The following is a 122500-nucleotide window of genomic DNA, read 5'->3' on the forward strand; positions in this document are numbered from 1 at the left end:
TTAACAAACATGCATTTTTCTATATTTTTTCTTCTCATTCAACACAGAGCGACTCCTGTGACCAAAGTCCGATATATTTGTTTTCCAAAAACACGTAAAGCAGATTAAGGAGCCACACCAACAAAGTCCTGCTGCGAGAATTAATCCTCCGAAGAAAATAGTCCCCGACACATGCACAATGCCCAGGAGGTTATGTTTTCACCCCGATCCGTTTGGTGGTTGGTTCTTTTCAGCCAACAGCATGATGATAACGCAAAAACGAGTCAACAGATTTCAATGACACTGGACGGGACATGGACCAAGAAAGACCCATCACATTTGGGGCGAATCCAGGATTTACTCATCACTTCCTGTGACCTTGTGAGATGTGGAACGTTTGTTGGGACATTTCCCTCCAATTTCCCAGAGAATAACTGATGGATCTTGATGGAAAAAATATTTAGTGGACTGAGATTTATGAGTGTCCATGGTTCTGTGAGTCCATGGTGAAGGGAGCTCCTCCCCCCCGACTCTGCGATACTTCCGTACCATCGTGACGTCGGACGTTCATGAGACACGACAAGCGGCTGGTCTGACAGGCCCCCAAACAAAGCCGGGTAAAACTAGAGCGAGAGAACTTCCTATACGCCGTCCCAGTTGACCAATCAGAGCAGACTGGGCTTCATTGGGTGGATGGGGCCTTAAAGAGACAGGAGCTGAAACCAAGTGTTTCAGACGGAGGTTGTGAAAGAGGAGCTGCAGGAAACTCGTGTGTTTACTGAACACAAGAGCATGTTCATGAATGTATAATCAACTCTGGATGAGTATAATCAACTCTGAATGAGTTTAATAGAGTTCCATGAGGTGGACCGACCTCCGTGTGAGTCTCCATGTCTCTACGTCGTGTTGAACTAAACGGTCCAGAATACGTCGTGGTCACATTGAAATTTTCAGACGCTGCCGGACACCAGAAATGGAATCAGCGGTGCGCCGCCATAAAGTGTCCCCTGTCGGTCGCTCAGTTGGTTGCGGTTTGACACTTTACCACCAGATGATAAAATTACACACTGGGGCTTTGACATTATGAACCTGTATATGAGAAGATGTCTTCTGGAGGGACTGTTGGTGAGGTTTCCGGGTGGGAAGGTCAAAGTGATGAGATACAGTATGACGGTGCGTTCAGACCAAAAGCAAAGCAAAAAAGATTTCGGGCGACGGACATTACATACGAAGTCGATGCAAAGTCGTGAATAGACGTTTCACCAGCATGACTTCACATATTTGAACTTGGGCGAAAGATTCGTGTGACGCAGTGACGCGGAAATCAAATAAGTGTAGAGATTCTCATATTGACATCTGGTGCCAAAGAGGGGACCATATATATATATATATATATATATATATATATATATATATATAAAATATAACACAAATGATGCTCCGACCAGTAACGTGATCAGAACGCACCATAAAACATTGTTGGTTTGGCTGTTCTTAAGGGGAACTGTTATATTGAGATACATGACTTAATCACGTATTAATCCTTGTCCCTTAAAAAGATCAACGGGGCAGCGGAGAAGGTTCCACACGAGGAGACGTCCCGTTGTTCGTGTGTGTCGGGCACATTCAGAGATTCATTTCCACATTTCCATTTTAGTACAAAGGATGTTCACGCCGCTCCGTCACCTTCTTTTGCTCTTCTTACAGCCTTTTCTATGATATATTATTTTCTTGTTATCTGAAGGTCAGAACAGCCTGTGGTTTTGTGCACTTCCTTTTTTGTGCAAGGCATGTCGTTGAACCAGCGCGCGAGAGAGAGATTCACGACTGTAGAATCTCTCGGTTTGTCCTTGAATGCTGTTGAGTGTTCGGAGCTGTGAACTCCGGAGCTTTTCCTGCATCGCTCTTTATTATTACTATTAACTTAATTCACAATCAACGAACGAGAAACATACATGTTGTACGATCATTCTGGTGCGTCAGTGGTTCCCAGCCTGGAGGTTGGAACCTGAAAGTGGGTTTCTAGAAGATTATGATAGATCTTACACGTGTTATATAAAATTCTATTTTTACTTTTCTGTATTTTTATTGTTTTTTAGTTACTTAAAAGCTCACTCAGTCCGTGGTCTGTAATGAGGAGGATGAAGAGATATTGCATTACAAAGTACAACATCAGTCAGTGGAGCTCCTTATGAATCCAGATGTACATCTGTAAGATCCAGATGTTTTAACTGGATCCGCCCCAAAATGTTTATGGAATCTTTCTCGACCCACAGAAATGTCCCCAAAAATTGCCATTTTCCAGACTTTACCTTTCCATACATGTTGAACGCAGCAGGAGATTGTCCGAGTTTGCAGGAAGATCTCTGGGACATTCTGTGACGGTTACAGATTGTCCTGCTGTGTTCTCTCTGACAGTCTCTGGACATCGTACTGGGGGAGCTGGCAGCAAAAGTTATGGACAAATATCTCGAGGAACATTGGCTCCAGACATTTGCCCCCTCGTGACAAATCTGAGAAAATCATCTGAACGTTCTGTCCAAGTATTTTGACATTGGTCAGGAATCGATTTAGGAGTTTGTGTGTTCGGTCCAGTCTCAGTGTCTCAGCGAGAGGGGGGGTTGGGGGTGGGCTGCAGTCTGTCTGCAGCAGAGCGTCGATGCCGCTGCAGCTGTGGACGTGTGAACCTCATCCATCATCCGACAGCTGCTGCATCGCCGCGTCTTTTTAAAAGAACCTTGATTGCACCGTTACGCCACTGCCGACCAGAGACTTTCTGCAAATACAGAACGCTTTTCTCTCAGTAATCTCTCGTACGTTTCTCTCAAATGGTCATTACATCATCATCATTACACTTCATCAACCTGATAGCACCTGTGAGGCGCGGCCTGGTCCTCAGGCTCGACGGGTTTGGTGAAGAGGCAAACAGAATGTTTCTCATTCCACGGCTGCCTGAAGACGAGCGGCCGCAGCTGATCAGTTTACCAAAGTCAAGTGTTTGCTGTCCGAGGCATTTGGTCTTCTACTTATATGGTTACTGGGCTGTGTGTGCTTCCGTCAGCCTGAGGGTTCAGACGCGGCCTTTATCTGCTCTGACATACAGAGACTTCATCAGATAGGAATGAAATATAATTCTGTTCTTCAGATCTCAGGATTCCATTCTTCATCCGCCGGATCAGACTGAACCTCACCAGCAGCGTTCGTCCTCTTAGTTCTGACTGTTTGCCAAAACACAACTCTGTCAGCGTGTTACCACCTCCGTGTCCGTATCTGGCTGGTAAAAGTTGAGTGAGCTTCAAAGTGTTAGAAACAGAAGTGTTTATGAATGTTGGGGGTGGAGTGAAAAGTCACCGTGTAGTCGTGATTGTCTCTCTTGAGTTTGTCAGAATTCAGTTCACATCGTCATTATTATGAGCTTTAGAGGAATTATCAGTCTGCTGCAGTTCTGCAGACGTTTTCTGATTAATGTGTAAAACCTGAGGAGACAAGCGTGTTAATTAAATGGGGAAATGGGGTTTGTGTGTGTGTGTGTGTGTGTGTGTGTGTGTGTGTGTGTGTGTGACGGACTGAGCTGCATGATTGAGAGCAGCTGCAAGTGTTGAAGTCTTTGAACGTGATCGTAAAACCTCTCTTCAGCCTGACGTTTAGTTTATGTACTTTACTTCAGTCACTTTTATTATTGCATTAATGTTGTAATCTGTATTCCATTTGACCTGTTAATATTATCAGCATGTTTCCATCTCCTTTTACTAACTTTTGTTCTTCTATTTATTTATATTTTTTTCTTATTATTATATATTTTTAAATTTATTTTACAGTATTTCTAGCCTGGGACCCAGGTGAACTCTGCCAGACTCACAGTCTGGATCTCCTCCATAAGGGAAGTGATTTCCCTCCGGCAGAATACTCGCTGGTCCAATCACAACCGATTCTCTGATAGTGGGCGGGGTTTATACTACGACGCAGACAGAAGCGACTTTTGTAAACAACCAAGATGGCTGCCGCTGAGGAACGAGCATTTGTAAATCGAAGATGAACCGAGAGGTTCCAGACTAATACGAATTTGAGTATGAGTCTTATCTGTCAATTGTGAAGCACCTGTATGAAAGGTGCTGTATCAAATGAAGGTTGATTGAGTGATAAACCTGAAAAACAATGTTGTTCCCCTCTGCAGACTGCTTGGCCGCTCACGGACGCTTCGCTCAGAAGCTGATGACCGACTTGTTCTCCAACTACACCAACGCTCTGCGGCCGGTGGAGGACACCGACCACATCATCAACGTCACGCTGCAGATCACTCTCTCCCAGATCATCGACATGGTAACCGCGCCCCGAGTGCTAATCCACACGCTCATGTTGTGTATATTTATACCCACACTGATTGCGTCTGTGTTGTTTCACCAGGACGAGCGCAACCAGATCCTGACCACCTACCTGTGGATACGGCAGGTGTGGAGGGACGCCTACCTCACCTGGGAGAAGGAGGACTACGACGGCCTGGACACCATCCGCATACCCAGCAGCTACGTCTGGAGGCCTGATATTGTTCTGTACAACAGGTAGGTGTGTGTGTAGGACGTTGGCGTGGAGACGTGAGTTAGGACTCCTGCCTTCACCTTGTCCACTCTCTCCTCCACAGTGCAGACGATGAATTCTCCAGCTCCATGGAGACCAACGTTGTTCTCCGCAACGACGGTCAGGTCATGTGGGACCAGCCGGCCATCACCAAAAGCTCCTGCTCTGTCGACGTGGCCTTCTTCCCCTTCGACATGCAGCATTGCCACCTGACGTTCGGCTCCTGGACCCACAACGGGAACCAGATGGACTTGTTCAACGCCTTGGACAGCGCTGACCTGTCCGACTACGTCGACAATGTGGAGTGGGAGGTTAGTCGTTGCCATGTCAATCTGTCCACAACGAGGTGTTTGACAGTTCTTTGACGAAGTCTGAAGTATTTTAATGTCTTATAACTAGGTCCTGGGCATGCCAGCCAAGAAAAATGTCATCCTGTATGGCTGCTGTTCGGAGCCGTACCCGGACATCACCTTTTCCCTCCACCTGAAGAGACGCGCCTCCTTCTACATCTTCAACCTCCTCATCCCCTGCATGATGATCTCCTTCCTGGCTCCGCTGGGCTTCTACCTGCCGGCCGATTCCGGAGAGAAGGTTTCTCTCGGTGTGACGGTGCTGCTGGCCCTCACCGTGTTCCAGCTGCTGGTGGCTGAGAGCATGCCGCCCTCCGAGAGCGTCCCGCTCATAGGTGAGCAGAACCTTTTGTGAGAGTCGTTCACGCGTTGAGAAAATATTACGCCAAATATTTTCAACAACTTTCCAAATCAACCATGGTTATTGTTTTGCAGGTCAGAGGGACTGTAAAGTAGTTGTGTTTTCATAATTCTTGTAAAATAGAATCACCTAGTTTTGACACCATGGGTCCTGTCATTTCCCTCACTTGGCCCTACGCCTCCATTCTGTGGCTCCACCTGATGTCAGCATCTGACCGCCCCATGAGTGAAGGGCAGTTTGAAGTGCTTTGAAGGGGTAGATAACCCCTAACCCCTTGAACCTACACAGGAATGCATAAACAGACGGGTGCAAGTGGGGGAAATGGGACGGACCCTATGAGTTGTCCCAAAGTTCTCATGTCAAATTTGTTTTTTTTGCAAAAAAGTTGTCTCAGGATTTGGAAAAACAAATGAAGGATGTTCCACCAGTGTTTAACATCACAGGAACGTTGTGTTTGTAACCTCCTGTCATGTCCTCCTGTCAGCCTGTGCATTATTAATGCACTAGATTAATGACTCCATTGAGCCAAACATGTGTCACAAAAAAATTATCCCCAAACCAGTAATGCAACAAATCCTCCTTCCAGTTGCAATAAGTCATTCCACACATGATCTATTGTCAGAGCCGCAGCAGAGCCGGAGTCGAGATGAGTCTCTGTGTTTTCTAGTTAGAGAAGTTAGTTTCAGGGAAAAAATACTTTTAGTTTGCGTTTTTTCTAAAGAAACTACTGAACTGATTTCATCAGGACCGAATTGACAACACAACAGAGTCACTGGGAAACACTGGTGAGTGCAGCTGCTGACTCTCAACATGTTCTCTGTTCAGGCGGGTCGTTCCCTCGTATGACAGAATTCAGTTTGATATTTTCTCAAACAAAGAATTCCAGTTGAGTTTTTCACACTTTGACATCTGTTCTCAGCGTGCACACATGGCGGCCTCCGGCTCTCTGCTGAGTGGGGACCAGTTTGTGTGCTCCATTTGTCTGGATGTGTTCATGGACCCCGTCGCCACGCCGTGTGGCCACAACTTCTGTATGAAGTGCATTTCCCAGCACTGGGCTGTCAATATCCCCTGCAAGTGTCCCGTGCGTAAGGAGGTTTTCTACACCAGACCTGAGCTGCGGGTCAATACTTTGATCTCACAGATGGCAGATCAGGTCCGACAGGAAGGCGAGAGGAAGAACCTCGAGGTACCGCGTGCCACGGCAGAAGATGTTCCCTGTGACATCTGCACCGGAACCAAGGGGAAAGCCTTGAAGTCCTGCCTGGTGTGTCTGGCCTCCTACTGCGAATCTCACCTGGAGCCTCATCTGACGGCGCAAGGTCTGAGAAACCACCAGCTGGTCCGTCCTGTGAAAGATCTGCTGGGTCGTATGTGTGTGAAGCATGACAAACCCATGGAGCTCTTCTGCAGAATGGACCAGACATATGTCTGCCTACTCTGCATGATTTGTGAGCACAGGTCACATGATGTCGTCCCGATGAAAAACCAATACGAGGAAAGAAAGGCTGAGCTGGACAAGACAGAGGCTGAAGTTCAGCAGATGATCCAGAGGAGACGGATGATGATCGGGCAGCTCAAACACTCCCTGGAGGTCAGTGAGGAGAATGCAAACCGAGAGAAAGAAGAGGCTCTTCGGGTCTTCACTGCTCTGAGGGAGCACGTCGACAGACGCCTGGCGGAGTTTAATGAGACGATCAGTGACAAGCAGAGACCACTGGAGACTCAGGCCAAAGCCTTGATCTCAGAGCTGGAACAGGAAGTCGTTGACCTGGTGAAGAGAAGCGATGAGCTGGGGAAGCTCTTGTGTTCTGAAGACCACCTCCACTTCCTCCAAAGCGTGTCTTCCCTACCGGAGGCTCCTCCCACCAAAAACTGGAAGGACATCAGTGTCTGTCAACCATCATATAAGGGTACATTGCAAATTTTTGTAGCTGAGCTGCAAACGATGCTCTTTGAAGAGGTAAAGAAGTTCTTCGAGGCCGAGCTGAAGAGGGCCCAGCAGTACGCAGCAAACGTGACGCTCGATCCCGACACAGCGAATCCCTGGCTCGTCGTGTCTGAAGATAAGAAGCAGGTGAAGTTCGGTCGCGTCAGCAAAAATCTCCCAGACAATCCAAAGAGATTTTCCTTCTATGCCAGTGTCTTTGGAAAGCAGAGTTTTACCTCAGGAAGATTTTACTTTGAGGTCCAGGTTGAAGGGAAGACAAAGTGGGACTTGGGAGTGGCCAGAGAGTCGGTCAACAGGAAGGGGCAAATCATGCTAAACCCTCAAAACGGATACTGGACGATATCGTTAAAGAAGGAAAACCAGTGCACAGCTTTCGCTGAATCACGCATCCATCTGTCTCTGAATCATCTGCCCAAGAAGGTGGGGGTGTTTGTGGATTATGAGGAGGGTCTGGTCTCCTTCTACGATGTCGACGCTGTCGCTCTCATCTACTCCTTTACCGGGTGCTCGTTCAACGAGACACTCCACCCATTCCTCAACCCCTGCAGTAGTGATGGAGGGAAAAACTCCGCCCCTCTGATCATCTGTCAAGTCCAAAACCCCAAACTGCCCCGATTGCCATTATTTCGAACAATGAGAAATAAATTATCGGAAATGTGAATTAAACAGGTGGAATAAAGTGCAACTATGAAGCTGAATAGTAATGATTTGTCATTATAACCATGTGACCATGAGTCTATGGAGACGGGTATTAGTTCCGTGGGAATTTACATTATTGTTCTTTTCAGATTATGGTGAAGTTAGTATTTTAATTTTTTTCTAGATATTTCTCTTTTACGTGACTCGTTGCTGTTAAGTTTGACCTGATGGGGTTTATCTTTTCTTTTCTTATGAGTGCAATAGGCTTTTAAGAGTTTTAACTACATCGCAATATGATGGATTAGATTAAGAATTTGCTAAATGGAAAATTCAGAATGATTATTACACCATGAATTTATTTGTACTATTGTATGTAAAATGTGTGAGTTTTTCTGTTCGTGGTAAGATTTTGAAATAAATAAAAGCAAATTAAAAAAAGACAAGGCTGTGTAAGTACATTTGTTTAAAAAACAAGGAAAAATTAATGAATGAAATAAATAAATAACTAAATAAGCATGCAGAATAAACGGAAATATAAAGATCGAATTAACACACACAATGTAAATCAAATATTTACAGTGTGAACAGAATCTAAAATTGCACATCAGATAACATAAATGAAATTGTGTGTTCCACATTGAACCAAGTTGAACCCGAGTGAGTTTTCACTGCAGAACGTCGACTGGTTGAACAGTCAATCCGCTGCAGGAAGGAACAACACGTTCATGTTTATCTTTTCTGACTTCCCATATTGTCATGCGTTGTTATAATTCATGTTCCACAGTCTGACACACTGTAGACGCCTCTTGCAGAGGTGGGAAAAAAAGTTGAAGGAAGTGAAATGTTTCCAGTAAACGCAGGATGTAACAACAGGCGCGACGTCTCCGGATGGAATGAGACATGGAAAACATAGAAAAACAAAGAAATGAAGACAAATCCAACGTGTCTTGTTTCTATTGTCTCTTCATGTATGAATTGACCGTGTCATAATTAACTGAAGAAACATGTTAAATGATCCAGGATTTATTAGGCTTGGTGAAGGTATGTTTCATTTTCACAGGTTATATTTCATTGGTCTTAATGACACAATCACATCAGGCACATCTTGGGGACTGATCAGCTGTCAGTGTGTGTGATTCGGTGCGACTTTAGGTAACTAACTGTTGGGCCGTGGTGCAGGTTTGAGCGTGACTGAGTCACATTCTAGTCTTTGAAATGCAGCGACAGTCGAAGCTCTTATCAAGCGTTCATTAAGAAACGTAACGTACGTGTTGCTCCTTTACAGAGCCTCTAAATGATATACAGTTTTCTTCTTCAACAGGAAAGTACTACATCGCTACCATGACGATGGTGACCGCTTCAACAGCGCTCACCATCTTCATCATGAACATTCACCACTGCGGCCCAGAGGCTCGGCCCGTCCCGGAATGGGCCGAGCACTTCATCCTCAACCACCTCGCCCGCATCTGCTTCGTCTACGAGGTCGGAGAGAACTGCTGCAGTCGGACGTCCAGGAAACAGCCTCTGTCTCAGCAGGAGTCTGACGCCCCATCCGCCAACGGTGGCAACCCCAGAGGACCGAGCTGGGACGTGAACGGACAGGCCTGGGGGGGGCGGGCGGAACAGGACGGGGCAGGGCAGGATGTGACCAACCAGAGCGGCTGGAAGGAGGATCTGCTCGTGACCATTGACCACTCGGAGGAGGAGGGAGCTGCCGGCGGACCCGAGGAGCAGGGGGAGGAGTCGGGCGGCGCCCGTGCAGGAGGAGAGGAGCGCGTTGAGGAAAAGAAAGGTGTCGGCGGAGCTGGAGAAGGAGAAGAAGAAAGAGGGGGCGGAGCCTGGGGGGGCCGGAGGGAGATCCTGGTGAAGACCCGGTGCGTCTGCCAGCACCAGGGGCTGCGCAAGGACGTCGAGTACATTGCCAACCAGTACCAGGACCAGCGAGCGGCGCAGCTGCGCATCGGGGAATGGAGGAAGGTCGCCAAGGTCATGGATCGATTCTTCATGTGGCTGTTCTTCATCATGGTCTTCCTCATGAGCATCCTCATCCTGGGAAAAGCCATCTGACGCAGAGCCGGGTTCAAAGGGTCAAAAGGGGAAAGGAGGCGGCGAGTTGATACGCGGAAAAAAAAAAATGCTTTGTTTAACTTTCCATTAAATCTAAGAGCAGGATTTGAATTTTAGACGAGTTTCCAGTCATAACAGGGATTTCAACCGGAATTGAGAGAATTAAGATCTGTGGGTTTTAAACCACATGAAAGGAGTTCACGTTCTTACATCAGTGTTAAAGCCACAGATGATGAAAGCATCTCATCGAATGTGTTTCTTTGCTGACGTGTGGTTTCCCACACGCAAAGTTTTTTGCTATTTTTTAACCCACGTGTTGCATCAATCGTTTCTGTAAAGTTGCCATAAAAATAAAATTTCTTCCCCAAATGAATCACAGAATTAACGATCACAAACCAAACAGAATAACTTCTGAGTGAGGTTCAAGGTGACAACAGCCAACGAGTGTTTGATGAATCGTGTGAATGGAAACTGACCCAGTGAGTTAGTTTGATCCGAAGCTGAAATTGGAACCGGATGAGAAACAGTTCTGTTGGATCTCCGGTTCCTAAAATGTGTCAACATGGAGGTTTATATATTTATTCAAAGAGCACAGCTTCACTTACATTTGCTAAATCTATTTATTTTGCGTTGATCTTAAAGGAACTACTGGGGCTGTAGTTCGTTTCCCATTGGACTGGTCGGTCCATATGCTCTCACCTGGGTAAAGTGTCAGCGGTCGGATAATATCTGATGTGATATTTCATGAGCAGCTGGAGACTACTAGGTCTAAGACCATAACAACGTAGTTTTTATGATTTCAAAATGCTGGAAATACAGTTTTTTTGCATCTTTATTCCTAATTAATTCAGGCGGATGATACTGAAGCAGTTAGTGCCCTCAGTGCAGAGATAATCTGAAATTATTCTTTTCCTCCAATCGATCGGTTAAAACGTGGGAACAGTTGACCGAGAATTGGAGAAATGGGCGTAGACTCCAGCTCCGGAAAGTGAGGACGATGCGCCAGTGACCGAAGCCTGTATTCTCTGTAGTGACCAGCAGAGGGCGACTCCCCTGGTTGTTTGTATAGAAGTCTATGAAAAGAGTGACTCTACTTCTCACTTGATTCATAACGTCAGTAAAACATTTTCCGGAGGAGTGTATGGTTCAATCTCTAGTTTCGAGTCTTCTTCAACACATGATGTTCATTTGCTACATTATGGTCTATTTACAGTCACATAGATAATACAACATATGCATTGGGGTGTGGATGACGTGATTGACAGCTGGCGCCGTCCGTTGGGCTCATGTGTATGTGCAGTGGATGAGCTCTCAGTCAGGCCACACCCCCTTCTCCAAATACGGTTACTCCTGGTTTCAAAAAACCAAGATGGCGCTGAACAGAATAACACAGCAGGTCAAGTTTGATGCAGCTAGACAAAGAGGATCCTTCCCACTTCATTCAATTTATTTAAGGAAGATGATGTGATATTAATGTCAGATGGATTCATTTAAATTTTGTTAAGCACTTTCCCCTTATTTCAATGAAAAATTAGTTTTGAAGATTAATTTCTTCAAATTTCAAGTTTCTCAAGATCAAATATGTATATGTTTACACAATGACACTTTGTCTCACAGATGAACACCAACACACTAATAATCCCAGTTTTAAAATGTTACGATTGCCAATGTTATATTTTTTACATGCATATTTCTTTGTGATTATTTATTGACAACTTAAAAATGCATGCCGGATTTTTTTTAAACGTTTTAATCACATTGATATCACTGAATGCAAGTACACAACATGACATGTAAAATATATCTGTATTCCCAAACTGGAGGAGCTGGAATCAACTCCTGAATCCATGTCATCTACTAATATTCGTACATTTACAATCAACTCACACAATCCACAAAAGAAATTGAACAGAACAGTGAAACAGGGAAGGAGGTGAAGATGGAGGGAACGGTTGTAGAAAGTCAAGAACGGCGATGAAAGAAGGAAAAGACAAGTAGAGGAGAGGATCTTCACGTTAAAACAAATAAATGTGTTAATCTCATGACTGAATTATTTCGGATTCCCTGCAGAAATGATCTTAAAGAATATTATACTTGTGTTCTGCCTAAACCTGTATTCACTGACACGTGTATTTTTTTAACTGTAAAATCCTTTAACAAGAAAATTTCAGAGATATTAAAGTGACTTTATACTTCACAAGTTATTAAACGTATGTCTTTTTCTGCAGTGTTTGTGATCAACACAATGTAAAACTAAAAAAGGCCAAATTGTTCTCTGTCACGACTTGAGTTTGACACATGACACACTGTTGATGCCATGAAATACATTAAACCTTTCGTATTAAAACAACTTTGTTGACTGACTTTTTTTATTTTCAAACTTTACAACACACAAGTGTCATTCCACTGGGACAAAAAAAAGTTAGGAAAGATTCTTTTTTTTTTTAATTTTGAGATTAAGTTTTAGATTAGAGATTTAACAAGTAATTATCGTTTGTTCAGATCATTTATCTTTCATAATAATAATATAAAGTACTAATTGTACTTTCTTTTTCTGAATTGTTAGTCACAATCACTAAAACTGCCAATGAATATATATTGAGTCACTCATTCACTTGATTCATCATATTTAAATAATAACCAGAGATTTACACCAACATGATTCTATAACAGCTGTTTCAGTGATGAGCCATCGTTCCGTCATCTCATCAGTCAGACTGGTGTTGGTGCTGCAGTCTGGTGGGTCGGCAGCAGATGGCGCCACTGGTACCAATTTATTTTCTACAAAGTCATGTGTGAAGCAGCTGTGGACCAAGTGATGAGGTGAAACACGCTGCTCCGTCTCTGTGCCGCTGGAGGTGAACGACACTGAGTCGCTGTGCGGCTGAGAAGCTTCGGAGGAGCAGCTGCTCACCTGGTGACGAGAGCTCCACCCACAGGACATTAACAACTCAGTACAAACTGATGACTCAGAGAACGATACTGAGCTGAGACAAGATCAGTGCTGACGTCTTCTAAAGACAATGTCGGATCGAGAGAGAAAACCCGGGAATAACCTGTGTTCATTCATGATTTGACATTTCAAACGATCAGACGTAGTCTCATGAAAAACCCTCACAACATGAAGGAACCGCTTCTTTTCCTCCAGCGCTTCACACGACCTGCCAACGCGAGTCTGCGCGGACGAATGCAATCATGTCTGCAGACGTTAAATTGTGACGTGTGTGAGGTTCAAAAGAAAAACGCATGCGTGTGCTGTTTCAGTTTGATGTCCACTTCACTGTCATGGCGAACAACGGGCAGTGGAGGGAGCTGAACATGTGAACACCGGCCTCTGGGCGCTGGGCCCCGACAGTCCCATTCCTTATGAACCCCATTAACATGTAGCATGTGTGTTAATATGCCTACATCTTTAATATGGCATGTATTCACCCCGTCCATACGTTGTGTTTGTCTGTTCGTCAGCAGGATGAGCAGATTTCCAGTGAACTTGGTGGAAGGACGGAACATGGAGCAAGAAAGAATCCACGAAATGTTGGTGTGGATCTGGACAAAGGGGCGAGCCAGTATTAAGTTTTCATTACTGTCTTTCAATTTTCCAGGGAATAATTTATGGATCTTGATTGGAAAAAAATAAGGCCTATCTAGAGGTCTGATATCTATGAGTTAGAAATTAATCCCATTCGGCTTACAGAAAATATTTCAGTTTTGTTCACCACGTAAAGAGAGAACTGTACAACTGTACAGCTTATTTCCTTTAATGTACGAGGATACTCAGTTAACTGAAATGTCACCCACCAGAGTGCAAACCTCCACCAAGGCCCAATATCAAGCCACACCCAATCTCACACACGCCTAGATATCAGTCCCCTAAATATGATTGATTATTATTATCTTTTTGTTCATCAAAAATCCATGAATTATTTCATGGGAAATTTGTGCAAATGTCAATAAAAGCCTGATCTCACAATGTTAAAGAAAGTAATACAAATTCCTGGATCTGCCCCAAAATATAATGGGTTCTTTCTTGTCCCATCATTCTACCAAGTTTTTAGAAATTTTGTTCGGCAGTTTTTGCCTAATACTGCTGAAAAACAAATAAAACAGACAGAAAGACGTTAATTCTAATTGTCTAACATGAATACAGTATGTACAGTATGTGGTTGTCATAAGGTTACTGGGGTTGACTCTTGAACACCAAACTTTTGCTCTGTAAAACTTGCCGAAACAGTTTCAAACAGTTTCGTCACCGGTGTGTTCCCGTTGCCACAGCAGCTGCTGATGAGGGCTGATGTTTCTGTAACAAAGGTGATCATTAGTGAGGTCCACGGTGAGCTGCCTAACAAACACTTATTTACAGTATCTGGTGGTAATTAGCCCAATGGGGCCAAAGAGGGAGCATCAGTGATAGATGTTTATCAGAGCTCGGAGGGCGACGCTGACACCCGGGGGGCTCCTGGGATCTGCAGGGACGTCGCTGACAACACACCATCAACCTCCGGCTGTCGCAACTAAATTCAACAACTTCTGGCAGGATTCTGATGAACTTTGCTGGTCCCTGAATAACTCAGGTGAACCCTGACTTTCTCCATTTGACCATTACACAGTAAACATCATCATAATGGAATTGACGATGAACATAATGAACCTTTCCTTTGATGACTTTCTGTTCAGGTACTTTAGGTCTGGGGCCGTTGTCCTGATTTGGGTTAAGCTCTGGCCTACAATCATATTTTATACAATACTGTGATTTAAACTCTGATCATTCAAACAGCAACCCCCTTAAGCAGCTTTGGGAAGAACTGGAACACGGACTTAGAGCCAGACCAGTCCAGGAGACAGCAGCTCCCTGACCGCCGCCCCGTGAACGCCTCACCAAAGCTTTTAATTCAATTAATGTGCTGGTCACTGAGACTCCTGGGACCTCTGAGGCCTCCAGGACACTCATTACAATCCAGTGATAACAAACACATACACAATTCAATCAAGCTGCACCAAACCACTCACTCACACTTTAGTTCAGCGGCCATGGTCTCCGTGGCCTCCGACGGAGACAAACCCTATGTTAAGACACAGTGTGTTTGTTTAAATTCATCTAAAACCACCATCTTTCCCGAACCTGAACCAAAGTGTTTCTGCTGCCTGAACCACAGACACGACTGTGGACGTGAACCTGGTCTCTAGTGTCACAGTCGTGTACTTTGTACTTTCTTCCATCCAACCCAACCGCTTCATTGCGACTGCGGTGTGGTTAACGAAAAGGTTGGAATAGTTTAATTTGAAAGTCTGCAAAATGGCGGAAACTTTGTGTACAAGTACACGAGTCAATACTTTACATTTCATGACAATGTCATGTCTGAATGAGTGACAGATTCCTGTTATCTCTGATAATATGTTCAGAATCTACAGTTTTATTTAGTCGTCAGGTTGCAGCTGCTGCATCTTGTTTTGCAAAGTAAACTTTTGTTATGTGATGAGTAATTAAAAAGTGAGTGTTAGTGAGGGTCCCTGTAGGTTTCCTGTCTCACCTCTCTGTTGTCACCACTAATGAGCACAGTGACCGAGTTGCTGCAACAATGAGACACAAACACGAAACATTATGTCACTTGTTGCTCGTGTAAACAAGTGACTAAGGTCTTGTGAAAAGTACACACTCAAACATACGTGAGAATAACTTCATTACAACCATTATGAGCACATTACCACAGTGGGCAACATCATGACGCACAGTCTTCCAAGATGTCATTTTGGTCTCAGGCGATTCTGTTCTGAATGTCCAAATAGGAAGCAAACTCTTTTATGCAGTGAGGTGAAATATGAGCTAGTAAAGGACGTTTCATCGCCACAGCAGTGATTTGAGTTTGGGTTGATTCCTGCGTGAAAGTACCAGTGGTCAGCTAGTTGGTAAAAAGATAAATCCAAACACACCAGGAACAATACCTGCCCTTGTTTAGTGGAGCCACGTCCCTTCACCATTGTGCCATGCTAACACCCTGGACCAGCCTTTCCACCAAACACACAGTGACACCGCCCATAATAACCCTCTGTATAACTCCTGGTCAGACAACAATCAAGCTAACTACTCAACATGTGGGATATGGGATAATTTGGATGGGTGGGTAGGTAAGTAGGTACAGTAGGTAGGTAGGGCAGGTAGTTAGGTAGGTACAGTAGGTAGGTAGGTAGGTACAGTAGGTGGGTATAATAGATAGGTAGGTAGGTAAATAGGTAGGTAGGTAGGTAGGTAAAGTAGGTAAGTATCGTAGATAGGTAGGTAGGTAAATAGATAGGTAGGTGGGTAAAGTAGGTAGGTAAATAGGTAGGTAGGTAGGTAAATAGGTAGGTAGGTAGGTAGGTAAAGTAGGTAAGTATCGTAGATAGGTAGGTAGGTAAATAGATAGGTAGGTAGGTACAGTAGGTAGGTAGGTAGGTTCGGTAGGTAAGTAAGTACAGTTGGTAGGTACAGTAGGTAAGAGTCATAGGTAGGTAGTTACAGTAGGTAGGTAGGTACAGTTTGTAGGTAGGTAGGCAGGTAGGTAGGTAGGTACAGTAGGTAGGTAGGTAGGTAGGTAGGCAGGTAGGTAGGTAGGTAGGTAGGTACAGTAGGTGGGTATCATAGATAGGTAGGTAGGTAAATAGATAGGTAGGTAGGTAGGTAGGTAAAGTAGGTAGGTATCATAGATAAGTAGGTAGGTAAATAGGTAGGTAGGTAGGTAGGTAAATCAGGTAAGTATCGTAGATAGGTAGGTAGGTAAATAGATATGTAGTTAGGTACAGTAGGTAGGTAGGTAGGTTCGGTAGGTAAGTTAGTACAGTTGGTAGGTACAGTAGGTAAGAATCATAGGTAGGTAGTTACAGTAGGTAGGTAGGTACAGTTTGTAGGTAGGTAGGCAGGTAGGTAGGTAGGTACAGTAGGTAGGCAGGTAAATAGGTAGGTAGGTAAAGTAGGTACATTTCGTAGATAGGTAGGTAGGTAAATAGATAGGTAGGTAGGTACAGTAGGTAGGTAGGTAGGTACGGTAGGTAAGTAAGTACAGATGGTAGGAACAGTAGGTAGGAATCATAGGTAGGTAGTTACAGTAGGTAGGTACAGTTTGTAGGTAGGTAGGCAGGTAGGTAGGTACAGTAGGTAGGCAGGTAAATAGGTAGGTAGGTAGGTAAAGTAGGTACGTATCATATATAGGTAGGTAGGCGAATAGGTAGGTAGGTATAGTAGGTAGGTAGGTGGGTAGGTAGTTACGGTAGGTAAGTAAGTACAGTTGGTAGGAACAGTAGGTAGGAATCATAGGTAGGTAGTTACAGTAGGTAGTTAGGTACAGCTTGTAGGTATCGTAGGTACGTATTTCCTCCACCAAGTAGGTTGTTTTCGTCCCGTCCCTTTGTTTGTCTGTTTGAGTGTCAACAGGATTACCCAAAAACTATTGCAAAGATTTCAACAAAACTCAAAAAGTCAAGAAAGAACAAAACATTTTGGTGAGGATCAGGGCAAAGGCCAAATCCTTATGATAACCCCCTAGTGGCTGTCTGCAGTATAGGTCATAAACCCCGCCCCTTCCATGTTATTAGAAGCGACGAGAACCAAACTTTTCTTCTTTCCCAAAAAATTCTCTAAAATTGGTTTCAGTCATTTTAAGTAGATCTTATCGCACTGGTGTATGTTGACGTGTTTATGTTTCTATTCACTCTGGTTCTAAATGTTCCACCGTAGAGCCAGCTGCAGACATGAGCCACAGGGGGTAGTTCAGGGTGTAGTCGTTTCGATAGTAACAGTGATTGTGGGCAGAGATAAGCATCGCTCATAACATAAAGTAAAATTATTTAAAACACAACACACTCTCTTCAAACATGTCAGAGCAACATCGTCACTGATGAGAGGACAGAGGGCTGAACAGGATGTTTTAGGCTTCTCACAAGAACTTTAATAGTGTTATTATCATTCGAGATTGTTTGCTCATTAACGTTTGTTCCCTGTTTAACTGCAGGTATCACTAACCCTTTTATTTCGTAAGGAATTACTCTGGCTTTGTTCAAATTCATGTGTTACTGGGGTTTACATGAGAAACTGTCTCTGATGCCTGAACAGTTAGCTGTTTAGAGGGTTTTGATTGAATTGTTTTTCACAGGACCGCACTGCTTTGGATGGAGAACTCGACAGTGGTAACTCCTCTCAGACAGCCTATTGTCTTCGAGCTGGAGGGCTTCTATATACCACCAGGCTACAGCTCTTTCCTGTTCTTCCTGGCTCTGTTTAACTACATAGTGGTACTGCTAGCGAACAGTGTGGTAATGTGCGTCATTGTCATAGACAAGAACCTGCACAGGCCCATGTTTGTACTGGTTTGTAATCTGGTAGTGTGTGATCTGCTGGGGTCCACCGCGGTACTACCTCGCCTCATGATGCACAGTTTGACGGGGGAGAAGAGGATTGGCTACATGGCAGCCATCGCCCAGGCCTTCTCCGTGCACACGTACTGCGCTGCAATGCAGACTATTCTGGGTGCGATGGCGTATGACAGGTATTGAATCAGCACATCAAAAGAATAACTCACAGATTCCGTTTATACTTTCACTGTCATGTATAAATACATGTAGTATCGACTCAAATGACTTACAAGACTATTGTAGTATACAACTTCTGTTTATCTTTACCGTGTCTCCAATCTGTATCAAGGGACAACAAGGTATTTTTTAATGTCGCATACGTTTTGTGGATACAGATTCAATGTTCTTTTATAGAAAACTTGAGTGGAAAAAAAGAAAATCAATGTGCTGCTCTAAATATTCTAAATATAAACTGTTTCATCCATGACACATTGGTAATGAATGTATTTTTCTTTCCCAGCACAACACACATATATTGTTTACGATGGGTTTTATCACTTCTTTGTCTATTAACAGTTATAGATGCTGAGATTGGGTAAAAATCATTCCATAACTGCAACCAATCTATCTGCAGGTACATTGCTGTGTGTGAGCCACTCAGGTATCACTCCATCATGACACCAGCTCGGCTGAACGCCTGCTGTATCCTGGCCTGGTCTGTTGCTCTGCTGTGTATTATTGTTCTCTTTGCTCTACATGCCAATACCCCGCTCTGTGGCAATACCATCCGACATGTCTACTGCAGCAACCGTACAATACTGAGCCTGGCCTGCGGCCCCACCCCCATAAATAACATCTATGGTCAGTGCATTGGTTTAGAATGAAGATACAGACAAGGAGTACAGTATCTTGTCCAACAGTATTTTACATTTGCAGCAATTTACAGCTGGTCTTCAAAATATTGAGTCAGTGACAGGGAGAAAAAGTAATTTTTAAGAAAAGTATTCATAATTAGTTTTCTGACCATGAAATAAGATCATTTGATTAATTTATGCTCAAGTGCACTGTAAAAAAACTAAAGTTAGAAACTGTTTGTCAGCAGCAGTTTTCTTGTTACTTTGGTGTGTCTGGTTCTTACTGACTCAGGTATTAATGTTTACTGCTGCTGGATTGTTGACTTTCACCTTTTCGTGATTTTCAGATAAAACATATTGCTGCCTGCTATTACTCCCCAAAGGGAGGAATGGCTTTTATAATGTTAGCACTTTGGGATTGTTTTTAACAATGAAAAGTGCTTTAAAAAATAAAATGTATTATTATATTATTATTATTATTATTGTTAGCATAGGTACCCCTAATAAAATACAGCTTTATGATTTGACTCATTTGAACGATAGCTCTTTAAAGAATCACAGTTCTCTTACACGAGTGTAAAATCAGACAAATGGATTAAAGGAAGACATGGGAGGTTTACATGATACAACATGGATAATTGTGATTTTTCATATGTTTTTTCTAGGTCTGTCAATGACCTGGTTTCTGAGTACAGGGATCTTCGTCATCATTGCGATTTCCTACCTCAGAATCCTGCATGCATCAGTAAAACAAGGCCGAGCTGACAGCAGAGTCCGCAGCAAGGCCTTTCAGACATGCTCAACACACCTTGTTGTCTATTTGCTCTATCAAGTAGCTGCATTGATTATAGTTGTGAGTCAGAGGTTCACCTCAGTCTCCAAGAACATCAAGAAATTCTTCAGCATCCTGCTAATCATCATGCCACCAGCTATCAACCCCATTATCTACGGACTGGTCAGTAAAGAGTTACGTGCTAGTATCTTCAAACATTTAACCATAAAAGTCAGTCCCAAATAATGAAAGTTTTTTTGTATAAATCATTGCATTCCTGATCATTTACTTGACACATTCACCCCTTTACCACAGATTACACAGGTTTTAAGGCATACCCTCAGTCTAGTGATCAAATTTTACATATCGTAATGCAACCTGGGCATAGAATAGCGTAACGCAACACAACTAAGCACAGGAACGTTTAACTTTGGTAGCATACTGTATTAATTTGATTCAATGTGTTCACTTTGTGTATTGTTAAATCTTTTTATAGTTATTCTGATGTTAGTATCCTATAACTAACCCTCTTTTAAACTGACATATTTGTGCTACACCAAATGGCTTCTCAAAGAAACAGCATGTGGTCCAGTCAACACCTTTGCTTCTGCCATTTTGTTGTAGTTTCTTTGTTTTCTGCCATCTTGTTGGTAGTACTTCTCAGACCATTGACCTCAATGGCCTTCTTGTCTGTTCACTCATCCAGACAAACACAGACAAACTCAGACCTGTATATATCAATTTCTTTAGTTTTGATATTGTTGTTTTCAACTTGTTATCTTTTGCATATTTTTTTCTAAATATACAGTCTGGTCTTTTTAATATTGCACAAGAGTGAGTATTGCCAACCTCTGACTGGTAGAACTCCAAATTCTTCAATTTCTGCTTACCACCAATATTGGGATTTTGGTTGTAATTATTAATTTTATTATTAATCAGGATTACAAATTGATAGTTAGTTCATTGTAAATGAGACTGAATCTGTAAATTGGTTATCATTTCCATTTCTTTGAAGGGTGGTGCCCGAGGTAACTTTCTTTTTAGTTAAAGTTATTATTAAATATTAATATTTTAAGTCATATTTTATGAATTTTTGTAGCCATAACCAATCAACTGAAATCACGACACATGGAGCCCCATGCATGAGAATGGGTAATATTACCAATGTCAAAACACAACACTGTTTGTTGGTTTGTTTGCTGTTTGTCAATAAAATTACACAAAAACTTCAACAAAATTTGGTGGAATGATGGGACATGGACCAAAATAAATCTATCAAATTTTAATTTGGATCAGGACAAACGGTCAAAAATTTGTCCTGATCCAGGATTTGGTTGTTTTTTTAGTTTTCTTTTACCATCTTCTTTAACATTGTAACATTTGTTTTGTTTCATTTTGCACCATTCTCCCCCTCCATGTTTTCAGATGGGACATGGACCAAAGAACAGAAATCAAAGTAGATATGAAATATTTTTTTCTCTGAGGTGGTTTCTGTATTTAGGTCATTCTTATCACACTGATGTACATTCAAGTGTTCGTGTTTCTGATGAGTTTGGTTTAAATTTGAATTTGATGCTATAAAAACATGCTGACGCGTCATGATTGATAGCCCTGTCAAGCACATGTGTGGACAGGACCTTGATTCACTCCACAATCACTAAAATAAATTATCCACCGTAGAGCCATCTGCAGACATGAGCCACAGGGGGCAGTTCAGGGTGTAGTTGTTTCGATAGTAAGATTGATTGTGGGCAGAGATAAGCATCACTCACAACACTAAGTAAAATGATTTAAAACACAACACACTCTCTTCAAACATGTCAGAGCAATATCGACACTGACGAGAGGACAGAGGGCTGAACAGGATGTTTTAGGCTTCTCACAAGAACTTTAATAATGTTATGATCATTCGAGATTGTTTGCTCATCAGTGTTTGTTCCCTGTTTAACTGCAGGTATCACTAAACCTTTTATTACGTAAGGAATTACTCTGGCTTTGTTCACATCCATGTGTTTCTGGGGTTTACATGAGAAACTGTCTCTGATGCCTGAACAATAACCTGTTTAGAGGGTTTTGATTTACTTGTTTTTCACAGGACCGCACTGCTTTGGATGGAGAACTCGACAGTGGTAACTCCTCTCAGACAGCCTATTGTCTTCGAGCTGGAGGGCTTCTATATACCACCAGGCTACAGCTCTTTCCTGTTCTTCCTGGCTCTGTTTAACTACATTGTGGTACTGCTAGCGAACAGTGTGGTAATGTGCGTCATTGTCATAGACAAGAACCTGCACAGGCCCATGTTTGTACTGGTTTGTAATCTGGTAGTGTGTGATCTGCTGGGGTCCACCGCGGTACTACCTCGCCTCATGATGCACAGTTTGACGGGGGAGAAGAGGATTGGCTACATGGCAGCCATCGCCCAGGCCTTCTCCGTGCACACGTACTGCGCTGCAATGCAGACTATTCTGGGTGCGATGGCGTATGACAGGTATTGAATCAGCACATCAAAAGAATAACTCACAGATTCCGTTTATACTTTCACTGTCATGTATAAATACATGTAGTATCGACTCAAATTACTTACAAGACTATTGTAGTATACAACTTCTGTTTATCTTTACCGTGTCTCCAATCTGTATCAAGGGACAACAAGGTATTTTTTAATGTCTCATACGTTTTGTGAATACAGATTCAATGTTCTTTTATAGAAAACTTGAGTGGAAAAAAAGAAAATCAATGTGCTGCTCTAAATATTCTAAATATAAACTGTGTTTCATCCATGACATTGGTGATAAATGTATTTTTCTTTCCCAGCACAACACACATATATTGTTTACGATGGGTTTTATCACTTCTTTGTCTATTAACAGTTATAGATGCTGAGATTGGGTAAAAATCATTCCATAACTGCAAACAATCTATCTGCAGGTACATTGCTGTGTGTGAGCCACTCAGGTATCACTCCATCATGACACCAGCTCGGCTGAACGCCTGCTGTATCCTGGCCTGGTCTGTTGCTCTGCTGTGTATCATTGTTCTCTTTGCTCTTCATGCCAATACCCCGCTCTGTGGCAATACCATCCGACATGTCTACTGCAGCAACCGTACAATACTGAGCCTGGCCTGCGGCCCCACCCCCATAAATAACATCTATGGTCAGTGCATTGGTTTAGAATGAAGATTCAGACAAGGAGTACAGTATCTTGTCCAACGGTATTTTACATTTGCAGCAATTTACAGCTGGTCTTCAAAATATTGAGTCAGTGACAGGGAGAACAAGTAATTTTTAAGAAAAGTATTCATAATTAGTTTTCTGACCATGAAATAAGATCATTTGATTAATTTATGCTCAAGTGCACTGTAAAAAAACTAAAGTTAGAAACTGTTTGTCAGCAGCAGTTTTCTTGTTACTTTGGTGTGTCTGGTTCTTAATGACTCAGGTATTAATGTTTACTGCTGCTGGATTGTTGATTTTCACCTTTTCGTGATTTTCAGATAAAACACATTGCTGCCTGCTATTACTCCCCAAAGGGAGGAATGGCTTTATAATGTTAGCACTTTGGGGTTTTTTTCACAATGAAAAGTGCTTTACAAATAAAATGTATTATTATATTATTATTATTATTATTATTGTTGGCATAGCTACCCCTAATAAGATACAGCTTTATGATTTGACTTATTTGAAAATTAGCTCTTTAAAGAATCAAAGTTCTCTTACACGAGTGTAAAATCAGACAAACGGATTAGAGGAAGACATGGGAGGTTTACATGATACAACATGGATAATTGTGATTTTTCATATGTTTTTTCTAGGTCTGTCAATGACCTGGTTTCTGAGTACAGGGATCTTCGTCATCATTGCGTTTTCCTACCTCAGAATCCTGCATGCTTCAGTAAAACAAGGCCGAGCTGACAGCAGAGTCCGCAGCAAGGCCTTTCAGACATGCTCAACACACCTTGTTGTCTATTTGCTCTTTCAAGTAGCTGCATTGATTATAGTTGTGAGTCAGAGGTTCACCTCAGTCTCCAAGAACATCAAGAAATTCTTCAGCATCCTGCTAATCATCATGCCACCAGCTATCAACCCCATTATCTACGGACTGGTCAGTAAAGAGTTACGTGCTAGTATCTTCAAACATTTAACCATAAAAGTCAGTCCCAAATAATGAACGTTTTTTTGTATAAATCATTGCATTCCTGATCATTTACTTGACACATTCACCCCTTTACCACAGATTACACAGGTTTTAAGGCATACCCTCAGTCTAGTGATCAAATTTTACATACCGTAATGTGACCTGGGCATAGAATAGCGTAACGCAACACAACTAAGCACAGGAAAGTTTAACTTTGGTAGCATACTGTATTCATTTGATTCAATGTGTTCACTTTTTGTATTGTTAAATCTTTTTATACTTATTCTGATGTTAGTATCCTATAACTAACCCTCTTTTAAACTGACATATTTGTGCTACACCAAATGGCTTCTCAAAGAAACAGCATGTGGTCCAGTCAACACCTTTGCTTCTGCCATTTTGTTGTAGTTTCTTTGTTTTCTGCCATCTTGTTGGTAGTACTTCTCAGACCATTGACCTCAACGGCCTTCTTGTCTGTTCACTCATCCAGACAAACACAGACAAACTCAGACCTATATATATCAATTTCTTTAGTTTTGATATTGTTGTTTTCAACTTGTTATCTTTTGCATATTTTTTTCTAAATATACAGTCTGGTCTTTTTAATATTGCACAAGAGTGAGTATTGCCAACCTCTGACCGGTGGAACTCCAAATTCTTCAACTTCTGCTTACCACCAATATTGGGATTTTGGTTGTAATTATTAATTTAATTATTAATCAGGATTAAAAATTGATAGTTAGTTCATTGTAAATGAGACTGAATCTGTAAATTGGTTATCATTTCCCTTCCTTTGAAGGGTGCTGCCCCGAGATAACTTTAATTTCAGTTAAAGTTATCATTTAATATTAATATTTTTAAGTCATATTTTATGAATTTTGATAGCCATAACCAATCAACTGAAATCACAACACATGGAGCCCCATGCATGAGGCTGGGTAATATTACCAATGTCAAAACACAACACTGTTTGTTGGTTTGTTTGCTGTTTGTCAATAAAATTACACAAAAACTTCAACAAAATTTGGTGGAATGATGGGACATGGACCAAAATAAATTTAACAAATTTTCATTTGGATCGGGACAAATGGTCAAAAATATGTCCTGATCCAGGATTTGTTTTTGGTTTTTTTTCTTTTACCATCTTCTTTAACATTGTAACATTTGTTTTGTTTCATTTTGCACCATTCTCCCCCTCCATGTTTTCAGATGGGACATGGACCAAAGAACAGAAATCAAAGTAGACATTAAATATTTTTTTCTCTGAGATGGTTTCTGTATTTAGGTCATTCTTATCACACTGATGTACATTCAAGTGTTCATGTTTCTGATGAGTTTGGTTTAAATTTGAATTTGATGCTATAAAAACATGCTGACGCGTCATGATTGATAGCCCTGTCAAGCACATGTGTGGACAGGACCTTTTTTCACTCCACTATCACTAAAATAAATTATCCACCGTAGAGCCATCTGCAGACATGAGCCACAGGGGGCAGTTCAGGGTGTAGTTGTTTTGATAGTAACAGTGATTGTGGGCAGAGATAAGCATCACTCACAACACAAAGTAAAATTATTTAAAACACAACACTCTCTTCAAACATGTCAGAGCAACATCGTCACTGACGAGAGGACAGAGGGCTGAACAGGATGTTTTAGGCTTCTCACAAGAACTTTAATAATGTTATGATCATTCGAGATTGTTTGCTCATCAGTGTTTGTTCCCTGTTTAACTGCAGGTATCACTAAACCTTTTACTACGTAAGGAATTACTCTGGCTTTGTTCACATCCATGTGTTTCTGGGGTTTACATGAGAAACTGTCTCTGATGCCTGAACAATAACCTGTTTAGAGGGTTTTGATTTACTTGTTTTTCACAGGACCGCACTGCTTTGGATGGAGAACTCGACAGTGGTAACTCCTCTCAGACAGCCTATTGTCTTTGAGCTGGAGGGCTTCTATATACCACCAGGCAACGGCTCTTTCCTGTTCTTCCTGGCTCTGTTTAACTACATAGTGGTGCTGCTAGCGAATGGTGTGGTAATGTGCGTCATTGTAATAGACAAGAACCTGCACAGGCCCATGTTTGTACTGGTTTGTAATCTGGTAGTGTGTGATCTGCTGGGGTCCACCGCGGTACTACCTCGCCTCATGATGCACAGTTTGACGGGGGAGAAGAGGATTGGCTACATGGCAGCCATCGCCCAGGCCTTCTCCGTGCACACGTACGGTGCTGCAATGCAGACTATTCTTGGTGCGATGGCCTATGACAGGTATTGAATCAGCACATCAAAAGAATAACTCACAGATTCCGTTTAATCTTTCACTGTCATGTATAAATACATGTAGTATCGACTCAAATGACTTACAAGACTATTGTAGTATACAACTTCTGTTTCTCTTTACCTGTCTCCAATCTGTGTCAAGGGACAACAAGGTATTTTTGAATGTCTCATATGTTTTGTTGATACAGATTCAATGTTCTTTTAGAGAAAACTTGAGTGGAAAAAAAGACACTCAATGTGCTGCTCTATATATTTTAAATATAAACTGTGTTTCATCCTTGACACATTGGTAATGAATGTGTTTTTCTTTCCAGAGCGATACAGAGAAATTGTTTACGATGGGTTTTATCACTTCGTTGTCTATTAACAGTTATAGATGCTGAGATTGAGTAAATAACATTCCATAACTGCAAACAATCTATTTGCAGATACATTGCTGTGTGTGAGCCACTCAGGTATCACGCCATCATGACACCAGCTCGGCTGAACGCCTGCTGTATCCTGGCCTGGTCCGTTGCTCTGCTGTGTATCATTGTTCTCTTTGCTCTACACGCCAATACCCCGCTATGTGGCAATACCATCCGACATGTCTACTGCAGCAACCGTACTATACTGAGCCTGGCCTGCGGCCCCACCCCCATAAATAACATCTATGGTCAGTGCATTGGTTTAGAATAATGATACAGACATAGATAGAGTACAGTATGTTGTCCAACATTATTTTACATTTGCAGCAATTTACAGCTAGTCTTCAAAATATTGAGTCAATGACTGGGAGAACAAGTAATTTTTAAGAAAAGTATTCATAATTAGTTTTCTGACCATGAAATAAGATCATTTGATTAATTTATGCTCAAGTGCACTGTAAAAAAAACTAAAGTTAGAAACTGTTTGTCAGCAGCAGTTTTCTTGTTACTTTGGTGTGTCTGGTTCTTAATGACTCAGGTATTAATGTTTACTGCTGCTGGATTGTTGACTTTCGGCTTTTCTTGATGTTCAGATGAAACATATTGCTGCCTGCTATTACTCCCCAAAGGGAGGAATGGCTTTTATAATATTAGCACTTTGGGATTGTTTTTAACAATGAAAAGTGCTTTACAAATAAAATGTATTATATTATTATTATTATAATTGTTATCATAGCTACCCCTAATAAAATACAGCTTCATGATTTGACTTATTTGAACGATAGCTCTTTAAATAATCACAGTTCTCTTACACGAGTGTAAAATCAGACAAATGGATTAGAGAAAGACATGGGAGGTTTACATGATACAACATGGATAATTGTGATTTTTCATATGTTTTTTCTAGGTCTGTCAATGACCTGGTTTCTGAGTACAGGGATCTTCGTCATCATTGCGTTTTCCTACCTCAGAATCCTGCATGCTTCAGTAAAACAAGGCCGAGCTGACAGCAGAGTCCGCAGCAAGGCCTTTCAGACATGCTCAACACACCTTGTTGTCTATTTGCTCTATCAAGTAGCTGCATTGATCATAATTGTGAGTCAGAGGTTCACCTCAGTCTCCAAAAACATCAAGAAATTCTTCAGCATCCTGCTTATCATCATGCCACCAGCTGTCAACCCCATTATTTACGGACTGGTCAGTAAAGAGTTACGTGCTAGTATCTTCAAACATTTAACCATAAAAGTCAGTCCCAAATAATGAACGTTTTTTTGTATAAATCTTTGCATTCCTGATCATTTACTTGACACATTCACCCCTCTACCACAGATTACACAGGTTTTAAGGGATACCCTCAGTTTAATGGTCAAAGGTACATACTGCCTGATCACAATTTACCCCATGCTCTCTCCAAGTGTCCTGTCTGTATCTACAATCAACAATAAAAAAAAATTATAAACTTCATATAGTCCTTTCATTACTTAACTTGATCACTGGCACCCGCTGCACTACAATGTTTTATGATTTTGCCCCGTCCCTCTGTGTTGCTCCTCATAAAATGGCGGATTTGACCATCTGGCCTTTTGTTCCAAAGACTTAAAAAACTCAGATTCCCATGGTCCTTCACCTTATTACACCCTCGATGTGAAATCTCTTCCAACCTCCAGCTGCCATTGGTCACTGTGTCCCAGACCCCAGGGGGTCACCAGGCACATAAAACCCCAGCTCTCCCCTTGTCCACTCTCTTTGCCATTCCTCCCTTCTGGGAGTAAAGATCTCTTTACTCCTGCTCTCTTCGGAGGTTAAATATCCCGGCTTCTCCCCATTGGGGAAGCCCTCTGCTCTCTGAGGACCCTGACCTCCATGCAGGTCTACTTGAAGCAGACTGATAACACTTCCAAAAGGTAGCGACGCAAAAGGCCTGCCTGAGGACCAACCAAGGCTGTAGAGTCTGGTTTTTATACCAGTGCATATGACACAAAGTCTTGCCAGCTGATTTGAGCAACAGGAGCAAGCAACAGGAGTGCAAGCGTCTAACTCTGCTATGGGAAGACAAAAGGACTCAGAAACCACAGCACAGTGGCATCTTTCTGTTCACACAAACAGCGAACCAAAAGGATCTTCTTCTTCTTTTTCCTTGAACTTGGTAATGTAACCTGGGCATAGAATAGCGTAATGCAACACGACTAAGCACAGGAACGTTTAACTTTGGTAGCATACTGTATTGATTTGATTCAATGTGTTCACTTTGTGCATTGTAAAATCTATTTATAGTTATTTTGATGTTAGTATCCTATAACTAACCCTCTTTTAAACTGGCATATTTGTGCTACACCAAATGGCTTCTCAGAGAAACAGCATGTGGTCCAGTCAACACCTTTCATTCTACCATTTTGTTGTAGTCTCTTTGTTTTCTGCCATCTTGTTGGTAGTACCACTCACACCATTGACCTCGATGGCCATCTTGTCTCTGCACTCACAGGGACAGACACAGACAAACTCAGACCTGTATATATCAATTTTTTTAGTTTTGATATTGTTGTTTTCAACTTGTTATCTTTTACATCTTTTTTTCTAAATATAATATAACTTATCACACGGATGTACATTCAAGTGTTCATGTTTCAGATGAGTTTGGTTTGAATTTGCATTTGATGCTATAAAAACAGGCTGACGCGTCATGATTGACACCCTTGTTGAGTATGTGTGTGGAAAGGACCTTGATACCATGGTTCCACTCCTCTATCACTAAAATGAAAGTTCCACCATAGAGCCAGCTGCAGACATGATCCACAGGGGGCAGTTAAGGGCATAGGATTGTATCTATAGTAACAGGGATTGTGGGCAGAGACTAGCACCGCTCACAACACAAAGTACACTATTTAAATCACAACACACGCTCTTTAAACTTGTCAGAGCAACATCGTCACTGACGAGAGGACAGAGGGCTGAACAGGATGTTTTAGGCTTGTCACAAGAACTTTAATAGTGTTATGATCATTCGAAATTGTTTGCTCATTAATGTTTGTTCCCTGGTTAACTGCAGGTATCACTAACCCTTTTATTTTGGAAGGAATTACTCTGGCTTTGTTCACATCCATGTGTTACTGGGGTTTATATGAGAAACTGTCTCTGATGCCTGAACAATAACCTGTTTAGAGGGTTTTGAATAGAATTGTCTTTTACAGGACCGCACTGCTTTGGATGGAGAACTCGACAGTGGTAACTCCTCTCAGACAGCCTATTGTCTTCGAGCTGGAGGGCTTCTATATACCACCAGGCTACGGCTCTTTCCTGTTCTTCCTGGCTCTGTTTAACTACATAGTGGTGCTGCTAGGGAATGGTGTGGTAATGTCAGTCATTGTAATAGACAAGAACCTGCACAGGCCCATGTTTGTACTGGTTTGTAATCTGGTAGTGTGTGATCTGCTGGGGTCCACCGCGGTACTACCTCGCCTCATGATGCACAGTTTGACGGGGGAGAAAAGGATTGGCTACATGGCAGCCATCGCCCAGGCCTTCTCCGTGCACACGTATGGCGTCGCAGTGCAGACTCTTCTGGCTGCGATGGCCTATGACAGGTATCGAATCAGTTCATCAAGAGAATCACTCACATAATCTGTTTTTTCTTTAACTGTCTTGTATAAACAGTATAGACTGAAATTACTTTCTAATGGCTGTGACTTGTTATAAAAGGATTATGAAGCCAATCTCCACCACCACTCTGTCTATTAACATTTTCAGATGCTGAGATTGTGTAAAAATCTTTCCATAACTGCAAACAATTTATATGCAGGTACATTGCTGTGTGTGAACCACTCAGGTATCACGCCATCATGACACCAGCTAGGCTGAACACCTGCTGTATCCTGGCCTGGTCCGTTGCGCTGCTGTGTATTGTTGTTCTGTTTGCTCTACACACCAATACCCCGCTCTGTGGCAATACCGTCCAACATGTCTACTGCAGCAACCGTGCTATACTAAGCCTGGCCTGCGGACCCACCCCCATAAATAACATCTATGGTCAGTGCATTGGTTTAGAATAAAAATACAGACAGAGTACAGTATGTTGTCAAAGTAATTTTTAATTAAAGTATTCTCAATTCGTTTTCTGACCTTGAAATAAGGTAATTTAATTACTTCAGTGTTGTGCTGGTGCTGGTGTATGTTCAAGTGCGCTGTTAAAAAAAAAAGTTATACATTGTTTGTCAGTAGTAGTTTTCAAGTCACTTTGGTGTGTCAGGTTCTTTATGCCTCAGGTATTAATGTTGATTGCTGCTGGGTTGTTGACTTTCGCCTTTTTGTAATTTTCTGTTACTGAAGTTAATGAATTACAGGAAGACATGGGAGTTTTACATGATTTTACTAAACTAAATTGATAATTGTTATTTTTCATATGTTTTTCTAGGTCTGTCAATGACCTGGTCTGTGAGTACAGGGATCTTCGTCATCATCGCTTTTTCCTACTTCAGAATCCTGCATGCTTCAGTAAAACAAGGCCGAGCTGATAGCAGAGTCCGCAGCAAGGCCTTTCAGACATGCTCAACACACCTTGTTGTCTATGTGCTCTATGAAGTAGCTGCATTGATCATAATTGTGAGTCAGAGGTTCACCTCAGTCTCCCAAAACATCAAGAAATTCTTCAGCATTCTGTTTATCATAATTCCACCAGCTGTTAACCCCATTATCTACGGACTGGTCAGTAAAGACTTACGTGCTAGCATCTTAAAAAATGTAACCATAAGAGTCAGTCTCCAAAAATGAGTGAGTTTTTCTATGAATCATTGTATTCTTGATCATTTCCTAAACACTTTCACTACTTTATCTGAGATTACATAGGTTTTGAGGCATACCCTCAGTCTAGTGGTCAAAGGTACATACCATGTAAACACTATTTTCCCCATGCTTTCTCCCCATGTGTCCTGTCTGTATCTACTTTCATCTATTAAAAAATTAGACACACTTCATGCAATCCTTGTAAATATTCCTTAACCTGATCACTGACCTTGCATTACCTCTTCAATGTTCTTGTTGAAGAATTAATGAAGCTGGAAAAATTGCTTGTGTAAAAGTGCAACACCCCCAGTATGCCAATAGATTGTTAGGTAGGGGTTTCCACAGTCTGTAACAAAAGGCTGACCCCACATCAAAATGTATTTTTATTTTTAACATTATTTTGGAGTGGACTTTGAAATGAATTAAATCCCCCCAAAATTGCAGCATTTAAGGTAGAACAGCATGAGAAAAACTTTTCAGTCTGAGGAGTTACAAGTTTTGTTGGTCATCATAATGATTCTGAATGTTGCATCAGGTATAATCAAGTGTAATGTTCAGTGAATTCCCATAAGTTCAAATCACATCTATATAACACTGCAACAGAGGAAATCTTGTTCAGTGCTGGTGGGCGTCATCTACAGGGACGGATATCAGCAAGATAAAGAGGACAAACTGAGACAAGACACTCAAGTATGTACATATTACTTAGAAGTTCTGAAAATGTTTTCTCATTTTTAGTTAATTTGCCTAATCATTTCTTACCATGACCATTTGACCATTCTTATAGCTCTTGAAAACAATGATTTGTGGAACTTCCTTACAGAAGAAGTTGACACATTAGATGCCAGCACCAGAGGGAAGAAATGAAGTACAAATTAATTGTCAGTATACCAAATGTATATGTATTTATATATACTTCTACTTCAGTGTAAAAAGTAACTACGATAAAATGTACTATGTAATGTACTGTAACATACAATACAAAAGACCTGTGTATCTGGTGATATCTGGGAACACTGCGACGCACTTGAGCTAAACTCCAGTTGTTTTTAAATTTGCTATGTACCTTACTCTCTAATCATTACGTATGATAAAAAGAGCATTGCTCTTCTCTTTCAGATTGATGGAAAACTACACCTACAACAGTTTCATACTTCAGCTGGAGGGCTTAAATGTTTCCAAAGAATCTACCTACCCAGTCTTTCTTTTCTTCTTCTTCTCCTATCTGTTTATACTGGTTGCAAATGTAGGCATTGTCATTTTGATTTTCATTGACAAAAACCTCCACCAGCCTATGTACCTGCTGTTTTGCAACCTGCTATTAAATGACATAATTGGAAACTCTATCATGGTTCCCCGTTTGCTTATAGACATGCTGCGTCCACCCTCTGAGCGCCTCATGAGCTACTATGAGTGTGTTCTTCAAGCTTTTACCTCACACATGTTTGGTACTGCCAGTCTCACAGTGCTCATGATTATGGCCTTTGACAGATATGTGGCCATCTGTAATCCTCTGCGTTACGCTGCCATAATGACCAACAAAATGGTGATCAAGCTGACAGTGGCTGCATGGGGAGTGGCCTTTGTTATGGTCGGGATTCTGCTCGGTCTGACCATCAGGCTGAACCGATGCAGGACTCTGATCATGAATCCTTACTGTGACAACGCCTCACTGTTTAAACTGTCCTGTGATAATGTGTTTATTAATAATGTCTATGGCCTCACGTTCACTGTGGTGCTGTTCTCAGCTTCTATAGGCTCCACGGTTCTCACCTACACAAAGATCACTGTCGTCTGTCTGACCAGTAACAACAAGTCTCTGAACAGTAAAGCCTTGAAGACCTGCAGCACTCACCTTGTCCTGTATCTGATCATGATGTTTAGTGGAATGTCACTTATTGTTCTGCATCGCTTCCCTCAGTTCTCAGACTACAGAAAACTCTCTAGTGTTTTGTTTCATATCATCCCAAGCAGCCTCAACCCAATTATTTACGGAGTGCAGTCCAAAGAAATGCGAAAATTCTTGTTAAAATTGTTTGAGCACAAGAAAATTTTCCCATCATGATTGCAAACGTTTCCATGTTTCATTTAAAATGTATCTACATTTTGTGCAGCTGGTATAACTTAGTGGGTTAAACTGCTGACTTGGTGCAGAATGTCGGGGTTTGATTTCAGGTCATCCCAGTGAGGGCCCTTAGGCAAAGCCCTTAATGATACCTGCCTCGATAATTGTTAGTTGCTTTGGACAAAAGTGTCACCAAATTAAATGTAATGTAATGTAATTCATTCAAAAATTGAATGAAGATTGGCCTGTTGTATTCCATGGTTTTATATTTGTCATCTTAGCTTAGTGATAACAAGGAAATAAAAGAAACATATCTCACAATACTTTGCTGATACATTTCTAGACCCAAAGCCAATAATTTGCTACAACTGCCATGATGGAACACAGTAGCTTTTTCTGTTTGTCATGACCCAAAGTAAAATATCTTAATGTGGTGAAATGTAGTTATGAATATTCAACATGCCAAATACATTTGAAAGTGTGCATTTTCAATACATAATAAAAGCAAAAAATATATTCATTGTGAACAACTTAATGTCACTGTGAGGTCAGTTCACCTAAGCTGCTTTCAGACATGCACGGAAATCCAGGCATTTTCCTGAATTTATCTGGAGCAGCTGTAAGTGACAACGCAAATATCTGCAGATGTTGCTTCAGACATTATCCGGCACTATTCCTGCCAGCCCTGGGTCAAATCTCTGGAGAATGGCCAATCAAGCCCATGCCAGAATACAGCAGTTAATTTGTGAGGGTGAGAGAGTTATATTTGGAGATTTCTGCAGTACATGTAATGCCTTAAGCTTATGGTGGATATGGACATGTGTATACAAGTGATCTCACCAAAAAAATGTTACCAAGAAGTTGTAAAAGTTTACTTGCAGTTTAGTACTGTGATGTCTAAGCAGAACCAAAGTCTGTGCTAGGACGACTATTACTGAAGTTAAAATGTATGAATTTGATGCTGTTGCTGACAAACTCAATCTGGCCTCCGTAACTGCATGACAAGTGAGCACTGTCAGTACAGTCACAAGTAAACTTTGGAGCTTTGAGTTCTTCTCAACTCTTAGCTCTGGGCTCTAATAATCTGTGTAGCTGGAGTCAGAGGATCATTCAGAGGCACTTTCACTGTCTGACAGACTGTGGTCAGAGATGCTGAAGTCATTACCTGGTCTCTTTATTGGGTGACCACTGTTCTAGGCTACAATTTCTGCATATGGCCTTCTACTGCTTCTGTTTTGAGAATGTCTATCCCTCTGTATCCCTCTGGAGCTTTTTGTCACCCCCTTCCTTCTGCTGTGAGGGTGATCCTTTGAAGCAGAGGCATACCTGACACTTTCATGGTTACATTATTATGAGAACTGGTAGGTTCAGATGTTCCCAAGAGGGGAACATCTGAACATTAAGTAGCTGCATTGATCATTATTGTGAGTCAGAGGTCACCTCGGTCTCCGAAAACATGAAGAAAATCTTCAGGATCCTGTTTTTCATGATTCCACCAGCTGTTTACCTCCTTATCTACGGACTGGTCAGTAAAGACTTAGGTGCTAGCATCTTAAAAAATGTAACCATGAAAGTCAGTCTCCAAAAATGAGTGAGTTTTTCTATGAATCATTGTATTCTTGATCATTTCCTAAACACTTTCACTACTTTACCAAAGATTATATAGGTTTTTAAGGCATACCCTCAGTCTAGTGGTCTAAAGTTCATACCATGTAATCACTATTTACCCCATGCCCTCTCCCCATGTGTCCGGTCTGTAGGTACTTTCAATTTTTTAAAAAAAATAAATAAATTCATACAATCCTTGTACATATTTCTTAACCTGATCACTGACCTTGCATTACCTCTTCAATGTTCTTGATTGAATTCAAGTCAATTCAATTTTATTTGTATAGCGCCATATCACAACATACATTGTCTCAAGGCACTTTACATAGTGAGGTCAATATTACAGTATTACAGGGAAAACCCAACAAATCCCACAATGAGCAAAGCACTTGGCGACGGTGGAGAGAAAAAACTCCCTTTTAACAGGAAGAAATCTCTGACAGAACCAGACTCAGTTGTGGGCGGAGCTTCTGTCTCGACCGGTTGGGGTAAGGAGAGAGAGAGGAGAGGTGATGAAGAATTAATGAAGAAAAATTGCTTGTGAAAAAGTGTTTCACCCCCAGAATGACAATAGATTGTTAGGTAGGGGATTCAACAGTCTGTAACAAAAGGCTGACCCCACATCAAAATTTATTTTTATTCATAACATTATTTTGGAGTGGACTCTGAAATTAATGAAATCCCCAAAAATTGCAGCATTCAAGGTAGAACGACATGAGAAAAACTTTTCAGTCATAGGACTTACAAGTTGTGTTGGTCATCATAATGATTCTGAATGTTGCATCAGGTATAATCAAAGGTAGTGTTCAGTGAATTCCCAAAAGTTCAAATCACATCTATATAACACTGCAACACAGAACATCTTGTCCAGTGCTGGTGGGCGTCATCAACAGGCACGGATATCAGCAAGATAAAGAGGACAAACTGAGACAAGGCACTTAAGTATGTACATATTACTTAGAAGTTCTGAAAATGTCTTTTCATTTTTATGTAATTTGCCTCATCATTTCTTACCATGGGAAAAAAAAACATACATGAATAATATTCCTGTAGCTTTTAAAAAAAAATATTTGTGGAACTTCCTTACAGGAGAAGTTGACACATTAGATGCCAGCACCAGGCAAAAGAAACTAAGTAGAAATTAATTGTCAGTATACCATATGTAAATGTATTTATATATACTTATACTTCAGTCTACAAATTACTACAATAAAAGTACTATGTACTGCACCATACAATACAACAGACCAGTGCATCTGGTGATATCTGGGAACACTACCTGTTGATTTTAAATTTGTTATGTAAATACATGTGACATGACTTGACCTTACTCTCTAATCATTACATTTGATAATAACAGCATTGCTCTTCTCTTTCAGGTTGATGGAAAACTACACCTACAACAGTTTCATACTCCAGCTGGAGGGCTTAAATGTTTCAAAGGAATCTGTCTACCCAGTCTTTCTTTTCTTATTTTTCTCCTATCTGTTTATACTGGTTGCAAATGTAGGCATTGTCATTCTGATTTTCATTGACAAGAACCTCCACGAACCTATGTACCTCCTTTTTTGCAACCTGCCATTAAATGACATACTTGGAAACTCTATCTCTGTGCCCCGTTTGCTCATAGACATGTTGCGTCCTCCCTCCGAGCGCCTCATGAGCTACTATGAGTGTGTGGTTCAAGCTTTTACCGTACACATGTTTGGTACTACCAGTCACACAGTGCTCATGATTATGGCCTTTGACAGATATGTGGCCATCTGTAATCCTCTGCGTTACGCTGCCATGATGACCAACAAAATGGTGATCAAACTGACAGTGTCTGCATGGGGAGTGGCCTTTGTTATGGTCGGGATTCTGCTCGGTCTGACCATCAGGCTGAATCGATGCAGGACTCTGATCATGAATCCTTACTGTGACAACGCCTCACTGTTTAAACTGTCCTGTGATAATGTGTTTATTAATAATGTCTACGGCCTCACGTTCACTGTGATACTGTTCACAGCTTCTATAGGCACCATGGTTCTCACCTACACAAAGATTATTGTCGTCTGTCTGACCAGTAACAACAAGTCTCTGAACAGTAAAGCCTTGAAGACCTGCAGCACTCACCTTGTCTTGTATCTGATCATGATTTTTAGTGGAATGTCACTTATTGCTCTCCATCGCTTCCCTCAGTTCTCAGACTACAGAAAACTCTCTAGTGTTTTGTTTCATATCATCCCATGCAGCCTCAACCCAATTATTTACGGAGTGCAGTCCAAAGAAATGCGAAAATTCTTGTTAAAATTGTTTGAGCACAAGAAAATTATCCCATCATGATTGCAAACGTTTCCATGTTTCATTTAAAATGTATCTACATTTTGTGCAGCTGGTATAACTTAGTGGGTTACACTGCTGACTTGGTGCAGAATGTCGGGGTTTGATTTCAGGTAATCCCAGTGAGGGCCCTTAGACAAAGCCCTTAATGATACCTGTCTGAATAATTGTTAGTTGCTTTGGACAAAAGTGTCAGCAAAATAAATGTAATGTTATGTAATGTAATGTAACATACAAAGACAACAAAAATTGAACGAAGATTCCCCTGTTGTATTCTATGGTTTTATATTTGTCATCTTAGCTTAGTGATAACAAGGAAATAAGGGAAACATATCTCAAAATATTTTGCTGAAATATTTCTTAACCCAAACGCAATAATTTTCTACAACTGCCATGATGGAAAACAGAAGCTTGTTGTGTTTTTCATGACCCAAAATAAAATAACTTAATGTGGTGAAATTTAGTTATGAATATTCAACATGCCAAATACATTTGAAAGAGTGCATTTTCAATACATAATAAAAGCAAAAACTATGTTCATTGTGACCAACTTCATGTCACTGTGAGGTCAGTTCAAGTAAGCTGCTTTCAGACATGCCCCGAAGTCCAAGCATTTTCATGAATTTCTCCGGAGCAGATGTAAGTGACAATGCAAATATCTGCAGATGTTGCTTCAGACATTATCCGGCACTATTCCTGCCAGCCCTGGGTCAAATCTCTGGAGAATGACCAATCAAGCCCATGCCAGAATACAGCAGTTAATTTGTGAGGGTGAGTGAGTTGTACTTGGAGTTTCCTACAGTATATGTAATGCCTTAAGCTTATGGTGGATATGGACGTGTGCATACAAGTGATCTCACCAAAAAAATGTTACCAGGAAGTTATAAAAGTGTACTTGCAGTTTAGTGTTGTGATGTCTAAGCAGAACCAAAGTCTGTACAAGGACGACTATTACTGAATTGAAAATGATTGAATTTGATGCTGTTGCTGACAAACTCAATCTGGCCTCCGTAACTGCATGACAAGTGAGCACTGTCAGTACAGTCACAAGTAAACTTTGGAGCTTTGAGTTCTTCTCAACTCTCAGCTCTGGGCTCTAACAATCTGTGTAGCTGGAGTCAGAGGATCATTCAGAGGCACTTTCACTGTCTGACAGACTGTGGTCAGAGATGCTGAAGTCATTACCTGGTCTCTGTATTGGGTGACCACTGTTCTAGGCTACAATTTCTGCATAAGGCCTTCTACTGCTTCTGTTTTAAGAATGTCTATCCCTCTGCAGCTGGTGGACTTTGAAGTTCATGATCTCAAAAAAATTTAATTTCATGATTGTAGGTAGAACATGAAAACACTTTCCGGTCTTAAGAGTTACAAGTTGTGTTAGTCATCATTATGATTCTTGATGTTATATCAGGTATCATCAAGGGTAGTGATACAGGAATTCCCAAAAGATAAAATCACTTCTATATAACACTGCAACAGAGAACATCTCGTTCAGTGCTGGTGGCTGTCATCAACAGGGGACGAATATCAGCAAGATACAGAAGACAAACTGAAACCAGACACTTATGTATGTATCTATTACTTAGAAGTTCTGACAATGTCTCGTTGTTAATTTTGCAATGTTTTATAACAACAGTAACAACAAGTCTCTGAACAGTAAAGCCTTGAAGACCTGCAGTACTCACCTTGTCTTGTATCTGATCATGATGTTTAGTGGAATGTCACTTATTGCTCTCCATCGCTTCCCTCAGTTCTCAGACTACAGAAAACTCTCTAGTGTTTTGTTTCATATCATCCCAAGCAGCCTCAACCCAATTATTTACGGAGTGCAGTCCAAAGAAATACGAAAATTCTTGTTCAAATTGTTTGAGCCCAAGAAAATGGTGCCATCATGACTGCAAACATTTCCATGTTTCATTTAAAATGTATCTACATTTTGTGCAGCTGGTATAACTTAGTGGGTTAAACTGCTGACTTGGTGCAGAATGTCGGGGTTTGATTTCAGGTCATCCCAGTGAGGGCCTTTAGACAAAGCCCTTAATGATACCTGCCTCGATAATTGTTAGTTGCTTTGGACAAAAGTGTCAGCAAAATAAATGTAATGTAATGTAATTCATTCAAAAATTGAATGAAGATTGGCCTGTTGTATTCCATGGTTTTATATTTTTCATCTTAGCTTAGTGATAACAAGGAAATAAAAGAAACATATCTCACAATACTTTGCTGATACATTTCTAGACCCAAACCCAATAATTTGCTACAACTGCCATGATGGAAAACAGTAGCTTGTTCTATTTTTAATGACCCAAAGTAAAATGTCTTCATGTGGTGAAATGTAGTTATGAATATTCAACATGCCAAATACATTTGAAAGTGTGCATTTTCAATACATAATAAAAGCCAAAAAATATATTCATTGTGAACAACTTAATGTCACTGTGAGGTCAGTTCACCTAAGCTGCTTTCAGATATGCACGGAAATCCAGGCATTTTCCTGAATTTATCCGGAGCAGCTGTAAGTGACAACGCAAATATCTGCAGATGTTGCTTCAGACATTATCCGGCACTATTTCTGCCAGCCCTGGGTCAAATCTCTGGAGAATGACCAATCAAGCCCATGCCAGAATACAGCAGTTAATTTGTGAGGGTGAGAGAGTTATATTTGGAGATTTCTGCAGTACATGTAATGCCTTAAGCTTATGGTGGATATGGACATGTGTATACAAGTGATCTCACCAAAAAAATGTTACCAGGAAGTTGTAAAAGTGTACTTGCAGTTTAGTACTGTGATGTCTAAGCAGAACCAAAGTCTGTGCTAGGACGACTATTACTGAAGTTAAAATGTATGAATTTGATGCTGTTGCTGACAAACTCAATCTGGCCTCCGTAACTGCATGACAAGTCAGCACTGTCAGTACAGTCACAAGTAAACTTTGGAGCTTTGAGTTCTTCTCAACTCTTAGCTCTGGGCTGTAACAATCTGTGTAGCTCGAGTCAGAGGATCATTCAGAGGCACTTTCACTGTCTGACAGACTGTGGTCAGAGATGCTGAAGTCATTACCTGGTCTCTTTATTGGGTGACCACTGTTCTAGGCTACAATTTCTGCATATGGCCTTCTACTGCTTCTGTTTTGAGAATGTCTATCCCTCCCTATCCCTCTGGAGCTTTTTGTCACCCCCTTCCTTCTGCTGTGAGGGTGATCCTTTGAAGCAGAGGCATACCTGACACTTTAGTATGAGAACTGGTAGGTTCAGATGTTCCCAAGAGGGGAACATCTGAACATTAAGTAGCTGCATTGATCATTATTGTGAGTCAGGGGTCACCTCGGTCTCCCAAAACATGAAGAAAACCTTCAGGATCCTGTTTTTCATGATTCCACCAGCTGTTAACCTCATTATCTACGGACTGGTCAGTAAAGACTTAGGTGCTAGCATCTTAAAAAATGTAACCATGAAAGTCAGTCTCCAAAAATGAGTGAGTTTTTCTATGAATCATTGTATTCTTGATCATTTCCTAAACACTTTCACTACTTTACCAACGATTATATAGGTTTTAAGGCATACCCTCAGTCTAGTGGTCTAAAGTTCATACCATGTAATAACTATTTACCCCATGCTCTCTCCCCATGTGTCCTATCTGTATGTACTTTCAATTTTTTTTAAAAATAAAATACATTCATACAATCCTTGTAATGACAATAGATTGTTACGTAGGGGATTCCACAGTCTGTAACAAAAGGCTGACCCCACATCAAAATGTATTTTTATTCATAACATTATTTTGGAGTGGACTCTGAAATTAATGAAATCCCCAAAAATTGCAGCATTCACGGTAGAACGGCATAAGAAAAACTTTTCAGTCTTAGGAGTTACAAGTTGTGTTGTTCATCATAATGATTCTGAATGTTGCATCAGGTTTAATCAAAGGTAGTGTTCAGTGAATTCCCAAAAGTTCAAATCACATCTATATAACACTGCAACAGAGAACATCTTGTCCAGTGCTGGTGGGCGTCATCAACAGGCACGGATATCAGCAAGATAAAGAGGACAAACTGAGACAAGGCACTTAAGTATGTACATATTACTTAGAAGTTCTGAAAATGTCCTTTCATTTTTATGTAATTTGCCTCATCATTTCTTACCATGGGGAAAAAAAACATACATGAATAATATTCCTGTAGCTTTTAAAAAAATATATTTGTGGAACTTCCTTACAGGAGAAGTTGACGCATTAGATGCCAGCACCAGGCGAAAGAAATTAAGTAGAAATTAATTGTCAGTATACCATATGTAAATGTATTTATATATACTTATACTTCAGTCTACAAATTACTACAGTAAAAGTACTATGTACTGCACCATACAATACAACAGACCAGTGCATCTGGTGATATCTGGGAACACTACCTGTTGCTTTTAAATTTGCTATGTAAATACATGTGACATGACTTGACCTTACTCTCTAATCATTACATTTGATAATAACAGCATTGCTCTTCTCTTTCAGGTTGATGGAAAACTACACCTACAACAGTTTCATACTCCAGCTGGAGGGCTTAAATGTTTCAAAGGAATCTGTCTACCCAGTTTTTCTTTTCTTATTTTTCTCCTATCTGTTTATACTGGTTGCAAATGCAGGCATTGTCATTCTGATTTTCATTGACAAGAACCTCCACGAACCTTTGTACCTCCTTTTTTGCAACCTGCCATTAAATGACATACTTGGAAACTCTATCTCTGTGCCCCGTTTGCTCATAGACATGTTGCGTCCTCCCTCTGAGCGCCTCATGAGCTACTATGAGTGTGTGGTTCAAGCTTTTACCACACACATGTTTGCTACTGCCAGTCACACAGTGCTCATGATTATGGCCTTTGACAGATATGTGGCCATCTGTAATCCTCTGCGTTACGCTGCCATGATGACCAACAAAATGGTGATCAAACTGACAGTGTCTGCATGGGGAGTGGCCTTTGTTATGGTCGGGATTCTGCTCGGTCTGACCATCAGGCTGAACCGATGCAGGACTCTGATCATGAATCCTTACTGTGACAACGCCTCACTGTTTAAACTGTCCTGTGATAATGTGTTTATAAATAATGTCTACGGCCTCACGTTCACTGTGATACTGTTCACAGCTTCTATAGGCACCATGGTTCTCACCTACACAAAGATTATTGTCGTCTGTCTGACCAGTAACAACAAGTCTCTGAACAGTAAAGCCTTGAAGACCTGCAGTACTCACCTTCTCTTGTATCTGATCATGATTTTTAGTGGAATGTCACTTATTGCTCTCCATCGCTTCCCTCAGTTCTCAGACTACAGAAAACTCTCTAGTGTTTTGTTTCATATCATCCCATGCAGCCTCAACCCAATTATTTACGGAGTGCAGTCCAAAGAAATGCGAAAATTCTTGTTAAAATTGTTTGAGCACAAGAAAATTATACCATCATGATTGCAAACGTTTCCATGTTTCATTTAAAATGTATCTACATTTTGTGCAGCTGGTATAACTTAGTGGGTTACAGTGCTGACTTGATGCAGAATGTCGGGGTTTGATTTCAGGTCATCCCAGTGAGTGCCCTTAGGCAAAGCCCTTAATGATACCTGCCTTGATAATTGTTAGTTGCTTTGGACAAAAGTGTCAGCAAAATAAATGTAATGTTATGTAATGTAATGTAACATACAAAGACAACAAAAATTGAACGAAGATTCCCCTGTTGTATTCTATGGTTTTATATTTGTCATCTTAGCTTAGTGATAACAAGGAAATAAGGGAAACATATCTCACAATATTTTGCTGAAACATTTCTTAACCCAAACGCAATAATTTTCTACAACTGTCATGATGGAAAACAGAAGCTTGTTCTGTTTTTCATGACCCAAAATAAAATATCTTAATGTGGTGAAATTTAGTTATGAATATTCAACATGCCAAATACATTTGAAAGAGTGCATTTTCAATACATAATAAAAGCAAAAACTATGTTCATTGTGACCAACTTAATGTCACTGTGAGGTCTGTTCAAGTAAGCTGCTTTCAGACATGCCCCGAAGTCCAAGCATTTTCATGAATTTCTCCGGAGCAGATGTAAGTGACAATGCAAATATCTGCAGATGTTGCTTCAGACATTATCCGGCACTATTTCTGCCAGCCCTGGGTCAAATCTCTGGAGAATGACCAATCAAGCCCATGCCAGAATACAGCAGTTAATTTGTGAGGGTGAGTGAGTTGTACTTGGAGTTTCCTACAGTATATGTAATGCCTTAAGCTTATGGTGGATATGGACGTGTGCATACAAGTGATCTCACCAAAAAAATGTTACCAGGAAGTTATAAAAGTGTACTTGCAGTTTAGTACTGTGATGTCTAAGCAGAACCAAAGTCTGTACAAGGACGACTATTACTGAATTGAAAATGATTGAATTTGATGCTGTTGCTGAAAAACTCAATCTGGCCTCCGTAACTGCATGACAAGTGAGCACTGTCAGGACAGTCACAAGTAAACTTTGGAGCTTTGAGTTCTTCTCAACTCTTAGCTCTGGGCTCTAACAATCTGTGTAGCTGGAGTCAGAGGATCATTCAGAGGCACTTTCACTGTCTGACAGACTGTGGTCAGAGATGCTGAAGTCATTACCTGGTCTCTGTATTGGGTGACCACTGTTCTAGGCTACAATTTCTGCATAAGGCCTTCTACTGCTTCTGTTTTAAGAATGTCTATCCCTCTGTAGCTGGTGGACTTTGAAGTTCATGATTTCAAAAAAATTTAATTTCATGATTGTAGGTAGAACATGAAAACACTTTCCGGTCTTAAGAGTTACAAGTTGTGTTAGTCATCATTATGATTCTTGATGTTATATCAGGTATCATCAAGGGTAGTGATACATGAATTCCCAAAAGATAAAATCACTTCTATATAACACTGCAACAGAGAACATCTCGTTCAGTGCTGGTGGCTGTCATCAACAGGGGACGAATATCAGCAAGATACAGAAGACAAACTGAAACCAGACACTTATGTATGTATCTATTACTTAGAAGTTCTGACAATGTCTTGTTGTTAATTTTGCAATGTTTTATGGAACTTCCTTATAGGAGAAGTTGACACTTAAGATGTCAATATACTTACATATATGTATATTATATGTATAACATATACTTCAGTCTACAAATTACTACAGTAAAAGTACTATGTACTGCACCATACAATACAACAGACCTGTGCATCTGGTGATATCTGGGAACACTGCCTGTTGATTTTAAATTTGCTATGTAAATACATGTGACATGACTTGACCTTTCTTTCTAATCATTACATTTGATATTAACAGCATTGCTCTTCTCTTTCAGGTTGATGGAAAACTACACCTACAACAGTTTCATACTCCAGCTGGAGGGCTTAAATGTTTCAAAGGAATCTGTCTACCCAGTCTTTCTTTTCTTATTTTTCTCCTATCTGTTTATACTGGTTGCAAATGCAGGCATTGTCATACTGATTTTCATTGACAAGAACCTCCACGAACCTATGTACCTGCTTTTTTGCAACCTGCCATTAAATGACATCATTGGAAACTCTATCTCTGTGCCCCGTTTGCTCATAGACATGTTGCGTCCTCCCTCTGAGCGCCTCTTGAGCTACTATGAGTGTGTGCTTCAAGCTTTTACCACACACATGTTTGCTACTGCCAGTCTCACAGTGCTCATGATTATGGCCTTTGACAGATATGTGGCCATCTGTAATCCTCTGCGTTACGCTGCAATAATGACCAACAAAATGGTGATCAAACTGACAGTGTCTGCATGGGGAGTGGCCTTTGTTATGGTCGGGATTCTGCTCGGTCTGACCATCAGGCTGAACCGATGCAGGACTCTGATCATGAATCCTTACTGTGACAACGCCTCACTGTTTAAACTGTCCTGTGATAGTGTGTTTATTAATAATGTCTATGGCCTCACATTCACTGTGGTGCTGTTCTCAGCTTCTATAGGCTCCACGGTTCTCACCTACACAAAGATCACTGTCGTCTGTCTGACCAGTAACAACAAGTCTCTGAACAGTAAAGCCTTGAAGACCTGCAGCACTCACCTTGTCCTTTATCTGATCATGATGTTTAGTGGAATGTCACTTATTGCTCTCCATCGCTTCCCTCAGTTCTCAGACTACAGAAAACTCTCTAGTGTTTTGTTTCATATCATCCCAAGCAGCCTCAACCCAATTATTTACGGAGTGCAGTCCAAAGAAATACGAAAATTCTTGTTCAAATTGTTTGAGCCCAAGAAAATGGTGCCATCATGACTGCAAACGTTTCAATGTTTCATTTAAAATGTATCTACATTTTGTGCAGCTGGTATAACTTAGTGGGTTAAACTGCTGACTTGGTGCAGAATGTCGGGGTTTGATTTCAGGTCATCCCAGTGAGGGCCCTTAGTCAAAGCCCTTAATGATACCTGCCTCGATAATTGTTAGTTGCTTTGGACAAAAGTGTCAGCAAAATAAATGTAATGTAATGTAATTCATTCAAAAATTGAATGAAGATTGGCCTGTCGTATTCCATGGTTTTATATTTGTCATCTTAGCTTAGTGATAACAAGGAAATAAAAGACACATATCTCACAATACTTTGCTGATACATTTCTAGACCCAAACCCAATAATTTGCTACAACTGCCATGATGGAAAACAGTAGCTTGTTCTATTTTTAATGACCCAAAGTAAAATGTCTTCATGTGGTGAAATGTAGTTATGAATATTCAACATGCCAAATACATTTGAAAGTGTGCATTTTCAATACATAATAAAAGCCAAAAAATATATTCATTGTGAACAACTTAATGTCACTGTGAGGTCAGTTCACCTAAGCTGCTTTCAGACATGCACGGAAATCCAGGCATTTTCCTGAATTTATCTGGAGCAGCTGTAAGTGACAACGCAAATATCTGCAGATGTTGCTTCAGACATTATCCGGCACTATTTCTGCCAGCCCTGGGTCAAATCTCTGGAGAATGACCAATCAAGCCCATGCCAGAATACAGCAGTTAATTTGTGAGGGTGAGAGAGTTATATTTGGAGATTTCTGCAGTACATGTAATGCCTTAAGCTTATGGTGGATATGGACATGTGTATACAAGTGATCTCACCAAAAAAATGTTACCAGGAAGTTGTAAAAGTGTACTTGCAGTTTAGTACTGTGATGTCTAAGCAGAACCAAAGTCTGTGCTAGGACGACTATTACTGAAGTTAAAATGTATGAATTTGATGCTGTTGCTGAAAAACTCAATCTGGCCTCCGTAACTGCATGACAAGTGAGCACTGTCAGGACAGTCACAAGTAAACTTTGGAGCTTTGAGTTCTTCTCAACTCTTAGCTCTGGGCTCTAACAATCTGTGTAGCTGGAGTCAGAGGATCATTCAGAGGCACTTTCACTGTCTGACAGACTGTGGTCAGAGATGCTGAAGTCATTACCTGGTCTCTTTATTGGGTGACCACTGTTCTAGGCTACAATTTCTGCATATGGCCTTCTACTGCTTCTGTTTTGAGAATGTCTATCCCTCCCTATCCCTCTGGAGCTTTTTGTCACCCCCTTCCTTCTGCTGTGAGGGTGATCCTTTGAAGCAGAGGCATACCTGACACTTTAGTATGAGAACTGGTAGGTTCAGATGTTCCCAAGAGGGGAACATCTGAACATTAAGTAGCTGCATTGATCATTATTGTGAGTCAGGGGTCACCTCGGTCTCCCAAAACATGAAGAAAACCTTCAGGATCCTGTTTTCCATGATTCCACCAGCTGTTTACCTCCTTATCTACGGACTGGTCAGTAAAGACTTAGGTGCTAGCATCTTAAAAAATGTAACCATGAAAGTCAGTCTCCAAAAATGAGTGAGTTTTTCTATGAATCATTGTATTCTTGATCATTTCCTAAACACTTTCACTACTTTACCAACGATTATATAGGTTTTAAGGCATACCCTCAGTCTAGTGGTCTAAAGTTCATACCATGTAATAACTATTTACCCCATGCTCTCTCCCCATGTGTCCTATCTGTATGTACTTTCAATTTTTTTTTAAGTAAAATACATTCATACAATCCTTGTAATGACAATAGATTGTTACGTAGGGGATTCCACAGTCTGTAACAAAAGGCTGACCCCACATCAAAATGTATTTTTATTCATAACATTATTTTGGAGTGGACTCTGAAATTAATGAAATCCCCAAAAATTGCAGCATTCACGGTAGAACGGCATAAGAAAAACTTTTCAGTCTTAGGAGTTACAAGTTGTGTTGTTCATCATAATGATTCTGAATGTTGCATCAGGTATAATCAAAGGTAGTGTTCAGTGAATTCCCAAAAGTTCAAATCACATCTATATAACACTGCAACAGAGAACATCTTGTCCAGTGCTGGTGGGCGTCATCAACAGGCACGGATATCAGCAAGATAAAGAGGACAAACTGAGACAAGACACTTAAGTATGTACATATTAATTAGAAGTTCTGAAAATGTCTTTTCATTTTTATGTAATTTGCCTCATCATTTCTTACCATGGGAAAAAAAAACATACATGAATAATATTCCTGTAGCTTTTAAAAAAAAATATTTGTGGAACTTCCTTACAGGAGAAGATGACACATTAGATGCCAGCACCAGGCGAAAGAAATGAAGTAGAAATTAATTGTCAGTATAGTATATGTAAATGTATTTATATATACTTATACTTCAGTCTACAAATTACCACAATAAAAGTACTATGTACTGCACCATACAATACAACAGACCTGTGCATCTGGTGATATCTGGGAACACTACCTGTTGCTTTTAAATTTGCTATGTAAATACATGTGACATGACTTGACCTTACTCTCTAATCATTACATTTGATAATAACAGCATTGCTCTTCTCTTTCAGGTTGATGGAAAACTACACCTACAACAGTTTCATACTCCAGCTGGAGGGCTTAAATGTTTCAAAGGAATCTGTCTACCCAGTCTTTCTTTTCTTATTTTTCTCCTATCTGTTTATACTGGTTGCAAATGTAGGCATTGTCATTCTGATTTTCATTGACAAGAACCTCCACGAACCTTTGTACCTCCTTTTTTGCAACCTGCCATTGAATGACATACTTGGAAACTCTATCTCTGTGCCCCGTTTGCTCATAGACATGTTGCGTCCTCCCTCTGAGCGCCTCTTGAGCTACTATGAGTGTGTGGTTCAAGCTTTTACCACACACATGTTTGGTACTGCCAGTCACACAGTGCTCATGATTATGGCCTTTGACAGATATGTGGCCATCTGTAATCCTCTGCGTTACGCTGCCATAATGACCAACAAAGTGGTGATCAAACTGACAGTGTCTGCATGGGGAGTGGCCTTTGTTATGGTCGGGATTCTGCTCGGTCTGACCATCAGGCTGAACCGATGCAGGACACTGATCATGAATCCTTACTGTGACAACGCCTCACTGTTTAAACTGTCCTGTGATAATGTGTTTATTAATAATGTCTATGGCCTCACGTTCACTGTGATGCTGTTCACAGCTTCTATAGGCACCATGGTTCTCACCTACACAAAGATTATTGTCGTCTGTCTGACCAGTAACAACAAGTCTCTGAACAGTAAAGCCTTGAAGACCTGCAGCACTCACCTTGTCTTGTATCTGATCATGATTTTTAGTGGAATGTCACTTATTGCTCTGCATCGCTTTCCTCAGTTCTCAGACTACAGAAAACTCTCTAGTGTTTTGTTTCATATCATCCCATGCAGCCTCAACCCAATTATTTACGGAGTGCAGTCCAAAGAAATGCGAAAATTCTTGTTAAAATTGTTTGAGCACAAGAAAATGGTCCCATCATGATTGCAAACGTTTCCATGTTTCATTTAAAATGTATCTACATTTTGTGCAGCTGGTATAACTTAGTGGGTTACAGTGCTGACTTGATGCAGAATGTCGGGGTTTGATTTCAGGTCATCCCAGTGAGTGCCCTTAGGCAAAGCCCTTAATGATACCTGTCTGGATAATTGTTAGTTGCTTTGGACAAAAGTGTCAGCAAAATAAATGTAATGTAATGTAATTCATTCAAAAATTGAACGAAGATTGGCCTATTGTATTCCATGGTTTTATATTTGTCATCTTAGCTTAGTGATAACAAGGAAATAAAGGGAAACATATCTCACAATACTTTGCTGAAACATTTCTAGACCCAAAAGTAACAATTTTCTACAACTGTCATGATGGAAAACAGAAGCTTGTTCTGTTTTTCATGACCCAAAATAAAATATCTTAATGTGGTGAAATGTAGTTATGAATATTCAACATGCCAAATACATTTGAAAGTGTGCATTTTCAATACATAATAAAAGCAAAAAATATATTCATTGTGAACAACTTAATGTCACTGTGAGGTCAGTTCAAGTAAGCTGCTTTCAGACATGCCCCGAAGTCCAAGCATTTTCCTGAATTTATCCGGAGCAGATGTAAGTGACAATGCAAATATCTGCAGATGTTGCTTCAGACATTATCCGTCACTATTCCTGCCAGCCCTGGGTCAAATCTCTGGAGAATGACCAATCAAGCCCATGCCAGAATACAGCAGTTAATTAGTGAGGGTGAGTGAGTTGTACTTGGAGTTTCCTACAGTATATGTAATGCCTTAAGCTTATGGTTGATATAGACGTGTGCATACACGTGATCTCACCAAAAAAATGTTACCAGGAAGTCATAAAAGTGTACTTGCAGTTTAGTGTTGTGATGTCTAAGCAGAACCAAAGTCTGTACAAGGACGACTATTACTGAATTGAAAATGATTGAATTTGATTCTGTTGCTGACAAACTCAATCTGGCCTCCGTAACTGCATGACAAGTGAGCACTGTCAGTACAGTCACAAGTAAACTTTGGAGCTTTGAGTTCTTCTCAACTCTCAGCTCTGGGCTCTAACAATCTGTGTAGCTGGAGTCAGAGGATCATTCAGAGGCACTTTCACTGTCTGACAGACTGTGGTCAGAGATGCTGAAGTCATTACCTGGTCTCTGTATTGGGTGACCACTGTTCTAGGCTACAATTTCTGCATAAGGCCTTCTACTGCTTCTGTTTTAAGAATGTCTATCCCTCTGCAGCTGGTGGACTTTGAAGTTAATGATCTCAAAAAAATTTAATTTCATGATTGTAGGTAGAACATGAAAACACTTTCCGGTCCTCAGAGTTACAAGTTGTGTTAGTCATCATTATGATTCTTGATGTTATATCAGGTATCATCAAGGGTAGTGATACATGAATTCCCAAAAGATAAAATCACTTCTATATAACACTGCAACAGAGAACATCTCGTTCAGTGCTGGTGGCTGTCATCAACAGGGGACGAATATCAGCAAGATACAGAAGACAAACTGAAACCAGACACTTATGTATCTATCTATTACTCTATTACTCTGACAATGTCTTGTTGTTAATTTTGCAATGTTTTATGGAACTTCCTTATAGGAGAAGTTGACACTTAAGATGTCAATATACTTACATATATGTATATTATATATATCACATATACTTCAGTCTACAAATTACTACAGTAAAAGTACTATGCACTGCACCATACAATACAACAGACCTGTGCATCTGGTGATATCTGGGAACACTGCCTGTTGCTTTTAAATTTGCTATGTAAATACATGTGACATGACTTGACCTTACTCTCTAATCATTACATTTGATAATAACAGCATTGCTCTTCTCTTTCAGGTTGATGGAAAACTACACCTACAACAGTTTCATACTCCAGCTGGAGGGCTTAAATGTTTCAAAGGAATCTGTCTACCCAGTTTTTCTTTTCTTATTTTTCTCCTATCTGTTTATACTGGTTGCAAATGCAGGCATTGTCATACTGATTTTCATTGACAAGAACCTCCACGAACCTATGTACCTGCTTTTTTGCAACCTGCCATTAAATGACATCATTGGTAACTCTATCTCTGTGCCCCGTTTGCTCATAGACATGCTGCGTCCTCCCTCTGAGCGCCTCATGAGCTACTATGAGTGTGTGGTTCAAGCTTTTACCACACACATGTTTGGTACTGCCAGTCTCACAGTGCTCATGATTATGGCCTTTGACAGATATGTGGCCATCTGTAATCCTCTGCGTTACGCTGCCATAATGACCAACAAAATGGTGATCAAACTGACAGTGTCTGCATGGGGAGTGGCCTTTGTTATGGTCGGGATTCTGCTCGGTCTGACCATCAGGCTGAACCGATGCAGGACTCTGATCATGAATCCTTACTGTGACAACGCCTCACTGTTTAAACTGTCCTGTGATAGTGTGTTTATTAATAATGTCTATGGCCTCACATTCACTGTGGTGCTGTTCTCAGCTTCTATAGGCTCCACGGTTCTCACCTACACAAAGATCACTGTCGTCTGTCTGACCAGTAACAACAAGTCTCTGAACAGTAAAGCCTTGAAGACCTGCAGCACTCACCTCGTTGTGTATCTGATCATGATGTTTAGTGGACTGTCATTTATCACTCTACATCGCTTCCCTCAGTTCTCATACCACAGGAAAATCTTTGGAGTTTTGTTCCATATCATCCCAAGCACCCTTAACCCAATTATTTATGGAGTGCAATCCAAAGAAATACGAAAATTCTTGTTAAAACTGTTTGAGCCAAGGAAAATTTAGCCATCATAATAGCAGATGTTTCCATGTTTTATTTGAAATGTATCTACAAATATAACAAAAATGTAGCTTTGATTACCCTGCTGTTGGTTTTATATTTGTCATCTTAGCTTAGTGATAACAAGGTAATAAGGGAAACATATCTAATAATAGACAATTCTATTTACAAACGCAATCATTTCCTACAACTGTCATTATGGAAATTTGAAGCTTGTTTTTTTTTTCATGACCCAAAGTAAAATATCCTTATGTAAGGAAATGTAGTGATGAAAATGTAACGTTCCACAGACACACCATCTCATTCGCAAGTGTGTATTCTCAATACATAATTAAAGCTAAAAAGACAAGCAACTAAATGTTACTGTCAAGTTTCATCATATCTGAACGTCACACTGCGGACATTGTCCAGAGTTGTCTGTGGAGATCTTCATTCATCCAGATCTTACTTGACTTCTTGTAGTTTGTATCTACAGGGGAATAAACGTCAGAAGCCTTGGCTCACTGCTGGAAAACAGTGGATTGCTCTGGGATGTTAATGATTAACTGTTAGTCGGTTCATTTCTGTGAAGAATTTAACAGATTAAAAATGTATCACCCAATTAACCAACAATGTACTGTATGTTTAATTTCTTTGTGCATCATGTCTCCAGAACGCACATGTTTTGTAATTAATTATTCTAACAGCAGAGGGTGTACTTCAACCAGACTACTAACATATCAGAAGAAAAGGTCAAAGTTGTATTCTTTTCAATCCTCTTCCAATACGTTTTGCTGGGGACTGGTAAATTCTTTCAAGAATCTAAAATGATAATCAAAAAGTAATTTGTGCACTTTCAAACCAATAGCTGAATTTAAAATCCTACTCTGAACTTGGGTTTTTCCAGTGTGTGTCAAGGCCCATGCATACAAAAGGCAGTACTCATGTTTTAGTAATCTCACAAAGTTTAGAAGAAAGGGCCCCCAAAATACTTGTGGTGGCTTCTTACCAATGTGTCTTTTTGGCATGTGGTAGAATTGTTCCTATGTCAACCAGTTTGTACCTTTTAACATCTTATCAGAGCACCAGATATTTTGTAAAGTGATATTTTAAAAATGAATGGAACTTTTACTTCCTGAGCCAAGGGCACAATAAATAGCTTCCTTACGTCGTAACTATCTGTGACAATAAATGTGGTTGCAGCCCTAAAACTCTAACACCAGGCCAAGAAATGCAAATGACTTTTGTGTCAACAGAAAAAGTGAACACAGCTCAGGCTGACAACATAATTAACATGGATTACCTGATAATTCTCAGTGGAGAGAGGATGATGAATATAATTTTAAGAGCTGATATTTCTTCTTTTCTCATCTTATCGCTTCTTTATCATTATTAAAGAAATGTTTTGTTGCTTACAAGAAATCATAAGCTGTATTTCTGACAATCATTGGAACAACTATCTTTGCTACCTTGGTGGGTCATTGTGTTGCAAACCAGAAATACTGACGTTGATCCGCCTGTCCCAATCTATCTTCTCCTCACTCATACCCCCCAAGGTACCCAAACTCCTTTACTTGGTTGGCATCTCAGCCCCAACCCAGAGTCGACCCAGTGCAATCCACTGATTTCCAGCAGAGAGCCATAGCCTCTGACTTGGAGGTGCCAACTCTCATCCTTAGCACTTGCACACTAAAGGTCACGGCCTGACGAAGGCAAAGGAACGACTTTGTCTGCAAACAGCAGGGGCACAATTCAGAGCTTACCAAACTACACTCTCCTCGAATCAGCTACACCTTGAAATCCAGTCCACCATAAACCGGATCGGTGATGTCAGGGAATATTAAGTCTAGTTGCAAGGTTGGTTGTCTTTTGTCCTAAATTTACTGAGACAAACAGAGTGATTCTATGGAGACAGCCATTATGTGTCTGAGATGACGACACGTGATTCTCAGAGGTAAATACATCACTCTGACTGGGCCAGGCAGGTTTTTGGGACACCATGCACTGACCACTTGTTGATCTGTGTCACAAACTAGAAATCTCGCCAAATTTTTTTGGCTCCTTGTAATAAATACTTCTGCATCAAGGGCTCTGTCTTCCTGAGTCAGCATCAACTGCATACATTTTCCATTACAGGTGACGATGGGCAATCTTAGCCGAGTCCAAAACTCGCCGGTGACATGTTTGACTTTGTGCCAAGGATACGGTCCCAGCTGGATGAGGAGATGCAGTTGGAAATTGGTCCAAATTGTTGAATAATAGATTCTTCCTTGGCCCCATGTCCCACAAAGTTTTGTGGACATTTGTTTAGTAGAATTTGCTTAATCCTGCTGGCTAACATACAATTTTCAGCTTGCGGAACAAAACCCCAAATAGTAGGGAAATCTGCATTAAGTTCGGTCTCACAATTCGGCACTCGACTATGTGTGAACTACCAACGATGCGGCAGTGAGTGTTTCGACGGTGAACCCCCCGTCACCAATGAGTCACATAGGCTGAAAAGCACAATGACTGAAAGCCTCGCGGTTGCAGCAGCTCATTTTGAAGTATGAATGGTACAGAGATCTCACGACTTTGAAAATCATCTAGTGTGTAGTAGCATGGGTAAGGACAGGAACATTTTGAGCTGCCACATTGCACATGCAGGGTAACAGTCAGCTGTAAACTTTGTGTCCAACTGACACCAACCCTCCCAACATTACGTAATGTTTTCTGACGTGATGATAAAGATTTCCAATGAGATCAGCTGTGTTCATAAAACCAGTGAAGATGCTTTCACTGTGGAGAGAAAGGAGACCGATGGCAGAAAGGTGATTGGTTTAACTGAGCCGACTGACCAGGTGATTGCTCGTCTTTGTATTCTGATCAGTAAACCACTAACTGTGACAGTGAACAAGTAGCAGTCAGAACCATTGTTCACTTTTGGGGAAATGTTACAGTGGTTACTTTCATATAATTCATGAGAATAATAGAAAATTAGTCTGTCTCTTTGTCTTTGTGTAGATTTCTGTCAGTTTCTGTTTTGTGAAACTTTGTCTCTCTGGTGCAGCTCAGATGGAAAACTACACCTTCAACAGCCTCACTCTGCAGATGGAGGGATTACGGGTCACCAAGACGAGCAAGTACCCCATCTTTATCTTCCTGCTTTCCATCTACGTGTTCATCTTCAACGCCAACCTGGGCATTGTGTTATTGATCTGGACGGACAGAAGCCTGCACCAGCCCATGTTTCTCCTCTTCTGTAACCTGTCCATCAACGATATGATGGGGAACTCGCTGCTGGTTCCCCGGGTGCTCGCAGACATCCTGGCGCCACCGTCTGAGCGCCTCATTCACTACTATGAGTGTTTGATGCAAGCTTTCACCACACATGTTTGGCACCAACGCCCACACCGTGCTAATCATCATGGCCTTTGACAGATATGTGACCATCTGTAACCCTCTGCACTACGCCACCATCATGACTCACAGAATGGTGATCAAGCTGACGGTGGCTGCCTGGGGAGTGGTCTTTGTTCTGGTGGCCGTTCTACTCGGTCTGACCGTACGACTGAACAGATGCCGGACTCTGATCATGAATCCTTACTGTGACAACGCCTCACTGTTTAAACTGTCCTGTGACAGTGTGTTTATTAATAACGTCTACGGCCTCACGTTCACTGTGGTGCTGTTCACAGCTTCTGTTGGCTCCGTAGTCCTGACTTATTCTAAAATCACAGCAGCCTGTGTGACGAGTAAGAGCAAGCATTACTGTTGAAGAAAATAAGGCTGAAGTGAATAAAAAGGAAGGTAAACTTTATTAAAACCAGATTTCAATGACAACCTTATTCGTGATCTCTTAATTGTACGATTGCGATGCTTTTCTCTGACGGTTTCCAGACGTAAATAAGACGCCATTTTCATCAAATGGACATTTTCCCTCTGAACAAATAACTTTTTTTAGTCTTGACGAATAAAAAGTTTCTTCTTTCTTTCTCTCTCCTTCACTGTAATCATCCGACGACCCCTCAGATTAATGTTTATTATAACGTGTATTCATAATGTATGTTGTGAACCAGTGGATTAAACAATCTGAGTGAATATGAAGGAGTAAAAAAGCAGCTAGAACAGTAAAATAAATCAGGATCAATGATAATAGCCAAATACCTTTGTGTTTGAGTTTTGTATGCAGTACTTTCATGTTGTCATATTGGTACTTTTACTTCCACCACGTCTGCAAAAAGCTTATTTATGTCTGAACAATAAAAAAGAATAAGTGTCTGCATGGTGAGACGCTACCGAAGGATACCAAATGTGTTAGATGTGAAGTTGAAATGACAAAATATTATTAGTAATAATGATTATATCTCATATTAATCGTTATACCTGTAGCCACATATGTTCACGTATGCCGTACATTTATACTCAAGTGTCAGTCCAAGTAGAAGAGTCCAAGTAGATTATATATTATATTATTTTTAATGATGGAGAAACATTTTTTGAGACATTAAAAACATTTATTTAATTAAAATCACATTATTCAAATGGAATAAGAAAAAACCTTCCATGACGCAATCTGGATCTGAAGGGACCTTGTGTTGATAAAAAGTCTTCATTTCCCCGTGGTTTATAAAAATATTATCATGTAAATATGATACTTTGAATACAAGTCATGTCACTGTGAGCAGCAAAATATGAGGAAATATAAATAAAGCTTATTTTTTAAATAAAATAAAAATTGAGGGAACATTCAGTTTCATGATCGTCAGTAAATTTGAAAACATTTGACTCAGAAACTACAGGCTCTTAAACTCCTGCAAGATATGTTGATTCAAATTCAACTTAATATAAAACAATATTTGTGTGGGAAGAAATTCATGTTTGCATTTCCAGGTGATGATTGTTGACGTTGAGGAGTTTGCGGTTTTCCTCTGTTGAGACTTTGAGCATTTTTATGAGTTATTTATGGAAAGTTTGTCCCCTTATGGTTTTTTACCGTTCTGGACTTTAATCCTGTGAAACACACTGACGATCTTCTGTCGCAGCTCTTTACAGTTCAGACCGTAGATGATGGGGTTCAGGGCCGGGGGCACGACGAAGAACATGACGGACGCTATCTTCCCGCTGACAGCCCACTCGGGCCGGCGGTGAATGATCATGGGGGTGAAGGACGCCACCATCATGATGACGTACACGGTCAGGTGGGTGGCGCAGGTCTGCAGCGCTTTGCTGCTCAGCCCCTTGCTCTTGCTGCTGCAACACATGATGGCGATCCTCAGGTAGGAGAGCGTGATGGTGCCGAGGGAGGAGCCCAGGATGACCACGGCGCTGCCGAGGCCGTAGATGTGGTTGACGAGCAGGTTCTCACAGGAGAGCTTGAACAAGGAGGCGTTGTCGCAGAACGGGTTGATGATGACCCGCCGGCAGCGCGTCAGGCGGACGGTGAGGCTCAGGAGGATCACGATGGAGATGAAAGCGGCCGCCCAGGCCCCCGCCGACAGCTTCACCACCATCCTGTTGGTCATGATGGCGGTGTACAGCAGGGGGTTGCAGATGGCCGCATAGCGATCGAAAGCCATGATCATGAGCACCGTGTGAGAGGTGCCGGCGTGGAAGTGAGTGGCGAAGGCCTGAACGACACAGTCGATGTAGTGGATGGAGCGCTCGGTGATCGGAGTGAAGACGTCGCTCAGCAGGCGAGGGATGACGGCCGTGGCCCCGAACACGTCGTTCACGCCCATGTTGCAGTAGAGCAGGTACATGGGCTGGTGGAGGCTGCGCTCCATGGAGATCAGCACCACCAGGCTCACGTTGGACACCATGATGAAGACGTAGATGAGGAGGAGGAGGACGAAGGCTGGCATGGAAGCCTGGGGGGTGACCTTTAACCCCTCGATGGATATAATGTCTGCATCGAAGGTTTGGTTCTCCATGCTGCTGAGGGAGGAGCTGGGAGAGGACGACAGAGAGATATTAAAATCTTTATTTTGCACAAATAAACAATGAAGTAAAGATTCGTATTCGTGTTTATGTTTCATGTTTTGTTTATTATTCCATATATGTGGTTGTGTATGTGTCATTTTTTATTTATAGTTTTCTTATAAGTTAAGAAAAAATGAACCAAAAATTCATATCGGTCAGTGTCTAGAAGTGAAAATATAAAAAGAACAAATAATAATCTTCAGAAATGCAGCGTTTTGATTATTTGGTTTGTTGTTTGTCTGAGAAACACAGTTTTGTTCCACTCTATATTTGAAGGTAACGTGTGTGGATGGGAATGACAATAAAGTTTCCTTGAACCTTGAATTCTGTCAGATCTTTTTCAGACACAGGTTGACTCCGCTGCAGCTGCTCAACATGTTTTACCCTCAGGGACGATGAATCAATCAAACCACAGGCGAGTCCAGTTCAAAGTGCTGCACAGTCGACTGATGAGCCGAAAATAAGACGGAACAAACAAAAATGACAATCAAATATTGTACAATAGATTTTACAATCTATCATAACAATCAAAGACAGAAAAAAAGGTCAAATGAATAGAAGAAAGATTTCAATTAAAGGAGGTAAAAAATACATAATAATAAAGTTGACGGGTTAAAGTGGAATAGAATTTACAACATAGATGCAATAAAAAAACGTCTGTAAACCAAACTGAATCAAACGTCAGACTGAGGAGAGGTTTTAAGATCACGTCTAATAGGTTTCAACACTTTCCAGCTGTTTCCAGCAGCTGAACTCTGCCTCACCGCAGGCGTCAGTCCTGCACTGTGGAACAGCCGACTGACGCACTGTGACACACGTCTGCGCCTGTGAGATCATGAGCAGATTTAAAAACAAGCAAGAGAATATCACGTGAGTCACATCTCAGCGAGCGGAAAATTAATTCTGTGTTTAATTCAAATTAAAAGGCGACTGACGAATTAGAAAAGAAAAATCAAAACAAAAAAACGATTTCACCACTTACATTCGGACAACAATTTATTTGGTTTTCTGAAATTATTTTTTTTGTGTTTAATTTGAATGTTTTGGGGGTTTTTTTGCTTCAATATACGACAATGCATTAATTAATAAAAATGTTATGCTAATTTGAAAAATATTTCCACAACAGAAATGTGACCTCGGGATGAATCCAGGCACAGACTTCTTGTTTCAAGTCGTTACTGATTTGCTTTTGTTGCTTTTTGTAACGCAGCTTGTAACTCTTTTGAAAGGCCTTATAGAAATAAAGTGTGTTATTATTATTATTACTGGTAGTATAAGAAAATAATATGTTACATGAATCAGATGGTGATGATCCTTGGACAAACCTCAGTAAACCTCTTCAGCTGGATTTTTTTCTGAGGATGACAACAAACTGTACAGACACAAACAGAGACGGTGACCTCACATTCTTTTTCTTTACTTAAATTTTACTAAAATAACCCAGAATCTCAGATTTCATCAGTGTCTCACTTCAAAAATTATTATTACAGTTTGATTCATGCATTTTTCATGGTACTTAATTCGTTTTTTGTGTTTCTTTTTTTTTGCTCTTTTATATACATCAGATCTAAAACACACACCAATATTTTTTCAGTTTGCCACCAAATTTAAGACGTTTAACTTAATTTCTACAGTGTGCGTGTGTGTGTGTCAGGTTTACCTCTGCTGACGTGCACCTCCTCCTGACAGACCACAGCTGAACTCACACGTAGCTTTTATAAAGTGATTGCGTGTCCCACCCATGGTTTGTGAGGTTGCTCAACAGTTTGTCACCAGGCAACAGTTGCTGTCAACTCTGCATCCACATCACCGACCATGTTGTCAATGTTTGAGTCATTTTCACTTTTCTCAGCTTTTATTTCAGTCTTTGCTGTCGCTGCAGCGGGTTAACTCATGTTTGCCAGCGGCGTGGATCTGCAAATAATCAATTTCCCTCATCAGATATTGGCACTTTTGACGAAAAATAATCAGTTGCACAAAATAAAGTGCAAATTTCCACGATAACAGCATTTTTAAACTGAAGCAATATTCCACAATTGCTGAAAACTCTATGTATTGAGCTTATAATTTGAACAGTATCGTTTAAACTGACTCAGTCAGAATCCAGAGGTTTACTGACAATCTGACTCTGCCTGTCGTTGAGTGCGACAGACAAGTGGATTTGTGTAGCTCCATAGAAACATGAATGACAAACATGAGCAATAATTTTCTCCTTATGAACTTTCAAGAACTCTTTGAAAGACTGTTTGCTTTTTGTCTGTGGATGTTACTGATTACGTGGGTGAGGTCGAATTGTCAAATTGGCCCAGGAAGTTTCCTAAATGTTGAAGTGACCCGGAAGTATCTGCAGCCACGATACGAGCTGTTTTGATTCTCCATAGGAACGGTGCTTCAATGCTGTTGACACATTCAACAACTAGAGCATTAAAATACCTGTATGTGTTTATTCTATAACATTTGATTATACTGTTTGTCATTCGTAGATATTTAAACCAACATAGATTTACTGACGGTCACATGGATTCTGACGGGGTGAGGGATTTAAAAAGTTTATTTGTGAAAAAAATAGAAACAATTTCAGTTGATGTATAAATATTTGATCTTTATCATTATACATATTTATCCATACACTATTATTTATTACATGTTTATGTATATAAACAAATTTAATCTAATGTACTAAAATGCAGAGTGACCATTCATTTTTCTTTTTCATTACCAATATTTAATGAAGACATTTCCATACTGTAATACTTTGGTATTAAGATCCACAGCTCGACTTAACTTTATCAACCACAACTAGTGAATTAATTCCTACAAAGTACATATACCAGGAAAAGAGAGGTTTTTAAAATACTGTTACCATGATTGACAGCTCTTTACATAATATCCGTTATATATAATATATAGTAAAATAATAATATATAATATTCAACAGTTCTCTACATCAGCAACAACAAAGTCATAGAAAACGTGAAATGTGCAAAGGAATTCGTTTCTGTAAGTGAAGCTCTTACTTTAATGAAATTCATGTGTGATAACTGTAGTTGTATTTTATATTTTATTTTATTATTCGTTTTTTATAAAGACTACACTACTTATTTATATTTCTAATTACTATAAATTATACATATTTTAAAGTAATTTAGTTCTTGGATGAAAAGTGAATTGAATCTTTACATTCGATTCAGTCACGTCTTTTTTTTTCTTGTAAATATGATGATGATTTTTTCTCGGACCACTTTGATCTGCAGTCCGTAGATCACGGCGTTCAAAGCTGGAGGAACCACATGGAACAGAATGGACGCAAGCTTCCTGAGGTCCGACAAGTCAGGGAAGCGATGGAGGATGATGATGATGTTGCCTGACAGCAGCAGGATGATGTAGATGGCGAGATGCGAGGCACAGGTCTGCAGCGCTTTGCTGTTTAGAGTCTTGTTCCTGCTGCTCAGACACACCATGGCGATCCTCAGGTAGGTGAGCGTCACGCTGCAGAGGGAAAACGCCATTGTGGCCATGGCGGTGCCAAGGCCGTAAACGTGGCTGATGAGAACGTTTTCACAGGAGAGCTTGAACAAGGAGGCGTTATCACAGAATGGGTTGTTTATTACGGATCTGCAGCGTGACAAGCGGACGCTGAGGCTCACCAGGGCCACGATCAAGAGGAAGGCTGTGGCCCAGGCCGACGCCGACAGCATCGCCACCATCCGGTTGGTCATGATGGTGGTGTAACGCAGTGGCTTGCAGATGGCCACATACCGGTCGAAGGCCATGATGATGAGCACATAATGAGAGGTGGCAGCGTGGAAATGGGCACAGAATGCCTGAATGACACACTCGTAGTAATGAATATACCGCTGAGTCATCGGCGTAAAAATGTCACTCAGCAAGCGAGGGATGATGATTGTGGCCCCAAACACATCGTTAATGCTCATGTTGCAGAAGAGCAGGTACATGGGCTGGTGGAGGCTGCGCTCCATGGAGATCAGCAGCACCAGGCCGACGTTGGACACCATGATGAAGACGTAGATGAGGAGGAGGAGGATGAAGGCTGGGATGGAAGACTGGGGGGTCACCTTTAACCCCTCCAGCTGCAGAATATCCATGTTGACAGTGATGTTCTCCATAATGCAGAGGGACGATCACATCAGGAGAATAACTGAGTCCAACATCTAAAAAAAGAAGGAACAAGAAACAACCCATCAGAAAAAAATGACTAAAATAAGACACAAAGTAATTAGTTGTAATCCAGAAATAATTTGAGAAATTAATATTTCAATAAATATTAATTTTGATGGATTTTGATCCAAAACCAAATCATTTAAAAAACTGGTTCAGTCACATTCATAGACCCATACTTGGACTTGGTTTGATAGGGATTGTTGATTTTCAGAGATATTGGGAATAAAATTTAAGAGTCCATCAGTTTGTGTTTTTATTGGTTCCAGGACACAGTGAGGAATCCACAGAGCTGGAGTTTTCTGCATTTAGGAAGTTCATACTCAACCCACAGAACCCTACATTACATATGATGTATGCATATATGTATGTAGTTTAAGCTGATTAGACATGAAAATACAGAGGTTGAACTGTGGAGTAAATTCATGTTGTTTTCTTTTTACAAAGTATATTAAGATCTTAAAATTAATTTCTCCAACAAAATCAAATAAAAACAAGTAAATAGCACGTTTGTAAACGTGAGCCTCAGGTGGTAAATACAATAATTCTATAGATCGTGCGTGAGTATATAACACCATTTATCTTATCAAACTATATTTTTTGGTCCATGAAAATGTAGGAATGAAAATTAAACAAACAAAGTTAGAAAAACACTCACATCAAGAAAAATCATGTAAAATCAGACAATAGATGATCAGAAAAAAATATGTTATTTCTTTTTGATGATTTTCATATCAAACTTCTTCACTTGAACATGTTCAAAACCTTTATGAAGTGACAGAAATGAAACAAGCTTCAAATGTACAAACATTTTTGACAAACGACCCATAGACAAAAAGAGTTCTGCTTCTAGCGTCATGGGAATGAGTCAGATTTTTTAGAAACAATGTTTAATCTTATTCCTATGAAACAGAATCAGGACAAAAGTCACTTCTATGTTCAGTTTGGGGTTTCACTTTGTCGTAGAAATTCCTTGACTTTCCCCAGTGAGAAGTAAATGGATGGCCTCAGGAATACTTCCCTGCGTGCCATGTCCCAGCTTGAACGGACAGAGTCTGCACCCAGAAGTTGGAAACAGAGTCTGACCCCGAGCTGCGTCTACAGCTGCGTCTTTAAGGCAAACAGGATGGTGGGGTTACACAGATGCATATGATCGAAGGATCACTGTGGTTGAAGTGATCAAATGGATCACCGGTGAGTGTCTTCAAGATGCAGACGTGGACTGCTTATATATACACTGAATAAGTTAGTAAGACAAAAGGGCAGCCAAACAATAGAAAGGAATACAAAAGAATAACAGACTAGCTAATCAACAGAAAGCAAATCAAAAAGTGTGAGGATACCATAGGCGTGAGGAGACAGGAAAGATGATAAGACCACAAAAGAGCCATATGATGAATCTCCATTACACACTTTGTCCCGTAATCAGCCTAATATTTAAGCCCATTTCTCTGTTTCACTGCTGTGTCTGTGGTCCCTGTCCAGAGAGATTAGATTCACGTCTTGGTAAACACGAGCTGCAGGTAAACATGTGAGATCAGTGCAGCTCTCGTGTGAACATGTGTGAGTCTGATGAAGTGTTTTTTTCCTACACTGATAATGATGTGTAATATCTGACATGAACATTCAACACAAAGTGTTCAACATTATTCCTGTTAATATTCCATACAGCCCTGAAGCCTTTTTTAGTTTGTCATCACATCACAATTCATTCTGTTCATCAGGTTTCACTGTTGTTCGTCTTATCTTACATCACTCAGTGGAGAACATGGTTGTCACTGTCTGTGTGAGAGTGTGTCAGGTTTACCTGTGTTGCCGTGAAACCTCCTCCGGTCTGACCAGAGCTGGACTGACAGACAAGTCTTATGAGACGACAGAGCGTCACGAGTCAGTGACGCTGCGCTGAGACCCTGGAGACGTTCACCTCATCATGGCTGAACAACTTCATGATTTTTTTTTTAACTTTCATCGAATAAGCCTTTGTGAAGTGCATGGTATCGTTCACAGAGAAGGCCCAAGGAGGCCCGGTAGCATCAGCTGCTGATCGCTGCGCACACACAACAACCAGAACCTTCCCTTTCTCCAACAAACAACTCTGTCAGGGACTTGTGAGTATCCCTACTCCAGCCCGACGATCATCATTCTGGAAAAGGAGAAAGTCCAGCCCCTGTCTAGGAGTCACCTCATGCATAGAGGTCAGGCAATCTATGTTTAGCTGGTATCACTTTACCTTACCAATAAGCATAGACTCCTTCTCAGCCAGAGAGGTGACATTGCATGTCCCAAAAACTAGTGTGACATTGGGGGTCAGCACACGAGGGCTCCTGCCTTTGCCTGCCACCCGGCTTCCACTGCACCACACCTCAGTTTCTTTTTTTCTGTGGGTGGTGGGTCCACGTGGTGGCGCATCAATGTTGATGGTGGCACACCTTTGTATGTTGCATGGAGGTGTTGAACAGTAGACCAGGGCTGTGGTTCTATTTTCAAAAAAGGTGACCAGAGGGTGTTTGAATTGTCCGGGAATCAAACTGCTTAGCCTTCCAGGAAAGTCTAAACAAGCTCTGACTGATGGTAAAACCAGTGTTACGACCCGGCTCAGTAGGGGAAAGGGAAGCAACATAAAACCAGGTGTATTTGGTAAATGAGTTATTAGTACAAAAACAGGATTGTTATCAAAACCAGAACAAAAGAGACAAATTGGAACTGAAAATGGGCCTGTGAGTGCTGTTCAAATCAAACAAACAACTTCAACAAAAGGAGGACTCATAACAGTGAGTAACTGTTGCCACTACAGAAAACGAAAATGAAACTAAACCCCTTTGTTACTATCAAACAAAACAGTCAGGAACATCACTCCTGCACCTAATGAAGGATAACAAAGGGATTCTGCAGATGTGAGTGGTCTGATCTATCGCCAACTAAAACCTGGCCCAGTCCTCAGACAAGTTTCATGTGCCTCTTTCAGTTTCACAAAATCGAGAGACACAGTGGCGTGCTGGTCAAGTGAAATCACAGCCGCCCCGACTGACAAGCTGTGGGGAGATTTGTAGCCTCCTCCACAAATTGCTCCTTGGTGATTGGTGGACTGTTTCAGGTGCCGCTCCAATCCGGATCCTCCAGGACGCCGGCGAGAAGTGTGAGGGGCACCCTGCTTGACAGGCCAAAAAGGATATGCATACAAAACGGGGGGCAGGGGTCGGCGCCGGCCGTAACAGATTCAGGAGGAACAATGTAGACTCCATCCTGTGCTGTGGACTTTTTCTTCTTGCTACAGGGCCTTTCTGGTGTGCTGTGTGTAAAGCCAGTAAGCTGTAAACACTAATGGTGACCAACGGTGGTCAACTAAACGTGACAAATGGTAACTGGAGTTTGGGGTAGACTACAAACCCTCCACTAAATTAAAGGGAAAAGGAACACCCGAATTAACAGCCAATTCTGACTGAATTAAATTTTTACAAAGTAGTTTAACTGAGCAATCGGCAACAGTGGGAAGCTCTTCAATATGGTAGCTATCAATAACTGAAATGTATTTACCATTAACTGTTGCGCTTGTAGCACACTGAATGGCTGATTCATCTCATTGTTAATTAGCAAGCTTATGCTGATGACACAACTGCACATTTGTTTCTCCAAATTACCAAAGTAAAGTAAAAAGTTCAGTAAGAGTAAAGTAATGGTGTGTTAAGGGTTTGTTCAGATCAGTCATGCTGGTGAACACAGGACGTTATAATTTAAAAACATGGAAGTCAAACTCTGAATGTATGTATGGAAGTTTCCTTTCATTGATTATCATCAAGTAGGGTTAGTTCATTACTGAATAGATTTTAAAAAACATTCCTTTAAAAATAAGTTGAAAAAAAAAATACAGAGGGTGCAACGGGTGTATATATTTTTTTTTTTATTTAGCAGTAATCGATAATCCAGGTATAGTTGGTAATGACCTTTATTAACGCCACACAGAAATCACAGCGGTTAAGCAGCACAGGATTGAGTTCTGAGCCGGCAGCAGGCAACGAGTCTCTGGAGCCTCCCAGGCGAGTCGGGAAGTCGCCTCAGCCGAGTCGAACCGGAGTACACGCGGCAATAGCTCAGACGAGGAATCGCCGTACTCACGCACCAGCTCAGGGTAGAGCTGCAGGCTCCGCTAGGGGACAGACAGGAGACGTAGTCAGGAGAGCCGGGGGTTCGGAACCAGAGGAGCTGATCAGCAGAGCAGAGAAACCAGAGAGGGACAGGCGAGAGGGAGAGTCCAGTTCAGGCGGGGAGTCGAGGGGCCGTAGCAGGGATTCACCAAACAGTCCAGGGGAGAGGCAGACAGAAACCAGGAGGGACGGAACGAAGCTCGTGGTTGGGGACAGAAGGCTGAGGTGATATCCAGGAAGGCAACAAGACGGTGTAGTCAGAGGCAGGCAGGGTCGAACACAGTCCGAAAAACGCTGGCGAGTCATGCATGAGTACAACGAACAATCAGACAGAGAGTGAACGGTGAGGAGAGTCTATATACCAGGTGGGTTGGTGATCAGAGGCAGCTGAGTGCAACAGGTGAGGAGAGCTGGGCTGATGAGGTGGGAGTGGCAGGTGAGGAGAAGGAGGGGCCGGTGGAAAAGTACAGGGAGGCGAGCTGGAAGAGATGACTGAGGTGAGGAGAATGCAGACTGTGACGTACTATGAGGGAGTATTGTTTTTATCACAAATAATGGCAAAAGTAACAAAAGAATAGTTTTATTAGAAAATATTTACATTACGATAAGCAACAAGTCACTTCACTTCTCTCATAATCGTTGCATTCCTGCTAAACATGATGAAGATTTTCTGTCTGACTATTTTGATCTGCAGTCCGTAGATGATGGCGTTCATAGCTGGAGGAACCACGTGGAACATGATGGATGCGAGTTTCCTGTGGTCCGACAAATCAGGGAAGCGATGGAGGACGATGGTGGTGATGCCTGACACAAACATGATGACGTAGAGGGCCAGGTGGGTGGCACAGGTCTGCAGCGCCCGACTGTTGAGCACATTGTTCCTGCTCCTCAGACAAACCATGGCGATCCTCAGGTAGGTGAGCGTGATGCTGCCGAGGGAGGAGCCCAGAAGGATCACTGTGTAGGTGAGGCCGTAGATGTTATTGATGATGACACTTTCACAAGAGAGTTTGAACAATGAGGCGTTGTCACAGAATGGATTGAATACAATCCACCTACAGCGCGACAGACGGACACTGAGGCCAATGAGAATAACCACCAGGACTATAGAGACCCCCCAGGCCCACAGCGACAAGTTCACCACCATCCGATTGGTCATGATTGTTGTGTAGCGCATGGGGTTGCAGATGGCCACGTACCGGTCGAAGGCCATGATCATAAGCACTGTGTGTGTTGTACTCGCATGAATGTGACCAAAAAAAGCTTGAATGACACAGTCAATGTAAGTTATGTATCGGTCCCTAATTGGTATAAAAACATCACTCAGCAAGCGAGGGATGATGATCGTGGCCCCGAAAACATCGTTAATGCTCATGTTGCAGAAGAGCAGGTACATGGGCTGGTGGAGGCTCCGCTCCATGGAAATCAGCAGCACCAGGCCGACGTTGGACACCATGATGAAGACGTAGATGAGGAGGAGGAGGATGAAGGCTGGGATGGAAGACTGGGGGGTCACCTTTAACCCCTCCAGCTGCAGAATAAACATGTTGACAGTGATATTCTCCATAATGCAGAGGGGCAATTACACCAGGATAACTTAGTCCATCATCTGAGAAAAGAACAAGAAATCCTGTATTTCCCTTTTTTTGTTATCTAGAAAACATTTTAGGAATCAATATTTCAGTAAAGATTAGTCATGATGGAGTTGGATCCAAAACAAAATAATGTTTAAGAAAAATCCTGTTCAAGGACAAGTTAAAGAAAAAAACATAAATCACTCATTCACTGATCCACACTGGCAATCAGAGATATTGGGAATAAAATTTATTTGTTACAGGAGCTGGATTTGCTGCTTTTAATCAGATGCATTTAAGAAAATAATATTCAACCAACAGAACCTCTAACTTTAATACACTTCAAGTGTTTTATTATCAGGACAACGAAATTTGCTCAACTCAAGTTTAAATCAAACAGGGAAAAGTATTAGTAAATAAATATATGCTTTTTATATTTAAACAGGTTGGAGGTTGGTAGATCAATAAACCATTCCTCTCTAACTACTGAACAGATTGGAATGGTTTATTTACATTCTTATTACTTTTAATATCATGATAAACGGTATAATAAATACAATGGTATATTCTACATCTGTGTGTGTGTGTGTGTGTGTGTGTGTGTGTGTGTGTGAGTGAGTGAGTTAAGAAATATCTAGAACAAAATCATAATCCAATCTAACCCAATTTTAAAAGGGTAAATAGCATACTTGTAAAATGAACTGTAAATATATTTTAGGTTTGATCAGTTTGTAACAAGACAAAGAAACTTAATAGTAATTTTTTATGGATAGTAGATGTGAGTATCCAACACAAACATCAAATGAAAAACATAGCATTACTTTTCTGGTTCATGAAAAGGCAGTAATGAATTAACTAAACAAGAGATGATCAGATTAAATGATTTCACGGTTCTTTTACCATTTTCATATCATTTGTTTTTTACTTAAACATTTTCTAAACCTTTATGAAGTGAAGTGACAGAAATTAAACCAGCTTTAAATGTACAAACCTTTATGACAAACAAGCCTGAGACAAAGACAGTTGTGCTTGAAGCTTCGTGGGAATGAGTCTGAATGTTCAGGACGATGTTCAGTCTTATTCCTATGAAACAGAACATATAGATGAGGCTGCTGATGAGGGAAAAGGTGACTTCTATGTTCAGTTTGAGAGTTTTACTTTCTCCCACAATCAGCCACAGAATCAAAACCAGTTCTCTGTTTCACTGCTTTAACTGGCGAGTAATTACATTCACAACATCATGATAAACACAAGCTGCAGGTAAACATGTGAGATCAGTGCAGCTCCCATGTGAACATGTGATTCTAATGAAAAGTGTTTTTTCAAGCATAGATGGTGATGTTGTACATTTCCTGACCTGAACATTTAACACAAAGTGTTCAACATTATTCCTGTTAATATTCCATACAGCCCTGAAGCCTTTTCCAGTTTGTCATCACATCACAATTCATTTTGTTCATCAGCTTTCACTCTTGTTCGTCTTATCTTACATCACTCAGTGGAGAACATGGTTGTCACTGTCTGTGTCACGGTGTGTCGGGTTTACCTGTATTGCCATGAATCTCATCCAGACTGACCAGAGCGGGACTGACAGACACGTCTAATAAGACGACAGAGCGTCACGAGACAGTGACGCTGCTCTGAGACCCTGAGGACCTTCACGTCATTGTAGCTGAACACAACCTCATCATGTAACTTCATAGTTCTGGGACACACAGTGACCAATAGCAGCTGGATTTTGGGGCAGATTTCACACACAGGTGTGAAAAGGTGAAGGACCGTGGTAGTCTGAGTTCCATGCTTTCCTTTGTCTTTGGAACAAAGGAGCATGTGCTGACATCCTCAATTTTGTGAAGGCTGAGGGCCAACATTCCCCTTTGGTCTGAGGATTGTGCTTGATTTGTGATTTGTCAACCCTATCTATCTTGGCTAAGCCAGAAAATGTATTAAGTTAAAAACAAATAATCATAACAATGGCATAATACGAAATACATTATCTGTGTCATGTGTTAAGTAAAAAGAAGAATGTTAATGATGTTATTGACAACATTAACTTTATAAAGAATATGTAAGAAGCCTTTGTTGTAACCATGGGGCTTAAAATGGTAGTTATCAATATCTGAAATTTAAAATTAAACAATTATGAATAATGGCCAATCCTAACTGGCATCACACGGGGCACCATCCAATGGCATGCTGGCAATACATTGATTCACTCAGAAGCGCAATTCTGTTGGGCAATATATTTTACAGCTCATAAATTATAGCTTTGGGGAAAAAAAGTTAATATCCAAGATATTTGTATTAAATAATAATATAATACCCATTAAAACTACCTCAGGACACCACCCATCATAAGAGGGGAAATGATAACCAATCAACTGAGTCAATATGATTAATTTTATACTTACCATCAATTTGGAATTCTGATTAATCATTTGATTGACTTGGTAGCCATCTTGTTAGTTAGGTAGAGGTTGGATTGAATCTCTACTATGGAGGACCGTGGGGGACGCGAAATGTGAAATACAGCATTTTGAAATCCATTTTGAAATTCATTTTCAAATCCAATATTAAATAGAGCAATTTGAAAAAGATTTTCAAATGCATTTTGAAATCCATTATTAAATGGAGCAATTTGAAAAAGATTTTCAAATCCATTTTCAAATCCAATTCGAAATCCTTTTTCAAATCCTTTTTCAAATCTTTTTTCAAATCTTTTTTCAAATCCAATTCGAAAAGCATTTGGCCTCTCCATTCAACATTCCGAGTCCCTCTGGTTCCCTGTGTTCGTTTGCTGAAACAATGCAAATGAGCAGGGAACAAGCTCTCTGATTGACTCACGCCTGACCTATCATATAGATGTGTGACGTGGATTGTGGGAAGGAGAAGATGGTAGAGCAGTGGTTCTCAATCTGTTTACACCCTGTATCACCTCAGAAAAGATCCGTCTCTCCAAGTACCACCATCATGACAAGATATACCTCTTTACCGCCACCGTGAAAAATGTAACCTATATCTTGTACCTTTGTCACTCTTTCAAAGTTTACAAACTCATCGCAGTGTTCCGAGCCAAGCCTGGCTCTTTAGCAGGAGCTGTGAAGTGTGTGAGAGAAGAGGAAGGTTGCCGCTGCGCTGTGAGAAGGAAGAGACGCCTGATGAGTCCGTGTATGTGGCCGCAGTGTTGAAATAAAGTGCACCATTCATTTTCCCTTATCCAACCAGCGCAAATTACCGCGTTCACCCGGGTGTGCCGGCGTCAACTCCGATCGGTTCCGTTTGGAGTTGACGCCGCTTAAACCCGAGTCTATTGCAGATTCATTTGCCCCGGGGCTGAATGCCGATTAAACTTTTTCCCACTGTGGAAAACGTCGGGTGTTAGCGGGTTTAAACTGATTTTTGGGGCTAACTTCTGTACTTTTTACATGGGTCATGATGGTGGCACTTGGAGAGCAGGATCTTTTCTGAGGTGATACAGGGTGTAAACAGATTGAGAACCACTGCTCTACCATCTTCTCCTTCCCACAATTCACGTCACACATCTATATGATAGGTCAGGCGTTAGCCAATCAGAGAGCTTGTTCCCTGCTCATTTGCATTGTTTCAGCAAACCAACATAGGGACCCAGAGGGACTCGGAATGTTGAAAGGAGAGGCCAAATGCTTTTCGAAAAGCTTTTTCGAATTGGATTTGAAAATGGATTTGAAAATGGATTTGAAAAGCTTATTCAAATTGCTCTATTTAATGATGGATTTGAAAATGGATTTGAAAAGCTTTTCCAATTGCTCCATTTAATGATAGATTTTAAAATGGATTTCAAAATGTTGTATTTCACATTCCGCGTCCCCCACGGTCCTCCATACTCTACAGCTGGTTTCCTTGTTAATTTTGTATCTCCAGGAAATGGTAACATTTCCAAACAGAGGACAGTGATATCTGATGCTTTTAAAACACCATGGATCTGGTAAACATTGTTAACCATGACACTATCAATTAACAATGTTATGCTGATGACACACAACTGCACATCTGTTTCACCAAAGTACCCCAGTTCAGTAATAGGTTCAGTGTAAATTAAGTTATGGTGAATTACGTGCTTGTGAACAGAGGCCTTTATAATCATTTGAAAAACATGGAGGTCAAGCTCTAAATTAATTTGAAATTGTCCTTTTATTGTTCATCATCAAAAAAACAGATGTTCAGAAACAAAACATGTTAAGGATAAAAAAAAATCAGAATCAGCACCAAGTCACTTCACTTCTCTCATAATCGTTGCATTCCTGCTAAACATGATGAAGATTTTCTGTCTGACTATTTTGATCTGCAGTCCGTAGATGATGGGGTTCAAAGCTGGAGGAACCACGTGGAACATGATGGACGCGAGCTTCCTGTAGTCCGACAAATCAGGGAAACGATGGAGGAAGATGATGATGGCGCCTGACACAAACATGATGACGTAGAGGGACAGGTGGGTGGCACAGGTCTGCAGCGCCCGACTGTTGAGCACATTGTTCCTGCTGCTCAAACAAACCATGGCGATCCTCAGGTAGGTGAGCGTGACGCTGCCGAGGGAGGAGCTCAACAGGATCACTGTGTAGGTGAGGCCGTAGATGTTATTGATGATGACACTTTCACAGGAGAGTTTGAACAAGGAGGCGTTGTCACAGAATGGATTGAATACAATCCACCTACAGCGCGACAGACGGACACTAAGGCCAATAAGGATCACCACCTGGAGAAAAGCCACCCCCCAGGCCGACAGCGACAAGTTCACCACCATCCGGTTGGTCATGATGGTGGCGTAACGCATGGGGTTGCAGATGGCCACGTACCGGTCGAAGGCCATGATCATAAGCACTGTGTGTGTTGTGCCTGCATAAACGTGAGCACAAAAAGCCTGAACTACACAGTCGATATAATTGATGTACCGGTCTGTAATTGGTATAAAAACATCACTCAGCAAGCGAGGGATGATGACTGTGGCCCCGAACACATCGTTAATACTCATGTTGCAGAAGAGCAGGTACATGGGCTGGTGGAGGCTGCGCTCCATGGAGGTCAGCACCACCAGGCCGACGTTGGACACCATGATGAAGACGTAGATGAGGAGGAGGAGGATGAAGGCTGGGATGGAAGACTGGGGGGTGACCTTTAACCCCTCCAACTTTAAAATATCTATGTTGACAGTGATATTCTCCATAATGCAGAGGGACGATCACATCAGGATCATTACTGAGGAAACATCTGAGAAAAGAAGTAAGAAACAACCCATCAGAAAAAAATGAATAAGATAAGAAACAAATTAATTTGTTGTATTCTAGAAATAATTTGAGAAATCAATATTTCAATAAATATTAATTTTGAGACACCAACATCTGAGAAAAAAGGAAATTAATTAATGTAATTCTGTCTGCTCTGTGTTTAATTTAAAAAAACATTTGAGGAATAAATATTTCAATGAATATTATTTATGATTGAGTTGATCAAAACAAAATCATGAAGAAACCTGTTTAAGAGACAAAGTAAAAATAAAACAACATGTAAGAACATGTAATTGTATATCATTATTATATTTATTTCACGTATACATTTATTTATATTTAACATATTTAATTAAAGTTGATTGAGGTCGATACGTGGAATAAATGTGTTGTTTTCTTTTTGTTTTGCTAATTAAGATAATTTGTTGATGTTGGGAGTATAAATACACACAAACAAACATATATATATATGCAACAAAAGCAACAAAATCAACGAAAGGTGAGTAAAGAACACATTTGCAAACTCACCTTTATATGTCTTTAATGTTTGGTTAGTTTGAAACGAGACAATGAAAACAGCCTTAGCTGGTGAATACAATTATTCTATATAGATAAAAGGTGTGAGTTTACAACACAGCCTTCAAATTAAAAACATTGCACTCCCTATTATTGTTATATTGATTATGTATTTCAACAACATGTTAAAAACGTTTCTGATCCATGAAAACGTGATAACAAATTAATTCAATCAAACTTTAGACTAATTGTCCCATCAAGATAAATGTGTAAAACCAGATTAGAGATGATCAGATGAAATAATTTCTCTGTTCTTTCATCATTTACATATCAAATTTCTTCACTTGAAAATGTTTTATACCTTTATGAAGTGACAGAAATGAAAGCAGCTTCAAATGCACAAACCTTTATTATGAACGACCCTTTAGACAAAGACAGTTCTACAGCTCTCACTTGAACATGTGTGAGTCTGATGAAAAGTGTTTTCATCCTACACTAACAGTGATGTTGTACATTTCCTGACTTGAACATTTAACACAAAGTGTTCAACATTATTCCTGTTAATATTCTATTCAGATCTGAAGCCTTTTTCAGTTTGTCATCACATCAGAATTCATTCTGTTCATCAGGTTTCACTGTTGTTTGTCTTATCTAAGCTCATTCAGTGAAGAACATGTTTGTCACTGTTTGTGTGAGAGTGTGTCAGGTTTACCTGTGTTGCCGTGAAACCTCCTCCGGTCTGACCAGAGCTGGACTGACAGACAAGTCTTATGAGACGACAGAGTGTCATGAGACAGTGACGCTGCGCTGAGACCCTGGAGACGTTCACCTCATCATGGCTGAACAACATCATGATTTTTTTTTAAACTTTCATCCAATCAGCGTTTGTGAAGTGCATGGTATCGTTCACAGAGAATGCCCAAGAAAGCCCTGTAGCAACAGCTGCTGATTGGTGCGCACACACAACAACCAGAACCTTCCCTTTCTCCAACAAACAACTCTCAGTCAGGGACTTGTGAGAAGAAAGAAACATGGTATGTAGGTTTGAGAACATTTATTGTGCAAAAACAGCAAACATACAACATAATGTTGCAGATAAATAAAATTCAAGAACAAAAAACAATTCAACTAATTAAAAAATTCAAGTTAGAGTTAGCTGCAGAGATTTTAACAAAGAAAAAGCGTCAAGTATAAGGTTTCTTTCCTTTAGTGCAAACCATTCTAAAAGGCACTGAACAGACACTGTACTGAAAATACTTGCAACGGCCTCAGTATTAGGTAAAGAAATATATACTTTAAATAAATACATATTTCAAACAAACATTCATACCTGCAGCCTAATGTAACGCATTTTGGTTTTAAACATACAAACAATACTTCCAGTATTTTAAATAAAACTCCTGGCGGTCATCAGCTACATATGTATCTTTAAACAGTGGGTCGACCAAGGAGGCCATATCCAGCAGGTCAACTGTTTCTGGGTCCAAGTACTTCTCGTTTAAGTACTCTAGGATGATTCTTTTCATGTCCTTGGTCAGCTCTGTGTCATCATCAGCTGCAGTAAGAACAGTGTTGTTGAAAAGATGGAGAACCGGTTTGATGTACGACACACTGACATACTCTTCTCCAGACAGCGCGTCTGTGAATTCCAGCAATGGGCCGAGGGTCGTGCTTATAGATTCCAAGACATCTGTATCTTGCCAAGTGGGTACCAGGTGTCTGGTGTTCCTGTCTGCTTTCGGTACCTGTGATAGGCCCTACTCTTGTCCAAGCACCCTCTGGATCATCATCTGGCGTGACCCCCACCTTGTTGGTGTTTCTGTGATGAGCCGATGTAAGGGAAGATGGTGCTCTGCCTGGGCTTCCTTCAACACTTTTCTTCTTATCCAAGAGTGTGAAAAGGCACTCACAATCTTCTTGCATAAGGCAAAAGCACGGTATTGCACAAATTTGTAAGATATTGTTAGTTAATTTCATCTATAATGTTCATATCTCTCTCCACACACACACACACACACACCTTAATGCTTGATTACGATTGAATGAACATCTCTAAACGCAAATGCAACATTACTGTGCAGTATTATAGGCAGTGTAATCTTAAAATATTATAATATTATGCACAAAATGTGTTAACCTACCGATGGCGAGATGCAACCTGTGTCCGAAGCTCTGCAGCCTGGTCCTATCATTCAGAGACGCTGCCTTGACCACGTTCGATCCATTATCAGTATTGATGCACACTTGGCGTTCTTCTATAAAACCCCATGACTCAAGCGCTTCCTTGAGTCCTTGTGCTATCTCCTCGGTCGTATGTTCAGCGGGGGAAGTACGACGTCTGCAAACACCAGCTGCCAAGTTTCAAATCTTCCGTTATATAGTGGATGGTCAGGCTGAGGAAAGGCTCCATGGTACGGCTCGACCACAGGTCCATTGTAGTGGCAAAGTACTTCAAGTCACACAGCTCTTTTTCAACCTTTTCGCGGAGCTCGGCATACAATTTTGGCATCTCTGTTTCTGTAAAGTATTTGCGGCTAGGCACCTTGTATCGTGGATCAATAGCTCTGATCATGGCTTTAAAGCCGCGTCTCTCCACCGTTTGAAAAGGGCCCATATCCTTACACAAGTAAACAGTTATGGCCCTGGTAATTTCAATCCATCGCAGGCTCTTCCTATTGTAAGGATTACCTTTTGCAAATGACTGTTGGATGGAGGACTGGATCGGTTCCTGTTTTTTCTGTTGTGCGTTCTTCCTACTGGAGCTTGGGTTTGGCTGCATTGCCTGGCACTGCTGGTATTCAGTGACATGTTTCGTTTTGAGGTGGTAGAATAGTTTAGTCGTGTTACCGCTCTTAGCCAGAACTGTTGCCCAACACACGTTACAGAGTATAGTTTGCTGCTGCTTGTCGGACGGCTTAAATCCGAACCAAGTCCAAATGGTGGAAGTTGCACCGGTCTTTTTCACCAGCTCCTCCATTTCGCTTTCAGCCATGTTTACTGATGCGTTGCAGCTGGTTGCACCTCGTGGCTCTAAATCTCGCGGCCGCGGGTAGATTGCGTCATCAACATGTATTATCACGATATAGCGATAGAATTAAAATCTCTATCGTAGGCTATTTTTTATCGTTTATATCGAATATCGTTTATATCGTGTATTACTAGATGATATCCACCATTTTGTGATGGCTGAGGCCCAACATCCCCCTTTTGGTCTCAGGATAGTGCTTGATTTGTGATCTTAAGAGCACAAACTTGTTTTCAGGATCAAAGGCATTTGTCAGCCCTATCTATTTGGATAAGTCAGAAAAGGTATCAAGAATTAAAACATAACAATGGCAGACTACAGAATAAATAACCCGTGTCATGGGTTAAGTAGGAACACTAATGTTAGTGATGTTCGTGACAATATTCACTTACTAAAGATTATGTTCAACTGGACAATCAGCAACAATCAGAAGCTCTTGTTGTAACCACGAGGCTGAAATGGTAGTAGCCAATACCTGAAAGTTTAAAATTCGACAATCAGGAAAAAATTGCCATCTTACCTGGCCTCACACGGGGCACCATTTACTTGTGTGCTTGCAATGCACTGCTTCACTCAGAGCACAAATGTTGTTGGGCTCTATATGTTTAACAACTTATCAGTTATAGCTATCAAAAATAATGAAATATTAATAACTAAATTATTTGTATTAAATAATAAAATAACATCTATTAAAGCTACCTCAGGGAACAACCCATCATAAGAGGGGAAATTTAAGACAATTCACTGAGTCAGTATGATTAACTATATACTAACTATCAATTTGGAATTCTGATTAATAATTTCATTCATAGCTACGGGACCATATTGGAAAACAAGTTTGAGGGATGTGGAGTTCTATCAGTTAGAAGTTTGCAACACTCTCTCTGACTGTATATGAAAACATTTATGTGTTTTTTGCCTGGTGACCTCATGGGCTTTAGGAAACGCACTGACCAATTGGTCACTGTGGTCACATCCTCCATTTTTTGAGGGCTGAACAATTGTGTAGCTGTGCTTTTCACTGACTCTTAAATTTAGTTTTCGGATCCTCTTAACTAGTATGTAGCATCAGGCAGACTTACTCTCCCCAGTATCTTTATTTTGCATTTTTTTATATTTGTTGGTATACCTGGATGTGGGTACATGGTTGCTGGCTTTGACTTCGACCTGCTGCCAGCTAACGTAGATGAATATTTTAAAAAGTCCTTTGAACAACTGGAGCCTTGTTCGGCTCGGTAGCCAACTTGTTCGTTAGGTAGAGGTTGAATGAATCTCCACAGCTGGTTTCCTTATTAATTTTATATCTCTAGGAAATTGTAACATGTCCAGACACAGGATAGTAATTTCTGATGCTTGTAAACATCATGGACCTAGAAAACATTATTAACCATCACACTGTATTTTATCAATTTTATGCTGATGACACACAACTGCACATCTGTTTCACCAATGTACTCCAGTTCAGTAATAGGTTCAGTGAAAACAAAGTAATAGTGAGTTGAAGATTTGCTCACATCAGCCGTGTTGTGAACACAGGCCGTTGTAATCATTTGAGAAACATGGAGGTCAAACTCTGAATGAATTTGAAAATGTCCTTTTATTATTCATCATCAAATATTTACTCAACAGATTTTCAGATTTTTTTTTTTAAAGTAGGTTTACAAAAACCAGGGCTTACAAAAAATTGCAGGGCTTACAAATTTTTTTTAATTAAAACAACAGCAGCAGCAATAAGAGAAAAAATGAAAATATTAACATTATATTAGCACCAAGTCACTTCACTTCTCTCATAGTCGTTGCATTCCTGCTAAACATAATGAAGATTTTCTGTCTGACTATTTTGATCTGCAGTCCGTAGATGATGGCGTTCATAGCTGGAGGAACCACGTGGAACATGATGGACGCGAGCTTCCTGTGGTCCGACAAATCAGGGAAACGATGGAGGAAGATGGTGATGGTGCCTGACACAAACATGATGACGTAGAGGGCCAGGTGGGTGGCACAGGTCTGCAGCGCCCGACTGTTGAGCACATTGTTCCTGCTGCTCAGACAAACCATGGCGATCCTCAGGTAGGTGAGCGTGATGCTGCCGAGGGAGGAGCCCAGCAGGATCACTGTGTAGGTGAGGCCGTAGATGTTATTGATGATGACACTTTCACAAGAGAGTTTGAACAAGGAGGCGTTGTCACAGAATGGATTGAATACAATCCACCTACACCGCGGCAGACGGACACTGAGGCCAATGAGAATAACCACCAGGACTAAAGAGACCCCCCAGGCCCACAGCGACAAGTTCACCACCATCCGGTTGGTCATGATGGTGGTGTAACGCATGGGGTTGCAGATGGCCACGTACCGGTCGAAGGCCATGATCATAAGCACTGTGTGTGTTGTACTCGCATGCATGTGAGCACAAAAAGCCTGAACTACACAGTCAATATAATTGATGTACCGGTCTGTAATTGGTATAAAAACATCACTCAGCAAGCGAGGGATGATGACTGTGGCCCCGAACACATCGTTAATACTCATGTTGCAGAAGAGCAGGTACATGGGCTGGTGGAGGCTGCGCTCCATGGAGATCAGCACCACCAGGCCGACGTTGGACACCATGATGAAGACGTAGATGAGGAGGAGGAGGATGAAGGCTGGGATGGAAGACTGGGGGGTTACCTTTAACCCCTCCAACTTTAAAATATCTATGTTGACAGTGATATTCTCCATAATGCAGAGGGACGATCACATCAGGATCATTACTGAGTCCAACATCTGAGAAAAGAAACAAGAAACAACCCATCAGAAAAAAATGAATAAGATAAGAAACAAATTAATTTGTTGTATTCTAGAAAAAATTTGAGAAATCAATATTTCAATAAATATTAATTTTGAGACACCAACATGTGACAAAAAGGAGATCCTGTAATTCTGTCTGCTCTGTGTTTAATCTAAAAAAACATTTGAGGAATCAATATTTCAATGAATATTTTTCATGATTGAGTTGGATCCAAAACAAAATCATGAAGAAACCTGTTTAAGAGACAAAGTAAAAATAACGATAATGATTATGTATTTCAACAAAATGCCAACCAAACCTTTATTATGAACGACCCTTTAGACAAAGACAGTTCTACAGCTCTCACATGAACATGTGTGAGTCTGATGAAAAGTGTTTTCATCCTACACTAACAGTGATGTTGTACATTTCCTGACTTGAACATTTAACACAAAGTCTTCAACATTATTCCTGTTAATATTCTATTCAGATCTGAAGCCTTTTTCAGTTTTCTCATCACATCAGAATTCATTCTGTTCATCAGGTTTCACTGTTGTTCGTCTTATCTAAGCTCATTCAGTGAAGAACATGTTTGTCACTGTTTGTGTGAGAGTGTGTCAGGTTTACCTGTGTTGCAGTGAACCTCCTCCAGTCTGACCAGATCTGGACTGACAGACAAGTCTTATGAGACGACAGAGTGTCATGAGGCAGTGACGCTGCGCTGAGACCCTATGGACATTCACCTCATCATGGCTGAACAACTTCATGATTTTTTTTAAAACTTTCATCCAATCAGCGTTTGTGAAGTGCATGGTATCGTTCACAGAGAATGCCCAAGAAAGCCCTGTAGCAACAGCTGCTGATCGGTGCGCACACACAACAACCAGAACCTTCCCTTTCTCCAACAAACAACTCTGTCAGGGACTTGTGAGAAGAAAGAAACATGGTAATGTTGCAGATAAATGAAATTCAAGAACAAAAAACAATTCAACTGATTAAAAAATTCAAGTTAGAATTAGCAGCAGAGACTTTAACAAAGAAAAAGCGTTAAGTATAAGGTTTCTTTCCTTTAGTGCAAACCATTCTAAAAGGCACTGAACAGACACTGTACTGAAAATACTTGCAACGGCCTCAGTATTAGGTAAAGAAATATCTACTTTAAATAAAAACATATTTCAAACAAACATTCTTACCTGCAGCCTGATGTAACGCATTTTGGTTTTAAACATACAAACAATACTTCCAGTATTTTAAATAAAGAAAATTATTACAAGTGTAGTCCGCATATACTTCAAATGAAAACATAAAAGTGCAAAATGAAAGCAAAACATATTTTTTTGAATAAAGTAAATACTTCCAGAATAAAAGTTTCCTTACAGTAGTGCACATGAACAGTAAAAAGTGCAAAACGGTGCAGAAGGCACCAAATGTAGGACAAAAAAATGGAAAGAACAGAAAAACTGGTGTCTTCTCAGTTAAAAAGCAAAACAAGAACAAATCTTCAAAACTGTCTCTCATTGAGATTTTGTGTTTACACCATTTGTCAGGCCCTAAAGATTATTTGCCAGGAACACTAGCTTGTCCACAGTCTCTGGCTTCAACAGAGACCGGTGGCAGGTAACGATGTTGCCACCAATGCTGAATGCCCTTTTGGAAGGAGCACTTGTGGCCGGGATGTGGGTCCGTCTCTCCATCAACCTGCATCGACTGCAGGTAACTTTTCAGCTCCACTTCGATGGCCTTTCCGTCAGGGAACAACCCATCATAACAGGTGAAATTTAAGACAATCCACTGAGTCAGTATGATTAACTATATACTTACTATCAATTTGGAATTCTGATTACTAATTTCATTCATAGCTTCAGGACCATATTGGAAAACCAGTTTGAGGGATTTGGAGTTCTATCAGTTAGAAGTTTGCAACACTCTCTCTAACTGTATATGAAAACATTTAAGTGTTTTTTGCCTGGTGACCTCATGGGCTTTAGGAAACGCGCTGACCAATTGGTCACTGTGGTCAGATCCTCCATTTTGTGAGGGCTGAACAATTGTGTAGCTGTGCTTTTCACTGACTCTTAAATTTAGTTTTCAGATCCTCCTAACTAGTATGTAGCATCAGGCAGACTTACTCTCCCGAGTAGCTTTATTTTGCATTTTTTATATTTGTTGGTATACCTGGATGTGGGTACATGGTTGCTGGCTTTGACTTCGACCTGCCAGGCACCCTATAGCCAGGTGCAGAGAGAGTGTATATGGCCGGAGGCATGAGAGGCTCTACCCCCACGTTGGGCATGTTATGATGTTCTGCCAGCTTACGTAGATGAATATTTTAAAAAGTCGCCAATGCGGCCACTGACTCTCGCCTTGCTAACAGTATCCTACCTACGTGAAAATCCAACCTGGCAACTCCAGGCTCCCTAAGAGCTGTCAGTCAAAGTCCAGAGGCTCCACCCCCAAAGTGTCAAAAACTTTCTCCGGAGCGTGTGTAAAATGTGCACTGCAAGTGCAGAAATAACGCCTTGAGCAGCAGAGCTGCCTTTATCGTGAGTGAGAGCAGATCCTCACGAGCCTCAAGGGATTTAAATCTGCGTGCGATGGTTAATATATGCGCGTGTGAAATCACATACACCGAGAGACATTTTTTTGTGCACTGTATTAATGACATTGGTGGGCATGTCTTTGTCACTGTGAGAATTTTTTTCACATACCATTCCTACTGTTCTCATGTTGAGAAGTTAGAACATCTGCAAGAGCAAGATTGAGGACCACCTTTATTATGGAAAATTGATAGGAAGATGGAGACCGTGGATGTCTGAAGCAGAAGTATTTATTACAAGGAGATTTCTGGTTCGTTACACAGATCAACAAGCGGTCAGTGCATGTTGTCCCAAAAACCTGCCTATCTCCGTTCTCTGTGGTGTATTTATCTCTCTCAGAATCATGTGTTGTCATCTCACAGACAGAATGGCTATCTCCATAGTCGGTCTCTGTCTCAGTATGTCCTATATTTACTGCAGTGTGTCTTGCAAGATTCTTTCAGCTATAACCTAAATTCTGCAACTCTCTCGAGACAGCCTTTGGCTACCAATCAACTGTCCCGGCATGCCAAAGATAAGATGATCTTGCATAGACAAATAAACAGGAGAGGAGAGAAACTCCTCGACAACCTGCATCAGAACATCATCAGTGGGGTCTGGAGAGGACAACCATCTCTTGGCACAAGAAACCAGACTCACAGACTGTGGGGGACCAGAAGTGGATAAACGACCAGAGACCCACTGCTTCAGCTTCTCTTGCCCCAAACCCCCCACCCTCACCTGCACCTCTTCTCATACCTCTACCACACACGCAGCCCCCATGCTCCAATATGTCCCTCTCCACAAACCAGGTGAGGAAGGAGCTCAGGAAGAACAAGCGAGAAAGGCTGAGGGTCCGGACGCCACTGACTGAGAATCATGTTCTTTGATTTCTCCAGTGCCTTCAACGCCTTCCAGCCTGTGCTCCTGAGGGACAAGTCATCTGCAGAAGTTATCTTATGCCATAGTCACAGATGACGATGAGGAAGTACAGAACACTGATCAGATCAACGCTGGGAGAGTCAAGGAATCTGGTGGTGGATTTCCGCAGGCGCAATCACTCCCCCCAACACCGGTGAACATCCAGGGAAAGGACATTGAGAGAGTGGACTCTTATCAGTACCTGGGTGTTCACCTGAACAATAAACTTGACTGGATAGACAACACCATGGCACTGAACAAGAAGGGCCAGAGCAGACTGTACCTGCTCAGGAGACTCAGGTCCATTGGAGTGCAGGGGGCGCTCCTCAAGACCTTCTTTGACACTGTGGTGGCTTCAGCCATCTTCTATGGAGTGGTCTGCTGGAGAAGAAGAATCTCAACTGCTGGCAGGAAGAGACTCGACAGACTGATCAGGAAGGCCAGCTCTGTCCTGGGACACTCCGTGGACACAGTGCAGGTGGTGGGAGAGAGGAGGATGGTAGCTAAGCTATCATCAGTGATGGACAACGACTTCCACCCCATGCAGGACACTGTACCAGCACTGTTCTCAGTAGAACACACAAACACACACACACACACAAACACACACACGCACACACACACACACACACACACACTCCAGGACTCAATAATCACTACAAGAATTCACTGGAATACTTTTAAGTGCAATTCCAACTGTGCAATATTTCATACTCAAAGTGCAACTATTGATACTTTATTTCTTGTATATAGTATTTCTATTTCTATTTAGGCTTGAGGTACTTACATTTTTTTTACATTTTTAAAACCTTTTTAACATAAGCCGTTGGGCCTTTGAGCTATTGGCCTTTGCGCTGTTGGGCTGTTGAGCTGTTTTATTGATTGATTATTATTTCATTCATGTTTTGGGATTTTAGAGTACAGTGTGTACAGTTGATATTAAACAGTTTGTTCACGGTCATATGTGATGTCATGATGTACACTCAGATTTTCACCTGATCGACTTCCATCTCTGGTGTGTCGCTGAGAACCTGAGGGAGTGCCGTGTCGACTGTGGCGGTTAAAAATTCTGTTTCCAGTTTTTATCATTACGGAACTGATGAAGACTGGTGAATGAATTTGATATGTTATTATGGCAAATTACGTGAAGAAAGGTGAAGCAAAACTTTCTGACTCCTGAATAAAAAACAGGTTTGTGTAATAATGAATCTGAGCTTTGGAAATTCTTTCCAGTAACTTCAGCATCAACCTCTCACTTTATCCCCGACTAAACTCTTTCCGTGACACATCATCACCGTCCAGTAACAGGGAGTTGATCCCAGCTGAACAGTTTCAGGGGAGGGTCAGTGAAGGGAAGTGAAGACATATGACATGAGTTATCACACGAGTTATCAGAAGGAGATCGTGTAGAATAACCTGAATGTGTACCATATGAACCGTTTGCTAAAATAACACCTCTACCTGTGACAGGAGGTTCGCCACAAATACTTTTCGCCTCAGAGCATCGTGGGACTTCATTTGCTTTACCAACACATGGTTGATGAACTTAGTTAGGGTGAGGTTTAGGGTTCGATGGCAGAGAATCAGCATCACAAACATCACTACCGCTAGAGGTCTGCGCTCTTTAAAACCACTACATACGCCGAACTATGGTTCAAAAAACGACATAGTGTGTCGTATGAGTTGGAGGAACAGGCTGACTTGACTTTTTAATGTATTTTCTTCCGTCCCAAGTTGTGTCAAATACCAACATTAGATAATCTACAGAATCAAACATCATCATGATCTCAGGCTTCAAAAAAACTGAGCAAAACTAAACAAGTGAACTGAGGTGAAGCGCAGGTGAACATTTACCGAGCTGACGCTATTTCTTCATGTACAGCAGGTTATAAGGATTTTAATACTTGATATCAAAGCAAATAGTCCCAAAAAAATAACTGGTAGTAAAAGATATTTGTGCAAATCCATACATAACATGATACTGAAAGGAATGAATATTAACATATTACAGTCTCAGACTCCTTTCGCAGTTGGGATTAACATTATTTTATCAGCAGTGCAAATATTTGTAGATGTTGCTAATCTACCCGATCAAACACGGAATCATTTCAAATGCACGAGTGTCTGTTTACTGCGGAGAACAGCCAAGATTCTCTGCCTGACCTCTTTTATTTGCAGCCCGTAGATAACAGCGTTAAGCGCCGGCAGGGCCACTTCGCCCAGAATGGCCGCCACCTTCCTGTGGTATGACAGCTGAGGGAAGCGGTGCAGGATGACGACGATGAAGGCCGACACCAGCAGCAGGACGTACACGGCCAGGTGGGTGGCGCAGGTCTGCAGCGCTTTGCGGTTCAGCACCTTGTTCTTACTGCGTATGCACACGGCGGCGATCTTCAGGTAGGTGAGGGTCACGCTGCAGATGGACGAGCCCAGCAGCACCACCGTGTTGCCGAGCCCGAACACCTGATTGATGACCACGCTCTCGCAGGACAGCTTGAACAAGGAGGCGTGGTCGCAGAACAGGTTGGATATAACCCGCCTGCAGCGGGACAGGCGGATGGTGAGGCCCAGGAGGATCGCCACTTGCACCAAGGCCGATCCCCAGGCTGCGACCGACAGCTTCACCACCATCCAGTTGGTCATGATGGTGGCGTAGCGAAGGGGGTTGCAGATGGCCACGTACCGGTCAAACGCCATGATCATGAGCACCGTGTGAGAGGTGGTCCCATAGAGGTGAACGCAGAAGGCCTGAACCACACAGTCGATGTAGTGAATGTACAAGTCAGAGTTCGATGTGAAAATATCTCTGAGGACACGCGGGATGATGATCGAGGCCCCGAACACGTCGTTAACACTCATGTTGCAGAAGAGCAGGTACATGGGCTGCTGGAGGCTCTTGCTCCGGGAGATCAGCAGCACCAGGCCCATGTTGGACACCATGATGAAGCCATACATGAGGAGAAGGAGGATGAAGGCTGCGATGGAAGACTGGGCGTTGACCTTTAACCCCTCCATCAGCAGGATATTTGTGTGTAAACTCTGGTTTTCCATATCTCAGGGCAAAACTCTGTGGAGATGACGACAGCAGTGGACAAAGAAAAACAAATACAGTTACAAAAAAACCCGATTCACTTCATTCAGTCGATAATACATACATTAAACATATTGATTATAAGTCTGGATCAATGTAATTTCACATTATTACATTTGAACATCAAAGTGTCTCTGATATTTTTCTACTTCAGCATCAATGACTTCAAGAGAGAAACCGCCTGGAAACGAGTGAGAGTCAGTTCCACTTACACACTCGCGTCCCCGCTCCGTTCATCAACTCTCATTCACGCAGAGGAACAGTGTGTGAGCCGCCCTCCACCACCCGACCAGAGCTGGAGCTGCACCGTTTTATCTGCTTCATCAGTGGCTGTCAGCTGCGGCGTCACGTGACTGACGGGTCATCTGTTGCCGGGCGACTCGTTATCGAGCATCACTCACTGGCGGTTGTGGCACAAGAAGACGACGGAAAAAAATAAATGTGCTGAAACACATTCACATGTGATGTCAACAGTGCAATGTGTTGAGTTTTGATTCAAGATGGTGTGATTTAGTGATTCATAAATAAAAACTGGGCATTTTACACTTTGGTCTTTATTTTACACTTTGGTCTTTATTTTACCATTGGTCTTTAACATTAGACGTGGACAAGTCAGGAACAACAGTGTTTTCTGTTGAATAATGGAATCATCAAAGTCATCCTGATTGGACCGGTTCTGGTCCACAGGCCTTATGTTTGACGGCTCAGTTCTAACCTGTAGGAAGAGGGCAGGGGGTTTGTGTCGTCCATAGACTTTATATAAAATTGGACGTAGACTCCGGGTTAGGAAAATGAAACCTGAAGCCTGTATTCTCTGTCCTGACCATCAGAGGGCGACTCTATAAAAGCCTGTCTCTACTTCTCACATGATTTATAAAGTTTATGTATCAATCTCTTGTTTCAAGTCTTGTTTAATAACGCATTTTGTACATTATGGTTCATTTACAGTCAACAGACGATACAAATGCTCAAACGTGTCCTACTCTGTCAGTTCATTTTCTATTTCCAAGAGGCGTTACCAACGGACACGGACCAAAATGCCTCCAGACGCAAGTGGATAGACCTACAACCTCGAGATGCCTGTGATGATGATTCCACAATGTCTGTGAACCAGTGTTGTCGTATTTGTGGGACAAATGTGAAAATATATCTTGGTTATTTACAAAAGTTGCTTCTCTCCGCATCACGGTATTAGCCCCGCCCATTATCAGATAAACGGTTGTGACCGGACTGGCGAGATTTCTGCCACTTGGAAATCAATTTCTAATGGAGGGGATCTAGTAACTTTCTACAAATAAGTAATTTAAAGAAAAGTTATGAGTGAGGCTAGCATGTAGCCCATTACCGCTAACAGCGGGTGATCAAAGTCAGGACTTCCCGCAGGTGAATGTTTTATTGATTGATTATTATTTCATTCATGTTTTGGGATTTTAGAGTACAGTGTGTACAGTTGATATTGCACAGATTGTTCACGGTCATATGTGATGTCATGATGTACACTCAGATTTTCACCTGATCGACTTCCATCTCTGGTGTGTCGCTGAGAACCTGAGGGAGTGCCGTGTCGACTGTGGCGGTTAAAAATTCTGTTTCCAGTTTTTATCATTACGGAACTGATGAAGACTGGTGAATGAATTTGATATGTTATTATGGCAAATTACGTGAAGAAAAGTGAAGCAAAACTTTCTGACTCCTGAATAAAAAACATGATACTGAAAGGTATGAATATTAACATATTACAGTCTCAGACTCCTTTCGCAGTTGGGATTAACATTATTTTATCAGCAGTGCAAATATTTGTAGATGTTGCTCATCTACCCGATCAAACACGGAATCATTTCAAATGCACGAGTGTCTGTTTACTGCGGAGAAGAGCCACGATTCTCTGCCTGACCTCTTTTATTTGCAAAAAAAAAAAATTCTGTCTCCAGTTTTTATCATTACGGAACTGATGAAGACTGGTTAATGAATTTTATATGTTATTATGGCAAATTACGTGAAGAAAAGTGAAGCAAAACTTTCTGACTCCTGAATAAAAAAACAGGTTTGTGTTATAATGAATCTGAGCTTTGGAGATTCTTTCCAGTAACTTCAGCATCAACCTCTCACTTTATCCCCGACTAAACTCTTTCCGTGACACATCATCACCGTCCAGTAACAGGGAGTTGATCCCAGCTGAACAGTTTCAGGGGAGGGTCAGTGAAGGGAAGTGAAGACATATGACATGAGTTATCACACGAGTTATCAGAAGGAGATCGTGTAGAATAACCTGAATGTGTACCATATCAACCGTTTGCTAAAATAACACCTCTACCTGTGACAGGAGGTTCGCCACAAATACTTTTCGCCTCAGAGCATCGTGGGACTTCATTTGCTTTACCAACACATGGTTGATGAACTTAGTTAGGGTGAGGTTTAGGGTTCGATGGCAGAGAATCAGCATCACAAACATCACTACCGCTAGAGGTCTGCGCTCTTTAAAACCACTACATACGCCGAACTATGGTTCAAAAAACGACATAGTGTGTCGTATGAGTTGGAGAAACAGGCTGAGTTGACTTTTTAATGTATTTTCTTCCGTCCCAAGTTGTGTCAAATACCAACATTAGATAATCTACAGAATCAAACATCATCATGATCTCAGGCTTCAAAAAAACTGAGCAAAACTAAACAAGTGAACTGAGGTGAAGCGCAGGTGAACATTTACCGAGCTGACGCTATTTCTTCATGTACAGCAGGTTATAAGGATTTTAATACTTGATATCAAAGCAAATAGTCCCAAAAATATAACTGGTAGTAAAAGATATTTGTACAAATCCATACATAACATGATACTGAAAGGCATGAATATTAACATATTACAGTCTCAGACTCCTTTCGCAGTTGGGATTAACATTATTTTATCAGCAGTGCAAATATTTGTAGATGTTGCTCATCTACCCGATCAAACACAGAATCATTTCAAATGCACGAGTGTCTGTTTACTGTGGAGAAGAGCCACGATTCTCTGCCTGACCTCTTTTATTTGCAGCCCGTAGATAACAGCGTTAAGCGCCGGCAGGGCCACTTCGCCCAGAATGGCCGCCACCTTCCTGTGGTATGACAGCTGAGGGAAGCGGTGCAGGATGACGACGATGAAGGCCGACACCAGCAGCAGGACGTACACGGCCAGGTGGGTGGCGCAGGTCTGCAGCGCTTTGCGGTTCAGCACCTTGTTCTTACTGCGTATGCACACGGCGGCAATCTTCAGGTAGGTGAGGGTCACGCTGCAGATGGACGAGCCCAGCAGCACCACCGTGTTGCCGAGCCCGTACACCTGATTGATGACCACGCTCTCGCAGGACAGCTTGAACAAGGAGGCGTGGTCGCAGAACAGGTTGGATATAACCCGCCTGCAGCGGGACAGGCGGATGGTGAGGCCCAGGAGGATCGCCACAAGCACCAAGGCCGATCCCCAGGCTGCGACCGACAGCTTCACCACCATCCGGTTGGTCATGATGGTGGCGTAGCGAAGGGGGTTGCAGATGGCCACGTACCGGTCAAACGCCATGATCATGAGCACCGTGTGAGAGGTGGTCCCATAGAGGTGAACGCAGAAGGCCTGAACCACACAGTCGATGTAGTGAATGTACAAGTCGGAGTTCGATGTGAAAATATCTCTGAGGACACGCGGGATGATGATCGAGGCCCCGAACACGTCGTTAACACTCATGTTGCAGAAGAGCAGGTACATGGGCTGCTGGAGGCTCTTGCTCCGGGAGATCAGCAGCACCAGGCCCATGTTGGACACCATGATGAAGCCGTACATGAGGAGAAGGAAGATGAAGGCTGCGATGGAAGACTGGGCGTTGACCTTTAATCCCTCCAGCAGCAGGATATTTGTGTGTAAACTCTGGTTTTCCATATCTCAGGGCAAAACTCTGTGGAGATGACGACAGCAGTGGACAAAGAAAAACAAATACAGTTACAAAAAAACCCGATTCACTTCATTCAGTCGATAATACATACATTAAACATATTGATTAGAAGTCTGGATCAATGTAATTTCACATTATTACATTTGAACATCAAAGTGTCTCTGATATTTTTCTACTTCAGCATCAATGACTTCAAGAGAGAAACCGCCTGGAAACGAGTGAGAGTCAGTTCCACTTACACACTCGCGTCCCCGCTCCGTTCATCAACTCTCATTCACGCAGAGGAACAGTGTGTGAGCCGCCCTCCACCACCCGACCAGAGCTGGAGCTGCACCGTTTTATCTGCTTCATCAGTGGCTGTCAGCTGCGGTGTCACGTGACTGACGGGTCATCTGTTGCCGGGCGACTTGTTATCGAGCATCACTCGCTGGCGGTTGTGGCACAAGAAGACGATGGAAAAAAATAAATGTGCTGAAACACATTCACATGTGATGTCAACAGTGCAATGTGTTGAGTTTTGATCCAAGATGGTGTGATTTAGTGATTAATAAATAAAAACCGGGCATTTTACACTTTGGTCTTTATTTTACACTTTGGTCTTTAACATTAGACGTGGACAAGTCAGGAACAACAGTGTTTTCTGTTGAATAATGGAATCATCAAAGTCATCCTGATTGGACCGGTTCTGGTCCACAGGCCTTATGTTTGACGGCTCAGTTCTAACCTGTAGGAAGAGGGCATGTCACAGTCAGCCACCGTCATGCCCAGTAGGTTCCCACGTCACCTCCCCTCCGGAGGCGGCACAGGGTTTGATGAGCCTGCGTCAAGGAGACCGGTCTGTGGCGGACTTCTCCATTGATTTTCGCACCAGGGCTCGCCAGAGCGACTGGAACTCCCTGGCCCTCCGCAACGTTTTTCTGCACGGTCTCGCGGATTATATCAAGGACGGCCTGGTGTCACACGAGATCCCACCGATGCTGGATGAACTGATCGGGTTGGCGAATCGGGTGGATTCCCGGGTGCAGGCAAGACGACGGGAGAGGAAGCTGAGCATGGCAACGCGTCCTCCTCAGAGTCGGGCTTTTACTCCCGCCAGCGGCTCTTCTTCACCGGCAGGAGCGCGGGTCGAGGAGGCGGAGCTGATGCAGCTCGGCCGATCCAGCCTCACCCCGCAGGAACGGGAGCATCGCATGCAGTCCAAGTTGTGCATGTACTGTGGTCGGCCTGGACATTTCGTGTCCCGTTGTCCGGTAAAAGCCAGGGCTCATCAGTAAGTAGGAAGGTGCTGGTGAGCCATACCTCCATTAAAACCTTCCAGGAGAAGAGACCTCTGTTTCATATCAAGCTGTTCCTCCCGGAGGCCTCTCACACACTGTCAACCTTCATTGACTCTGGGGCTGACGCCAGCATTATGGACGAGGGGCTCGTACAGCAATTGGGGATCGATCGGGTCCCGCTTCCTCGACCAGTGGCAGTACACGCGCTGGATGGTCACCTGCTGGGGACAGTTACTCACCAGACGGCTCCTATCCATATGCTCCTGTCCGGCAACCACCACGAAATGGTGCAGTTTCAAATTTTGTCGTCTCCACGCATCCCGGTGATTTTGGGGTATCCATGGTTACGCTGACACAACCCACATCTGGACTCGGCCACGGGTGCCATTTTGGGATGGAACCCTTCCTGCCATCAGGTGTGTCTCCAGGGAGCGGACGTTTCTCGGCGCACCACTGCTACCAAATCGACTGCAGAGGTGGTGGGGGTTCCGTCGGTGTATCACGACTTCCGGGAGGTGCTCAGCAAGGTGAGGGCTCTTGCCTTACCTCCCCATCGGCCGTATGACTGCGCTATCAACCTGCTACCCGGCACGTCTCCACCCAGGGGACGCCTGTTTTCCTTGTCGGCTCCAGAGAGGGGGGCCATGGACACATACATAAATGACTCTCTGGCTGCAGGCATCATTCGTCCCTCCTCTTCACCAGCAGGGGCAGGATTTTTCTTCGTTGGGAAGAAGGACAAGACACTGCGGCCATGCATTGATTACCGGGGACTCAACGATATAACCATAAAGAACCGCTATCCCCTTCCCCTCATCTCTTCCGCCTTTGAGTTGCTGCAAGGAGCCACCATTTTCACCAAACTCGACCTCCGCAACGCCTATCACCTGGTACGGATCAGGGAAGGGGATGAGTGGAAGACAGCCTTCAACACCCCGTCAGGACACTACGAATATCTCGTTATGCCTTTCGGACTTACTAACGCTCCAGGAGTTTTCCAGGCCCTGGAGAATGACGTTCTCCGGGACATGCTCAACTGCTATGTTTTTGTTTATCTGGACGATATCCTAATTTACTCTGAGTCACAAGACGAGCATATCCACCATATCCAAGCAGTTCTCAAGAGACCCCTGGAGAATTCACTATTTGTAAAGGCTCCTTCCTAGGATACATCGTGGCTCAGGGGACGGTAGAGATGGACCCAGAAAAGGTCTCTGCGGTCTCCTCCTGGGCGGTTCCGGACTCAAGGAAGCAGCTACAGAGGTTCTTGGGATTCGCGAACTTTTACCGCCGCTTCATCCGGAATTACAGCACCATTGCCGCTCCCCTCACAGCCCTTACCTCCTCCAAGGTCTCCTTTACCTGGACCCCAGCCGCCGGGGAGGCTTTCCAAACTCTCAAGAAACAATTCACCTCTGCTCCTATCCTCCAAGTTCCGGATCCGGACCTACAGTTTGTGGTGGAGGTGGATGCCTCGGACGTAGGAGTAGGGGGGATTCTCTCTCAGAGGTCGCCGAACGACCAGAAGCTGCATCCGTTCGCCTTCTTCTCCAGACGTCTATCCCCGGCAGAGAGGAATTATGATATCGGCAACGGGAGCTGCTTGCCGTCAAACTGGCGCTGGGAACGAGGGATCCTTTCCTGGTATGGACTGACCATAAGAACCTGGAATACATCTGAACCGCCAAGAGACTCAATTCACACCAGGCCCGGTGGTCCCTGTTCTTTACGCGATTCAACTTCACCCTCTCCTACCAGCCAGGGTCCCGGAATACGAAGCCTGATGCCTTATCCCGGCAGTTCCAAGAGGAGGAGAGTACACCCACCGAGCCTGAATCCATCCTTCCGGTCTCCTGCCGGTTGGCGGTCCTTACATGGGGGATAGAGGAGCAGGTGCGATTGGCCACCGAGGGCCAGCCCGGGCCCAGTGCTTGTCCTCCTTACCGGCTATATGTTCCTCCTAGCCTAAGGTCCGACGTCATCCAGTGGGCCCATGCGTCCAAACTCACCTGCCACCCAGGTATCCAAAGGACTCGTGATGTCATCCTTCAGCGGTTTTGGTGGTCAACTCTGCAGGAGGACACCAAGGAGTTTGTTAATGCCTGTCCAATATGCAACCAACACAAACCTTCTCATCAGGCGCCAGCGGGGCTCCTCCGAACTCTGCCGGTTCCACATCGTCCCTGGTCCCACATCTCCCTGGACTTCTTCACCGGTCTACCCCCATCGGAAGGCTACACGGCCATCCTCACCGTGGTGGATCGATTCAGCAAGATGGCTCATTTCGTTCCCCTGGTCAAGCTTCCTTCGGCCAAAGAGACCGCTCAGCTGATCGTCCACCACGTCTTCCGGCTCCATGGTCTTCCGGTCGACGTGGTGTCTGACCGAGGACCACAGTTTACATCGGTATTTTGGAGGGAATTCTGTGAGCAGCTGGGGGCCTCGGTCAGCTTCTCCTCTGGGTTCCACCCTCAGTCCAACGGCCAGATGGAGAGGAAGAATCAGGAGATGGAGACGGCTCTCCGGTGCATGACATCCAGAAACCCCTCATCCTGGTCCCAGTTGCTACCGTGGGTTGAGTATGCGCACAACACACTAACCAGCTCTGCCACGGGGGTTTCCCCCTTTCAGAGTGCATACGGCTACCAACCTCCTCTCTTCCCAGCCCTAGAGAAGGAGGTTTCCTGCCCGTCCGTGGAGGCGTTCATCCGCCGCTGCCACCGCACCTGGTCTCAAGCCCGAACGTCGCTCCTCCGTTCCGCCGAACGGTACGCCACGGCTGCTAACCGTCGTCGCTCCCAGGCACCCACAAAATTAAACCTGTACAAAAAAGTCCTCTGCCCCTCCTCCTCCTCTCCCTCGATTCATCGGTGGAGGCCTCACGTATTCGGTCCGTCGCATCATCAGGTCCCGAAAGCGAGGGAGGGGAATTCAATACCTGGTTGACTGGGAGGGGTATGGCCCGGAGGAAAGATCCTGGGTTCCTGCTCGCCACATCCTAGACCCTCAGCTTATCCTGGAGTTCCACCAGCAGCATCCCCAGCAACCATCTCGGTCCTCAGGGGATCCGAGGGATCCTGGGGATAAGTTGTCCTCGGCTCCTCCCCTTGATCTTCCTGACGAGGGGGAATCATCGTCAGACGGGGAGGAGACAGCTAGGGAGGACCAAGGATCCCTCCACCGAACCCCCTCCACCCGCCCAGCTGAAAGAATGGATTGGTCAGCTTCTGACGAATATTAGGCCCACTTTTTTCCAACCCTCCCCCTTCCACCCATCTGTCTGTTTCCGCTTATTTGTTTTGAGGATGTCAGGAGACGTCCCTTGAGGGGGGGGTTCTGTCACAATCAGCCACCGTCATGCCCAGTAGGTTCCCACGTCACCTCCCCTCTGTCCCGCACGAGCAATCAGCTACACCCACCTCATCACCTCACCTGGCCCCGCAGCTGCAGCTCATCACCAATCAGGTCTGTATTTAACCTCCTCTCACTCAGTTACTCACCGCCAGATTGTTATTTGTACTCCATGTCAGACTTTCCAGCATTTACCCACGGACGGATCTCCCGGTTTCGACTCTGGTTCTGCCCCCGACTTCCCCGTATCGTCTCAGCCCTGGTTACGACCCTGCCTTTGTCCCTGGTTTCCCCGTTTCGCCTGAATCCCGGTAAAGACCTCTGCCTGCTGTCCCCGACCTTCCCATCTCGCCACGATCCCGGAAAAGACGTCTACCTTCTGCCCCTGACTCTGAGCCTTGCTTGTGTTCTCCACAATAAAGTTGATTACCGACTGAGCTACGTGTGTCTCGCGTTTGGGTCTAAACTGGTTCGTTACAGGGCAGGGGGTTTGTGTCGTCCATAGACTTTATATAAAATTGGACGTAGACTCCGGGTTAGGAAAATGAAACCTGAAGCCTGTATTCTCTGTCCTGACCATCAGAGGGCGACTCTATGAAAGCCTGACTCTGCTTCTCACATGATTTATAAAGTTTATGTATCAATCTCTTGTGTCAAGTCTTGTTTAATAATGCATTTTGTACATTATGGTTCATTTACAGTCAAACAGACGATACAAATGCTCAAACGTGTCCTACTCTCTATTCACAGAGAGAGTTTATGAAAAGAAAAAACAACTCTTTATGACTCTTTAATCCAGAGGCCTGTAGAAGGAGGGGGGGGGGCGGGGTAAAGGTCTTTGACAAAAGGTCGTTTGTACTCGTCTCTGACCTCAGAAACCTGATGAACACTGATTCAGAGATTGTGTTTTCATCAGCGTGTCTTTGCTGTCGCCACATTTTCACGGTTCACCGTGAAACAGGAAGTTGATGTATATTTGAGTGAACGTTGTCACCAGCCTGAGGACATCGATATGACATGTCAGGTCAGGGCGCCACCCTCTGGACACGGTGTTGCGATTCTTTCATAATGTTCTCCTCCGATCAGCAGTCACACATCCGGTGAACACATGGGTTCAAAGGCCCGGACACTCGCTGCTCACAGCTTATACTCACCCTGTCGGTGGACAATGAAAAGATTAATAATAATGACAAAACCAAATCCCATGATTTCTATATATTTATTGTTTATTATCTATAGATTTATCCGTGAAGTCAGTTGCACACAGACACAAAACATATGGATGAGAAACACGCACATGAATCAAGACTGTGAATCATTGCAAAAAATATTTCAACATTACTGACTTCAGTGATTTTTCTAAACCGTGTCGACATTCAACAAAAGGTAATTGATGGAAAGTGAAGATCAACAACACAACAAACAGCAAAGACTCACGTTTCTTCTAAGTTGCGTTTTAAATGATATTTGTATTTAAACCATAATTATGATAAAACCTTTTTGGACTTGAACCATTTCAGGGGCGATTGTCGTATCTCTTTTGACTGGACACCGTAGATGATGGGGTTGAGGCTGCTCGGGACGATGTGAAACAGAACGCTGCAGAGTTTCCTGTAGTCGGAGAACTGAGGGAAGCGATGCAGGATGATGACGACGGTCCCGGACAGGAACATGACGAGATAGACGGACAGGTGAGTGCTGCAGGTCTTCAGGGCTTTGCTGTTCAGAGACTTGTTGTTACTGGTCAGACAGATGACGGTGATCTTTGTGTAGGTGAGAACCACGCTGCCTATCGAGGCTGAGAACAGCACCACGGTGAACGTGAGGCCGTAGACGTTGTTGATGAACACATTCTCACAGGAGAGCTTGAACAGTGTGGCGTTGTCACAGAACGGGTTTGCGATCAGAGTCCTGCATCGGTTCAGCCTGATGGTCAGACCGAGCAGAATCCCGACCATAACGAAGGACACTCCCCACGCCCACACCGTCAGCTTGATTACCATTCGGTTGCTCATGATGGAGTTGTAGCGCAGAGGATTACAGATGGCCACATACCTGTCAAAGGCCATGATGATGAGGATAGTGTGACAAGTGGTGCCGAACATGTGTGCGGTGAAAGCTTGAACCACACACTCGTAATAACTGATGAGACGCTCGGAGGGAGGACGCAGGATGTCTGACAGCAGCCGGGGCAACATGATGGAGTTCCCCAGTATGTCGTTGATGGGCAGGTTGCAGAACAGGAGGTACATCGGCGTGTGAAGGTTCTTGTCCAAGACAACCAGCACCACAATACCTACGTTGAATAATATGATAACAATGTAGGACAGAAGGATGAAGGCGAAGGCTGGGTAGACGGAAAACTCTGTGACCTTTAACCCCTGCAACTGCAGGGTCAAGCTGTTGTAGGTGATGTTTTCCATCAGGCTCAAACAAAACAAGAAAAACAACAACTTATAAAGAGGTTGATGATGGTTTTTCACACGTGTCTCCTGCAGATACAAGATATGAGCGATTAATCACATGGTCACCAACACCAGGCCGAGACATCCAACGAATGAACACAGAGAATCAGGCAAAGCCACATGTACAGTAATGAGTGTTAGATCCATCTCCACGAGTCAATGAGGACAAACACAATCACCAGATCAGATCGAAGACGTGACACAAGAGCAAATGTGTCAATTATCCAAACGAAAGCAAAGCGTTCGGCTTAAACTGTGAATACATGACACTTAGGAACAGACATTACATCGACATGGTTCATTAAAGCGTCTGCAGGTACAAGAGATGCTCTGAATCTTTCACTGGAGCATTTGACTTATTAATAAAGCTGCTGCACAGAGGATGATCGTCCTGGTTCTCTGTGAACAGACCGGACAAATCTTTGACTTAATGAAACAGTTCATGTAATAAAATTAAAATCTTTGACACCTTGAATCAGTTGAACAGTTTGAAGAATTGAAATATTACTCTTTGTTGCTGTCGCTGTGCAGACCGTCCACATGCCCAGCTGACGAACTTCTGCCGGAGATCACGAGCCGGTGTGAGTCTTAATAGAGATCTGGTGGAAGTGTGGTCCTCACAACATGACGAGCTGAATGCATGAATCGGGATCCTCTTCCTGGATTGGCTGCGGTACAGTATGTACAGAAGTCGTCTGAACCGGGCCCTGGCAGCTCATCACCCTCATCCATCTTCACTGGGGTTCATGTTAAAATCCTCCTCCTCACCTATAAACCCCTCCAGACTGTGGGCCACCCGATTACCCGTCGGACCTCCTCCACCACTTTACCTCATTCCTGATTCCGCCCACTGTGGACTGTGGGAAACCGGGATTCGAACCGAGACCCTTCTTGCTGAATACAGGCTTCAGACACTTCTGCATTGGTTTCACATCCATTTTTATATTCAGTCTATGGTTCTGACCTTTTCTAGCATCAAGTGACGAACCTGCTGTTTCTTCGTGTCCACGCAGCCTCGGCGGGGGGCGGAGTCTGTTTGCCAATGCAGTGTTTATATAAGAGTTGAAGTAAAGTGTGCGGCGACGGCGAAAGTGTTATTCTTCCGTTTTCTTACAGAGACTCGGCGTCTCTGTTTTCATCTGATTAAAGGTGATTTAGTGATTTAAAGGTTTTTTGGTCTTTTTGAAGTGAAGAGCAATCGTACACATCAGAAACAGGAAGTGAGGTTTGTTGGGATCAAAGGTCAAACACATTCGCTCTGTAATGTGACCTCACGTGTTTGTGTTGTTTCACTGTTGTTACAGTGACAGTTTGTTAATTTGCCCCATGAGGCAGAAGGAACATCACCTAGTGGCTCACACAGTACTGACACAGTACAAACAGTACTAAACCCCCCCGAGGCTTCGAGTTTCTCACACAACACTAACCACTCTGTCAACTTTTATTAACTTCTATAATTTCACAACTTGTCCTACAACTTTGTTTAAGCCACAAGGTTAAACTATTCTTCAACATCAAGGAGATGATGATACAATTGATATTCTGCATTTGTTTAATAGGCTGCATTTCCAGGGGGGGGGCAAAGAGGGCATCTGCCCCCAGGGTCTGAGACCCTGTGTAACCGGCCAGTCGGTCATGTTTTCACCCCTGACAGTTAGTTTGTCTGTCCATCCGTTATTTAGTTATTTAGTTATAAAGTAAATTTGTTAGTTCGCTGATCCATCCTTTCATTCGTTCATTCACCCCTTCCGTCCTTCCGTCCTTCCGTCCGTCCGTCCGTCCGTCCATTTCTCCATTCCTCTGTTCTTTATTTAGTTATTTACTTAGTTTGTTAGTTTGTCCGTTATTTAGATAGTTTGTCAGGTCCTTATTTATTTAGTGTGACAGTTCGACGGTCCGTCCGCCACCGCCCATTCGTTGATTCCTTCCTTCTTTCTTCCTTCCTCCCTTCCTCCCTTCCTTCCTTCCTTCCTCCCTTACTTCCTTCCTTCCTCCCTTCCTTCCTTCATTCGTCAGCAGGATTAAAAACTACAGGATGGAACATGGACCAATAAAGATTTTGGAGTGGATCCTCTTTCTTTAACATGTGAGATAGGACACTATGATTGATGGCTGACATGTATGTGGATCTGGATCTAGCAGGTTTAAATGTGGTTTCACTCGGGGGCTGTTGAGGCTCGTCAAAGACAAAAGATCCTGTATTATCAGCTGATCGTCTTCTGGAGGCCAGTTTTAAACAGTCTTAAAGGTTTCTAATGAAATATGTGTTGAATCTAATAACCCTGAACCTGGGAACAGGTGAATAATTACAACAGTGGCCTGCAATTGTCAACAGACAGTTTTAATGTTACTGTGTGTGTGTGTGTGTGTGTGTGTGTGTGTGTGTGTGTGTGTGTGTGTGTGTGTGTGTGTGTGTAATGAGTGGCCTGGAGGCCTCAGAGCTCCCAGGAGTCTCATTGACCAGCAGGTTAATAGAATTAAAAGCTGCAGCGAGGCTTTCAGGGGTCGGCAGACAGGAAGCCGGTACCTGCAGACTGACTTTCTCTCTTTACCTCCAAACCTGCAGGTGTCTAAACAGGTGTGTAACCAGGTGTGTACCAGGTGTGTAACCAGGTGTGTACAAGGTGTGTAACCAGGTGTGTACCAGGTGTGTAACCAGGTGTGTACCATCAGTATGACAGTGACTTATTTCAGCTCTGGATTCCTTATGCATCTGATCCTGTCTCATTGTCTCAAAGTGTGTTTAGGCTAGCTTAGCACAAAGACTGGTAGCAGTGGGAAACTGTTAACCTCTTTGGGTGTAAGTGTGGATTTTCCCAAATTGCTGAACTTTTTTGTGTTTTTTTTCCTGTTGGATGAATTGAAGGTTCGTTCCTCAGCAGTGACGTGAGTCCCTGCAGATAACTGCCCCCGGGTGTCAGCGTTGCCCTCTGAGCTCTGATAAACATCTATCACTGATCCTCCCTCTTTGCCCCCACTGGGCTAATTACCACCAGATACTGTGAATAAGTGTTTGTTAGGCAGCTCACCGTGGACCTCACTAATGATCACCTTCGCTTCAGAAACATTAAGGCTCATTACCGGCTGCTGTGGCAACTGAACACACAGTGATGAAACTGGCAGACCATTAGGAAGCCGCGCCGTCCCTGGAGCTCCCAGCATGCAACAGCAGAATCACAAACAAACACTGTGAACCCCTTCAGGGTCTTAACAGAACAAACACACAGAGGCAGCATAAGTTTCTCTCTGTGCCTCACAAGTAACTTAAGTAAATACTTTTCTGTTTGGATTTGTGTGTTGAAATCACCTAAATAAAGATGGACAACAGGACAGCTCCTCTAGAGCAGGGGTCACTAAAAGGCGGACCGGAGTCCGGCTCCTGACCCAGACACTGTCCTGTCCGGGGCTTGATCAACAACTGATAAATTATTGAGAATAGCAAATATTGACTAGCGTTTCCATTTTACTGGTGGCGGGTTAGCTGTCACTACACTGCTTTGCGTCCAACGTATTACAACTATCCGCGGCTGGCCATGGTCGGGAAGCAGGGGATGAGTTTCACATTCTCCAGGGCTGATGCGCCGTCTCGCTCCGGGACCAACCACCGGACTTTCCGTAGCAGCGTGACTTCTCTTTTAACTTGATTACATTTTTTTATTAGGACACTACTGCAGCCGACTCCGCTTCTCTCCCCCTGTCGCCTGTTGTTTTGATGTGCATGAGTAACAGTGGTCCAGCCAGTCGAGTGCTGTGCTGTGCAGTGTGTGGAGACCTCACTCGCGGACACGTTAGGAGCCTTGCTGAAGGAAGCCATCACAAGTTGCAGCTCTCTGGTTGTGCGCCCGTCTCCCATGCTGGAGGTCGGAGGTTCGAAGCCCCCCCCATGACACATGATTGAATGCCCCCCCAATTATATGAATTGCACCCTACACTCACAGATGATTACATGAGTGTGAGAGAATATTGTATTTCAGTGTTCAGATTTCTCCACCCATGTTTTGTGTTCTGAGACTGTTAATATGCACATTTTCAACATTATATGTTTTGTTGTTACTTTACTTGACGTGAGAATAGAACATTATTAGAGAACTTGTTATTTATAATTCCTCCAGTTCAATATGAAACCTGACAGTTAACATTGTTGAAATGTTATTGAATTGCAGGTCTTTTTTCTTTATTCGATTTGACAGTCAGTTATTGATGATCAGGCTAGATGTTGATACAACCAAGCTTCTTCAATATGGCACTGAATCATAACGCAAGTTAGACATTATGGTTCTGGAACTTTGCTTGAGGAAAATTTCTCCAACTGGACCTTCCTGAATTTCAATTGAATACCCCTGCTCTAGAGCGATGCCAAATCACGGTGATCGCCCCCTGGTGTCTGGCTACTGTATAGGTCATAAGCCCTGCCCCCTGGTGGCTGGCTGCAGTATATCTATGTTCGCAGAGTGAAAATTCAAAGTAAACGTTAAATAAATGTTTAACGTTCCAAACATGTTTCTGTCATCTGAGGTGGTTCTTATCACTCTGATGTTTACAAAAAAGGGCTGAGCCGTCATAATTTGACAGCTGACACTGACTCGGGATTGGTCGAGAGCCATCACTGCTGCACAGACTCTGACTCAAAATGACGTCACCAGCACAAGATGGCGGCGCCTGAATCTGAGATGTTTTAGCTTCATGTTTGTACAACTTTATATACAGTCGCTGGTCGTCTTTATTTACAGTCTGCTGCAGAAATGCACCACAGCAACATGAATATAACACCAGCATTGAAAAGTCTAATGTCATCACAGAAACTTGGGTTCAAATGAGGAACGAAAAAACAATGTTTATGGTTGTTGATAAAAGACATCACGGGAAGCGTCTCCTGTGTTTAGTTGACACATCAAACCATCGCAATCTTCTACTTAATTTTTTCTAAAATCAAAAACATGTTGTTTGGCCACATTTAACACTGACAACTCAATTTGACCCTAATTTGACTGATATTAATTTAATATCATTACATATAATTTTTGTTATTAATATGTTATCAATAACATTGGATGCATAGATATATCATATATGTCATATATAGATGTATGAATATCCTGGTTTTCTTTACAGTGAATATTATAAAGTGATAGAATAAAGAAAATATCATTTGTTACTTCTGTTTGTTTTCGTCTCTTTCGCAATGTGGCCAGTAGATGTCGCACTGTTGCAGCATGAAGAACTCAACCTGGATCAGGGTTTGTCATTTTTGAAGGTTTTTCCAGATGTGTCAGCAGATGTGGCTTCATGTGTCCAGCCAGTTAAAACCCTGGGAAATCCAGGAAGTTGTGCAAAGTGTTGGAAACAGCAGAACATCAGACTTTTCGTCTTTTTTTACTCCCACTTAATCTTCAGGTTTCTCTATAAAGGACAACACGTTTCACAGAACTAGTATTTAATCATTTCCTTAATCAATAACTTAAGAAGCAGACATTAAAACATTTATTTAAAAATCAATTATTACATATTGCGGCCTCCAGGCCAGTATACAGCCTCGAATAAATACTTAAAAAATTCTTATGAAATTCCTTTTTTCTTCAGTTATAAAAAAGTAAACAAGATTTTTAAAAATAATTTCTCCTTATTAGGTCTAATTATTGATCGATTAATAAATCAATGTGTGAAAAAAATACAAAGATATCCTATTTTTGTTTGTAAAATGTGTTCAGAGTTGATGAATTGATTTACTATCTTGAAGACTCCGTATGTCTGTTGGTATGTTTTGGTGGATCTAAACACAAACAGATTAAAACAGTTACCCAATAATTAGTAATCTGCATCTGTTTGTCATTGTAGAACAAAAAGGATGATTCACTGAATGATGTCATCATCACAGCAGCAGATGCTACGTCTGGAAGCAACACGAATCAGCCGAATCGGGAATCAACGCTCAGATTTTTCTCCTGCACCAGTGAAGCTGGAATGAATGTCGTTATCATCCATCTGATCTGATCTGATCTTTGTTTTACAACCGTTTAGGATTCGGCGTCTGTTACTGCAGAGCTGGGAAACCTCCGGCCTCTGGACCGTACACAGCCAACGGGAAGGACCAAAAAACAGAAATAAAAATACCCCCAAAAAATATTTAGTGACAGACATTAATTATCTAAACAAAACAAAACAAAAACAATACATATATATATATATATATATATATATATATATATATATATATATATATATATATATATATATATGTATTGTTTTTGTTTTGTTTGTTTTGTATATATATATATATATATATATATATATATATATATATATATATATATATATATACATATATATATATATATATATATATATATATATATATATACATATATATATATATATTATAATCACACCAGTATTTCCCATTAATCACTGAGACTGTGGCGGCTGCTCCATCGTCTAACTTGTTTGTCTCTGGCGTTGCTTCAGTGTAGAGCTGTGTGCAGCGCTCGCTCTCGCTCGCTCTCGCTCGCTGTCTCCCTCGTTCTCTCTCTCTCCCCTAATGATTATGAATTTTCATGTAAACGAAGCCTCTGTTTTTTCTTACAAGTTACAATTCCCCCTTGATCATTTTTTATGAACAACCAACCTCGGTGTTCAGTCAGTTGGTCAGTTTGTCTCTAAGATCAGACACAGACCAGATTTTAATGATGTGGAACAGGATTTGCTTGTTTTTCCTTCCTGTCTTCCGACTGTCTTAGACTGAAAAGAACAACACTGAACTGAAGCTGCTGTGAAGTCTGAGAATCATGTTGAGTCTATTAATCCCCCAGGAGGTTTCGGGACAAAAAAAGTCAACAAAAGCAAATGAGGATATTTACATGTTGTTTGTCATTTTTATATGGAGCCAACTAATGAGCCGGAAAACTAGCAACACAAAGTCATTCAAAGGAGCTTTTATTGAAGCGGCCTAGTGCTGCAGATTGACTGATAGTGAAAACAGCAGTTGGCATTTTGCCTTTGTTCATAGAGGTTTACAGGAAATATCAGGTCAGAGCGGAAACAAAAACTTTAAATTAACTTCTCTAGGGGAGGTGTGACAATAGGCAGCAGACTGTTTATTCAAAACCTTTCCTCCCTCCCTTCCTTCTTTACTCTTCGTCCTGCCTACAGCACCAGGGTCAAATTCCAGTTCCTCCCTCCTCGGCTGCAGGGCGGCGAGCTGCAGGAGTGTCGGCGCTCAAATGACTGGATGTTCCATGCGAGGAAAAGCCCATCTGCAGCGAAGTGAAAGGAGGAAGCAGAGAAAGTGATCTGAGCTGCCTCACAGTGAGTCTGACAAACTGCACGACTTCTGTTTCTTCTCTGTGGGATGCTTTCCCTGGGACGTCCTGCTGTGAGAACAGGAACACTGAAACAAATCAGAACAGAGTTTGACAAGGAACTGTGAAGTTGAATTTGATGATCTGGTGATTCTGCTGCTGCATCTGTGTTGTCTGTTGTGTTGTCTGTTGTGTTGTCTGTTGTCCGTCAGTAGTGGAAAGTTACTTTACAGCTTTAATGTACTTCAGTGTGAAGTTACTACTAAAGTGCACTTCTCCACAGAGACAAGTACTATCACGTAATATCAGACGTTACCTTTGCTGGAAACTGAATGAAGTTGTTTCTTGCACATTTTGACGCCTGTATGTTCTGGACAATCTCTCCCTCGATGTGTTTGCGCGGCCGCAGCTCAAATCCTCCGCGCTCTGGTTTTGCAAACAGAGCTGAGGTCACACTCGCTGTGCATCCCGCAGAGACACACGGTTTATGGACCTTTGTGGGAACCAAGGCGAGGACAGACGCTCTGACACACTGACGTGTTAATCCAGTCTGGTGACGTTCACTGAGAGAGAAGTGAGATACCTGAGTCAGCACTGGAGACACTCTGCTGTTCTGCACTGGACGCGGCTCTAAAATCTTTATTAAACAAAATAATTCTACTTGAAGAATGAACAAATTACAAAAGTCAGTATTTCTCTCAGCTCTCTGTATCTGCTCTGGTTCACTGAGGAATGAAACCAGCTGTGCGAGTTCAAAGGTCCCAGTTCACTGCGGCTCTGTTGCACAATAAAAACGACAGTTTTTATTTCTGTTCATCCGGTTCTACAGTAACATTATTGTTCAGAGTCAAATGTGTGTGGTGCGTCAGCAGCTGCTCAACTTAGGGGACACAGGTGCTTCGAGCTAAATGCTAAGATCACCATGCTAACATGCTCATGACGACAATGCGACAACACATGCAGATGTTTCTCAGTTGTAATGTTTGCAATGCTCAGCATCTTGGTTTGAGTTGCTAGCATGCTAACATTAGCTAATTAGACCGAAACACTTTCTTATTATTAACGGAAACGATTATTATTATTATATTTGCAAAGTCTTCAAGAATCGTCCAACCATCTGGATGAAATAATCTAATCTGCTGCACTATTTTGTTTCCTTGGATTGGCGACGCCATCTTGTGTTGGTGACGTCATCTCGAACAATCGCGATGTCAGCTGTCAATCATGACGTCTCAGCCCTGTTTTTTTCTCATCAAATAACTAACGAGAAGCAAAGTGATCAGAAACATGAACACGTGAACAAACATCAGTGATGAGAATGAGGGGGCGGGGCTTATGACCTATACTGTAGCCAGACACCAGGGGGCGATGGTGGTTATTAGACTTCAGTTTTGTCAGCTGTCATGTCATCCATCTTTAATTTCAGTCCGTGGTTCAGACAAAGATGGAGTCTGATGCAATGTTGACACGTGAAGCCGTCGACTCTGCAGGTGCAAAACAAACAGACGTGTTGATTCATAGTTTGTTCATTTTTGTGTGACGTGACCAAACACAAGTCAGTGTGTGTGTTTTTGAGAATCACTTTATACTGTTCAGTAGACAAGCATTTAATGTCACAGACGACAGTGAAGCAGTAGCTCCTCACGAGTGGGGATCTGCTGTTCAAACAGAGATTTAATGATAGTATTGTAAAACAGCCGTGACAATATAAAATATTATAAGTTAGATTAGTTTATTTCGTTTCTGAGAGAACTGAACTGAATATGTTCTGAAAACTTGGAGCCTCTGATCTGAATCACATTACAACGGGTGGTCGTCGTCGTTGCTGGTCTCTGGTTCTTGTCCACAATTTTAAAAAAGCCCGATAACAATCCAGTCAGAATGTTAAGAGCCGTCAGTGAACGCCTCACCTCCTGCTTTTCTCTCTCCACGTCTTGTTCTTCTCTGCCCGGTCGAGGTTTGTTTTTCTTATCTCTCTCGGCTTCCCTCTCTTTGTTCAAACATGCAGCACATTCATCTTTTACGAGCTCAGCGGTTCTACAAACCTGACTCTGTGTGTGTGTTTCACAGGCGTTGCTCCGCCCTCTTCAGTCTCTCCGTGTGGTAGTAATTAAATCATGGGGACCGTCGACCTCAACGTGAACTCTGACCCGGTGGGGTCACGACCTCCCGCCCGGCGCCGGAGTCCCTTCAACAGCATCAAGGTGAGTGTCTTTTTCACATCCGCAGTTTGACGTGTGATGCTCTTTGATTCAGGACGTCAACAAACTAAAAACCGCCACCAAGGCCCAAACGTCACGTTACAGACTGACTCACAGACAGAGTCAGTCTGTGAACGTCTCCGATGGTTTTCTTCATTAATTATTCTCTGTGAAATCAGGGAACATGTTAAAAAAAACCTTCTGTCTGACGATGTTGAAGAAAGAGACTTTGTCCAGATCCACACCAACATTTCATGGATTCTTTCTTGATCCATGTTCCTCCTCCCACTGAGTGAGTTTACTGTAAATCTGTTCCATCCTGTTACAAACCGACACACAGCGAAGAAAACCTCACTTCCTTGGCGGAGGTGATAACACATGCTGGTCTTTATCAGTGTGGTGGATCCAGGAGTCAAGTTTGACTCCGTCTCCGGGTCGTGGTGGCAGAGCGGTCCAGATGTTCGTCTCCCCAGCAGAGACTTCCCCCGGAACTCCGTCCATCATCTATCAGCTTTATCCTTTATGGGTCGCGGGAAGCTGGAGCCAATCCCAGCTGACAGGTCGCCAACATACAGAGACGAACAATCATTTACACTCACATTGGTCATCTTAGAGTTTCCAACTGACCCAACCACGATGTGCGTGTGTTTGGACTGCGGGAGGAAGCCGGAGAGGTTTCTGAGCTTCACTTCCTCAAGGTCCATCCTGGTATTGTTCTCTCACCGCGGGTCATGAAAGTCACTTTTGCTTTTGAAGCCTCCGTCTGTGGTGTGAAGGTTGTTGTTGTTGCCTCATTATAATTCATGTTAGCCTGACAGAAACCTGCAGACGACCAGACCCAAGTTGGCTCTCTTTCCTGACCCACCTCTCGTTCTTCTTCCTCGCTCCGCAGTTCTTCGTCCTTTGCCACAGTTTGCTGCAGTTGGCGCAGCTGCTGGTGTCGGGCTACATGAAGAGCTCCATCTCCACCATCGAGAGACGTTACGGCTTCTCGAGCCAAAAGTCCGGTGTCCTGGCAGCTTTCAACGAGGTCAGTACAGAGACGGGACGAAACAACACATACATATTCAGGTGTAAAAACAGTGTGTGGTGTCTTCTGTGCATCTCTATATGGCTCATAAAAGATATGCGACAAACACTGCGTGTATGTAGTAACTTCTCTATTTTACCGTCAAAAATGAATGCACTTGTTTTCAGGTGGGGAACACGATCCTCATCATCTTTGTGAGTTTCTTCGGCAGTCGAGTCCACCGGCCGCGGTTCATCGGCAGCGGAGCGCTGCTGGCCTGCCTCGCCTCGCTGCTGATTGCGATGCCGCACTTCCTGAGCGACCCGTACGACTACGCCAACCGAGTCAGCTGTGAGACCACGCCCACCCACCAACACATCGTCTCGACCCCCGAATTTAGGGCATGAGCTCGGAAAGGGTCAGAAACATTTGACGTAGACGATGACGAAACACTTGAACTGAAAGACCCTCTGTTTCCCAGCAGCCTCCGGTCAGAACAGCTCCGGCCTCTGCCAATCGAGTAGCTCCCTCAACGCCTCGTCCTCCAATCAGAGCTGCAGCCGGCAGGAGAGCCCCTCCCAGGAGGGGGTGTACCCTCTGCTGCTGCTGGGTCAGCTGCTGCTGGGTATCGGAGTCGTGCCCATCCAACCCTTCGGCATCTCCTACATCGACGACCACGCCAGCCGGAGGAACTCGCCGCTCTACCTCGGTACAGCAGTTGTGGGAACCGGACCACGAAGTTTACACGCCGACAATATTCACGTTTTCCTCCTTATACGATAACCTTCCTACTGAGCTGTTTGCACGGCGAATGTACCAAGACTATTCCACTGATATTCTCGTCAACGTGAAGCGGTGCAGACTCTTGCTCCACGTTCCATCCGTCCACCAAGTTTACTGGAAATCTGTTCAGCGCTTTTCGACCCTCGTGACAAACAAACACACACAAGCAGCTGTTCTCCGGCTCCTCACCGATTGGATTTAGAGCATCACATACCTTCTGCAGTCGGTCACTTCATGTGGCGAATCGAACAGACCTCTAACCGCTCATCGTCATCGGATGATGAAACTTTGTGTATGAATAAAGTCACTGACGACACATCTGCCATAGTTCATAGGGCCGATCCATGTGTTTTCATTATATTGTCTTCGTCTGTGTTCGCACCAAACACAAAGCACCTTTTCGAATTGCGTCACTCGCGCAAGTTTGTCCGCACGATCCCTCTCAACTTATTTGTACGGATTCGCGTTATTCGTGGGAATAATGCAAATAAACCCAACCCGCTGGTATTCGTACGTTCTTCCGTGTACTTTTTCCCGACAAACCTCTTCTGAACAAAAACACACATGAACACCCACGTAATCATGAAGTGTTGAATGTAAAAAGGCCAGACAGGAATACCGCTGGGAAAGACGCACAAAGCCGTTGTGCTAACTGGGGCTAAAGATGGCGTCCTTCTCCTTCTTCCCCCGGTCACAATACAAATAGCAACTGGTGTCGAAAAGCTCGAGCTGCGTCAGGACGTCTGACCACAGTGACGGAGGGAGGATCCCAACGTTAATTGTCGATCGCGACAACGCGTCGTTTCACCTCGAAGCAACTGGTGTCACGCCACTCGCATCTTCCGCAGCCTTGCATTGACTTTTTTGATGTAATCTACTTGCGCCAACGACCCGCGTCACGTTGCGTCTGAACGCTACATTACACCTGTTGCCATTAACAACCTGAGCTTGACTCAGAAAACAGTTCATGTTTTTTTCTTCCTGCTCGTCACAGATGTGTGAAAATGAACTTGTGGCCGCCAGTCAGAGGTCGGCATGCACGGCATTGACTCACTTTCTCTCAACACGACATTTCATGAGGGTCATGTAACCGCCTCCATGCAGAAACAAAGAAACAGGAACTAAAATGTAGACAGGACTTGATATTGTCAGTGTGGAAAATGAACTGAAAGTATTTTGTTTTCCAGGAATCCTCTTCGCTGTGACGACCATCGGTCCGGCGCTCGGCTTCATCACCGGCTCCTTGATGCTGCGCTACTACGTGGACTTTGACAAGTTGTCCCCAGGTGAGGAGACGCTGCGCTGAAAGATCCAACCGGTCGGACGCTGACGGTCCCGAGAGTCAAGTCTGTTAGTGTGCGAAATAAAAATCTGTGAATGTGATTAATGTCGCTCATTTCCTCCAATCACCAACGATTCAGAGAGCAGAGACGACAGGAAACATCATGTTGATGCTCTGTCGTGCGACGCAGGAGTTATTGACCTTTCACCTTTTGCACATCTGGCATTCAGTTGTTTGACAAGTGATTCAAACTGTGTGTGAAGAACTTGTCTTCATTATTCGAGCTGTGTAGTTTTATTTATCAGAACATGAGAATGTGGGAACATGAAAAACTCTGTTTATATAATGAAGCTCAGCGTCACAGACATGTTTAAACAAAAACCTTACACCCTGTGTGTGTGTGTGTGTGTGTGTGTGGACATAACATAATGTGATCTATGTATAGGAGGGAGTCTGTATGCGATTATTCATGCGTGCGTAACATGTATGTTTAGAAGGATGTGAGTGTATATATAGGACCTGTGTGTGTGTCTGTGTGTGTGGGTGTGTGTGTGTGTGTGTGTGTGTGTGTGTCTGTGTCTCTGTGTGTGTGTGTGTGTGTGTGTGTGTGTGTGTGTGTGTGTGTGTGTGTGTGTGAGTGTATGTGTGTGTGTGTGTGTGTGAGTGTGTGTGTGTGTGTGTGTGTGTGTGTGTGTGTGTGTGTTGGTGTGTGTGCTTTTTGTCAGATCTGAAACTCAAAGCATGTTCCAGTAATAGTCCATGTATTGACATGTGATTGCTGCTCATGGTTACAAATATACTGAAAGATTCACATTGGGTTTTCACAGCTGTTGATTATTGGCTGTGGTCATTTGACCGGTGATGAATTGCTTGACAGCGGCTGACGTTTGCTCTGTCTCCTCTCCAGACGAGATCGAGCTGGACTCCAAAGACCTGCGCTGGGTCGGAGCCTGGTGGCTCGGCTTCCTGGTGGCGTCGTGCCTCGTCTTCCTCACCGCGCTGCCCTACCTCTTCTTCCCTAGGAACATGCCCCAAGAGGTGAGACGCGGCGGAGGAAAGGTTGCTGCCTCAGGACAGGTCGACTTTACAGGCCTGGAACTCCTCATTGCTTGCAGGATTACAAAAAAATCCCAGATCCAGACAAAAATGTAATGGATTTGTTCTTGGCCCATGTTTCATCTTTCCAGTAAGGTTTCAAAGAAATCTGTTCTGTGGTGTTTTGTGACAAACAAACAAACAGACAACAGACAGGAGCGACACACAACACGAAATATAAAACACGTTCTGCAACTCAACTGAACAAGTTCAAACAGCTTCATTTTGTTTTGTCAAAGTCCCAAAAGCAAAGAGAAAGTTCAACTCTCTGCACATAATTCATCAGCCAAATTTCAACAAAACACTGATCCAACGATTGCTCAACAGAATTCCATCTCAACTTCCACCCACTCCGTCTGTCGGCAGCACTTTCACTTTCAAACTCTTGAGTTGATCTTCCCTGGAGCATGAAGCATCCCCCTCTCCACATGATGAGATCAATACAATAAGACGGACAGACGCTGGTTCCAGTGTCAGAAGTTTTCACTGAGCTTTGTTGCTTTTTCACAAAAACCCTCTCATGATCTGAACGTACTTTAGCTCTCACGTGAAGTGATCTCAAAAGTGGAAGTATTACTGAGGTCTGTTTTAATGTTCAGTGAAACATTGGCTGCTGTGAGAGTTTATTTGTAGCCGGGGAGTCATTTCAGAACAGCGTTATGTAACCCTCCTGGCACCAGTTGCCTCAATTCTCGACAAACCAATTCCACAATCAGGTTCCTCGATCATCAATATTTCTTCATCACATCCTGGAAGCGTCACCATGAACTACACTGAGCATCAACCCACCAATATCAGTTCAATGTAGCACACACGCCACCCAACATGAGTCTGAAACGCGGAAGATGGCGGTCGTACGAAACAACCCAAGCGACCCCCACTGCCAATAAAGCCAATCGTCTCTTTCATAACAGCCAACCAGGAAACATATCAAGCCAATCAAGTCAAAGTCCACAAAGATTTGACTAATGATTCTATGCAATAATCAATGATTCTATACATTAATCATTAGCAGTAATTTCCTGGTGACCAATCAAAGGGCAGTCATGGCTCCAGGTCTGGTCTTCTTGGATCCAGATAACTGTCTGTCAGCTGTTGCCAAGATGGCTGCCGCGGCGAGACTTTCTCACAGTTCACATGTTGACGTCTGCAGCAGGTTTGAGCCTCTTCGCCTCAACACTCAGCTTTGTCTCATTACCACATGATGCTCATCTATCAGAGCCCGATCCCGTCAGTTCTCATTGCGAGGACACAGGGCTTTTCTTTACACAGCCTTGAGTTTAAACCTCTGTGCAGTAGCAGACTTCCTGAAAGTGGCAGCAGCTGCAGACGGCGGGGTTTCGAATCCTGAAGCAAATAAACATGTCCAGTCTTTGATCCTTTTCCTTCCACATTTGTCCAGGACGGCGCAGACGATGTGGAGACCCGACCGGACAGTAAGCATCAGGAGACAAACCAGCTGCAGGAACTCTCCCTCCCCCAGTTCCTCAAAAGTAAGAGTCTGCTTTTCCTCTTCTGTTTTTTCTGTCTGATGAAGCTGCAGCAGAGGCAGCTGAAGGCCATCGACACTGAACAAGGGTCACGCAGTTTCAACCCTGGAGAAATGTGTAGTTACAATGCAGTCGCGTGTGATGTGTGCAGTGTTGTGTTTGTCTGCCAGAAGAGTCCAAATGGACTTTCGTTGCAGTTTGAAGTCCCATCTTTACCACAAACTTTTTAGGTCTTCATGGTTCTTGACTCTGTATTTCAGGCTGAAGAAGGATTTGAGTCGTGGGACTTCGGAAGTTATCAGAGAAACGAGCTGAGCAAACGTTAGCAACTGCTCAGCAGCAGCCGCTCAGAGACGTCCTGTGTCTGTGAACACTGGTGTTGAAAGTGAAGCTACTAGGAGGAAACCTCTGATTGGAATTCAGCTCCTGAACCAGGAACACGGAAGGAATCATAATAACTACAACTCCCATGATCCCACACTGCTTCACCACCTCAACAAACCAAACCTCCAAACTCTGTTGCTGTTGTTTTATTGAGTCACCCCCTGGAGGCAGAAAATAACATATTGTGCATTTAAGATGTGATGCTGAGTTCATCCAGATTCTAACTCTACTTCTTTTTATCATCAGTTTGGAAATTACAGTGGAAAAAAAGGAAAACACAACCAAAAATCTAATATTTGAAAATGTTATATATGCTTTAGAGTGAGACTTTGAGTTTTATGAGATATCTGTCTCGTCCACACTGAAAGTCGCTGTAACAGGGAAACTGTGTCTGACGAGCGGAACCAAACAGCTGACAACTTAAACCCGAACTTCTGCGGAAATTGTCGTCTTGTTAATTTGGGTGAACTGACCCTTTGTGGGTAAACGTCTCTGATCCGTTGGATTCACTGTCCAATCGCTGTCCTCCAGGCTTTCCTCGTATCGCCCTGCGGACGCTGCGGAGTCCCGTCTACCTGCTGGTGGCTCTGGCGCAGGTCAACTTGGCGGCGCTGCTCTCCGGCCTCGCCACCTTCATGGCCAAGTTCATCGAGAGGCAGTTCAGCCAGACCGTCTCCTTCTCCACCATGATGATAGGTGGGATTCACTTACTGCAGTGTGACGGCAGTTAAAGAGCTAAGATGAAGCAATGATCGGTCAACTGAAGACAGTTAGTTGATAAATGCAACTGAAGCATCTGTCTTCCTGATTTCTTTCTTTCAGGAGCAGTAGGTATCCCCATGGCGGTGCTTGGCACCATCATGGGTGGAATTCTGATGCGAAGGTTTTGTCTTTCGGTCAGCGGTGCCAGCAAGTTGTGCACCATCGCCATCCTGCTCTGCACCTTCTCTGCCATGCCGCTTCTGCTTATTGGCTGCCCCACGCAGAGGGTCGCCGGGGTCTTTCCTCCCGGGTACTGTGTCCAACACGATCCTTGTCGTCTCGCCACCTCTGTTTCACTCAAGAGAGAGAACCAACATTAATGTGTTTGGAAGCTAACGGGGAACTAAATGAACCGCAGATTTGACTACTCGCAGTAGAATCAATTCATATTTATTTTACTAACAGAATTATCGTCATGAACACAGACTTAATTTTACTGCAAATACGGATTAACTTTCACTTCTGTCAGGGAATTAGTTTCACTAGAGGTTGGGAATTTATATCATGACTGGAAGGGAAATAATTTCACTGCTGATATCTCTGCTGTCAGGGAACTGATTTTTTACTACTGATTGAAGAAAAAACTAGTTTTACTACCATCAGGTCTTAGGGCAGTTACAATAAACAAATCGATATTAATAATGTGTGTGTGTGTGTGTTTTCAGCACTGATGCGGTGTCGTGCACCTCCAGCTGTGGGTGTCCTCAGGACGCCTTCAACCCGGTCTGTGGTTCGGACGGGGTGGAGTTCAGGTCTCCCTGTCACGCCGGCTGTGGCGCCATGGAGATGGACACCAACGACAAAGTCACAGTAAGATTTGTTTTGTCATTTAACTTAACTGACTTCCTCATTTGGACTCACACGGCACTTAATAAAGCGCTGCAGGGATGATGTATTTTTGGTGTTCATTTTCCTGGTCTATGAAAGTTCTTGCGGTGTTCCACAAGGCTCGATTCTGTGCCCCATTCTTTTTCTTCCCCTTGACCATAGAAAAGGTTGTAAAAATACAAACTTGTTTCAAATCAACTTAAATTCTTATCTCATATTCCTGGTTTTACATTTGACTGTATAATTTCGATGTCTTCTCATGCACTGTCTAACTGTGTATTATTACTACGAGGACTTTAGCCTGCAGAGGGCGTGACCTCAGCTTGTGTCCTGACCACGTCTTTGTTGGTGCAGAACTACACTGAGTGTCGGTGTGTCGGTGGTCTTGGCTCCGCCGCCCCTGGAACCTGCGGCAGTGGATGTGCCCACCTCCTCCGCCCCTTCATGGTTCTGCTGGGCATCACCAGCTTCGTTGCCTCCTTATCCCAGACACCGTCGTACATGATGATACTCAGGTATGAACACGTGACACGAACACTGAAGTACATTAAGTACATAAGACATTTACTTACATTTAGTGACTGATTCTATGAGTGTGTGAGATTTGGTGCAGCTTGACAGTCGGGTCTCGGAATAGGAATCCATGATGTGAGTCACAGTCACACGACAGGTCAAAGGAGACAAGGCGTCTTCTTCATCCTCATCCTCATCATCATCATGGTTTTCATGACGGTGTTGTTTGTGTCTCTGCTGCAGGACGGTGCCGGCAGAGGACAAGTCTTTCGCGGTGGGAGTTCAGTACATGCTGTTCCGAGTGCTCGGTGAGTCGACGCCTTCAATTAGCCGCTCAGAGACGCAGTTTCCCTCAGAACCGTGAGCAAGGCACACGAGGTCTGAGGTCGAGGGTTGTCAGTTCACTGACCAACAGTATCTGTTGATCGTCATCAGTTTTAATTCAGCTCTGAGAGTGTTTGCACATGAGATTCTATGTTTGGCGAAATGTAAATGAATTGAAGAAGAAGTGAAGGATGTGATGAGAGAAGCTACACGACGATGGGCAGATATTCATGTTCCCCAGAGGATGAATCGGAATCATTTCTCTAAATGCCAAGGCAACAAGGCACAGTTTCCCTTTTCCTAAACAATTTTATCTTTGTCAAGTCAGATCCCTGCTCCCCCTGTAAATCACACGTCCGTGTCATGTGACCCCGTGCAGCGTTCATGCCCGGCCCGGTGCTGTACGGCAGCGTCATCGACACCACCTGCATCCTGTGGGGCAAGAAGTGCGGCAAGCAGACGTCCTGCCTCTACTACAACCTGGACCACTTCAGACAGCGGTGAGTCACACACACACACACACACACACACACACACACGACCACACAGAGCGGTTGTGCTAACTGGGGCTAAAGCTAGCGTCCAACTTCCTCACACTCAAAAGCGTTTGATCGTCCATGTCTGATACGACGTCAGGACGTCTGACGACGGTGACGGAGGGAAGATCTCTTTTGATCTGGAACTGGAGAAACGGTGTAAAAGAGGCAAAAACAACGTGTCGCATCAAAAGACAACGGTTGATTGACATCGATCAAATGTCAACAATTTAAAAATGTTCATCTTGTTTCTACTTCTCTGAACTTTCCGCTTCAGCTGGAAGAACACTATTCTCACAGAGTCCCAGTGAGAATCTTACTGAGTTAACGGTTTGTTCTGGTTTTGATCCTGGACAGTCCTGGTTCTCAGTCTTCAGACTGGTCCTGGTCCAAAGTCCTTGACCCTCTTCGCGTCTGTGTGCAGGTTTCTGGGTGTGCAGGTCTTCTTCGTGTGCGGCGGGCTGCTCTGCTTCCTGCTCACCATCGTGGTCCTGCGTCGAGCGAGCCGGCGTCAGGAAGCGCAGCCGGACGGGAGGGCGGGCTACGCGCTGGTGACCGGGCAGAAAGCAGCCGAGGACGCTGCGTCGAAAGAAAAAGAACTGTTGGGCGTCAAGACCTGAAGACAGAAAACCAGAGGACGCAGAGGAATAGTCTGAAGGACGGGACGGAGGAAGAGTTGAGGAGTTTTCAAAGTGAACGCTGCTGCTGTGTGTCGAGAGAGAGTTGGATATGAAGCGTCACCTGATGGAATGAAGCTTTGATACTTTTGACATTGTGTTTTCTTTATTCCAGACATGCCACATGCTCAGTGAGTCACTGATCTGATTGTACATAAGCTTACTCATACATATATTTTCACATGATTCGTCATATTCTACTTTTACAAATGTGAAATCCGATGGCCACTGGATGATGCCTTCAAGTCACTGGGAAAACTAGTTTGACATTTCTGATTAAACCCACAATTTCAGATTTAAAGCTGCAGCACACATAACTGTGAAAAGAATCATGTGACTCACCATCAGCTACTTTCTTTCATTATCATATTATATTTTTTTAAGGATAATTATATCTAAAGGTAAGTTAAAAAATGCAACATTTGGTTGTTAATTTTAAGATTTGATATTATCTTTGGAGTGAATTTTTGTCATTTTCTACACAAACTGTTTGAAAACTGCTCTTATTATGAAAATCACACATTTTAACGAAGAGACAATGAATGCAAATATTTTAAACAGGTCAATCTTCAAATTGGATTCACATTGTTATTTTTGTATAAATATACATAAATGATTTTCATAAATACATTTTGTCAATATGCTTCATGAAATTCACAATTTACAACCATTCAGTGTTTGCCAATGATTTTCTGTCAGGACACTGAACAGCACCAAGAGAAGAATTCTGTAGAAGTTGTGATTTTGAGTCCACAAAGATCCATATCACATTTATTTAATATAAGACAGAAATTGAGAAACGTTTTGTATACGATGACGCAGACGCGGCCACGCTCTCTCCTCTGATCTCATCAGTCACGACTCGATGACCAGCGGCGAAGGCAAAGCGCCGCTTACACTTCCTGTCAGGAACAGTTCCGCCTCATCGACACATCTGGACCGGATGCAAATTCTGTTCGTACCTGAAAGAAATCTCAGAATACCAGAGAAAAACGGTGAATGCGGGAAGTTCTCCTCGATCGCTTGGATCCACACGACTTAAGAACAAACCACTTCGTACTAACGGTTCTTGCGTGAGACCCAGTCTCTTGATTTACCAGGATGACGGCTCATAGAGGAGGATGATCCACATTTGCCACTTATTGGTGTTTCAGTATTTTGTCTCGTTTCTCTAAGGACCCGAGGTTTTAGTTAGGAAGCCGGACAGATAACAACCGGGGGGAAAGGTACTGAACGTACCTTCAACATCAACGTACCCTGACGTTGATGGAGACACTCAGATTAGACGCGACACTGGTTTGGCGAGACGAGACGAACCATTAGATGAACTGTGTTCGTCTAAATAGAGAAGCTCTGCATGGAGATTAATGGTAGATTGTGTGATTTCTAACTGTCTGTCCGGATGCATCTGGTAATAAAATGAAATACTTCTGATACGACGTCATCCGCCTCCAAAAAAGACGTCGTTCCTTCACATTACAACGTTTCCCCAGACGCTGAGCAGAAACCACAAATCCAGTCTGAGTGAATTTAAAGAATTCATTTTTTTGTGTGGTGTTTGTGGGACACCGTCACTCGCAGACGAGTCCAGACAGAAGGTTTCAGTCGTCACTCGCTGGGAAATCTCACCAGCATCAACAGGCTTGCGACAGTTGGAAAACAAACCTGTGCAGGTTCCGACACGACGAGTCGAGTGCATCAGAGGAAACTGACCCGATCCAAATCGGTCGCCTGAACACACGATGCATGAAAACTAAAAACACTCAAAGTGCCTCGACTCTGATATCAATGTGCTTCTAAAACTTTAACCTACACTGAAAGTGAAACTTTGTTTTTGCATTTCTTTTTTTTATAAATTGAAAAAAATAACAAACATAACTAGAGCATGTCGTCCAGTGCAGTTTTTCAAACTGCGAGCAGTGTCAAGCGGGTCCTCGTTCACGTGCCGCAGGCCGGGTGTGATTTCACATCCCACGTCCGAGTACGTGATGCGTTGAGTGCACCATGTAAATCGGATAATGTTCGTCAGATAAGTCATATTCTCTTTTGTCAGTAGGTAGAAGACAAGAGGGCCTTCGCCAGTCTCCTGCTGGTCGCCGCTCGGGCCCTAATATTTATAATCCTTGCAAAAACAAGAGGGCCTTCGCCAGTCTCCTGCCGGTCGCAGCTCGGGCCCTAATATTAATAATCCTTGCAAAAAGAAGAGGGCCTTCGCCAGCCTCCTGCTGGTCGGCACTCGGGCTCTAATATTAATAATCCTTGCAAAAACAAGAGGGCCTTCGCCAGTCTCCTGCCGGTCGCAGCTCGGGCCCTAATATTAATAATCCTTGCAAAAACAAGAGGGCCTTCGCCAGCCTCCTGCTGGTTGGCACTCGGGCCCTAAAAATAATCATAATAATAATAATAAGACACCTTTAGAGGTGTATTATAAGGGACAGGCTAGTTGTATCCCTTTGTTTCCAGTGGTTTATGCTAAGCTAGGCTAACGACCTCCTGACTCCAGCTCCGCCCTCACACACTCTCAACATCCAACTTTCAGAAAATTGACATTTGTGAGGAAAACTGTTTTATTTAAAAAACAAGATGAAAGGTCGTCGATCTGATTTGTGCTCAGATTCATTCTGAAAAGATCAGGGCAGCTGAGGGTGATGTTGTCATGGTGACACCGAGGAGCTGATGTTGCTCAGAGGCGTTTACTGACTGTTTGTCGTCCTCTGGTGGAGACTGAGGTGTGTTGAGAACTCATAGTCACGGGAAGTTCAAAATTCCTGAAAGCTTTCTGACTGGAAGCAGGATGATTAATGAAGTTGAAAGTGTTTCACAGGAAGAAAAACTGACTCAGATGTTGAAATATGATGATTGTGGTTTGGTAACAAGACAAATAAACGGTTAACACAGAGACACAGGACTCAGCTTCACGAGGCCTTGAAACGAAACAGATGAGTTCTGGTGTTGTACTAATGGAGGAGACACAGAGATTAATGTTCATATTCATGAGACATCGTCTTCTCTGATCCCACCTCTTCTTCTTCCTTTGTCCCTTCTCCCCCTCCGTCAGCTCACGTCCTCCCGGGAAGTGTTTCAGGAATCTCTGACCATGTGGAAAATCCAGACCACATGTGTGTGCAACACACACACACACACACACACACACACACACACACACAGAGCTGCGTCTCCAGAACTGCAGAGGACGTTACACTGACATACGTTAATTCCCTGGAGACTCATTCTAACGTTACCATGACGACATACACACACTCATGAAATCAGCTCCACGTCTGATTTTCAGTATTATCTCCCCTTTAGTTTGTTTTTGTCCTGAATTGGAACATTTCATCAGGGTGTGTGTTGTTGTGTGAAATGACTTCTCAGAACGTAGAACGTGTTCCTCCACGGAACAGAGGAGCAAACTGAGAAGACTCGGACGTATGGAAACGCTGACGTCGTCGTGAACGTGGAAAACAAACAGTGTGATTTGTTGGAATGTGGGCGGAGGAGACTCGTGTGGATAAATCATGGAGGAGAGAAGCGAACGTTCCCGTCTCGACTCCAGTTTCACACCAGAATGTTTCACGGCAAGAAATTTACTGTTTGTCAGTTTCATGTTTCTTTGTTTCGTCATTTCCGTTTCTACACAAATAAAAACTGATGTAATAGTTTTGTATTCGTTGTATTCAGATACTTTGGAGTTTGGAGTTCAGGCCTTCATCACTCTTTGGCTGCAGCGCCACCTACTGGCTATAACGTGCACCTGTTCCGATATGGTTGTTGGTCGTTGGTTGGAGTTCCCAGGTTGAACAGCTCGTTGTGTGGTTTGTTTAAAGAGGGAATGTTCAGGTGAGTTTCTTATGTTCTGATCAAGTTGTCAATTCGTACAAATCTAAGCAGCATTTTCAAAGTCACGTTACTTGTTCACGTTCAGCTACAAGTTCAATACAATCATGGTTGTACTTAAAAAATGTGTTAAATTAACCTGTTGAAACTAAAAAACTTGCTTTAGAACTGTGCTGGAATGTATGTGCGGGGAAGCATCACCTTTCCCATTGTGACGAACCGTTTTGCTCACTTGTTCTGTAAAGTCTTGGTTATGTATCAAGCCCCTCACACAATCTAACGGAAATCAGATCGGTTGATTTTTTCATAATCCTGCTGATCAAACTATAAACGCCAGTGAAACACATCACCTTCTTGTTGGAGGTAAAACTCTGACATTGTCACCTTGTTTACTCTACAAGCGACGGCCCGGCACAGACCCACTGCCTCCTTCTTTCTTCATTACTTCCAATTGACAACATTACATTTATATGTGAAATGAGAGGTGAACTCTGAGTTAAAGCTAAAACATTCTCATCCACTTTCACACCCTTCAGACAAATGTCACACTATGTGACGGATCCTTCCAGACAAACTGGGCTTGACGTGATGAAAACACGTAGGAATGTAAAAAGTTTGTATATGGGGATGTCGAAATGAAACAAATCACCATGATTATGCCGCACAACAAGAGACAATGGTTTTATTGTCGTATTTATTTCCTTTAACACAAAATGACAATATTTGATTAAACAAACGAAAAAAATTGTCCTTTGGTATCGTCAGTGTGTTTGAGCGTCCTGTCAGATTAACATGATCACGCAAACAAGTTTCAACATGAAAAGTAAAAGTCATGTAAAATCAAATCAATTAACCTCAGACATCTGCCGCCACAAACGCAGGGCAAATACCTGCGATCCCTCCTAGGACCTGCTAAGAGTGTGTGTGTGTGTGTGTGTGTGTGTGTGTGTGTGTGTGTGTTTGTGTGTGTGTGTGTGTGTGTGTGTGTGTGTGTGTGTGTGTGTGTGTGTGTGTGTGTGTTTGTGTGTGTGTGTGTGTGTGTGTGTGTGTGTGTGTGTGTGTGTACTGTGTATTGTATGTCTTTGTGAGGACCATAAAGAGAGTTTTAGATCTTAGGAGTGGGGACATTTTTTGGGGTCCTCACAACTTCAAAGGCTGTTTGAGGGTTAATACTTGGTTTTAGGGTTCAGGTTGGAATCAGGTTTAGGATAGGTGTGGGTTAAAGGGGAATTAAGGGTGAGGGGTAGGCAGGGAGTTAGCTGTGGTGCATGAGGTTAGGGCAAGATGCTGGGGTAGGCAGGGAGTTAGCTGTGATGCATGAGGTTAGGGTAAGGAGCTGGGGTAGGCAGGGAGTTAGCTGTGAGGCATGAGGTTAAGGTAAGGAGCTGGGGTAGGCAGGGAGTTAGCTGTGGTGCATGAGGTTAGGGCAAGATGCTGGGGTAGGCAGGGAGTTAGCTGTGAGGCATGAGGTTAAGGTAAGGAGCTGGGGTAGGCAGGGAGTTAGCTGTGATGTATGAGGTCAGGGTAAGAAGTTGGGGTAGGCATTACACAAGCGTGTGTTTATGTGTTATATCCTCAGGTCCTTGGGGTTGACCACCCTGCCGATGAAGAGGAGCGCCCCTGACGCCTCGTCCCGGATCAGGTAGAGGAAGGGCCGGTCCACCCGGTACGACAGGTGGCCGGGTGTCGAGGCGGCACTGGGGTACTGGTTGCCTTCAGGTGCCGTCTCCATGACGACCTTGTGATTGGCGCTGCTGAGCTTGACGGATTGAGTTGAGATCTTCTCCAGCTCCGGGTTGTCCAGCCATTCAGAGAGACCTGCAGGAAGGGAGGGAGGGAGGGAGTGGAAGGACAGAAAAGATGAAGATCAGAATAGCTTTGAAGAAGGCAACCCTTTAGTCTCATTTATTGCCCTGATGAACACATCCATACTTTACTCTGACAGCTGCTGTAGCACATGATCAAATATTTTAAGTTCTGAAGTGTTGGACTGGAAAGGGTTGGACTGAAAGAGTAAGTTCTTTAGAATAAACCATTTACAAGCTGTCAGATCGTGAGATGACGTGAGATGAACTACTTTCCTGTCTTGTAGAAACACAAAGAAAATGTCTGGTTCCTCAAAACTTATTTGGTAATTGAACCAATCATATCTTTATTGGTCCAACATTGGTGCTCACAGTAAATCTGCCTCCTCATCTGTTTGAATTCAAAGGTCATCGATTGTCGGACCTGGACCTGGTTCTGGTTGTGGACTCACCCAGGTCAGTGAGCAGTGGCAGCAGGTCTACGGAGTAGCTGAGTCTGAGGGTGGGCAGAGTCAGGGACACCTGGGCAGGGTGGAGCGTCAG

General features: G+C 42.6%; 21 protein-coding genes, 1 long non-coding RNA gene and 1 pseudogene across 26 annotated transcripts in view; 13 read left to right on the plus strand and 10 right to left on the minus strand.

Moving 5' to 3' along the window:
* Window positions 1-10393, plus strand: part of LOC118300225 (neuronal acetylcholine receptor subunit alpha-9-like) — a 14911-nt gene extending 4518 nt beyond the window's left edge. Inside the window, exons 2-6 of the mRNA XM_035624474.2 lie at window positions 4154-4299; window positions 4384-4538; window positions 4619-4865; window positions 4954-5239; window positions 9177-10393. Of these exons, the coding sequence (XP_035480367.1) occupies window positions 4154-4299; window positions 4384-4538; window positions 4619-4865; window positions 4954-5239; window positions 9177-9922 (1580 nt within the window). The 3' untranslated portion in view covers window positions 9923-10393. The remainder of the gene's footprint in view (window positions 1-4153; window positions 4300-4383; window positions 4539-4618; window positions 4866-4953; window positions 5240-9176) is intronic.
* Window positions 5257-9148, plus strand: LOC118300224 (E3 ubiquitin-protein ligase TRIM21-like). Its single transcript, XM_035624473.2, has 2 exons — window positions 5257-6050; window positions 6185-9148. The coding sequence occupies exon 2, from the start codon at window positions 6194-6196 to the stop codon at window positions 7874-7876; it is 1683 nt and encodes a 560-aa protein (XP_035480366.2). The 5' UTR covers window positions 5257-6050; window positions 6185-6193; the 3' UTR covers window positions 7877-9148.
* A 4557-nt stretch (window positions 10394-14950) lies between the features above and the next one.
* LOC118301584 lies at window positions 14951-24036 on the plus strand (annotated as a pseudogene).
* An 894-nt stretch (window positions 24037-24930) lies between these two features.
* Window positions 24931-27955, plus strand: LOC118301578 (olfactory receptor 2K2-like). The gene is made up of 4 exons (XM_035627199.2): window positions 24931-24944; window positions 25884-26276; window positions 26717-26943; window positions 27603-27955. The coding sequence occupies exons 1-4, from the start codon at window positions 24931-24933 to the stop codon at window positions 27953-27955; spliced, it is 987 nt and encodes a 328-aa protein (XP_035483092.2).
* A 603-nt stretch (window positions 27956-28558) lies between these two features.
* LOC118301577 (olfactory receptor 2K2-like) lies at window positions 28559-31618 on the plus strand. The gene is made up of 4 exons (XM_047337497.1): window positions 28559-28599; window positions 29869-30276; window positions 30492-30718; window positions 31104-31618. Exons 1-4 carry the CDS (start codon window positions 28559-28561, stop codon window positions 31457-31459), a joined length of 1032 nt encoding a protein of 343 aa, XP_047193453.1. The 3' UTR covers window positions 31460-31618.
* Window positions 31619-32502: 884 nt separating this feature from the next.
* Window positions 32503-33536, plus strand: LOC118300250 (olfactory receptor 146-like). The gene has a single exon (XM_035624531.2). The coding sequence runs from the start codon at window positions 32559-32561 to the stop codon at window positions 33534-33536; it is 978 nt and encodes a 325-aa protein (XP_035480424.1). The 5' UTR covers window positions 32503-32558.
* A 2988-nt stretch (window positions 33537-36524) lies between these two features.
* On the plus strand, window positions 36525-37469 carry LOC118300265 (olfactory receptor 146-like). Its single transcript, XM_047328488.1, has one exon. It carries the CDS (start codon window positions 36528-36530, stop codon window positions 37467-37469), a length of 942 nt encoding a protein of 313 aa, XP_047184444.1. The 5' UTR covers window positions 36525-36527.
* A 4505-nt stretch (window positions 37470-41974) lies between these two features.
* On the plus strand, window positions 41975-42919 carry LOC118301576 (olfactory receptor 146-like). The gene has a single exon (XM_035627196.2). It carries the CDS (start codon window positions 41978-41980, stop codon window positions 42917-42919), a length of 942 nt encoding a protein of 313 aa, XP_035483089.2. The 5' UTR covers window positions 41975-41977.
* Window positions 42920-44815: 1896 nt separating this feature from the next.
* On the plus strand, window positions 44816-45760 carry LOC118300316 (olfactory receptor 146-like). Its single transcript, XM_035624621.2, has one exon. The coding sequence runs from the start codon at window positions 44819-44821 to the stop codon at window positions 45758-45760; it is 942 nt and encodes a 313-aa protein (XP_035480514.2). The 5' UTR covers window positions 44816-44818.
* Window positions 45761-48372: 2612 nt separating this feature from the next.
* Window positions 48373-49317, plus strand: LOC118300263 (olfactory receptor 146-like). Its single transcript, XM_035624545.2, has one exon. It carries the CDS (start codon window positions 48376-48378, stop codon window positions 49315-49317), a length of 942 nt encoding a protein of 313 aa, XP_035480438.1. The 5' UTR covers window positions 48373-48375.
* A 1880-nt stretch (window positions 49318-51197) lies between these two features.
* On the plus strand, window positions 51198-52180 carry LOC118300266 (olfactory receptor 146-like). Its single transcript, XM_035624548.2, has one exon. The coding sequence runs from the start codon at window positions 51201-51203 to the stop codon at window positions 52131-52133; it is 933 nt and encodes a 310-aa protein (XP_035480441.2). The 5' UTR covers window positions 51198-51200; the 3' UTR covers window positions 52134-52180.
* A 2981-nt stretch (window positions 52181-55161) lies between these two features.
* LOC118301573 (olfactory receptor 7C1-like) lies at window positions 55162-55864 on the plus strand. Its single transcript, XM_035627194.1, is given in 2 exon segments — window positions 55162-55472; window positions 55474-55864. Coding segments are annotated over 2 exon segments (702 nt in total).
* Window positions 55865-56697: 833 nt separating this feature from the next.
* LOC118300259 (olfactory receptor 5F1-like) lies at window positions 56698-58028 on the minus strand. Its single transcript, XM_035624541.2, has one exon. The coding sequence runs from the start codon at window positions 58017-58019 to the stop codon at window positions 57069-57071; it is 951 nt and encodes a 316-aa protein (XP_035480434.1). The 5' UTR covers window positions 58020-58028; the 3' UTR covers window positions 56698-57068.
* A 3231-nt stretch (window positions 58029-61259) lies between these two features.
* On the minus strand, window positions 61260-62195 carry LOC118301572 (olfactory receptor 52N5-like). The gene has a single exon (XM_035627193.2). The coding sequence runs from the start codon at window positions 62193-62195 to the stop codon at window positions 61260-61262; it is 936 nt and encodes a 311-aa protein (XP_035483086.2).
* Window positions 62196-67005: 4810 nt separating this feature from the next.
* On the minus strand, window positions 67006-67956 carry LOC118301571 (putative gustatory receptor clone PTE03). Its single transcript, XM_035627192.2, has one exon. It carries the CDS (start codon window positions 67954-67956, stop codon window positions 67006-67008), a length of 951 nt encoding a protein of 316 aa, XP_035483085.1.
* Window positions 67957-72183: 4227 nt separating this feature from the next.
* On the minus strand, window positions 72184-73176 carry LOC118300257 (olfactory receptor 52N5-like). Its single transcript, XM_035624538.1, has one exon. It carries the CDS (start codon window positions 73161-73163, stop codon window positions 72213-72215), a length of 951 nt encoding a protein of 316 aa, XP_035480431.1. The 5' UTR covers window positions 73164-73176; the 3' UTR covers window positions 72184-72212.
* A 5362-nt stretch (window positions 73177-78538) lies between these two features.
* Window positions 78539-79489, minus strand: LOC118300258 (olfactory receptor 52N2-like). The gene has a single exon (XM_035624539.1). It carries the CDS (start codon window positions 79487-79489, stop codon window positions 78539-78541), a length of 951 nt encoding a protein of 316 aa, XP_035480432.1.
* Window positions 79490-84908: 5419 nt separating this feature from the next.
* Window positions 84909-86087, minus strand: LOC118300261 (olfactory receptor 52D1-like). The gene has a single exon (XM_035624543.2). It carries the CDS (start codon window positions 86084-86086, stop codon window positions 85139-85141), a length of 948 nt encoding a protein of 315 aa, XP_035480436.1. The 5' UTR covers window position 86087; the 3' UTR covers window positions 84909-85138.
* Window positions 86088-88983: 2896 nt separating this feature from the next.
* LOC118300262 (olfactory receptor 52D1-like) lies at window positions 88984-90040 on the minus strand. Its single transcript, XM_035624544.2, has one exon. It carries the CDS (start codon window positions 90028-90030, stop codon window positions 89083-89085), a length of 948 nt encoding a protein of 315 aa, XP_035480437.1. The 5' UTR covers window positions 90031-90040; the 3' UTR covers window positions 88984-89082.
* Window positions 90041-95929: 5889 nt separating this feature from the next.
* On the minus strand, window positions 95930-98208 carry LOC118300267 (olfactory receptor 146-like). Its single transcript, XM_047328336.1, has one exon. The coding sequence runs from the start codon at window positions 97092-97094 to the stop codon at window positions 96156-96158; it is 939 nt and encodes a 312-aa protein (XP_047184292.1). The 5' UTR covers window positions 97095-98208; the 3' UTR covers window positions 95930-96155.
* Window positions 98209-104050: 5842 nt separating this feature from the next.
* Window positions 104051-107290, minus strand: LOC118300323. 3 transcript variants are annotated; one of them, XR_004790056.2, is made up of 4 exons: window positions 106477-107290; window positions 105772-105915; window positions 104748-104994; window positions 104051-104520 (listed from the first exon to the last, which is right to left on the minus strand). It is a non-coding gene; the product is annotated as an uncharacterized LOC118300323 (long non-coding RNA). The 3 variants fall into 3 exon arrangements; XR_004790055.2 differs by having other exon boundaries at window positions 106342-106483; XR_004790054.2 differs by lacking the exons at window positions 105772-105915; window positions 106477-107290 and having other exon boundaries at window positions 104748-105763.
* On the plus strand, window positions 104220-116943 carry slco2b1 (solute carrier organic anion transporter family, member 2B1). Of its 3 annotated transcripts, none has more exons than XM_035624460.2 (15): window positions 104222-104438; window positions 106502-106635; window positions 107525-107662; window positions 107830-107992; window positions 108126-108350; window positions 109612-109710; window positions 110614-110744; window positions 112204-112294; window positions 113207-113371; window positions 113498-113687; window positions 114103-114247; window positions 114620-114780; window positions 115022-115086; window positions 115482-115602; window positions 116063-116943. In XM_035624460.2, exons 2-15 carry the CDS (start codon window positions 106549-106551, stop codon window positions 116256-116258), a joined length of 1977 nt encoding a protein of 658 aa, XP_035480353.1. In that variant the 5' UTR covers window positions 104222-104438; window positions 106502-106548; the 3' UTR covers window positions 116259-116943. The 3 variants fall into 3 exon arrangements, with proteins under 3 accessions (XP_035480354.1, XP_035480353.1, XP_035480351.1); XM_035624458.2 differs by having other exon boundaries at window positions 104223-104438; window positions 108123-108350; XM_035624461.2 differs by lacking the exon at window positions 116063-116943 and having other exon boundaries at window positions 104220-104438; window positions 108123-108350; window positions 115431-115573.
* A 3863-nt stretch (window positions 116944-120806) lies between these two features.
* The window catches only part of serpinf1 (serpin peptidase inhibitor, clade F (alpha-2 antiplasmin, pigment epithelium derived factor), member 1), a 6913-nt gene continuing 5219 nt past the window's right edge, over window positions 120807-122500 (minus strand). Inside the window, exons 7-8 of the mRNA XM_035624494.2 lie at window positions 122410-122500; window positions 120807-121970 (exon numbers count right to left, since the gene is read on the minus strand). The exon at window positions 122410-122500 is cut by the window's right edge and continues 120 nt beyond it. Of these exons, the coding sequence (XP_035480387.1) occupies window positions 121720-121970; window positions 122410-122500 (342 nt within the window). The 3' untranslated portion in view covers window positions 120807-121719. The remainder of the gene's footprint in view (window positions 121971-122409) is intronic.

This window comes from Scophthalmus maximus, chromosome 2 (genome assembly GCF_022379125.1).
Source record: "Scophthalmus maximus strain ysfricsl-2021 chromosome 2, ASM2237912v1, whole genome shotgun sequence".
NCBI lineage: Eukaryota > Metazoa > Chordata > Actinopteri > Pleuronectiformes > Scophthalmidae > Scophthalmus > Scophthalmus maximus.

What these genes read in the sequence shown, in the direction of transcription:
- LOC118300224 (XM_035624473.2), top strand. Translation starts at nt 6,194, where the DNA reads ATGGCGGCCTCCGGCTCTCTGCTGAGTGGGGACCAGTTTGTGTGCTCC.
- LOC118301578 (XM_035627199.2), top strand. An exon ending in GGTGCGATGGCCTATGACAG is followed by an intron (nt 26,277 to 26,716) that starts GTATTGAATCAG and finishes ATCTATTTGCAG; the next exon opens with ATACATTGCTGTGTGTGAGC. An exon ending in CCCCATAAATAACATCTATG is followed by an intron (nt 26,944 to 27,602) that starts GTCAGTGCATTG and finishes TGTTTTTTCTAG; the next exon opens with GTCTGTCAATGACCTGGTTT.
- LOC118301577 (XM_047337497.1), top strand. Translation starts at nt 28,559, where the DNA reads ATGCAGGTCTACTTGAAGCAGACTGATAACACTTCCAAAAG. An exon ending in ACTGATAACACTTCCAAAAG is followed by an intron (nt 28,600 to 29,868) that starts GTAGCGACGCAA and finishes GGTTTTGAATAG; the next exon opens with AATTGTCTTTTACAGGACCG. An exon ending in GCTGCGATGGCCTATGACAG is followed by an intron (nt 30,277 to 30,491) that starts GTATCGAATCAG and finishes ATTTATATGCAG; the next exon opens with GTACATTGCTGTGTGTGAAC.
- LOC118300250 (XM_035624531.2), top strand. Translation starts at nt 32,559, where the DNA reads ATGATAAAAAGAGCATTGCTCTTCTCTTTCAGATTGATGGAAAACTAC.
- LOC118300265 (XM_047328488.1), top strand. Translation starts at nt 36,528, where the DNA reads ATGGAAAACTACACCTACAACAGTTTCATACTCCAGCTGGAGGGCTTA.
- LOC118301576 (XM_035627196.2), top strand. Translation starts at nt 41,978, where the DNA reads ATGGAAAACTACACCTACAACAGTTTCATACTCCAGCTGGAGGGCTTA.
- LOC118300316 (XM_035624621.2), top strand. Translation starts at nt 44,819, where the DNA reads ATGGAAAACTACACCTACAACAGTTTCATACTCCAGCTGGAGGGCTTA.
- LOC118300263 (XM_035624545.2), top strand. Translation starts at nt 48,376, where the DNA reads ATGGAAAACTACACCTACAACAGTTTCATACTCCAGCTGGAGGGCTTA.
- LOC118300266 (XM_035624548.2), top strand. Translation starts at nt 51,201, where the DNA reads ATGGAAAACTACACCTACAACAGTTTCATACTCCAGCTGGAGGGCTTA.
- LOC118300259 (XM_035624541.2), bottom strand. Translation starts at nt 58,019, where the DNA reads ATGGAGAACCAAACCTTCGATGCAGACATTATATCCATCGAGGGGTTA.
- LOC118301572 (XM_035627193.2), bottom strand. Translation starts at nt 62,195, where the DNA reads ATGGAGAACATCACTGTCAACATGGATATTCTGCAGCTGGAGGGGTTA.
- LOC118301571 (XM_035627192.2), bottom strand. Translation starts at nt 67,956, where the DNA reads ATGGAGAATATCACTGTCAACATGTTTATTCTGCAGCTGGAGGGGTTA.
- LOC118300257 (XM_035624538.1), bottom strand. Translation starts at nt 73,163, where the DNA reads ATGGAGAATATCACTGTCAACATAGATATTTTAAAGTTGGAGGGGTTA.
- LOC118300258 (XM_035624539.1), bottom strand. Translation starts at nt 79,489, where the DNA reads ATGGAGAATATCACTGTCAACATAGATATTTTAAAGTTGGAGGGGTTA.
- LOC118300261 (XM_035624543.2), bottom strand. Translation starts at nt 86,086, where the DNA reads ATGGAAAACCAGAGTTTACACACAAATATCCTGCTGATGGAGGGGTTA.
- LOC118300262 (XM_035624544.2), bottom strand. Translation starts at nt 90,030, where the DNA reads ATGGAAAACCAGAGTTTACACACAAATATCCTGCTGCTGGAGGGATTA.
- LOC118300267 (XM_047328336.1), bottom strand. Translation starts at nt 97,094, where the DNA reads ATGGAAAACATCACCTACAACAGCTTGACCCTGCAGTTGCAGGGGTTA.
- slco2b1 (XM_035624458.2), top strand. Translation starts at nt 106,549, where the DNA reads ATGGGGACCGTCGACCTCAACGTGAACTCTGACCCGGTGGGGTCACGA. An exon ending in GAACTCGCCGCTCTACCTCG is followed by an intron (nt 108,351 to 109,611) that starts GTACAGCAGTTG and finishes TTTGTTTTCCAG; the next exon opens with GAATCCTCTTCGCTGTGACG. An exon ending in CCTCCCCCAGTTCCTCAAAA is followed by an intron (nt 112,295 to 113,206) that starts GTAAGAGTCTGC and finishes GCTGTCCTCCAG; the next exon opens with GCTTTCCTCGTATCGCCCTG.